Here is a 140158-nt window from a genome sequence, read left to right as displayed (position 1 = left end):
CATGGCCATTCTCCGTATGGGGCGTGGATATCCTGGGGCCGTTCCCCCAGGCCGTCGGCGGGTACCGATTCCTCTACGTCGCCATTGACAAATTCACAAAATGGCCGGAGGTTACCCCTGTGGTGAACATCACCAAAAAATCAGCATTCACATTCATCAAGTCCATTGTGTGCAGATTTGGCGTCCCAAGCTGCATCATCGCGGACAACGGGACCCAATTCAAAAGCAGACTCTTCCAAGAGTACTGCGAGGACATCGGCATCCAGCTATGCTTTGCGTCCGTGGCACATCCCCGCAGCAATGGATAGGTCAAGAGAGCGAATGCAGATGTCCTAAGGGGACTCAAGACCCACACCTATAACTGCTTGAAGAAGCATGGAGCAAAATGGGTTGATGAGCTTCCATACGAACTATGGGGCAACCGGACCACACCCGGCCGAGCCACCGAGGAGACCCCATTCTTCCTGGTCTACGGGGCTGAAGCATGCCTTCCCTCGGAAATTCACCTGGGCTCACCACGGGTTCAGGCTTTTGACGAATCCATGCAGGAACAACTGCGGCGTGACGATGTGGACTTCGTTGACGAACGAAGGTGGCAAGCAGCAATCCGAAATGCACGCTACAACCAGGCGCTCAGGCACTATCATCAACGGTTCGTGCACAGTAGGGAGATCCGGGCTGGGGACCTCGTCTTAAGGCGGATTCTGAACTGAGCAGGGCTCCACAAACTCTCCCCAGCTGGGAGGGTCCCTTCAAAGTTACAGAAGTATGGCGGGCCGGATGCGTTCACCTTGCCACAGAAGAAGGGGTGCCGCTACCCAACCCATGGAACATAGAGCATCTGCGTCAGTTTTACACTTAGACAGAGCAGGACAATGAAATTTTCCTTTGTAATAAGATAGAATTAGCGTGCGGTCCAGAGCGGTGGGGGTCCGTCCTCGTAAACCCGGCCTCTGGCATCCATCACACCATCGGCTAGCATTAACGCCCGGCCCAGTGCGGTAGATGTCCGCCCTCATATACCCGGCCTCTGGCATCCATTGCGCAAGCCATGTATATCAAGTTGCAAAGGAAGGATTTGCCCCCCAGTTCTGTCTTTGTGCCAATATCTTATTTCGCATTTCGATTCTCGAGCTTTTGCCTTTCTAACCCCCGTGCGGACTTTCACTCTTGTCGCTACAGCTAAGATCTATATTGAGTTGCCGGACTGCCGTACAGGTCTGGACCCCCTTGCTGCAGGGAGAGGGGTCTGGACCCCTAGGGACCTGCTCTGGAGAGGGGGTGCTTGTTTCTTGGGGTGGTCCGGAGTCCTATGTAGCTGCTTAGCCGGTTCCGTACCCAAAGCCTACACGCTCCACCACCCTGTAACGAGTGATATAGTACCTGGAGCTGGGTAATTAGGGGCTCAGACCTCGTTCTAGCTCAAGGGTTGGCTTCCTAAGTCCTACACGGCAAGTCCAGCTCCATATCTCAAAGGATCGAGTACGATAGAATGGCCTCACCCACTGCTAGGGAGGGGTTCGGAACATCAGAGCTAGGTCCGGTAAAGTAGTGTTTGTTTCCTGGAGTGGTCCAGAGCCCTGTGTAGCGACTTAGCCTGGTTCCGTACCCTAAGCCTACACACTCCACCACTTTGTAACAAGCATTGAGCTGCCTGGACCTGCGTATCCGGAGCCCCGGACCTCGTACTAGCTTGGGGGTCGGTCCAGAATAAGTCCCGCGGGCCTGCTACTAAGCTTTGACTTTGAGAGGTATGCAGGTTAGGCCTTGACTGGTGGTAACTAGCATCAAACCAATGAGCCTACCTACCAGGTGGTCCCCGCATCTGCTTTAAGGCTTCATGCAAATCGAGGTCCAGTCCCAGTGGTAGACAGACTCAAAACAACTGAGCCTGTCTCCCAGGGGGGCCGGAGCGTTCGCTTTGAGCCAGACACCAAGGATCGATTCTGCATGCGTCAAACAGCTAAGTTGCAGTAACAGTACTACCATCCCAGCGAGTTTGATTTTCCTCTCTGTAGTTTTTTCTGTTATACAGGGAATAAGTCGTTCATTCGACTTGCAATTTATGTTACAACTATGCCCGAGGACACTTGCTCAACCTCATACGGGGATCCGAAATGTCTTCTTCGGCTCCGATGGCAGATAGGTTCTAACAACTGAACCTATCTACCAGGGGGGCAAGGTGTCGGGGTGCTGCATACCGCAAACCAGAGCAACTGACAAACAGCTAAGTTGAAATTTTCTTCTATTAAAATTTCAACAAGTACAAAGTTTTTACATAACACAAAAAACAAAAGTTCGCCTGCTGTGATGGTCCAGCTCAAGAATCTGCAGGCTCCCGCTTGAAATAAGCAGCTACGAAGTCGACGACATCCCGCACGCTTTCCCGAGTGGAGGCCTCCGTCTCCGCCACTGGACCATCGACGACGGGGGCTAGCGAGAGGGCAGGGTCGTGGCTCCGGAGGCAGGTCAAAATGTACTCCGCCACCATCCGGCACAGCTCGCGGCCCTCGGCTTCAAGGTGGTCAGCAAGGATCGGCTCCAGGCGCCGGAGTCTATCTGAAGCAGAGTTCAGCACTGGGAGGGCGTCAGCAATTGAAGCTGGCGGCTCCGCCACTTGGATTGGACAAATTCCAAATGGCACCAGAGCTGAGCTTGCTTCACTCGCCCAGTCGATGATTCGCTGGGCCCCCATGCGCTGGTCCTCCTGCAGCTTCTGGGCTGCCTCCTGGACCGCCTCCTGCACCTGGGCATCCAGTGCCGCCTGAGCCGCCTCCAGCTGGCGGGCCTTCTCCTGGAGAGAGGCCTCTTTCCGCACCGCTGACTCCTTCAGGGTCTTAAGACTCTCGTGCTGGCGCATAAGGGCCTGCTCCATGCTGGTGGTGAGGGACTTCCACTCCCCCTCGAGCTCTATCTCGGCAACAACCTGCTGGCTGGCGGTCTCCTGCAGCTCCTGGCGCCATTGATGCAGGGACTCCGAGCGTTTGTCGAGCTCCAGCTTGCGGACCTCGAGTCCCTAGCTGCGAGACTCGAGCTGGGCCGCGAGGCTAGCCTCCTCCCGCAGCGCCAGGGCTTTCTCCCGTCCCGACGCCGTGAGGTCCTGGTCGAACACCTTCCGGAGCCCTTTCCTGTAGGACTCAAGGTCGGCCTCAAGCTCGGACCGGGAGGCGGCGGCACGGGAGGCTTTGGCCTTCGTGCGCTCCTCCAGGCGGATATGCCAGTCGTCGAGGTGCTGACGCTCGCTCTCTAGAGCTGCCCACTCCCGTCGGAATGCCGCCTCGGCGGTAGAGGTCGCCTCTTCTATCGTCCGTGGGACCTGGACCAGCACCCGGGGGAGGGGAACCGCATCCTCCTCAGGGGGACCCTGCAAGAGCCGCCTACCAGAGACCACCTCCAGCTCTTCCTCTGCTGCAGGTTGGGAGCTGGGGGAGGGGATATCTAGCACAGACGTCGGGACCTCGGGTACCGAGGTGCTCGCCGTTGCCGCGCCCGCTGCCGCTGTGCTCGCCGTCGTCAAGCCCGGTGTCGGCGCGACTGCCGCCGTAGCCGGGGCCTCGGGGGCCACCGCGTCGGGCGTTGCTGCGCCTGGCACTGGCGCATCTGCCGCCGCCGCGTTGGGCGCCATCGGGTTAGCAAAGATCGCCGCACCCGAGCTCCCCACATCCGCCGTCGCTTCCGTCGTTGCCGCCGAGGCACCGGACGCCTGGACCCCTGCTGACGAGCCAGCGACGGTGGAAGAGCTGCCTGGGCGAGAGGCCCTGGTAAACAAAGAGAAGAAGCCCTTAAGTAAAAAGTGAAGCACCGGGAATAAGGGGAGTGAATGGAAGAACACTTAACCCGAAGCTTCGGGTCTCTATCGTCCACGGAGGCTGGGCGACTGCTGCTGCCGTGGCGGCGGTGGAGGCGCACCTCGGGGCTGCTGCTGCCCTGGTGGTGGCGGCGGCGGTGGAGGCGGCTGCTGCCGTGGCGGCTGTTGCTGCTGCTTCTGCCGGGGAGAGGCACCTCCCGGCGGTGGTGGTGGCTGCCATGGCGGCGGTGGAGGCGCACCTCGTGGTTGCTGCTGCTGCTGTTGCTGCCGGGGGGACGCACCTCCCAGCGGTGGTGGTGGCGGCGCAGCTACTCGAGGGGTCCCGCGTGAGCCGGGGGGCCGGGAGCTACCCTGGCCCGCGTCCTCAGCGGTCCTCTGACGCTTTGAGGCGGGCTCCATAACTGGGGTCCCGTCTCTGCGGTGCAACCTGCGCCGGCTCGCTTCCTCCGGCGATGCGCCGGAACTGCTCCGGGCCTGGCTGGGACCGCTCGCGGCGGAGCTACCAGCCACGGCCTGCTTGCCCTTGGCAGAAGAGCCAGACCCCGCGGCGCTCGGCACGGCCTTATCCACAGACGCACCAGGGATCCGGATCACACAGTCCAGTTCGCCCCCAGTTTGGCGCGCTGCTAGCCCACCGTCGTCGAGGGTCGGCAGAGTGGCCAGCACCGCAGTCCTCAGGCGTGAGTCCTCGTAGAGAGGAACGACACCCTGAGGAAGGATCAGGTGCTCCGGGACGAAGATCTCCCCCGTCACCACCCGCACCAAGACCACCAGGCCTTCCTGGGTCAGATCGCTGTCCTCCCGGCGGTGGGTCCTGCTGCAATCTTGGGGCCCGGTGAAGCTCCAGGCAGGACGCGGCCGCTGCTTCAGAGGGGCGATCCGACGCTTCAAGAAGTCCCCGAGCACGTACTTCGAGGTGAGACCGCTCTCCGCCAGCGCCCTGATCTTGCTCAGCACGGAGTCAAACTCCGACGGCAGGGACGGCTTGGCCCTCCAGGACTGACGATCGGAGGCGGGTCCCCCGGTCGGCATGATGAGGCACTCGTTGGCTTCGGTGGTGTAGATCACCCAATCCTTGCGCCAATCCTCCCACTTCCCGCCAGTAAGCCCGGGAATGTAGGGCGTCCGCAAATCGCTTCTCGTCTGGAAGTAGTATGCCCCCACTTCATCCTTGCCCTTCCCGGACTTCACTAGGACGAAGAAGTGGCGGAAGAGAATGACGCAGGGCCGCACCCCCACGAACATCTCACATAGGTGGACAAAGATTGACGTCATGAGGATGGAGTGGGGTGTGAGATGCTGGAGCTGGAGGCCGAAATCCTCCAGCAGCAGCAAGAAGAATGAAGAGATCGGCAGCCCCAAGCCGGTGGAAATGTGCGAAATAAACAGCACAAATTCCCCGGCGCGCAGATCGCTGAGGGGAACCGAGCCTGCTCGAATCCCCCAGGCAGTCTCCTGTGGACTCCACCCAAGCAGGCGGCGCACCGTGTTCAGTTCCTCCTCGGTTTGGAAACAACGGGGACGAACGAGGGACGCCATCTTGCTATGAAGGCGAGGAACAATCTGCGCAGAAGAGCAAGGGGCGAGGAGGCTCGAAGGCAAAGGGGCGCAAAGGTTTGGATGGAAGAAGGCGAATGCGGAAAAGTAACCGCAATATGCGGTGCGACCCTTTATGAGGCCTGACCCATCCGGCGCGCCACGGAACCGTCGCTGGAAGCGAAGTGACGCTCACGCCTGGTGATAGCCGCCCAGTTCATGACAAGGGGGCCCAGGCCCGCCTGTCAGGGAGGGCGGGTAACAAATAATGGTGTGAAAAGGTGGGATCTGAACCGTCGCCTGCGCGCGAAGCGAGGCGGAAGCTAAGCTGACGTGCGCGCACAAAACGCTGGCATGACCAGTCTTTTCGGGAACTGCGCTGGTGGTAAAAATTACATTTACCCCAGCCGAAATAATGCCGAGCGTCGCTCGCGTGACTAGGTATACCACTGTATGTGGGGGCCACGAGTCAGTAAGCCATTGCGATGTGACGAGGCAGCGAAAAACCCGATGGATGGTCAAAGCCGGACAAGACTCCTGCAGTTTGCATAGTCTAACACTAGAGGCTTCAAGTTAAGCAGAGCCAAATCACAATAGTGGCCCCACCTACGGGTTCGTCGCCTCTCCCGAGATGGGCCCGGGGGCCACTATCAGTACCCTGTAGCAGGGATACCCACTCCTACTGCAGCAAGGCAGGACTCGCGTAGTCATCCGTAACTACGCCATAAGGGGCGGAGCAGTCGGGCCCCACGGGTCAGGCTCTTACCTCACCGGGCTAAAGGCCCCGGATCCGCTCCCCGCTTTGGGACGGGTCCGGTGACGCCACGTGCCTCTGAGGAGGGGAAGCTCCGTGCCAACAGACGAGGGCTCGGACCCCCCATAGGGGTCCGAGACCTCCCCGCGTCCGTCCGGACCTCCCACGCGCGTAGAACCAACATACCGCCGGGGCGGGGTCCGGGGGCGCACGTGTCCCGCAGGCGCAGGCGCGGGCGCGAGTCTTCCGCTGGAAGACTCGTCCACCCACCGCATTCAATGCTTGTGGTTGAGGTGTGCTCTGCCGCCGCGGCACGCGGGGTAGCCTTTGTCAGGCCTCACTGTAGACCGCATATTACCGAGGTACACAGTGAGGCCTCATGCGCCGCATCCGCGCAGAGCCCGTCTGCCGCATTAAATGGATACGACGGCACGTCACCTTTTCATCATACCGCCTACGTCGCAAGCTACACGGCCCGTTCAGCTACGCTGCAGGCAACGCCGCAAGCTACACCCTGGTGCCGTTTTGACAAGACAGGGCATGGATATGCCGGACGGAAGATTCCCACGGGCAGAGCAAGGAAATCCAGGAACGAGATCTCCGTCGCCTGCAAGGCCATAATGTCTGTACAGTATGTCATTTTATACTACATCGTTGGGCCCACCTGTCGGGGACTCAACGGTCATGTACGCACATCCCTTGAGATATAAAAGGGAGGCGCTCGCTGCACACTCTGGGGACTCTCTAAGCCAGGACACGCCAAGACTCTCACAACACAAGCTCGGTTTCACTCCGAACAATCCTGCTCTCAACTTTTTGAGGGCGCAAGCAATACAACACACAGTGGACGTAGATTATTATGCACCGGCGGCCCGAACCACTCTAAACCTGTTGTATTCATTGCGTTCTTCCACCGAGATTGTGCTAATCCTAGCTAACCCCCGAGTACTCACCCTCTGGATTTAGACGGGTGCACTACGCCACCCAACTGTGGATTTGCACACCCCGACAAAAGTACTATAATATTTTACATCTTAAAATTTAGGCAACTAAACAAGAGCCCAGTCTGGATTCAGGAGAACGAATGCGAGCTCAGAGTGCCACGCCGTGGCAGTGGCACTGGCACGACTGCACAAGACCATAATAGGAGTAGACGAATCATGCATCGCCGCAAGGGCCCTCACACACAATACACAAGTGAAGTCCCCGGCCCAACCCAGGTGTGGGTCGAGATCAATCAATCTAGGAGTAATCGATGTGACAAAAGCTGTCTGACTCAAATATTAGTGGGTACCCGATGGCCAGGGCGCAGCATGTAGCAGGCTGAGATGACCGATCAGTACCAGATTCTCTACAGAGGACATGTTTAGTTCGTTTTATCTGTAAACGTAAAAAAATTTTGTGTGGAAATCTTGCCAATTTGAAATAGTAAATGAAGTCTATTTACAATTTTTTTTTGCACAGATGGGTTGTAAATCGCGAGACGAATCTAATGATGCTAATTAATCCATGATTAATCAATAAGTAGCGGATGGTTACTGTAGCATCACTGTTGAAAATCATGGATTAAGTAGGCTCATTAGATTCGTCTCGCGATTTACAGACCAACCATGCAAAAAGTTTTGTAAATAGACTTCATTTAGTATTTCAAATTAGCAAGATTCTTTTTTACTTTAATGCGTTTACGGCTTTTTTGTGTTTACGGGGTGGGAAGGCCAAAAGCATCGGCCGTGTTTGGTTTGGACAGAAATTTTTTTATTTGACCACTAATTTAGAGTACTAAATAAAATCTAATTACAAAACCACTTACAGGATCTCGGGTAAATTCGCGAAACCAATCTATTGAGATCTTTGATCATATAATTAATATAATTAGAGAATGATTCCTGTACCAAACGCGGCCATGTGATGCTTGGCAGAACGATGAGCTGCCTGCGTCTGCGTCACCTCGCGATACACACCGTGTTTACTGTTTACTGTTAGGAGATTGTAGCGCTAGTAACGCAGCTTACCTGACGAGAGTACTCAGTAAGTGGCATTAATGGCATCGCCGGCTTGGCTGAGTTCTTGTCTCCTCAACAAACAACAATCGCCAGTTTCATTTCAAAAAAAAAAACAAGAACAATCGCCGGTGGGGGCAAGTTTCACATCACAAATGATTCAAAGTTAGGCACTAAATTAACGGCTAACTTAAACATCAAGCTCAGCACAGGTAGAGAAACCCAATGTACCAGAAGGTAAGACAGTTTTGCATTTTCACAGTTGGAATAAAAACTAACAAAGAATTGAACCAGAGAAAGTTAGAACGACCCAAATGAGACTATGATACTAACATTTCAGATGAGCAAAATATAGCAGTTACTACACAAGTATAAATTACAGAGAGCAGAACTCAAAAGGAAAAATCAAGAGCTCCAACTCACGAGCAACTGCTGCAATACAACAGCCAATATGGCACCAATGGAGATATTCAGTACATTGACAATATCGTTATTCAGCCAAAATGAGAATCTATGATACTAACATTTCAGATGACCAAAATATAGCAGTTACTACACAAGTATAAATTACAGAGAGCAGAAGTCAAAAGGAAAAATCAAGAGCTCTAACTCACAAGCAACTGCTGCAATACAACAGCCAATATGGCACCAATGGAGATATTCAGTACATTGACAATATCGTTATTCAGCTGCACAGAACAATATTCACCATTATTTTCAAGAGAAATTTTTTCATGAACAATACAAAACTAAGCATGATACATTGAGAATAAGAAACAGTAAAGTTTGGGATAATGGTCTGTGGTTGTCGTATAACATAATTCCATCCAGAAGAAAAATTCAAATGATGTCAGGTGTTATAATTGACCATTGTGAACAGATGCTTCCAGGTAATACAGTTGGAAAACAGTACTAGCAACTGGAATTCTTGCGATATCTATATAGGATATATTTATAATTAGTTTGCATGCCTAAAAACAGAGTTCAAGTGTGCCGTAGGAGCTAATGTCCCCTATAACTGTCAATTACATGCAGCCCATGTAGCAATTTTACCAAAGATACACAAATACCAGCAGATGAAATTCTATGACAGCCTTTGCATTATGCCTTATCAACATTGGATTATACCAAAACGATCTAATGTTATATAATATGTTGCATTAAGCCAGATGCTGAGAATGTCCTTAACTCGTCTATAATGAAATTGATCTAGGATTAAACAATTAAGAAGCAAATAAGATGGCTGTTCAGATGGTAGTAGATGCAATTATGGCATGTAAGAATAATTCCCCTCTTTTGATTTTTTAATAGATCATTTAACCTAGGTGCTCCAGCAATACTATGGAAGCTCATTTGGTGATGCAAACAACAAACAGTTAGCACTAAGAAAAAACATGGAGCATGCAAAATGAAGAAATGGATTAACTGGGAAAAGTTCAGACAGGCATTGCAGATGAAGAATCAGTATTTAGTCATGTAAAAGTGCAAACTCACCCATTCAAATCCTTCCTTATCTTGCAATGTCGCCCCAATATAACTCTCGCCATAGTTTGCAATCTGGGATGCAAGAAGGCATATTGCAACTTGTGATACACCCACCTGCAACATAATGCAGGATTCTATCGTCAGTAATCATGTATTTCTCCTTTTTCCTTTTAGAGTGTGTTAAGATTGGAAAAGGGGAAACTCTGGGATCGACAATTAGTCAAATTCAGTGCATGTTTAAGTATCTAAACTTGTATCATAGATACATTTAAAATCCTAATACACCCATATGAAAATAAATTGAGTATCGATATTAAACTCCATTATGTGATTCCATAGTATTTGACACAGATTAACTATCAGACTGCTGAAATATTGACATAATAATGCCAAGAATATGAAAGACAGATTTTAGTTAAAACAAACGAGGAAGCTTCTGATGGTGCCAAAATTCAAACGAAAACATGTACCTGCCCTAGAAGATAACCAACACCTGCAAGAAACACAGATGCTATAATTCCAGCAAGAGTACCCTCAATACTGACTGCACCTTCTGTACCTCTTGGAACAACCTTAAATGTTGTCACCAGATACCTATTCTACAAAAGAACCCAAGATTTGAGCACTCAGTATTGGAAATTTATCATGACTCCATATTGACTTGCATTCTACAAAAGAATGTAAAGTCTACAGGAGGAAATCTTACATGAAGGCTGCACAAATGATGTGTTAAAAAACTTACGTTGTTCTTCCAAAAGCCTTCCCTATTTCACTGGAAACCGTATCACTTAGTTTAGTACAGAAACTGGCAACAAAGCCAAGTCTCCAGAGCTCAGAGAATGCTGTACCACCCACATGATATATTGACAGTAGAGCACAGACACAACCGGCAGCACTCGAACCAATAACACTTTCAGGCCCTCTCCTTCCTCCTCTTTTCTCAGCCACTCCCTGTGCTTCCTTCTGTTTTATCTTCAACTTAGTTACTGCTGTGCCCTGCATATCAAATGCAAAATGAACAACACTGACTAGTAGCCTAAAAGAATTGAAACAATGGATAAAGCATCAGAAAAGGCCAATGTACGCCATGTAATATGACGGTATGATGTCAAAAACTATAGACTGCACACACCATCAAATTACGATGAGATGCTAAATATGAACAACCAGGAACAGCTACATCCATATCCATACAAAACTTGCTCATTTTGATCAACCCTGAAAAGCAAGAGGAAAAGTCTCCCCTCCTCCGGTCTTTAATGTTGGTAAAGCATAGCTATTATGTCTTTAGCATTGCAAAATAGTATGCACAAGTGCAAGAGGTACATGATTTTTAAGCAGTAGATCCTACACTATAAGGGCTTCCGATGCACATGAAACTCGAATTTTTAAACTGTATAAACTAAGTTACAGAGTTTTTTCTTGGGAGCAAAATGCACCCCAGGCCATTTACATTTCAACAGGACATAAAGTCGTAGTGCAGCATGTTCAAGTCCAATGCATTCAGCTGCATCAGTATACGCAAAAAACAGCCGCACTGAGTTCTGTTAAGGATAAAAAGTTTACCAAGATGCAGAGGGCTCTGCACAAAAGAATTTAGAAAACAGGCACAGATTACACAATGACCAGCACACGGGGACTAAGAAACAAAGTTTTCCCATTGCCTTGATTTTTCAAATGGTGGGATTGCCAGACCCAGACTGTCTTTTATTAACATAATCACAGTATAGAAAGGGACAATAATAGTAATCGTTATCCCTATCATCTTCCAAGCATTGTTAAATTATTGTTACTGCCTACTAGCAAGCACTGGCCTCTGATACCCACTCACAGGTGGAGAGGATTCACGATAAGTAGTTTCCATCACTATGAATTCATGTCAGTTCAGTTAGAGTTTATGGGTGTGGAAACTTGAAACTAATTGTACTTGCTGGAATATCCCTGCAGAAAGGTGATTCAATTCACACTTAGTAGTCATTACTAATCGTCCCAGTAGTCCATACAAAGTCCGTCAATCCAAAAACAGTGACTCGTAGCTAGGTTCGATTTAGCACTGCAAACTACAAGCATGAACAGCTCTGACCTGCAGCAACTCTCGGTAGCCACAGAATATCAGCGACTTCAGGGGGACGAGAAATTTCAGAATTTGGGTCTCAATTCACAGAAAGGCTTGCGAATTGAATCCCAAATAATAAAAACTCTCCAGGGGGACGGATCATACCACAGCAACCAACCCAAATTCAAAGTAAACTAGTCCATTCCGGGCACTGCAGAACCGGTCGGATCGACTCACCACGACAAAGTAGGCGACGACGAGGAGGAACCCCGGGAGCCCAAACGCGCGCCACGCCAGGGTACCGAGGAGGTACGCGGCGGCGATACCTGAGGCGGAGAGGCCGGAGAGGAGCAACGGCGAGCCGGCGACGAAGACGGCGAGGTTGCTGGACGCGGCGGACCGCCACGTCGGCGGCGACGCCAGGAAGGCGTCCGCGAGCGCGTCCCGAATTCCCGACGCGGCCCCCGCAGCAATGTCCGGGAGCGCTCGCAGCGGAGGCAGAGGCGGGGGCGGGGGACGGTGGCGCAGAACCCTGGGCCCTCGAGGGAAGAGAGGGAGGGTTCTGGGCCCGGGGCGGGAGGAGAGGGGAGCGTGGAGCGGGAGGAGCGAGCACGCCATTGGAGACGAAGAAGCACTCCGTAGAAGTCGAAATCTGAAGTCTGAAGTCTGAACTCGGGAAGCGGCCATGGGAGTAGCAGCCGAGCAGGAGATCAACAAGTCACACAAGTCGGAAGTCTAACCAAGTAACCATATGTTTGGTACGAGTCAGAAGTCCAACCATGTGTTCGTCAGAAGTCTAACCATGGTTTGGTGGGTCGAAGGCGGCGGAACGGCTTCGATCTGGTTGGACCCGCATCGAGTGTGGAGTTTAGAGTATTTTTCGGGATCTTTCTAAATTTTACTCTATAAATTATTATTTAGAGAGTTATGTGTATAAAAATTGTTTTTTTATATTTTTACTCTCCAACAGTTTTTTTATATTATTTACACTCTAGGGAGTCATCTTCGCTATCTATTTTTAGCTAGCGAGAAATCCAGAATAAATAATAGCTATATTTGGATAATCACTTAGAGAAGCTCTTGGAGACTATTTTTTCATCAAAATATTTATTTCTAACAAATATGATGAATATAGAGAGTCTCTTGGAATTGCTCTTAGATGAGTTCAACTTGGGAATATTCCCTCCATACCAAAATAAATATATTTCTAGGGTTTAGAAAAATTATACTAAAATAAAAGCATATCTATAAATGAGACAACTTAGTTTTTTTAGCAATTGAGATAACATAGTTCTAATTGTTCTTTTCTACTTTCTATCCTTCTAAGATGTAATCATTATATCTTTATAAGGGTATATATGTAATTTCATATTAGCATATCTTCGCATTCAAACTCTATAAGGGTATTTATTTTAGGATGAAGGGAGTATTCCCATCATATGCGGATCGGATTGGTTTCTTGAAATCAAGCGGTCAGCGCCAATCCATTTTATAAACATTCTGTTTCATGCGAGAGAGGTCGAGCAAACACGACGTGGCTGAGGAATGGCGTTGGAGTGAGTGGGTGGAGCGGAGTAGGATGAGGCTAAGGACCGTCGGGCATGGGTGAGCGGGTGCCGGCGGAAGTGCTCAGTGTGAGGACCTACGGGCGAGTGGCAAGGCCAGAGGCGAGCGGCCAAGGTGTCGTAGGCGAGCTTGGAACGTGGCAGTGAGGAGTGGGCGAAGACGAGGTCAATCGGCGTAGAAGGATGGGTCGATGAACGAGAAGGGAAGGTTAGGTAGAGCATGTAGACGGCAGCACGCGTAGGAGGGGTGCAGGACCAAGAGACGGCAATGAAGGCGGGAGAAGAGAGGGGGGTGTCAAAGAAAGAGCTTAGGATGAGGCGGGGGAGGACGGGGCAGCGGCAATTGGGCAGCCGAGCTCAAAAGGGAAGACAAGGCGCGAAGAAAAAAAGAAAAGTTATAGGGGATGACAAGTAGAATCTACTGATGGTATGTAGACTTCACATATATATTTTGCTAACATCATATCCCTCCTAGATCCTCAAAAGGGATTATAGGAGATGAGAAGTAGAATCTACTGATGGTATGTAGACTTCACATATATATTTTACTAACATCACATACTTCCTAGATCCTCAAACCAGCCAAAAAAAATTAGATTCGATCCAACCGGTCAACCTCTCAATCAAATACTAGATTGTCTGGATTCAATCTAATAAAATAGGGATGAACCCAACCGATCGATTGGGAGTATATATATATATATATATATATATATATATATATATATATATATATATATAGTCTCTAAATCAGACATATGAACTCTTGGGCCTTCACTTTTCTGTTTTTGGATGATATCGCTTTTGTGATGCCACACTGAGCCCATAGGCCATATTTGGTAGCTCAATTTAGCCCATCACAACTCACGCACGCGCACGTGTTAAGCCATCCGCTAACCCTAACGATGCAAAGCAGCTGGCGCAGCACTACCGTGAGCCGCCGCCTCCAAGGCTCCAACCATGGCGGCTCCTCTTTCTCCTCCCTAGCTTTCGGAGGTAGCTCAGGTAGGTGCCATTGGATTCGGTTTCTGCCCTTAATCGTTCGTGATTTTTCGTTTCTCAGAAGGGGATATATTTTTTGATGAAGTAAACAGAAGGGGATTTTTATTTTTTTCTTAAAAAAAGAGAGAAGGGATTTATTGTTTCTTGCTGCCAAGTGATGCTGGGAATATTGCGCAAGGGCTTTGAGCAATTCGTGGCTTTGTTTTTGCCTGATGCGATGAGATCACAACGTATGCCCTTCTGATGGCAGCAACTGTTCTTCAGCCCTGGATCTGCACGCCCCTCTCCCTCCGCTTTTGTTTTCAGAATCGGCGGAAGATTTTCTTTCTTTGTGGTTTTCGTAAGGTGAATATGCAAGAAAGCAGATACCTTGCGCCGTTCACTTCTGTTTGGGCATTTTTAGGATTTATGCACATACGTATTACATAAATTCCCTCTTCAATTGCCAAGTGATGCTGGGATATTGCGCAAGGGCTATGAGCAGTTCATGGGCACTTGTGGCCCAACGCAGTGATATGAACTAGCATGACATCCCTTCTGATGGCAACAATTTGGTTCAAAAATCAACTAAGGTGGTTTGCATGGTCCACTTGATTTATTCTGGAGATAGCTTTACGGATTAGTTCAGTCATGACAGTAACATTAAACATACGAGTGCTAAACTCTCTTCACTGCTTGTTCAGACAGCAGATCCACCAGTAGCTTGGATGATTGATTGGAATGTGTAATGCGAGTAAGATGAGCCCATCAGCCCAGAAAGCATTGGGTTATTCAGTTTCTGGCCATTATCCTCTGCTAGGAGAAATTCATAAACTTACAGGCAATTTTGGTACCACAGTTAACATTCCTTTACTGTAACATGATCGGCCATCCATTTCATGGTCCATGAATTCTGAAATCTGGCTTTAGCAACTGAAGCCTTCCTGGCTTCCTGCCTGAGGTTCCCGGAATGTATATCATGTTTACTGAGATGGTCATTGCACTTTGCAGTGCGTACAACCGAGTGAAATACGCGCAGTTTTGCATGTACAAGTATCAGCACTGACATTAAGCTTGGCAACAGCAGTTACAAGGAACGCTAGTTAACAACGAAAGAGCTGTATTTTACTAGATTCAGCGGTTGTTTGAGTGAGTAATGCACGATTGCCTTGGAAATTTACAAGATTGAAGTGCTCTAGCACTTTACAATCGAGGGGAAAAGAATGAGACAAAACTGTAGGAATGACTATTTGGATGGAGCGAAGAAAAAAATACAGGAACGTTTCTATCCTCTACTCCCTCCGTCCCACAAGGAATCCTACATAATATATTGGAGTGCAAATGCTTAAAGTGGAACACACGTACTCTATATATTGTACCTGTTAAGTTTCAAAAATTTAGAAGACTGTTTGCTAATTAAAACAAATAACGAAATTGACTAAATGGATTGTATTTTTGCGCACTTGCACAGCCTCCTTAGCCAGTCACGTCGGCATGCATGGCGTGACCAAGCCTCCAAGTGCAAAAAATATAATCTGTTTAGCCATATTTTTTTATTTGTTTTAATTAGCAAACAATATCCTAAATTCTTAAAACTTAATAGGAATAATATATAAAGTGTTTGCGTTCCATTTTAACCATTAGCACTCTAATACATTATCACTATTAGAGAAAGAGCTATTCGTTAGTGTTACTACTGGCCGCAAATTGAGCCAGTACTGACGCATGCAGTGTCCTAAGAACCATTTAGTACCGGTTGGTGGTTCCAACTAGTACTAAATGTTGGGGACGCTACCTTTGGCCATCGACCGAAGGCCCGCACGCCGAAGGAGCCATGCAGGGTCCACTGTTCGAGCAATCAAGCGAAGCCTTGTGAAGAGCCGGAGAGGGAGCCTTGCGAAGACGCCAAGCGAAGCCATGCGGAGAGACGAAGCCCCTCGGGCGAAGACGCCTGGCGAAGCCATGTGAAGAGACGAAGCCCCTTGGGCGAAGACACCTGGCAAAGCCAAGCGAAGAAACTAAAGAATTCAGGCGAAGACCCAAGAACTACAGCAGAAGCGGCGCCCCTCGAGGGTAGCGAAGGCCGAGCTGACGTATGATGACGTACGAAGCCGGGCCTGGGGAACAGTAGAAGTCTAGCTGTAATCCACTACATGATGTAAAAATACGGCCTTGTCCTTGGAATATTCCAAGAATATAGTTGTTAGGGGGCATCACAGTGTAATTACGGGGATTGGTAGGTGAACCGCCACCTATAAATACCCGATCCGCTGTACGTTGATGAGGGAGATTGAATAGAGAGAGAATTCTGCTCGATTGAGCGAAGCCTTTGCGTCTGGTCCAGAGTTGTTTGCTTCGCGCACTTCCTTACTGTGGTAGTGTTCGTCCGATCCGGAGGCACTCTCCACCAACACTAAATAGGCTACTCCGACAACGGCTAGATTCTTTTGAGGCTGTGCTGAGGATCGGATGTCTGAACCCTGGCCCGCTATACCTGGAGTATCCGGGTTTGCAACTGTCCAGTAGCAACTTCTAAAACCAAGTGCCACATGCTGATGGCATGGATGATGCCAACAGTTGATGTTGTTTTGAATGGGAGCACGAGCCAGAGTAGTAGACGAGATAGTAGACAACAACACATTATTTCCTCATTTAATGATGGTCACATCACCTCATTTTGCTTACGTGGACTTATATAGACGCATGCTGTCTAACTATTGTACATGCCCTTAATTAGAGGTAACATGATCATTTTTCACTAGTAGTAAAATATGTGAAATTTTCTAAACAAACAGTTTTTTCTGGAACGGATGGAGTATGTGTGATATGTGGCTAGTTATTTTTATATTAACAGGGGATATTCTCATCAACGTTATTATGGAGGGCAAAGACTGTTAATCTCATAATATGTCAGTCCAGTCGACGGAGTTCCTGCATATGAGTACTCACATCTAACGATGTCTCGAGGGAAAAAAATTTATATGGCTGTTGTAATTGTATTGCTTACTAGTTAATTAAACTTCGGGTTCATCCGTTATTAGAATAATATAGGGTGTGTTTAGTTTCCGGGGTGTTAAGCATGCTGCCGTGACTGGCCAAGGAGGCTGCTTTTAAGTGCGCAAAAATACAATCCGTTTAGTCATATTTCGTCATTTATTTTAATTACCAAACAGTCTCCTAAATTATTGAAACTTAACAGGTACAATATATAAAGTATGTGTGTTCCATTTTAAGCATTTTCACTCCAATATATTATGTAGAAAATGAAAAATCCAAATTCTAGTTATGCTAAGTGTAATCCTGCACATATGCTAAGCCTAACCATTTAGCATAATTAGAAATTGGATTTCTCATTTCCCACATAATGTATTGGAGTGCAAATAGTTAAAATGGAACGCAGACACTTTATATATTGTGTATGTCAAGTTTTAAGAATTTAGGAGACCATTTACAAATTAAAACAAATAACGAAATATGGCTAAACGGATTGTATTTTTGCGCACCGGTAGCAGCCTCCTTGGGTCATGCCATGCATTCTAGCGTGACTCAATGTTGGTTCGCGCCATGCAACTTGGCGTGACTAGCTTAACTCATTTCGTTTCGTCAGCACCACGTGGAAATCGATCTCGGATCGCGCCGTCATGGCAGTTGAGTCACGCCACATGCAATGGCGCGACTCAGTTATAAGTTCTGTGGCGTGACCAAAAGGACTACTTGGAATTTTAGTTTGAGAGAGATTATTTATAAAATATTAGTTTTAAAAGGGTTAAAATATAAAAAAACCGTCGACGTCGTCCCAACCGAGATGAAGCGCCACGCGCCCTTCCCGTGAGCCGCAGCCGCCGAGGCGGCGGGTTTCGTTGCGACGCGTGCTTGTAAGGTCGATGCGGTAGCGTGCGTGTACGGAGGCGGATCGATGCGCCCGCGTGTGGGAGGACTCTTCTCCCGCTTCTGTTGTGCGAGTATGGCTGGGCAAAATACCCGAAACCCGAAGCTCAAACCCGAAAAACCCGAGCCCGAACCCGAAAAACCCGAACCCCAATTCGGGTTTTAACCCACGGTACCCGAAATTATTACGGGTAGTTCGGGTATTGGGCTACGGTACCCGAATTACCCGAACTACCCGAAATCAGCCCAGCCCATAGATGTGTTTACTCATTGTATGAAATCAGCCCAGCCCAGCCCATGAATCCTCTTAACCCTAACCCCACCCCGGCACCCCCAGTCGGCCAGTCCCCCACCGCCCACCCCAGTCCCGCCGCCACAAGCCACAGCGCCCCTCACGAGTCGCCCGTCCCGTCCGCCCCTCGCGCGCCGACCGCCGTCAGCCCGTCACCGGCTCATGCCGCCCATCTGCAGGGTGCAGGCCCCCTCCCGGCCTCCCCCAAGGCGCCTCAGCGAGGCGCCGAGGCCCCTTCTCCCCGTCCCGTCCGCCCCCAGCCCAATCGATCTGACCCCGGCCGCCACCCGACCCTCCTAGGTCCTCACCCCGCCCCCGCCCCCGCCGGCCGCCGGCGCTCGACGGCCTGGTCCCGCCCCGCCCCCGCCCCCGCCGGCCGCCCGCTGACGCCTCCGCCCCGCCCGTCTCCCACGGCGCCTCCACCCCCGACGGTCCGCCGCCCCTGCCCCGCCGGTGCCGTTGCCCCCGCCACGCCACGGATGCCCCCACGGCCCGTCGACGCCCCCGCAGCTCGCCCCCATTGCGTCGCCGACGCCCGGCCCCCGGCCCCGCCGCCGACGCCCCCGCGGCCCGCCCCCACCGCGCCGCCGACGCTTCACCCCCGGCCACACCGCCGACGCCCCGCCCTTATCGGCCCTCTTGATATCGGGTAGTTCGGGGATTACCCGAACCCGAACCCGAATTTTCGGGTACCCGAAATGTCGGGTTTTTGGTATTTCGGGCAAATTTCGGGTATCGATTTTCAAAATCCGAAATTTCAAATACCCGAAAAGCCCGACCCGAAATTTTCGGGCTACCCGAATGCCCAGCCATATGTGCGAGTACTCCTGTTGTACGTTGACGGGTACACGTGGTGTTAGTGTCAGTGTGTCACGGTGTTACACTGTTACCTCTTTAATCTTTTTTCTTATCAGACCTCTTTAGGGTGTTTAGTTACTAAATTTTTTTGAGCAACAATTTTTGGCACCTTTTCCAACAATAATTACGAGTATTAATTATAGATAATTATAAAACTAATTACACGGATGGACGGAAAATTGCGAGGTGAATCTATTAAGCATAATTAATCAGTTATTAGAGGTTGTTTACTGTAACACGACACCACATTTCTAATCATTGCATAGTTAGATTCGTTATTCGCGATTTCTTCTAGGGTTATGAAATGAGTTTTGTCAGTTATCAACATTTAGTACTCCTAACTAGTGACAAATGTTCGAAGTTACTGTAGTGCAGGAAAAATTTTGAGAACTAAACCCTTTGAAGCGTCCTAAGGGTTGTCCTAAGGGTTGGTTATTTGGTTCCAGAGATTAAATTTTAGACTATGTCACATCAAAGATAATTTTAGTATTTAGAAGCATTAAATGAAGTCTAATTACAAAATTAATTCCAAAATCCTGGGACTAAAATGCGAGACAAATTTAATAAAGTATGTTAATATATAATTAGTGATTGATTACTGTAGCATTATTGTAGCAAATTGACTCATTTAATTCATCTCGCGAATTAGCACCATATGTATAAAAAAACTTTATAAACAGATTTTATTTAATAATTCTAAATATAAGATTATTTTTTATGAGATAGAGGATAAAAAAACTCTGGGAAATAAACAGCCCCCTAGTCCCGTCTTTTCCGCACTCGAAATGTTTAGCCTCAAATTCAAAGAAAAAAGAGAGAAATGTTTAGCCTCGGGAATCGTTCAGCATCTTTGACTATGAGCGCTCGGGTACTTCTTCTTTTCTGCTTGTTTTGAGAACTAACTCTTGGTTATTTGAGCTAGAGTTATTTAGTTCAAACAAATAATCCTTCGATAAAATAACACTTCACATGTTTGGACCTAAAAACTATTTAGCTTTTAAAGTACATTTTTCCGGAGACCCATTACCACTCTGGCTATGGCGGGTGGATAGCTCAAGCAAATAGTCCTTCCATAAAATAGCTCTTCACATGTTTAGATCTAAGAGTTATAGCTTTTAAAGTACCTTTTTTCAGAGCCTACCACTCTAGCTAAGGTGGGCTCCACCCAAAATAGCCAAAATAATCACCTCTTCAGAGATAGTTAGTCAATTAGCCCTTATGTTTGAATATTTTGGACTAAAAAGGGATGCGCTAGAAATAATCCCTAAGATCCAAATATGTCATTTTATCACAGCTCGTGTAAATTGTTGATGGGGGAATTTATGCCCCCCCCCCCACACACACCATGTAAATTCGACCCAAACATGACAACCACATAAATTACATTTTCCTTTTGCAAAAATACAGTGCGGTTGCAGTGTGCACTTACACACATTTATCCCAATATTCTGCTTATATACATGAACGCAAATTAATCCCTATGTGAATATGTACATATAATTTTACTCCTAGATCTATTACTCGTAAATCTACTTCTAGATCTTTGAGATGATGAAGTCATTATATATATCTCGGATATTGATGAGTATATCGCCAACCATTCCAGTTAAATCCTAAGATAGATTCTTAGAGATTGATGAAGTCACTGTATGTCTATATATGCCTCGGATATTGACGAGTATATCGCCAACCATTCCAGTTAAATCCTAAAATAAATTCTGAAAAAAATACAAGTATATATGCCTGAGTCGAGGATTTGAAATTCCCGATCCGGATAGTTTAGTTTCACCTGAAAACAATTGGCGGCTGTGATCACTCGGCGGTGTTCACATCTCCTCCTTCCGATCATAGTTCTCGGTGTGACCAGAGGTCCAGTGTTATCGAGGAGGCATTCTCGATGCAACTTTGGCCATCCTTGAGGACCTCGGAGGGACAAAATTCATGGTCTATAAGGAAAGAATAAAGTATATGAAAGAAAAGCGTAGATGATGGGGTCCTTAAAATTTGGATGCTTGATGTGCATTTGGGACCAGCCCCTCTTCATTTTTTTTAATCGCTTCTGCGTAAGTGTCGGGCTACGTTTTGGTCAACAAGATGCGACGGTGGTCGCTACTCTACTTGGGGTAAAGAATGTTAGCACTGTCTCTCTGATAACATTGGGGATTCTATTGCCAAACTCTAGCGAACTTAATAAAATGGTGACTGCAACTTCGCAGCTGTTCAGGGTGACGCCAACCGAGCTTCTGGCGGTTCACCAACTGCTACTGCTGTCGTCGTCGATGCGACTGCTCCTCCACTTGGCTCCTCCTCACGTACTTTCTTCGACATTGTCGGGGAGGCCCTTGGCGTCTCGGTTGAGTCTCCCCTGCTGACTCCAATCCCGCTCCTCCCCCACCAGCATCTGACGGCCTCGCCGATCAGGTACCCGAGTATGACCCCGAGGATCCGTACCTCCTTCGAGATGCTGAAGATCTTGAAATCCCCAACCGTCCAGACTTTATAGATGTTTTCATGCCTCCCGTAGACATGTCTAGAGTTGGTCATCTCGCTTTTGCCTACCCTTTACCCCCCTGAAGCAGATCCAGCAAAAATAATTAGGGGCTTCTTTCGCCAATATGCTGGTAACCCTAGGGTGACTCTGATCACAGGTCCTCGTGGTGCCAAACTAGTCTGCTTTGATGACAAAATGCGTAGGGATGATGTTGTGGAGAGATCCCTCTTCTATGGTAGCTACAATACCTATCTTGCGCTTGATAAAGTTGAAACTACAGATAATCGTTTCCAATTCGAGCATGAAGCCCTTGCCTCCTTGGCCATAGATGATTACCCCCTTGACACGCGCGAACACATTGCTATTTCTACTGTCCCATTTGCCAATATCCATTTCATTGATCCGATCTGCATCACGGGCTATGATTACCCTAATGTGTTCATTACCGTAAAAGCTGAAGAGCTTGTTGATATTTCGGGGGAAATGCGCATAAAGAACTACGATGGCATGGGCTCCATCAATCTGGTCCACATCATCAGCTCAAATCCTCTCTCTGACCAGCCTCCTTCTAGTGATGGCGGGTCTGGGGGGGATCTGGAGGTGGTGGTGACTCTTCTGAAGGCGATGACGGCTCCCCTCATCTCAGTTTGCTCGGGGGGGGGGGGGGTTTCCGGATCTGATCTCGGCCCAGTTGGCGCGTCGAACTCGGGTGCAGGTGTCAATGCCTCTGCTGCGCGGATGGCCCAACTGCCAGGTATTGGTGCTCTCTGCCCTGTGCTTTTTGGGCCTCTTGTTGGACAAATCATTCCTCCGACTGTAGTGGGAGGCCCAATTACCTCGCGCCCCTCGCGGCCTTTTTTCTTTTTTATATTTAAAAAATACAAAATTTCAAAAATATATGGCGGTTTCAAGAAATTTCAAAAATGGACCCCTATCGCCATGGGGGGCGACAGACCCCCTGTGGCCCCCTGTCGCGGCGATAGGGACCTTTCTGTAATTTGTTTTCTTCGAACAGGTCCCTGGCGGGGGACATGGTGCAGGGGGCCGGTCGCCCCCCCCAACGGGCGACAGGAGGGGCCTGTCGCCCCCCCCCCACCGGGCGACAGGGTAGGGCTGCCCTATTTAAACCCCCCCTCCCCTCTCACCCCTCATTCTATTCTCTAAAATTCCAGAAAAAATAGAAAAAAGAAGAGAGGGGTGAGAAGAAGGAAAGCGGCGAAGCCCTGCCGAAGTGCGCATCTGTGATCTGCAGGTATTAACGTTTGACCTTTCATTGTGATTTTCTTATGAATAGAGTAGAAGTAATTTTTATATATTGAAATATTGGATCGTAATCTTAGAATAATAGTAGCTATTGTTATTTCAGCATTTCGCCATGGCTGCCTCCAATTTTGGAGGTTTTTTCTGGACCGAAGAGAAATCTACTATAATACTTGATATCGTGAAAGATCTTGTGCTTAGAAAGAAGTTGGATCCACTTGCGGATGGTACGATAGAGATGGTTATGGCCAAAGTATTAGGGTTTCAAGTTTGCACACTGTTTCATGGTATTACAATACAAGATCTAAAGGGACACCTGCTAGAACGCCGTAAGGTATACATGCGTATATGTGAACTTGCGAATCATTCTAATGTTATTGGATTCTTAGAAAGTACTGCTAAGATATGGATGCGGCCAGAGGTGTATGAGATACACATTAAGGTAACTTTCATTCAGATCTAATATCTAAATGTATTTTTAATTTATATTTTTGAAACTATAATATTATTATGTATTTATATGCAAGGATTTTCCTGAGGACACGGAGTTGATTAACAAATCAATACCCAATTTCCGTAAATTGGTATTAATCTTCGGTGGCCCTATGTCTCAAACTAGACGAAGGAGGTGCCGAAGATCGTCGGGTAATACAACTTTGCGTCCGCATGAACAGAGATCCGGAAGTTCATCAAGTCATACTGCACCACCTGCATCACGAACTTCTGTTAACCTCGACGACGACCAAGATTACTTCATGCCACCCAAACCATGGCCTCCAAGACCTGATCAGCGAACCGGAGGTTCATCCAGTCATACTCGACCACCTGTAGCACCATCTTGTGTTACCTGGGATGACGATGATGATTTCATGCCCCCCAAACCTTGGCCTCCAAGACCTGATCAGGGAACCAGAGGTTCGTCCAGTCGTAACGCACCATCTTGTGTTAACTGGGATGACGACAACGATGATTTTATGCCCCCCAAACCTTGGCCTCCAAGATAGGATCAGAGAACCGGAGATTCGTCCAAGTCTTCAAACTCTCGTGCAGCACCACCTTATGAGAACTCGGATGACGATCTAGATGATTTAATGACATGATCTATGATATGTGTTGTACTGAACATGGAAGTTTGCATTTGTTGTGTATAAATAAATGTTAGTTTACGGTTTCAATATCTATAATTCGTACGTAATGGAAAATGCGCGAGAGAACAGAGGCGTATGCATGAAAAATAGTTAATAACAACGAGAAGACAACATCGTTGGTACCATAAGACATAAACGTTCGGCCACTATGTCATTACAAAGAAACATACGAGATACAAACATAAGTCATATCTAGCCACCCCGACGGTGTCGGACCCTCTTCGCCCTCTGCTGGGCATGGGCATGGCCCTGTGAGTAGGTGTGATTATCCGGAGACCTCATTTGTCGCTGAGGACGCAAAGAAGGCTGCGGTGTCTACTGCTGAGAGTAACCAAGTGGTGCTCCTCCTAGCTGTGAAGAGCCCAAGACATCGGGGTCACCTTGCTCCGCGGGTGAGAGGGAAGTGAAGTTGTCGAGATCTTCTAAGTTGAAGCCACCGCTATCTGGAACGAACGTGTCTGAGACGAACCCTGCGTAATATGTAAATGTGAACCAACATATGTTGCGTCTTAATTTTGTGAAAAAATTGAGAGTGTTATGTACCAGGTTGTGCTGAGGAAGAAGGTCCGACGCCCGCATCTGGATAGAATCCTACGCATAAAAAACTTGCACATCAGCGTACACTATTGTAGTTCATAGTAACATGTAGAAAATGACATATGAATCATAAGCTAACCCGGGTAGGCTGGTGTCGATGGCGGAGGTCCCATCCCTGGGTACGGTCCCCCAACTGGCGTTGTCCCTCCAAACATTCCCATCCCCTGCTGTGGGACGAAGTGGGATCCTTGTTGGCCCCAATGGCCAGTATGGCCGAAGGAAGAAGAGGGACCGAATCCTGTTTATGTCGATTAGTAAAAGTATAGCAAGAACTGATATTATTTAAATTCAGTATCCACATTACCTGCAGTAGTGTTCCACTGGCGTCCCTGATCTGGCTGAGAGGTCAGCTCGTGCGTCGTCGCCGGACACGGGAACGACGTCGAGGCCTGGGACGATCCTTGGCTCTCTTCATAGTCCACACGGCTACCAAAATCGTGCAGTACTGTACGCAAGTGGTCACTGTGCCTGGCCCATGCCTCTCTCTCTGCTCAACCTGGGTCATAGGGGAACCGTGATCCACCCTCGTGAGGTAAGCGGAGCAGTCCGCCTCCATCATGTTGCAAAGTCGAAACTGCACTCATTTTAGTAATGGAAAATTTACTTGCATACTGAATAATATTATGAATTTGAATCCATTCGCAAACACTATGAAGAGACTCACCGCGCCAGCTAGTGCTTCCACGTGGTGCTTGGCGTAGCCATCCCGAAGACTCGCCTGGTGTGGCTGCGGGTTCGTGTCAGGAAAGACCAAACGAGTCCGAGTCCGAGGCAAGTACCAGGTGAGGTAAGCCCTGAAAGAGCTGTCTGTGTGTGATCCTGTTGGATCGACCACGTTCTCATCTGCATCGTCCCATTGCTCCAACCACGACTGCATCGTGGTGAGCCAAACGGCTGAGCACGGCATGCCACTCCTCGACAACCTACAAACGTGGTAGACAAAAAATCGTTAGATTCGATACGATTGAATAATACAAGTGCATTCATAATTACCTGTGGTTGTGCCGTTCGACTCGGTCCAAAGCCGTGGCCACCGGAAACTCTTATCGCTTTCCAAACAGTCTCATGACCCTGTGCGGGCAATGCGCCTCAACTGCGATGTCGTAAATAAGGATGGCTGTAGTAAGCCACATGTCCGCATTCGCAGAGCAGTGTGGAGACAGGCCTAAAGGTGCACACCTCGCCACCGCCTCTGGGGTGTATGGGTCCCAGATAACATCCTCTGGCGTCAGCATATCCATCTCCGACACGAACTCAGGATATGTGCACCTAACCTGGGCATGCGTCCAAGATCTCTGCACATCGAAACATATGAAATTAATAATGAGCTTCATGTATCTAACTAACCAAGACAGAAGTAGAGTTTCCGCGAATGTACCTGGCGCCAGTTCCAGAGGGTACCCATCGTGGGCCAATCCTCCTCGTCGTCGCCATACAAGATGCCATGGTATGGCTCCTGGCTCACGATAGGGCGACCAACCGCTATCCTCTCGTACGACCAAAGCTGAAGCAGGAGTGGGCACCCCGAGAAAATAGCCTCACCATCAGTCTTGCTGCACCCGTCGCAGAGTCCACGGTAGGTGGCCGCCAATACCGCCGAACCCCAGCTGTAGGGCGGTAAGTCATCCTCTGCAACCGCAATCTCTCGTGCGTACGAAAGTAGGATCCTGTCGACGGAGTTGCCATGGGTGTTGCTGAACATGATGTAACCAAACAACCATAGCAGGTACGCCTCCAGCGATCTGGTCACACTATACTCGTCCGCATCCGCATCCAACTGGGTAGGCTGCATACACAAATATGATGTACGATTTAAACTCACAATGAAATATATGAATTTTAAAAACATAGTGTAAAGATGAATCGAAATACATACTGTAAATTGTAGCAACCAGGTCTTCGAAGGACCTGCGGCTCGCGGGTGCGGGTTGATCGGTCCTGCTGCTGCCACGCGCTGTACCGGAGCAAAGCGCTCCTCCAGATCATCCTTCCACGAAGCCGGCACCACACGCGGACCTACGGCATCACCGACGATAGGGAGACCTAGTAGGTAGGCCACGTCCTGCAGCGTCGGAGTCAGCTCCCCACATGGGAGGTGGAACGTGTGAGTCTTCGGCCTCCATCTATCCACTAGCGCCGTCAGGAGGGATCGGTCGAGCTTCATAATCCCACCCTCCATAAGACGGCCCAGAGTCAGTAGACCGCACTCACGTAACCTAAAACAATGGAACAAACGAAGAAAAGTGAGTACAAATATTACAAATATTATAAAATAAACAATGGAACTAACATAAAATTTAAATACATACCTTTCGACCCAATCTTGGTGTATAGATTTGACCTCTCCTGGTGGACGCAGTCGTAGCACTCCAAGGGCTCGGCGCTGAACTGCTGCGGCGAAAGACCGGTGGCTCGCGTCGATAACAGGGTCTAGCAACGAGCCCATACCTGCATTAAAACATTCAAATAGGGTTGCACGATTAGTACAAAGGTAAACATACGTATAGAAACACATTCAATAATATAACACCTTATATGTTTTGGATTGTGCCACCAAGAAACAGCACCGAGTCGACAGAATGAACTTACAATGACTTAAATCACGACACTGAGTGCCTTCCACAAGCAATTCTCGGCAATGGTGGTCTGAACGTAGGAGGTGCTCCATCTGTTGGATTTCCAGAAGGACCAGCATCTGCATCACCGTGAATTGCATTCTAAGGACACCTTTTGTAGTTGTGACTCAATGCTCCACATTGGTTGCAATGCTTTTGTGCCTTGCTTGCCTCGGACTCATCCATACCATTTCTTATACGACGCGTCTGACGACGGCCTTTGCCTTTCTTAGCGGCTGGATCAGGAACATAAGTCTTAACCTCTCGGTCTGTAATAAAGGGTCCAACTATGCCAATCCCGTATATTTCATGTCCCCAGGTGGATGTAGCTGCCTTCTTGCAGAAATAGGGTGACACAAATACTCCGGGTTGCAACCCAGATTCTGCACAAGCGGCAATGACGTGCGAACAGGGCAAATGCAATAACTTTGGCTTCATGCAGGTGCAGCGGGCAGTGCCATCTGCTCTAATTAAACTCTCTTGCACCACCCTATCTCTACGGATGCCACGACTAGTTCTATCCTTGCATAGCACCTCAAATCTATGCTCCCTTGTACCCGTTGATATGACGCGGTGCTGTCTGGCCTTTGCTATCTTGTCTTGCATATATTGTGTCACTCTTGTGCAAAACTGAATTTGGGGGTTGCTCATGTTTATGGTTGCAGCCATGTATCGCTTTCTGAAATACTTCATGCATCCATACATGATGAACTCAACAATTCTGAAGCATCCCCTCATAAGAGAGAACTTAAATGTGATACAAAGCACCAGTCCCAGGAGGCTGATGCCATATTTATTACATCAGATGGTTCAAAACCGTACAAACCTTGGAGGACACTCGATACAGATAATGATAATGATTAACCAAGCTACGACATAACACCAGACCGCAAACCACATGGGGTCTATCACGGGCTCAGAGTACTGCGACAGCGGAGGCATCTCAACAGGGCCGGTTCCACAGGCAAGGTTGGGTGTAGAACGATAACCCTACTCGACGTCGTCTGGTACGAAGTCTAGGTCTTCTTCTGTAAAAAGTAAGAGTGGGGTGAGTACAAACGTACTCAGCAAGTCCAACCACACCCACGGAGGGGGTTATAACAGAATAATATGCATAGGTAAATCAAGGATAAGGTTACGGTTTAATTTGCAGAAAAACGACATTTTATGCAGGGGTTTATTTTACGGAAAACCTTTTAGAAATCAGTTTTTGCAGTAACACAGAGTTCAGGTTTTAAAACTGCTATCGGACTCCCCGTCCGTCGTAGCACACGGCACAACTGCCGGACACAATTCCAAAACAAATTCACACCAGCCCATCCCAAAGAAACACTAGTTATGTGACCACACCGTAACTCGCCCAATACCGTGGGCACGGACTATTCGAATAGATTCTTAACTCTGCAGAGGTGTGCAACTTTACCCACAAGTAGGATACCACAAATCGAACACCGTCGTGTCGGTGTAGATCCCAACATAGCCATTACCCACCATAGCTAAGCCTGACTAGCCATCACGGGATGCACCAAGGGGTCATTGACCGTTCACTTAGGTATAACCGGGCATAAGTCACTCGGGGCTTTTCCCTTTTCCTTAGTCACCCGTTGCTCTCAGCTCTCCTGATGGCTACCACACCAACGAGTGGGATTTATGCTACGCCGTTGCCCATTCAACAGTCGAGTGGTTTGCATAATAGTGGAGTTAGGTGAGATGACACACCAACTCGGTCCTTAGACACGACAAGATGGATATCTCCCTTCTTTGCCCTGCCACACAGGCATAAGCACACCAATCGGCAATTCACACAGAAATGCCGTCCATCCCGTCCATACTCATCTTTCGAAAATCCACATTTTATCCCTTCCCACACACACACATTTTCTTAATCAAATAAATCATATTATGAGTAAAGTCCTAAGCGTTCTAGTGTCGATTAACGTCCAAGCAAAATCAGACATTAATCTAGGTGGTCAAGGAACGGTTATCACAAATCAAGGGGTGGCTATCCAACCGTGTTTTTATGCAAGCAAAACATATGCAATTTTTATAAAACAGGCCATTGGGTTGTGTTTATAAAAACTAGGACAGAAACATGCATCAAAGGATGGGATTGAACTTGCCGTCTTCAAAGCCTTCGGGGAAGTCTTGTCCTTCGGGCTCGGGGTCGCGGAACGGGTCCTCGTTCACCTACTCATAGCATTGCTCGTCAACGGGTTCTCCTTCGTTCACTCCGTGGTCTACAGCGCACACAACAGGCACACAATCAAAACACAGAAAATAAAGGTTTGTCGTCGAGCTCAAAACGAGAACACATGAAATATAGAGCATAGAGTACTATTTTTGAATGGTTTCTGAATGGTATGGCCAAAACTGAGTTAAGAGAGGCGTGGTAAAATTTTAGGTTAATCCGGGGTCATTTGGCGCATGAAATGATAGGTCTAAAAAGTGTTTAGGGTCTAAGCAGGGGTCCAGGGACATAATTGTAAATAAAATTAAGTAGGCAGGGGCTTGGTTTATATTTTAGAAATTATCTGGGTTATTCAAAAAGGGTCAGGGTTTTATTTGTAATTAAGTTTATAAGGTGGAGGTTTGTTTTGCGAATATAACAAGAGGGGGGTTTAATTTGTAAAAGGGTTTAAGAGGAGGGGGTTTCTTTACTGATTAGAGGAAAGGGGAGGGGGCTCTTGGCAAAAATGCCATCCTCTTCCTCCTCCCGTCGGCGTGGAACAGAGGAGAGGGAGAGGGGCCTCTGCGCCGATCAATCCCGGCGGCCAGGGGCTCGACGGCGGCCCGGGACAGGGGGAAAAGAGAGAGGGTGGGGAGGCGAACCGATCCCCGGCCTCACCTTGTGCCGGGGTGGAGCGTGGCGGTCCGGCCACGGAGGCCAGCAGCGGCGGGTGGAGGTGTTAGCGGCGGCGGCGCTGCAGTTGAGGAGAGGGGGCGTGAGGTGGCGGCGCGGTTCGAGGTGGCGGGTGTGGTGCTCGGGGGGGTGCTCTGCGGTCTCTTATATAGGCGGCCAAGGCGGTGGCGGTGGGGAGCGGGCTCTGGGCGGTGTTAATGGCGTGGGGCGGCGAGGCGACGCGACGGCACGGTACTGGTGGGGCGTCAATGGCGGCAGCGGGTGAGGCGCGTGCGCGGGGCAGGATGGGACGCGACGGGCGACAGTCGACTGGCGCAGGCGAGCTTCGTACAGGCGTCAACGGCGGCGGTGTGCCGGAGTCGCCGCCGCTGTGCAACGTCAACGACGGTCGGCTCGAGTGGCGTGCACGGACAGGGGGGGCACGGCGCGCGGGCGAGCGGGGCCGGACGGCGGGGCGCTGCGCGCACAGGTGCGGCCAGGCGGCCGTGGCGTGGCAGGCGCGGTCGGCGCGCCGTGCGCGCGGGTGCTTGCGGAGGGGAGCCCGGAGTGTGGGGTAGGGAGCGGGGCGGTGGCGAGCGGCGCGGCGCTCGGGCTGGGGCGCCGAGCAGCTGCTGCCGCCGAGCGCGCGCGCGGGCGCGAGGGGGAGCGGGGCAGGGCAGGCCGGGCGGTGCACGGGAGCAGAGAGGGAGGAGGGGCCAAGCGCGCAGGGTAGGAGGAAGGAGAGAGGGAGAGAGAGGGAAGGAGAGAGAAAAAGAAAAAGAAAAGGAAAAGGAAAAGAAAAAGGAGGGGAGAGAAATAAAGAGAGAAAGAGAGGGGCGAGCGCGTCGGCGCCGATCGCGGCCGCGGTCGGCCACGCGTGGCGCCCGGGCGCGCGTGAGCGCGATGCGCGGGTCGGGGGAGAAAAACCGGGATGGGACAGCGGGAGATTTGGATGTCGGCTCGGTTCCTCGGGGGTATCAGGAAATCAGGCGGGAGATGATTCAGGAAGGGGATCGAGCTCAACGACGAAACAAAACATTAGCGCATGATTTATTTTAGTCAATTTTTGAGATGTTACAAACCTACCCCACTTAAAATGAATCTCGTCCTCGAGATTCGATTGGTTCCTAAATAGGTGGGGAAATTCCTTCTTCAGAGCGTCTTCGCGTTCCCATGTAGCTTTTTTTACTCCGTGTCTGCTCCACTGAACTCTGCAAATCTGTACTTCGGAGTTTCTGGTCCTTCTAGTTACAGTGTCTAGAATCTTGACCGGTACTTCCTGGTATCGCAGGTCTAGCTGTAAGTCTATCGTTTCTACTGGCACGTGCTCTGCCTCGGGTACCCTCAAACACCTTCTTAATTGCGAGATATGAAAGACGGGGTGGATATCTGACATTTCCTCCGGTAGCTCTAGGCGATATGCTACTGTCCCAACTTTCTTTAGAACTTGGTATGGTCCAATGTATCGGGGAGCCAACTTTCCCTGTACCTGAAATCTTCAGCTTCCTCGAATGGGTGACACCTTGAGATACACGAAATCTCCTGGGTTGAAATTTATTTCCCGTCTTTTCTTGTCGGCGTAACTCTTCTGTCGAGACTGGGCCGTCTTTATCTTTTCTCTAATCTCGGCCACTCTTTCTTCCGCTTCTTTTATGAGTGCGGGCCCGACTAGGGCACGTTCTCCAACTTCTGACCACATCAGAGGGGTCCTGCATTTTCTTCCGTAGAGAGCTTCAAACGGTGACATGCCCAAGCTTGCTTGGTACCCGTTGTTGTATGAGAACTCGGCATAGGGTAAACTCTGTTCCCAATCCTTGCCATAAGTGAGGACACACGCTCTCAACATATCTTCCAAAATCTGATTTACCCTTTCTGTCTGACCATCAGTCTGCGGGTGATAAGCGGAACTAAAGTCCAGCTTGGTGCCCATGGCTTTATGCAAACTTTTCCAAAATCTAGAGGTGAACTGGGTTCCTCTATCTGAAACAATTCGGCTGGGCACACCATGCAACTTCACTATGTTTTCCACATAAAGCTTGGCTAGCTTCTCTCCGCCGTAATTGGTTCGTACGGGTATGAAATGAGCTGATTTAGTAAGTCGATCCACTATTACCCATATGGAATCGTGTCCTTTCTGGGTCCTAGGCAGACCCACCACGAAATCCATTCCTATCTCGTCCCACTTCCAAACCGGGATAGGTAGGGGTTGCAATAATCCTGCCGGCTTATGGTGTTCAGCTTTGATTCTCTGGCAAGTATCGCAATGGGCGACAAATCGTGCAATATCTGCCTTCATCCCATTCCACCAATATTTCTGTCTTAGGTCCATATACATTTTGGTGGATCCTGGGTGGATGGAGTAGGCCGAGTTATGGGCTTCATCCATGATTATTTGCCTAAATTCTCCTTTCTGAGGTACACAAATTCTATCTTTATACCATAACGTTCCTTTATTATCCACTCTAAAGTCTGGTGCTTTATTTTCTCCGGTCTGCCTCCGGATTTCCATCAGTCCCTTGTCCAATTTTTGGGCTTTCCTGATTCTTTCTTCCAGGGTGGATTGAACGTTCAACACTTGGCTGGAGCCTCGAGGGACAATATGCACATTTAATCGTGTCATTTCCTCTTGTAAATGGTCATTCTTGGGCCCGTAGGATTTCCGACTTAGGGCATCGGCTACTACATTGGCTTTACCTGGGTGATAATGAATTTCCAAATTATAATCTTTGACTAATTCCAGCCATCTTCTTTGTCTCAAGTTCAAGTCTGGCTGGGTGAAGATATACTTCAGGCTTTTATGGTCGGTATAGATTTCGCACTTATTTCCAATCAAATAATGCCTCCAAATTTTAAGAGCGTGCACTACGGCTGCAAGTTCCAAATCGTGGGTCGGATAGTTCCGCTCATGAGACCTGAGCTGGCGGGAAGCGTATGCAACGACTTTCCCGTCTTGCATCAGTACACAACCCAATCCTTGTCGGGATGCATCACAATAGATGACAAAATCCCGATGAATATCTGGTAGGGTCAGTACTGGAGCGGTAGTCAATCTTCGCTTCAGTTCCTGGAAACTCCTTTCACATGACTCTGTCCAGGTGAATTTCTTCTCCTTCTTGAGCAGCTCTGTCATGGGTCGGGCTATCTTAGAAAATCCTTCAATGAATCTCCGATAATACCCAGCTAATCCAAGAAAACTTCAGATCTCACTGACGTTGGTCGGTGGTTGCCAGTTGGAGACTGCTTCAACCTTCTCGGGATCCACTGCTACTCCTTCCGCGGTCAGAATATGACCAAGGAAAGCTACTTTCTCCAGCCAGAACTCACACTTGCTGAATTTGGCGTATAGCCTATGCACTCTCAATTTCTCCAAAACTACCCTCAGGTGTTGTTCGTGCTCCTGAATACTCTTCGAGTAAATAAGTATGTCGTCAATGAAGACTACGACAAACTTATCTAGCTCGTCCATAAACACTTTGTTCATGAGGTTCATGAAATAGGCAGGTGCATTTGTCAGTCCAAAAGACATCACTGTGAACTCAAACTGTCCGTATCGGGTGACAAAGGCTGTCTTCGGAATGTCGCTTTCCCTAATCTTGAGCTGAAAATATCCGGACCTTAGGTCAATCTTGGAAAAGTACCTGGCTCCTTTTAGCTGGTCAAAAAGGTCATCGATCCTGGGAAGAGGGTACTTGTTCTTGATAGTGACTTCGTTCAGTGCTCGATAATCAACGCACAACCTCATACTTCCATCCTTCTTCTTGACAAATAGAACCGGGGCTCCCCAAGGTGACGAACTTGGCCTGATGAAGCCAATCCGTTGTAGTTCTTCCAGCTGTTTCTTTAGTTCCGCCAACTCGGAGGCGGCCATCCTATACGGTCTCTTGGCTATGGGGGCGGTTCCAGGAACAAGGTCAATAACAAATTCTACGTCCTTGTCTGGTGGCATACCGGGAAGTTCTTCGGGAAAGACATCGGGGTACTCATTCACTACTGGGACTTCTTCCAAGCTCTTGGATTCCATACTGAATACCATCGGGTTTGCTCCACTTTCCCGGGTGTGGCAGGTCACTCAGACTCCTTCTGGGTTTGTTAGGTGTACTACCTTGTCCGTACAACCTATGAGGCCATTATGTTTGCTTAGCCAGTCCATTCCGAGGATCATATCTATCCCTTCTGACTTAAGCACTACTAGGTCTGCTAAAAACTCTACCCCACTTAAATTGATCCTTACCCGTAGACAACCCAGTTGACACCTGATGTCTCCTCCGGGCGTCCGGGTTAATAGGGGTGTTTTTAGTAGTACCGTAGGTATTTTATGTTTCTCCACAAAGCTCGAGGATATGAATGAGTGTGATGCTCCAGAAGCAAACAGTACTGTGGCAAGAGTTGAGCTGACTAGGTACTCACCGAGTACTACGCCCTGAGCTCCTTGAGCTTCCTGCGCGTCGATGTGGTTGACGCGGGCTCGTCCAAAAGACTGCTGGGATTGCCTCTGCTGGTTGTTGTTGTTGTTGCTGTTGCCACGGAGGGGCACTCGGTTGGCACCGGTCAGAACTGGCTTGGGTCCGTTCACTGTGTTGGAGAAAGCCGAAGTAGCAGGCTTGTTCTTGGCATAGGGGCAGTCGGCGATGAAGTGACCCGTCTCACGGCAGTTGAAGCAGGCTCTCACGTTGCTGTTGTTGTTGGTGACCTGGCTCGCATTATTCTGTGAGGCCCTCATGGTGTTCTGGCTTCTGGGCTGTGTGTTAGGGGCCCGTGGTCCTGTCACTTGAGACTGAGTTTTGTACTGCATTGGGGTTTGGGACCTTGGTGCGTTGTAGCTGAGACTTCTGGTCTTCTGAAAACGATCCTGCTGGCGAGACTTACTCTCCAGGAACTTGCGCTTGTTCTCTTTCCTTTCATCAATCTTAGCCTTCTCGGTGAGGATTGCCTTGTTCATCAAGGTGTTGAAATCAGGATAGATCTGAGGAGTGAGCAGGGTCCTGAGTTCTGGGTTTAGTCCCTTCTTGAACATGTCCTGCTTCTTCTCGTCGTCGTTCACTTCATCTGGCGCATATCGAGACAGCTCCATAAACTGGTGAGTATATTCTTCCACCGACATACTCCCCTGCTGAAGTGCGCGGAACTCATCTGCCTTGTGCTTCATGGTGGCCGAGGGAATGTGATAACGGCGGAACTCCCTCACAAATTCATTCCAGGTGATGGTGGAGGCATCTCTGGCAGCAGCGCAGTAATTCTCCCACCAGGCTAAGGCAGTCCCGGTGAGTTGATGTGCAGCCAGAAGAACTTTATCTCGATCCTGGCACCCAAATGGCTCGAGCTTCCTCTGGATCACGCGGAGCCAGTCATCTGCATCCAAGGGGTTGCTGGATCCGGCAAAAGTGGGTGGCTTGGCCCTCAGAAAAGCTGTCAGCTTGTCATTAAAGGTCTGCTCTCGTGGCTGCCTGTTCACTAGAGCATTGGCCAGTGTCTCCAGTATGAGAGTCTGGTTATGGATTACTTGTGCCAGGTCCACGAAGGGTGGTGGTGGTGGTGGCAGCTCTGCACCAAGATTTTCTCCTCTGCCCTGACTCACTTCTTGTTCTTCCTGAGGATGGTTTTGCCCGTCGGGGTGTACTCCTGCATCAGCGGTTGCAGGGTCCCTGACGCGGGAGGCCCTCGTGATGTTCCGGGAAACCATCTGTAGATCGAGTGGATTGGGACTAAGATTAGGTGATGTTTAAGTTGTTTAATTCGTATTTTCGAAAAGGCAGCATCTTTCTACTGCCGAAAAGCACACAAGCACACAACAAACCAAGCAACAAGCACAACAACTTTATTACAGCAAAGGGGGGGGGTACAACACGGGGCAAGGCCAAACGCGTACTACACGTCCGGGTACACGACTTCAAAAGAAAAGGGGCACAGATCTTCGGACCACACGGCTTCATCCCTTGACGGTCGCTAGCACTTTAGGCTGACTCATCGGCTTGAGTGGGTTCCTCCCTCGGAAGGGAACTCACGACCTCCGAGGAAATGAGTGGTCCTGGCTCGCCGTCCTCTAGATCTCCGTTTTCCCGGGGTCGCGTTGTGGCTTCTCTGGCGGCGGCGGCCGTAGACCTCCCAGGATTCTCGGGTGGGGCTAGTGGGTTTCCAACGAGCGGTCCCCACCCAAAGACGGGCGTCCTGAGCAGAACATGGTCTTCTCCTATTGCCGGGACTGGGGTTCCACTTCTAGTCCAATCCAACATGCGCTGTCCCGGGCTTGCCTGAGGCTCTCTTGAGCAACTGCTTCACTGCTGACCGCTGCTGCGGCTCTTGCCTCGGCTTGGGCTGCTCGGATCTGCTGCAGTCTTAGCGCGAGCTCTGCTTGCTCGGCTCAATGGGTCTGTTCCCTCAGCAAGTTGGCTTGCTCGTCAAAGAGCTGATCCAAGGAGGCTAGGTAGGTAGCTACTTGGTACAGGAGGACTTCTTCCTGGCGACGCCGTTCCAGGCTTCTCATTCGAGCTTCCCAAACTGGGGTTCTGATGGCCGGCGGAAAGAACCTCATTGGTGTGGGGGCGAGGTGTCTTTCGAAAATCCGGCACAGGTAACGAAGTGCTTTTCTGACGGCTAAGGGGTAGGTGTCCTGGTGCCTAAACCCTGTAGCGGTCACTCGCCATGACTGGATGTCGGGGTAGCGGTCACTTCTGGCGATGACTAGGATCACCCTGCAGCGGAGAGTACCATGATGCTCGTACTCCCTGCTGTAGTACCTTGGGCGTTCCGTGACTCCAAGGCTTTCCAGGGCGTTGATCAAGAGGCTGGGGAAACCAGGTGCAGCTTGGCAGTCGCCCTGGGTCCATCCTTCCTCAGCCATCTGAAAACAAAGATAGGGTGAAAAACTTGCACAAATATTTGAGGTACGCAAAAGGGGGTAGATGACATTTATTATGGGGACATGGTGGGTACAACTTCATGGGTACACCGTTATTAGGGCAAAAGTTCTAGCTTTGGGTGCTACTTCTATCATGGGGACTCTTCCTCGATCCTAAGAGGGCGCTTCTTCAGTGGGAGATACTGATCCATCATATCATCCTCGGTCTGAGTTCCTTTATCCCAGTGGGTTTCTTCAGGTTCTTCTTCTTCAGTTTGGGTTCCAACATCCCAATGGGTTTCCATGGGTTCTTCTTCTTCGGTCTGGATGTCTACATCCCATTGAGCCTCTTCAGGTTCTTCTTCTTCGTCTTCCTCTATCCATCCACCTATTCCCCAGCGAGCCTCGTACCTCCGCATCCGAGCTTGGAGAGCGGCTAGTGAGTCCTCGGCGCGTGTGGCTCTTGCCTTTTGCTCTTCCAGTTCTGCCTCTTTTTCATCCATTTGGACTTGGAGGGCAGCCAGGGAATATTCGGCGTGTACAGTTCTCGTCCGTTGTTCTTCCAGCTCCTGGGTTGCCTTTTCTGCTCTGCGGACTTGTTGCTTCAGTTGTGCTGCTTGCTCGCGGTAGAGCTCATCCAGGCCGGTGAGATAGATAGATAGGTGAGATACTGTGTCTTCTAGATCTTCTTCTTCCCTTCTGAGTCCTCTCATCCGGGCGATCCAGGTGCGTCCTCTTCCTTCAGTCGGCGGGAAAAATCCCATAGGAGTCCTCTGAAGATGGTGCTTGTAGATCACACGTAACCGTCGTAGAGCTTTACGGGCGGCTTTTCGATAGGTGTCTGGGAAGCGAAAGCCAGTGGTGGAGATGAACCAAGGGTCCACATCAGGGTAGCGGGTGCTCCTTGCTATGAAGATCATCATGTCACACCGAAGAGTGCCCTTGGAGTTGTACTCTCGATAAAGCAACTCTGGCGGATCCACAACTCCAATGCGTTCCAGGCTGAGTATCAACAACTTAGGAAGGCCGGGCTCTGCGAAACAGATTCCGCCGATCCATCCATTGTCAGCCATCTGGAACAGGGCAAGAACCAAAGGTAAGTGTTTGTGTGAGGAAAGGATTAAGGATAGAAAAGTCTTAAGGTGAAAGGTCCTGAAAACGGGTTTCGCTCCTAGGGTCATGTCCTACGGCCAACCTACGGCTCTGATACCACCTGAAGCGTCCCCTCATAAGAGAGAACTTAAATGTGATACAAAGCACCAGTCCCAGGAGGCTGATGCCACATTTATTACATCAGATGGTTCAAAACCATACAAACCTTGGAGGACACTCGATATAGATAATGATAATGATTAACCAAGCTACGACATAACACCAGACCGCAAACCACATGGGGTCTATCACGGGCTCAGAGTACCGCGACAGCGGAGGCATCTCAACAGGGCCGGTTCCACAGGCAAGGTTGGGTGTAGAACGATAACCCTACTCGGCGTCGTCTGGTACAAAGTCTGGGTCTTCTTCTGTAAAAAGTAAGAGTGGGGTGAGTACAAACGTACTCAGCAAGTCCAACCACACCCACGGAGGGGGTTATAACAGAATAATATGCATAGGTAAATCAAGGATAAGGTTACGATTTAATTTGCAGAAAAACGACATTTTATGCAGGGGTTTATTTTATGGAAAACCTTTTAGAAATCAGTTTTTGCAGTAACACAGAGTTCAGGTTTTAAAACTGCTACCGGACTCCCCGTCCGTCGTAGCACACGGCACAACTGCCGGACACAATTCCAAAACAAACTCACACCAGCCCATCCCAAAGAAACACTAGTTATGTGACCACACCGTAACTCGCCCAATACCGTGGGCACGGACTATTCGAATAGATTCTTAACTCTGTAGAGGTGTGCAACTTTACCCACAAGTAGGATACCACAAATCGAACACCGTCGTGTCGGTGTAGATCCCAACATAGCCATTACCCACCATAGCTAAGCCTGACTAGCCATCACGGGATGCACCAAGGGGTCATTGACCGTTCACTTAGGTATAACCGGGCATAAGTCACTCGGGGCTTATCCCTTTTCCTTAGTCACCCGTTGCTCTCAGCTCTCCTGATGGCTACCACACCAACCAGTGGGATTTATGCTACGCCGTTGCCCATTCAACGGTCGAGTGGTTTGCACGATAGTGGAGTTAGGTGAGATGACACACCAACTCGGTCCTTAGACACGACAAGATGGATATCTCCCTTCTTTGCCCTGCCACACAGGCATAAGCACACCAATCGGCAATTCACACAGAAATGCCGTCCATCCCGTCCATACTCATCTTTCGAAAATCCACATTTTATCCCTTCCCACACACACACATTTTCTTAATCAAATAAATCATATTATGAGTAAAGTCCTAAGCGTTCTAGTGTCGATTAACGTCCAAGCAAAATCAGACATTAATCTAGGTGGTCAAGGAACGGTTATCACAAATCAAGGGGTGGCTATCCAACCGTGTTTTTATGCAAGCAAAACATATGCAATTTTTATAAAACAGGCCATTGGGTTGTGTTTATAAAAACTAGGACAGAAACATGCATCAAAGGATGGGATTGAACTTGCCGTCTTCAAAGCCTTCGGGGAAGTCTTGTCCTTCGGGCTCGGGGTCGCGGAACGGGTCCTCGTTCACCTGCTCACAGCATTGCTCGTCAACGGGTTCTCCTTCGTTCACTCCGTGGTCTACAGCGCACACAACAGGCACACAATCAAAACACAGAAAATAAAGGTTTGTCGTCGAGCTCAAAACGGGAACACATGAAATATAGAGCATAGAGTACTATTTTTGAATGGTTTCTGAATGGTATGGCCAAAACTGAGTTAAGAGAGGCGTGGTAAAATTTTAGGTTAATCCGGGGTCATTTGGCGCATGAAATGATAGGTCTAAAAAGTGTTTAGGGTCTAAGCAGGGGTCCAGGGACCTAATTGTAAATAAAATTAAGTAGGCAGGGGCTTGGTTTATATTTTAGAAATTATCTGGGTTATTCAAAAAGGGTCAGGGTTTTATTTGTAATTAAGTTTATAAGGTGGAGGTTTGTTTTGCGAATATAACAAGAGGGGGGTTTAATTTGTAAAAGGGTTTAAGAGGAGGGGGTTTCTTTACTGATTAGAGGAAAGGGGAGGGGGCTCTTGGCAAAAATGAAATCCTCTTCCTCCTCCCGTCGGCGTGGAACAGAGGAGAGGGAGAGGGGCCTCTGCGCCGGCCAATCCCGGCGGCCAGGGGCTCGACGGCGGCCCGGGACAGGGGGAAAAGAGAGAGGGTGGGGAGGCGAACCGATCCCCGGCCTCACCTTGTGCCGGGGTGGAGCGTGGCGGTCCGGCCACGGAGGCCAGCAGCGGCGGGTGGAGGTGTTAGCGGCGGCGGCGCTGCAGTTGAGGAGAGGGGGCGTGAGGTGGCGGCGCGGTTCGAGGTGGCGGGTGTGGTGCTCGGGGGGGGGGGGTGCTCTGCGGTCTCTTATATAGGCGGCCAAGGCGGTGGCGGTGGGGAGCGGGCTCTGGGCGGCGTTAATGGCGTGGGGCGGCGAGGCGATACGACGGCACGGTACTGGTGGGGCGTCAATGGCGGCAGCGGGTGAGGCGCGTGCGCGGGGCAGGATGGGACGCGACGGGCGACAGTCGACTGGCGCAGGCGAGCTTCGTACGGGCGTCAACGGCGGCGGTGTGCCGGAGTCGCTGCCGCTGTGCAACATCAACGACGGTCGGCTCGAGTGGCGTGCGCGGACCGGGGGGGCACGGTGCGCGGGCGAGCGGGGCCAGACGGGGGGGGCGCTGCGCGCACAGGTGCGGCCAGGCGGCCGTGGCGTGGCGGGCGCGGTCGGCGCGCCGTGCGCGCGGGTGCTTGCGGAGGGGAGCCCGGAGTGTGGGGTAGGGAGCGGGGCGGTGGCGAGCGGCGCGGCGCTCGGGCTGGGGCGCCGAGCAGCTGCTGCCGCCGAGCGCGCGCGCGGGCGCGAGGGGGAGCGGGGCAGGGCAGGCCGGGCGGTGCACGGGAGCAGAGAGGGAGGAGGGGCCAAGCGCGCAGGGTAGGAGGAAGGAGAGAGGGAGAGAGAGGGAAGGAGAGAGAAAAAGAAAAAGAAAAGGAAAAGGAAAAGAAAAAGGAGGGGAGAGAAATAAAGAGAGAAAGAGAGGGGCGAGCGCGTCGGCGCCGATCGCGGCCGCGGTCGGCCACGCGTGGCGCCCGGGCGCGCGTGAGCGCGATGCGCGGGTCGGGGGAGAAAAACCGGGATGGGACAGCGGGAGATTTGGATGTCGGCTCGGTTCCTTGGGGGTATCAGGAAATCAGGCGGGAGATGATTCAGGAAGGGGATCGAGCTCAACGACGAAACAAAACATTAGCGCATGATTTATTTTAGTCAATTTTCGGGATGTTACAAATTCCCACGAGAGGAAAGCCACGACAACATCGCATCACCATATTGAAACACTCTGCGTGGTTTGTTGTCTGGATACCGTACCGCATTCCGTTTGTATCATAAAGGAATGACCATTTCTCCTTCGGTGCACCTCGAATCCAGTGCGAAAATGGCTTCCCCAAAGAAGCCCTTGCATCTGCTGACTAGCTACTGCTGGTTCCTGGTGCCCTTGCCTTCACTTGCTCCGCAATTAGCTAATCAAGCATCTGCCACAAAGCATTAAATTTTCTCTGCTAATTCTGAGTGCACAACCTCTTGAACAAGTCCTTTAGTTCCTTGTTCTTGAAGTGGTCAAAGAAGTTTGCACCCATATGCCTAATGCACCACCTGTTTTGCACATCTAGCCATAATGGAGGCGTTGTTCCATTTCCGACTTGTAATTTCATAATTGCTTGTAGCAGACCTGCGTGCCTATCACTTATAAGGCACATATCTGGACGGGCGGCAACAACATGAATCTTCACTCGTTCGAGGAACCAATACCAACTTTCTGTGTTCTCATTCTCAACAAATGCAAAGGCGACCGGTACTATTTGGTGGTTGCAGTCTACCCCGATTGCGGTATCTGCCCTTTGTAACTTCCAGTCAGAAATGTCCCATCAATGCATAAAACCGGAAAACAATACTGAAAAGCTCTCACACATGCACCTAGGCAAAAAGAAGGCTCGAAGCAGAAAGCTTTGTCCCCTCCTTACGGTTGGCACGAGGTAAGTGTCATAGAAACTTCCAGGGTTTCTAGCAACAACATAGGATAACATTTGAGGTAGGTTATCATATGATGCCTCGTATGTGCCGAACTGCATCTCGAACACCTTTTGTTTAGCCCGCCATGCCTTCAAATAACTAATGCTGTACTGGTAAGTTTGCTCAATAAGTCGAACAATCATTTTTTGCTCATAATTTAGGTTGTCCATAATCAACCCATATATTTGCTTTGCAACAAAGTCGCATGATATATTGCGATGTGATACCTGAACTTCTGACAGCAAATAAGTGTTCTCTGTCATAATGGAACATTTCCAGTTCGACTTCCATCTACCCTTGAATGCATGTACTCGCCATGGACATCCAGCATTCACACACTTCACCTCATATTCTTTACTGCCAGACTTCACGACTCTAAATCCTCGCTTCAATGATATTACCCACATTCTCACAGCATCTTTTACGGCTTCAATGTTTGGATATGTTGCACCTTGCACCACCTCATTCCCTCTGTACTCCCACTCCTGATGTCGTACGTCTTCTACGACATGATTGCCAAAACCATGCTCCTTCCACTCTTTTGGCAATGAGTACTGCTCGTCATCAAATGAGCCCTCATGTTCTTCCATCTTCATTGCGGCATGGTCTTCTGCCTCCATCTCGTCCATAATGCTATGTATCCTCTCTCCCTCATCAGCAAGGCCCTGTGGTCCGATGTTTGGGTTCTCTATCTCTTCTGACCCATCTTGCTCAATATAGTTTGTCTCCCTTTGAATACTCGGAGTTGCTTGATCTGCACCACCTCTTTGAATACTCGGAGTTGCTTGATCTGCACCATGTTGGATTTTATTTTGTATCTTCTCCCGAGTTTGAAAAAGAATTGCCAGATGCCACCCACGCTCTAGAGTTGCTTGCATGTACTTCTGCTAGTCATCAGTGCTAATTATAATCATCAATTCCCATAAATCACCTTCTACCTCCCAATTCACAAGAGCATGGACGGTCATCACATGTGTCTCCGGATCAACACGGAACCCACGCTGCAGCCACTTATATATAGAACCAAAACTCCTCTCTAGAGGTTTATCTATGTCGCTAGATGTGCACTTAAAGGCAGAAAGGTCTACTTCATTTGGTCCATACAAAATATTACAGTTACAAAAAAACACTTGAAACTGCATCTTGCTCGACATATCTGTACATCACCAAATACTTATCGAGTCATACTCTTTACTTCACTACATTATTCAATCATCCGTACAAACTAAGTATGAATTTTAACTACAACATATAAGTATTCATAACTACGTGATAACACTCAAATTCTATACTGCATATCCGAAATTCTAGTCTAAATCATAACTAATTTATAAACACGTCTCTAATAGTACTGCAATTGTAATAATAAACGCGTAATCTTAATTTCCTAAACTAATTTACTACTACATAACTAAGATATCCTTAAACTCCTACTTAAATGGTTCTACTATAGCACTAATTAAATTTAATTACTCTACAATAGCAATGGAAAAATATATAAGTTAAATATAATTACCTGCAGATCACAAGTGCGCAATCCGGCAGGGCTTCGCCGCTTCCCTTCTCCTCACCCCTCTTTTTTTCTGGATTTTTGGTGAAATTTTTGGGCTCAAATGAGGGAATGGGGGTGGAGGCCTTATATAGAGTGGGGGACCCTGTTGGCCGAGGGGAGGGCGACAGGCCCCCCTGTCGCCCGTTGGGGGGCGACCGCCCCCCTGCCGCCGAGTCCCCGCGCTGCGCTGTCCAGGGACCTGTTTGTAAAAAAAATTTACCAACAGGGCCTGTCGCCCCCTGCCTGGGCGACAGGGGTCCTGTCGCCCACCCCATGGGCGACAGGGACCCATTTTCGCAATTTCCTGAACCGGCCACATATTTTTGAAATTTTGTTTTTTTTAAATATAAAAAAGAAAAAAGCACCCCCTCGCGTGTGGAGTTCAAACTGGCGTCGGGCTTTGTGGAAATTAATGTGCTTGGTGTCAAGGATGAAGCTGCATTCTTCAGGGTTCCTTTGCAGCCATGGAGGCATTCAGGTGCACAAGGCCTTATTGTAGTTGACCTTCTGAAGTGCTCTGTTGGTGTTATTGAAGATCGGTTCACTGTTGGACCACAAAAGCTTCTTGGTCTCTCTATGGCGCTTGCGGCTTCTAGCAACTCCTCCCCTGTCCAGGAAATTTCTTTCTCTGAAGCTGCTGGAATGATTACTTCTCCTCCTCCCAAGCTTGGGGCGACCGTCGAGCAGGTGACTATTAGCTTGGGGCGTCCGTTGCCGGGCAGTCTGCTGCTAGCGTGGGAGTTACGCCCACGTTGCCCTGCCTGGCTTCTATGGACGTCGCCCTGGCTCCTTCGCCGGTTGCCCCACCTAGGGTGCCTCCGGCTCCTCTTGCAGTTGCGCCGGCTCCTGCTGTCCAGGGGCGCAGACAGAGCCCACGAATCGCAAGCAATCAAGACCCAAACTATGTGCCTATGGTGGACAAAGCAACTGAACTGAAGCGACGCAAGTTGGAGGGAGCCGGCAAGAAGGCGGCCGCCGCTGCTGTTCCTGTTCATGCACCACGTGATGCGCAGGGTCGTCCATCTGGTACCCTGCCAACTGAGCTGGTTGAACTTGCTAAAGATGCAACGAAGCCAATGGAGATTGATGACGCTGTGGACCTCGCCGCAGCTTGTGGGGTTGATGACAAGCTGCTGCTCCAAGCTGAAGGACTGGTGGCCGAACCTCAAGCTTAAATGTGGTCGAGAATTGCTGTACGCGCTCCTACTTTCCTCTTTGCCTTGCTTGCGAGCAATCTTATTATCTTATTATTATGTTGTTTTCTGTACTTCATTTCTGGTTTTGTAAACCAGCTGAACCTGCCTAGTCTCTCGTTTATTTGGCGCTTTATTCTGAACTATGTTAGTTAATTGTCGTTCTCTTAAAATCGCCTCTTTGAATGTTAGAGGTTTAGGCCGAAAAGAAAAAATGCCGTGATGTTAAACAAGCTCTTTCTTCTTGTAATGTGGATGTGGCTGCCTTGCAAGAAACTAAACTTCCTGATGTACCTCACTTCAAAGCTTTAACTTTCCTTCCCCAAAATTTAGTTAATCACTCCTTTAAACCGTCTCTTGGGGCCTCGGGTGGAATTATTTCTGCCTGGCTTGATTCCACTCTTGAACTGCAGTCTTCCTTTATAGGTCCTTTCTTTGTGCACTCAACCTTCTCTCATTTGCTTATGGATGTCTCCTTCTGTGTTACTAATGTGTACGGCCCTGCGATCATGGGAGTAAACAGAGCTTCCTTGACTCCTTAAAAAATATCGCTGACTCCATCCACGGACCTTGGGTTATTCTAGGTGATTTTAACTTTATTCGTTTCCCATATGAAAAATCGAATGACAATTTTAATATGCTGGAAGCCGATTGGTTCAATGATTTCATTAATGATCTTTGCCTCCAGGATATACCCCTTCTTGACAGATTGTTTACTTGGTCTAACAACCAAGATTCACCCACTCTTTGCCGTCTTGACCGCGTCCTGGTTAACTTAGATTGGAGCCGTTTTTTCCCTAACACCACACTCTCCTCTAGCACCCGAGTTACTTCAGATCATGTGCCTATTGTTTTACATGCTTCCACCTCTGTTCCAAAACCATCCATCTTTCGGTTCAATAATCACTGGCTCGGCTCCCCTGCCTTCCCTCCTATCGTTGTTCAAAATTGGAAAGTGTTCTGCAACATGACAGTAATGTTGCTGCCTCTATCTGCCTCCGCCTTAAAAGAGTACGCGATGCTGCAAAAAAATGGGATAAGAATCGCAAAAAACCAAGCACTTTGGTCACAAACTGTAATATTGTGATTGATTTTTTAGATAAGATTGAAGAACTCCGGCCTCTTGGAAGCCTGGAGCTTCGTCTTAGGTTGTTAGTTAAACAATCTTTGAGCAAAAATACTACTCTGTTAGCTGACTATTGGAGGCAACGTGGAAAAGTGAGAGATTGTGTCTTGGGTGATGACAACACAAAATACTTCCAAATGTGTGCCACCATACGCCTTAGGAAAAATCAAATTCGAGTCCTTGACTTGGGGGATACTACTGTCCACTCCCACTCTGGAAAGGAGAGAATCCTTTATGATTTCTACCATAACCTGCTTGGAGTTTCCTCCCCAACGCATGCTCTTGACAATTTAGGTCCCTTGCTAGCCCCCACTGCACTCGACTCCTTCCAGAGCTCCTCACTCGCTACTCAATTCACCATCTCTGAAATTAAAAGTGCCTTGGTGTGCCAAACTTGGCAAATAAAAATAAGAGTCTCCTGAAAAAGTTTCTCTTCAAATTCCATTGTGCACCATCCGCTCCTTGGATCGATTGGCTCAGGAATGCATATGGCTGGAATGATCGTTTTGATTTTGGTGATGATATTCGCTCGATGACCCCGATTTGGAAAGACATCTATGACCTGCTCCCTTCCTTCAGGAAAGAAACTAAAGTTTTCCTTGGCAACGGTCTAACGACGGCTTTCTGGGTTGACTTGTGGTTTGGATCGGACACACTTGCGACTATGTTCCCAGCCCTGTTTTCTCATACTTTGCGCCCCAATGCTTCTGTTGCACAGGTTTTTTCCATAGCCGCACTCTAGCTCTCCCTTCGCTCGCGCCTAACTGCTGTTGCAGCTCAAGAATTGACGGAACTTTCTGCGCTAATGGCGTCTGTTCAGCTCAATGAGACCATTGATGATCGACGTGTCTTGCGAAGCAACGAGAAGACCCCCACCTCCAAAGACCATTACCTCATCTCCTTCCAGGAGGTACCAGATGATCCTTTTGCCTCTGCTATCTGGCGAAGCTATGCTCCTCAAAAGTGCAAGTTTTTTATCTGGTTGCTGCACAGGAATAGGTTGAGTACACGATCGCGGCTTCTTCGTTGTAATATTCATAGTGATGGACAATGCCCTTTCTGCCCTCTTGAGGAAGATTGCTTTCACCCCTTCATTGCTTGTCCTCGTAGTAGCAGCTTCTGGGCTTTCATTGGAGTAGATGTCACACCGCTTCCTGCCTCCCTTGGAACAGATCAGCTCTGGACAGGTCTCCTCCTAGAGAGTAATCCCAAGGTTTGCAGTACGGTCCTCACGTGTGTCCTTTGGAATATTTGGAAGTGTAGAAACGCAAAGATTTTTCGGCATGAAGATGAAACCAATCTGATGATCTCTAGGCGTTGCAGTGAGGATCTCTCTCTTTGGTCTAATAGATGCACATCCCCAGTGGATCGCCTGAAACAGAATCTTGGTGTAATTTTTCCCTGTTTAAATGTAATTTTTTTTAGTTCTTAGAAAGGTAGATAGCTCTCTCTCTCCTCGTATCCCCTTCTCCTTGGGACTTTTGTGCCCCTGTAAATCACTTTGTAAATTTGTCTTCTTAATGCAATAAAGTTTAGACAGCCCCAGGGTTGCCGTAGATTTTCTCAAAAAAAAGAAGAACTTCGCAGCTGCGAGAGACCACATGGAACAACTGAGGCTGTGTTTAGTTCGTGAACAAATTTTGATTTTTGTACTGTAGCACATTTCGTTGTTATTTAACAATTAATATTCAATCATGAACTAATTAGACTTGAAAGATTCATCTTGTATGAAATAATTAAACTATATAATTAATTATTTTTTAACTACTTTTAGTGCTCTGTGCATATGTCCGAAGATTCGATGTGACATATACTATAGAAATTTTTTTAGCAACTAAACATGGCCTGAATCTGGAAGCAGCTCTTCGCCACCCGGGAAAGCAGAAAGGTGGGGGCGCTACTCGGGGTCGCCTAAGTGATCCCGAGCTAATCGGTCACAGAAGCTTATGGGTTGTTTACTTTTCTTATATAGGATGATAGTAAAAAGTCAGGTTAGTCTAATACAACAGTTTACGGTAAATATTTAAAAAATGAACATTTTTTCAACGTGGAACAATTGTTCCAGAAAAAATATTTATTTCAACAAAAAATGATTTGATTACCGGTCGTACTGCCGAAGGCGGGGCGCTGCTTGGCAGTGCGCCGCTCTGGCGGGCCGAGGCCGCCTGCGCGGCGGGTCGGGTCCCCTCGGATGACCGGCCCACCAGGCCACCACCGCCGCAGCCCAGCCCCACCAAAGAAGAACACGCGCGATTCACGAGGCGCGGGGGCAGTAATTGGGGGCAGTGACCCGGTGAACCCCCGACGTCTTCCGCCGCGCGCCGGGCCCCACCCCCTCGCCCCTCACTGGCTGCCCACTCTGCCCCACGCGGCCCTTTCCCTCAGGTCCGCCGTCCGCACTCGCTTTTCCGCCTCCTCGCCCGGTCGTCTCCCTCTCCGATCCCCGGTTCAGGGGGTGGTTCAGTCCCCCCGAGCTGCTCCCCGCCCCCAGACCCCAGACCGCATCTCTCGCCGGCGGAGCGCGCCTGCGCGCCGGGGGAGAGGACGCCAGGATGGCCCAGTCCAACGCCGCCGAGCCATTCTCGATACGGTAAGCAGCACGAGAGAGCTTGTGTTTCTGCCTGTTCGGCAGCTTGGCTGGGTCTTGACGCGAGCGGGGGTGCTTTTCCCGAGCGTGCGCAGCTGACCTGTTGGGCTGAATGGCGCAGGGGGTTCGCCACGAGCATGCGGGCCGTGGACGCCGCCGAGTGCTACCCGTTCGGCGGCTGCTGGGTGGAGGAGGAGCCGCCGCCGCCGCCGCCGCCCTTACCGCCGATGGACACGAAGCCACCGTCCCGGTGGTGGAAGCACGAGCTGGCGGCGGCGCGGGCCCGGCTCTCGGCAGGCGCCAAGGGCGGAGAGGCCGTGGCAACCCGCGGCGACGGTGGCGGTCCGCGGAAGGGGAACAAGAGGAAGGGAGCCCGCTCGGGTTCCGCGGCCGAGAGGGCCAAGAAACGGCTGCGCGTCCTTCAAGTTAGGTCCTTTCTGAAGAACAAGGTATGGCTCTGCTTCATGGGCGCGTGTGCTCTTGCTTGGTGCGCTTTCACGTCTTAGGGCGAGTCACAAGCACATTGTAGTTGTAGGTCTTAGGTCGAGACACAGGCCCATTGGCAAGCAAGGGCCACTAACCTGTTCAAATGTGCACGTATTTTGGTGCCTGTAGACATGGAAAGTCTTTGCAATGTACTGAAAAATGTCCAGATGATGCAGTGCAGTGCGACAAAACTGTTGCGAATGTGCTGCACTTAAGTCTGGCCCTGTTTAGTTCCCACCCCATAAACTCCGTAAATGCAAAAAAAACGTCACATCGAATGTTTCGACACATGCATGAAGTCTATTTACAAAACTTTTTGTATAGATGGGCTGTAAATCGCGAGACGAATCTAATGAGCCTACTTCATGATTTGCAAAAGTGATGCTACAGTAACCATCTGCTAATTATTGATTCATCATTGATTAATTAGCATCATTAGATTCGTCTAGCGATTTACAACCCATCTGTGCAAAAAGTTTTGTAAATAGACTTCATTTAGTACTTCAAATTAGTAAGATGCCAACGCAAAAAAACTTTGCGCTGGAACTAAACAGGGCCTCTTTTGGAGTTCTGAACATGGGGCTGTAGGATTTTGATTTTGATCTATTAATGCTTGTGCCAGGGGGGGAGTACCTTTTCAAAACTGAGCCTATTGATAAGACATTTTGCGGAATCATGATTTCGAACTGATCTTCAGCTGAATGAAACTACTCTCCATCAGTCAACATTTGCACTGCTGCCAGCAAACATGTTTTTATTCTTTTCTGATAGAAAGAGTGTAGCAAAATGTAATTTTGAGATGGATTCCTTGCGGAATTGTATTGAATGCTTTCTTAACAACATACAACCAAATTGCATATTTTTCCCACTATGAAGTTTCACTCCTTATTTTCAGATCACAGTTAGTAACACATGTTCATTAACAGGAGAAAACTTGTAAGCCTCAGTCAACAACTCGTTTACATCAACACATGTTGCATATGGCATTGTTGAGAAAACATAGAAGTTCTATTGTTCATACAAGGACAGAACTTGAATCAAGGAAGAAACTGGATGAGGCATGGGATTGCATGCTACCCCATGAAAACAGTGTGAAGAGACGAAGCAGAGAAAGAACGGACCCTTTTAATGAAATGCATAGTAACCTTTTTGGGAGAAAGGAACCGAATTCTTCTGTCAGTAAGCAAGGCATAGAAGTCAGTGGGGCAACCAATTATCCTACAAATACTGGCTGTGAAGTGGTGAGAAATGCTACAGGCCCAAAAGATGATATTTTTGCAGATCTCCCGCTCCTGGAACTGGAAAGTTCCAAGACTATGTTTAGGACAGGTGTTGGTGAACTTCCAGCTGTTATAGAAGAATCGTTTATAACAAGTCAAAGCGAAGCAGATTCTATACCAGAAGCTGTACCCTTGAGACTGATAGATGCATCTGACATCACTGCTCGGATGCCGTCTCCTCTTGAAGACTTGGTGAAAAGTGAAGTTAGTCCTGACAACGAGCCAGCATTCGTCTCTCACAATGATGGGGCAGGAAGTCACCCTGCCATTGTTGAGATTGATTGTGTGACACATCATAAGAATATCTGCATGCTGAAACCAGGTCTTGGTGATACACAGTTGGAATTTAACGGGTCGACAAGTTCTCATTCTGACCTGAGGTCAAAATGTGGTTCTAGTGACCCTCAGCAGGGTTGTTTTGATGCGAACAAAAACTGCCATCAGGAAATAAAGAAACATGGTGCAAGCTCTACTACCATTTCACCAGCCATGAGAACCAGAACTGAAGCGACTAAATGTAAAGATGTGTCAGTTAAGGGTAGGAAGATTACTGATATCTCTGCAGTGGTCGCACTACCTGCACCCATGAACCATCTTTCATCTCAAGTCAGTGTGTTGCCCTCTGCAGCAACACAAGGGGTTTTCAATACAAGAACCAATACAAATGGCATGTCTTCTAATAGAAGTATGCCTGCCAAGGAATGGATCCCATCTACCAGGCCTTCTGGTAACTTCAGAAGTAATGTCGGTCCATGTGCGCCACTGTCCAAGGAATGCGGCCCATCAACCAGACCTTCTGGTAACTTCAGAAACAATGTCGATCCATTTGTGCCGCTGTCAACAGATAACCAGGGGAGCTGGCACTCAAAACTTCACCCAGTTTGCAGTCCTGCTAACATTGGAATGGCTTTTATGAAGCTGCCTGGCCTTGAAAGAATGGAGATCTCAAACTGCAATGTAGAGATAGGTGAAAACAAATTTAAGAGCGCACAATCGATGAAGACAGTAAGATACCAGAAACAACAGTTGGTTAGTGGCATGACCAATGTTATGCAGTGTCAGAAAAAGACCGGTCTATGCAACTCTCAAGTTGGAAAAACAATTCCGGATGCTTGTCCGGGCCAAGGTAATCATAATCTGCAGCATCCCACTGTGCGTTTGATGGGTAAGACTGTCTCGATTTGTAACCATAGCAAGGACCATAATGTACCAACCATGGGAAAAGTGGTTTCAGCTCCAGCAAATGTCCCCATTGAAGCAAATTACCCCTCCACAACGTCATGTCAGTTACCCCAGAAGAGATCGTTCCCTTGTCAGGACTCTGTGGTGTCAAGAGGGCATCTTAATGATTCTTCAGATTTTTCGGCAAGGATTCCTAACAGCGTGTCAGAGCAAAATACTAGTTTCATTAGTCTGCATAACCAAAGGCTGCAACAAAAAAATACTGCTTCTTCAACCATAAAAGATAGCACTTGGAATTTTGGTAGTCAGTTTTCTCGTCAATCTGAACTCAATAATTCATCTATGGTCAGCACCAACTCCAAGATCAGGCATGTAGAGTTACATCAACCACCTCATCGGGTGAGCATTCCTCAGAATCAACAGTCTCATCTGTGGGCTTCTGCATCACACATGATTAGGGAAGATCACATTTTCGTGAGCTCAGCAACAAATCAATGTTCTCCTGTTCCACAATCTTTGATAAACGCAAGCATGAAGGAAAAGTATCAGAAATCCACTTTGTTGTCCTACGATGATCCTAGCTCCATGCCTATTCACCAACCCTACCAGATACCTGGGGAAAATTTATCTTCTGCACCCGCCATATCCTTTCTTGGTTACGGCGTGGATAATTCTTTGTCCAGAAGCTCGTCTCCTGGACTGAGTCTCTCTCTTACAACAGGTTTGGCAAAAAAGTCCGTTTCAACTGGCAGACCTACTTGTATGGGCAATCTTACTAACACAGATGGTAGGACGGTTGCTGGCTTTGCTGATCCAATAAGCAATGGACCAGCTTATACAGATAATGTTTCACAGCAACCTGCAAAGAGACAACTTGTTACAGATAGACAAGATTTTACTTCTATGGGCCTAAACATTGTGAACCATTCACCTGGCTGGTCACTTAGTGATGCAGTTGGTCCTCGTGTACTTGATTTTAGTAAAAGAATGGCGAGGGATGTGCAGACAGCAAGAAATGAAAGCAACAATTCAAGGTCCAGTTCGGGTCCAGCTCCACCTATCGAAACAAGGTCGAGAGTTGGGGTGGTTGCAGGAATCAATACCATGTTGAGGCAGGGTCAAAACCTGAACGATCATTCCAAACTGCTATATTCCACCAAATTTTCAGTCGATAATGGTATCAATTCAGTGGTATTATTATAGTCGAAAGCATGAAAGAAATAATCAATTGTCCTCGTTCAAGTTATAGTCTGTAGTTTTTCAGTATTCAAGCACAGGGAGCTCCACATTTGCAAACATGATAGTTTAGCAATTGATGGGTTGATTAATTCTTGTAACTTTCTGTTCAAATGTGCAAGAATATTTGATTGATTGATCACTTATCATGCCATATCTGACACAAGCGACTGGTTGAGGACATTTGAACTGTACAGATTGTAACTACTTGAGTATTTTGCGAGCATTCTATATCTTAACACTAGGTGCTATGATCCCAGTTGATGCACGACAGTTCAATTGTGTTGACCATGTATTGTATTATTTTAAGGTTGGAAGGAAAGCAGAAATATACTGCATTTACTTTCAATCAGTTCTGTGACCATCATGCGAACTTCCAGATACTAGTACGCTTGAATAAATTTGCAATTGTCTGTTATTGCTGTTACAAAGCTGTCTGTTTCACCTTTTTGCTTCCCTTTTGGTTCAGCACTACAGCATTCACTTTAATCGTACCCATTTCCATCTTTAGAGCATCGCCTGAATCTTGCATCCCCAAGATTGTCAAAGTGAGCACTTGGAATGAAGCAGAAAATGGTCCTTTTGCAGATTCATCGGTCTCAGCTTTATGAGTTATAGCTAATCAGTTGTGCGGCACGGTGATTGATTCTGAGTCCTCAGTTCCCACTAAACTTCTGCATCTTCACGTTGGTAGCCTTCTGATCCTGCAACCTTTGAAAAAGGTTACTGGTGATGCACGCAGTTGCTTCAGACCTTTGCAATTGCAATGTTCTTACTTCCTTGGACCAAGAGTAAAGAAGACTGCATGGTATCAGCACGGATGCCTTTCTTCCTCTCCTCCTTTCATCCCATACTAATATTAAACATCCCCTGCAGAAGTATAAATGCATTTGCCCATCCCTTGTCATCCACAGCACCGTCAAAAAAAACAGGAAGGAGATCAGGGAACATCGGGACAGGCTTCTCGCACGTCGGCATCATGGGTGTTCTTGGTGCCCTTGCTAGAAATCTGGACGCCCTTGTTGGGTAAGCTGTACATGCCTGGAGTTCCTGTTTCAGATAAGAGGTCTTGGGCAAGCTTTTTGCCGCTGTAAACTCTAACCATTTCCACAATTTTTTTGCATTACAGGCCGGGGGTCATGCTCCTTTATCCTCTGTAAGTAACAATCCACTCCTTCAGTCTAGAAATAACCATCGTATAGCTAGCACCATGATATTTTTTTTCTAGTCATGTATGTATTCTGAATTCTAACGGAGTTTTCCCACGAATAAAATTGGCAGCTACGCGTCGATGCGCGCGATAGAGAGCCCTTCTACCCTGGACGATCAGCAGTGGCTCACCTACTGGGTCCTCTACTCCCTGATCACCCTCTTCGAGCTCTCCTGCTGGAAAGTCCTGCAGTGGTAAGCTGCCCTGCACTCTCGTCAGCCTTCATTTTCTTCTCTGGGTGCCTGAATCGATCTCATCGTCTTTGCTCATTTCCCTTTTTTTTTCTCCTCTCAGGTTCCCGCTGTGGCCGTACATGAAGCTGCTCTTCTGCTGCTGGCTGGTGCTGCCCATCTTCAACGGCGCGGCCTACATCTACGAGGCGCACGTCCGGCGCTACTTCAAGATCGGCAGCTACGTGAGCCCCTACTACAACGAGCGCCAGCGCCGGGTGCTGCAGATGATGAGCCTCGACGCGCGCAAGTCCGTCGAGCGCTTCATCGAGACGCACGGGCCCGACGCGCTCGACAAGATCATCCGAGCCGTGAGTTCATTTTGCTTTGTTTTTTTTTCCTGAATCAATACAGAGAGAGTTAGTTCGCCACGATGGTTTTGGGATCAGAGCCGCCGGCCTTCGCCTCGCCCGTTTCTCTTCTGACGGAGAAGCTTCTTCTGAAACTTGTGCAGGCTGAAGAGGAAGCGAAGAGGACCTAGCCTAGCATGCGTGCGGTGAACCGAAGGGGATTCGTAGTCTCAGGTGGGGTGCAGGCGAAGCAGTCTGAACTGCTCCGGATGAAAAACGAACGAATCGCTGAATTTCCATCGGTTGTGTAATTACTTGTGCACAAATGGTGTGCAAAGATGCCAGTAGTTCCAGAGAACATGATTTGATTGAAGAAGCTGCGAGTTTGGTGTACGTGTGAAATCCTTATCAGTTATGACTGTACGTGCATTTCTTTCCGTTCAAAAAGAAAGAGACCACACAAACTTATCTGCCCATTAAGTTGCACAAATTTGCCTGTTTGGATGTTTTGCCCATTAATTCAGGCATGCATCATCAACTGAACGCAAAGCCAAAACATATGGAATAAATAAATTATTGCTTAAGTATATATCCACTGCATGCAGATATACCAAGTATGCCTGGTAAAAAAAAGTTACAGATATACGTACACGCTTGTACGTATACATACAGGGGAAAAAAAAAGAATCGCACGGCTGGACTGAATCCCGTTTCCACTGCCATTGTGTTTGCGTGGAATAGCGGAGTATAATAATCGCCGGATGGGCGATCATCATCAGATGGATGCGAGCGTGCTGATGTCCATGGGGTAGACGTCGTTGGGCGACTGGGCGCGGTAGGATCGGCGGCCGACGATGATGTTGGCCGCCTCCGACGGGTGGAAGGCGTCCCAGAAGATGTGCTGGTCCCTGTTAGCGCACGGCGCCTGATACGGCAGGCACGTCACCTGCCCGTTGTTCCTGCCCACCCCGCAGCACCCGGCGTTGGTGACCGTGAAGCCGTAGGACGCGGCGTTGGCGAGGATGTCGGCGAAGATGTTGTAGGCGTTGATGAAGGTGAAGTGGGCGCCGGGGAGCGCGTTGAACTCGTCGACGAGGCCGGCGAGGCGGCGGTTGAAGATCTGGATGGCGCCGTCGATGCGGCCGACGCAGGTGGCGCCGTCGGCGCTGTAGCGGGCCAGCTCGTTGGGGCTGCACCCGACCTGCCCGACCCCGATCAGCACCACCTTGCGCGCGCCGTAGCTGTAGAGCACCTGCAGGTACCGGCGGTAGTCGGCGATGAGCGCGTCGGCGAACTGCTCCGGCGTGAAGCGGCTGCCCGTGTTGTAGAAGGCCGGCATGAAGTAGTTGTTGAGGTAGTCGTTGCTGCCCATGCCGATGCTGAAGATGCAGCGGCTCAGGTGCTCCGACGCCGTGTCCTGGTCGCCCAGGATGCTCACCAGCGTCGCCACCGCCGTCTGGTAGTTCTGCACCTGCCCCGCGAACGGGATCCGCCCGCCCAGCTGCTGCCCGGTCTCGGCGCGGATCCCCGCCGCGGCGGACGCGAAGTTGGCGCCGCCGAGGAGCTCGTCGCCGCTCGTCGCCGCGAACGGCGGGATGAAGTAGTCGAAACCCAGCAGTTGAGCTGCACATTTAGTTTATTTGCAAGCACATAAATGTTAGAAAACGCACTAGCTTCTCTCTCTCTCTCTCTCTCTCTCGCTCTCTCTCTCTCTCTCTCTACCCAGCACACGTATGTAGGAGTATTAAATTCCAGGTAACAATCAATCACCGAACACTGCCACGCTGGCAACAAGTTGGCTCTTTACATCCTGCATGCCTCCCAAATTTTCTATTCAGAGACATGTATGCATGACGACCATAAACATGGCATCACGTATGGCTGAATAGTTACTACTAGCGGCAGACGACAGGGATCCTGAAGGTACGGGCAGCTGGGCGGTGGCAGCCGCGGCTGCCTAGCGTTACTGGCCCGATCGGTGTCTGACGACGACGTCGCCGCCGCGCCGGCCAGCCATGTCGCGTGCGTGTACATGCGTACGTACGTGACCGACTCGCTGTTGGCACTGCAGGCTGCTTACCGATGACGTCGACGGTGGTGAGCCCGTTGGTGAAGCGGCCCGAGGGCCCGCCGGCGAAGTCGATGCCGTAGGGCGGGTAGTTGGCGCGCGCCAGCGACACGATGTAGTTGTTGTTGCCGTTGTCCACGAGCGAGTCGCCGAAGATGAAGTAGCACGGCACCTGCGGGTCGGCCCGCGCCCCCGCCGCCGCCCAGCACGCCACCGCCGCCAGCCACAGCAGCCGCCTCGCCTCCGCCATGGCAGCAGCAGCAGCAGCAGCCACCGCTGTATTAGCTGCTGGGACTGGGAGCGAGCGAGAAGAGAGGAGGACGAGGAGAGAGACCGTGCGATCCCTGGAAGGCTGGAACGATCAATCGGCGGCCGACGACGGCGGTATATATAGGCAGCAGGCAGCTTGAAGCCAGGGTTCGGTCAGTGTGCAGCTAGCCCACTTCTCCACTTCGAAGGCCTGGGCTGGGAGCCGCGCGCGCATTGAATCCCGGCAACGGCAACGTGGCCGTGTCGTCCGGCGGTTACGGCGAATGTGCCGACCGTCCGAGGGGCCTCCGGTCACCGACGGAACTGAACTTTTCCACTGTTGTGCTGCAGCAGCAGGGTGTGACCCGGACCCCATTTTCTTCATTGAATTCCACTGACCACCAGCGGCCGTGGCCAACGCGCGCGCCCGGTGAAAGTACATCTGGTTATCACTGCGTTCACCGCCCAGCTGGGCTGTAGCAGCTCCCCGCTGTACAGTATTACTCTAGGGAGGGTAGACTTGACTTCGATTCAGATCGAGCTGGGCTGCTGCCTGTGTACAGCGGGGAGCTGCTACAGTCGCTCACTCAGCTCCTACTCCTAGATCTGGCGCGGCGTGGCGTGGTGGATAGATGATGGATCTCTCCCCTGGCATGGAGCGGCCGGCGTAAGGTGCGGCTACTGGGTGGCACGCCGGCAGCCCCCACTTCATTCGCTGTGCCGCCAACAGTGTTTACCGTGCCGGTTCTTCCGGAGGAAGGACAGAAGAGGAAGGGCGGGCGGCCGCACGGGCACTGCCTTCGCTGGGAAAGGAGCCAAAGGGAGGGAGCTTGACACGCACAGAAACCACTGTACATTTCGTTTCATGCAGTGTATGTGTATGGACGAACATCCATCCGGAGCCTGGACTGCATGTGCCCTGACTTGGGTCGTAATTGTGAGGAGGGCCGGGGCTCGCTCTCTGGTGCCGCTTCTATGATTGATCTCTTGCACGCCGTAGGATCCTATATTCAGAAAAAAGAACGCAACAAAAAATACTTTCTCACCCAGGCTGAGAAGAAAACGTAAAAAAACTCTCACACATGCTGAGAAGAAAACATCTGAATCCCCACTCCATCCGTCCACAGTGCCCACTGGGCTATCACCCAGCTTGCGAAAAAGGACACAACAGATATATATATAGCATAAACTTGGAATATTAAGCGCAAAACTGACGCTGTTTTGGGACTGGAGTAAATAATAAAATGTCGGCCATCCTTATCAAAATCAAATTTCCACAGCTGAGTGTGGGCGATGAGACCGAACAACACTGCTCACGGTCTCCACCTGCAGGCAGGGCCAAGCAAGTGGACGCAGACCGACTAGCCCGTGAATCAGCACATGGACGCCATTTCTTCCCACCCTCCGAATTACAAGTTGTGCGTAAACGAAGATAAGGCACGGCAGCGGCGTGCAGCATGCAGCTCCATTAATGGCGGTAGGAAGGAGGTAGCAGCGCGAGCGAGCGCCTTCGAGTTCGAGCCCCCCGGCGCAGACGGGGCTCCCCGCTGACGAGTGACCGTGTCCGTTCCCAGGCAAGGCTCCTCCACGGGCAAAAATCCGGGGCGCGGCCTAGCTACCTGCCTGCTGGTACCAACCGAACTCGGCAATCCAGGCGTCAATCACTCGTCTGGTGGTGTTAATTGTTGCGAGTACGAGCGCCACCGCTGGTATCTGCTGCCTATGCCACAGGGAAGTGACATGATGGACACTGACTGCAGCGGATGGTCTTCTCGGCAGATAGATACCAGGGCTACGCCTCCCGTGGATCACCCGGTGCAACACACAGCGTCGCAAGCATGGCATGTGTGCGCGGAGCCGATTTGGCGTTTATGGTGCGGAAGTGATCCGATGCTACCCCGATGGACGACGGATGTATGCTGCGTCGAGCCTGCATTTTTTTTTTCTTTTTGCACCGACAGGGAAGCATCCAGTGACAACAGATTGAGGGCAACACCGCCGGCCGCCTGCCGGTGACTGAACATTGCAACTGTCGGCGTGGACATTCGATGATCAGCCGGTGCAAACACTGATGAAACCGGCCAGTTATTAGTTGCCCTTTATTTTTACCAAAGACAATAGACATTATCAGTTGACAGAGACGACGACGTCAGACTTCAGAGTAACTGAAAAAAGAGGAACAGGAAAGGCTTGCGATGCTGCCCATGGAGGGGAGTAGTACCTCTTCCATCGGTTTTCTCGGCGGCCAGAATGATTAGGCCCTAATAATTCGTCCTATTATTCAGCATGTACAATCTTGCTTCGTGAATAATTGGCCGCTGCCTACCAAACTATCTTCACTTGCCTCGCCGCAGCTTGAGTCAACACTCAAATTATATACAAACAAACTACTACAAAGAAGAAGAAGAAAACTAACATTTTATTTGCTTCGAGAGGAAGCAGATCTAGCTAGAGAGCATCAAGCCCAGCAATAAATACATCGAGTTGGTGAGCACCTTAGCCTCAAATGTAGGTAAAAGATACATGATGTGCACCAGGCCAGCCTAAGGGAGAATGACATGCGGCCGGAGTACCCTCATCAATCCGGTTTTAACGCCGAACCAAGCTACATTAATGTATAGACGCGCATGAAACATGTAACATGGGCTGGGTGCTGCTCTCCCTTCCTTCTCCGTCCGTATGGCTCTCAAACCCCAGCAACCGGAACAGAGAAGCCAAAAAGGCATTTCTTATTATGAGCAGAGCACGCTTGCATCAGCCACTAATGCATCGGCTCTTTGCCGTACTCCCTTTCCTTCAGCTACCAGTTGAACTGATGCATCTTACCGTCGTCCACCTTACCCCAGTATTTTGAAGTGTTCAGACTCAATCTACAGCATTTTCAAATATACTACATGAGCCTGACTTCAATATTTTTTTTTCATAACTCATACGCAGCAGATAATAATCAAGGGTGTGCAGCAGGGGTAAGATGCATCATGCATTCATGCAAGGAAACAGTCCTTTCTAGTCATTTCAATTTTCACCAAACAAAGAATCTGATCCACCCCAGAAATCAGACATCCTCTTATAATTTGGACAGGATGAGCTTCTAGAATAAGATTATTAGTGAAGCACTAACAAGAGCCAATTGTTGCTTGACCAAAATGTTAGTAAATCTGCAATAATGATGCCTCATTATAGCCTGATGATCAATACTTGTAAAGTTTGGAGCACAACTGTACAAGCAGGTACATTGCCACTTTACCAGCACATATTCTGTACATCTGATGCAGATATTCAACCAACAATTCATAGTTCAAAATATTACTAACCAAAGCTGTGTATCTAGGGGTGGTAATGGGCCATGACCCTAATGGCCTCTTCACAGCCCAATAAAGCCCTTAAAATTTTTAGTTCAAAAATACATATGTTTAGAGCCCGGTCCTTTTAGGGCCCGATCCTTAGATTTTCTAGTTCAAAATGTTAGGCCCTTTACCACCCCTATGTGTATCCTACCTATGCTGTTTGGTCAAAGTATGCTTTACAAAATATCCATAATTCGAATTGTATGATTAAAATTGGCGTATAGGCGACACAGATTGCAGGGCCTAATGTGCTATAGCATTGAAGCTCATCTAAGCTATCACCAGACTTACGAGGCACAGATGGAATAGGGGCAAACTGACCCAGTTACAGGCAGAATTAAAACGTAACCATTCATCACATCACTAACTTGCTAGGGAAGTGACATGAGGACACGATAAACTGCATAGTACTACGCTACAAGTGCAGCAAAAGCAACATTTATGTGGGAGTGGTTGATAAATGCCGTTCCAGTCATATACATTAATCAAGAAGGCACTGGACAAACGCTAGTAATTACCACAAAAACATGTCAGCAAGCAAGATTTTTCTCCTATATACTAGGCGTGCACAAAAAACAAAAACTATGTATATGGGACAGCTTTATGAGGGTGACAAAAAACAACATTTACGTATTCGGGACTGCTTTGATAAATGTAACAGACGGTTTGCCACCCCGGTGGCACTTCCACCAGGGAAATCAATAATCAAGAAGGAACTAGACGACAGCACCAGTTAACACGAAGATATGCCAGCAACCAACAATCCAATGTAGTCCAATTCTGGGAAATATAGAACCTACAAGACCATATCCCTTGTTTGCATAGCGTTTTGTTTCCAGTTTCTGCTGGTCTCATCGGATAAAGAGACAACAAGAACAGCTTTAAGCAAATATGTCCTATTTAGTTTTTCTTCCCTTAAGGTATGCATCTTCCAAGTTTACATGGGAATCAATCGGTGTTTTGGGGTTCCCGGGCAAAAGTCACGTGGATAAGTGGATTCTGTGTAAAACTCATGTTGTGATTGTGTTTTCAGACATTTTGGCAGGTACTTTTACTCTGGCAGCAATTGATCAGATTTTGCAAGTAAAATATCTCTCACAATCTTTGGACTTCCAAGATACTAGTTATTAATTTATTATCACTGAAGTAAATTCTGCAATTCACTAAATACTGGGTTACTTTTTCCTGATTTTCAAAAGAAAATCTTATTATCATAGGATATCGTTACCTACAACCTACAAATGATTGTGCCAGCAGGCAGGATCACTCAGAAGTGTAGCTTTCATGTTGTGGGAGTGGGTCCAGTACGAGTGTTGGATCTGACACATTCATGAACACTGCAGGACCAGGACACAATAGAAATTCTGTATATCCGTTGTTTAAACGTTTTGTTTCCAGTTTCTGCTGGGCTCATTAGTTAAAGAGACAACAAGAACTGCTTTAAGTCTTTAAGAAAATGTGTCCTATTTAGTTTTTTCTTCCCTGAAGGTATGCACCTTTCAAGTTTACATGGGAATCAACCGGTATTTTTGGGTCCCAGGGCAAAATTCATGTGGATTCTGCGTATAAAACTCATGCTGTGATCGTGTTTTCAGACATTTTGGCATGTTTTTTTTTTTTTTGCTCCGGCAGCAGTTGATCAGATTTTGCAAGTACAATATCTCACAATCTTGGACTTCAAAATACCAGTTATTAATTTATTATCATTGAAGTAAATTCTGCAATTCACTAAATACTGGGTAACTTTTTCCTGATTTTCAAAAGAAAATCTCGTTGAGTATCATAGGATATGGTGACCTACAGCCTACAAACGATTGTGCCAGCAGGCAGGATCACCCAGAGAGTAGCTTTCATGTTGTGGGAGTGGGTCCAATAAGAGTGTTGGTTCTGACAGAGTCATGAACACTGCAGGACCAGGACACAGCGGAAATTCTGTACTTTCTTTCCCTATGCTCCATGCTTCGTTAGCTTGCTGTGAATTTTGATTACTCACAAGATGCAGGATCATAAAATGGTACGATATTATTGGCAGGAAATGCATCTAGATATAATCATTGTTCTTTAAGACTCAAATTACAACTTACGGCAGCATAAGAAGTCTCATGTAACTTTAATAGAATCAACTGACAAATTATGTAGCATCAGAAGTAAACCCATGATATATAAAAAGCAAATGTAAGTGCATAATTCTTTAAACATGCTGGGTTTGTTTCAAAAAGTGAAACATAATGGGAAGTTGTAGGGCTTGCAACATGGGCGGTTCATCATTTTGATATATTGAGTTCTTGACTTTTGAACATTCCCTTTCAAGATGGTTTCCTGTTATTGTTTAATAGCCATGTAAAAGTATCACCTCCTTTAACCAAAAAGGGCATATCCTAAGTTCTTTCTTCCAAAATTTGGAACACAGATATCTGCAGCCTTGTCCATCTGGAACTACATAACTGAAGAATAACTACATCTTACATTATCTCTATGCAAAGTTTGCATATGAAGGTTTGTGCGTCCAACATTCTCTGCTGAATCGATAAAATAGTACGTGCATTGGTAACAAAGGATGAGCTATTGGAAGCATCATTGATAACAAATGGATTTAGGCCCTGCTCGTTTTCCCTCTAGATTATATAATCTAGCTAGTATAATCTCACATGAACAACAAATACCCCAGATTATTCTATAGATTATATAATCATATACTCCCAGATTATCATAATACCATGAGATGTCCAAAGTATGCTTATTTCAAACTATATAATCTAGCATATATAAGCTGGATTGTATAATCTGACCAGGAAACAAGCAGCGCCTTAGATTAGCAAGTATGCACTGTTCACAGTTAAATGCACATGGTAGCAGACACAACAATCATACCACAAGGATTTTGTTCATGTACACTAAATCACACGAGCATGCGGGAGTTAACAAAAAGATCAGAAAAAAACAAACAACCAAAGTCACCGAACCTCAGAGTTCGCTATGTCGTGTAGAAAGTTGACAGGCAAATTTGGCACCTGCTGAGGTCGACCGGTCTGTACAGTCCAAGTAGAATTAGGGTTTTTGTAAAGAGTCCTCATGTAATCCTACTCGTGAAGGAGTACGTCTTCCCCGGCCTATAAATATAAAGGCTAAGGCCGATTGAGGTTATTCCCAATCGAATCAATACAAAAAATCGCATTACTTTTATCTCTCAAACCCTAGCCTTTTCCAACCCTAGATTGCTTTCTTCCTTCGTCCCGGCGGCGTTTGAAGATGTTCTGAGTGGCCTGCCGACCTCAGAGCAACCATACGATCACGAGCTCCGACGGGGTCCCTCCCGAGCTCGCTGTTCTAGGTCTTCGCGAGTTTCCTGCCTGCACCGGTCAAACCGGTCGGCGAAACCGGTCAGACCGGTCCGCCCAGGGTTTTCGCGGGTGTTGATCGTTTTGATGATCGTCGCGCGTTCTAGCGCATTCGAGCGCGTTGGCGCGATTCTGTGTCAACACACTTTTTGGCGACTCCGCTGGGGAGAGATTAATCTGGTTTTAAAACCGATCTAATCTACTCCTTGAAGAAGATGGGCTCTTCAGAGATCGACAAGGAAAACATCATCACGGCTACAATGGAGGAGCTCACCGAAGAAGATCGCAAGGCCTACCTTCTTGTGGAGGAGCACGTCAAGGCACAATTCTTGAAGGGCTTCAAGAAGGATCGTGGTGGCCTCGTCAAGAGAGTGGGAGAGTTCGTACTGCCGTCTCTCAAGCTTAGCAAGGATAAGATTGAAGAGATCTCCAATGTAAGCCTCTCTCCCTCTGATATGTTTCATAGAATGTCATCCATGATGGATCAAAAGATTGTTGCTGCACAAGCCGCTGCGGGTGATATTCTAACTAAATTGAGTAGTGATGTTGATGCGCTTAAAGGTAAACAACCCATGTCAGATCCTAACTCATCAGATCCGAGTTCGGCTACCCCTGAGTTCACATCGGAACCACTCTATGGTATGCCGCCGAACTCGTTCTCAGGGCAAACCCCGCTACCGTCGACCGTGCACACAACACAGGTCGGACCGGTCCCACAGACCGATCAGACCGGTACAACCGGTCAGACCGGTCAGACCGGTTACTCAGTGCCATCGCCGACGCCTCTCGAGACAATTCCTGGTTCGGCTGCCCCTAGCCGAACTAATGAGTTGTCGCTGTATACGCCGCCTCGCACTACTACTGTAGCGGGAGGGCCACGAGGATCTGGACCTAACCAAGGACCGATCCCAACTTCTTCACAGACGATGGTGCATGGAAACCCTAATGCACATCGTTTTTCTGAGTTTTATACCAACCAGCACTATCAGGCCGATCTTATTAAGTTCAAAGAAGATCTGGCCAATGCAATTAAGAGTAAGCTTGGGGTGGATATGGGTACTACACGTTTATATCAAAAACCTTATCCCGCTGAGTTTGATTTTACTCATTTTCCTGCTGGTTGGCGTATTTCTGAGTTTACTAAATTTAATGGTGATGATTCTCGTACAACTTGGGAACACGTTAGTCAATATGTCTTGTAATTAGGAGAAGCCGGTTTCAATGATGCTTTGCGTGTGCGTTTATTTTCTTTATCTTTGACTGGAACGGTTTTCTCTTGGTTTTCCTCGCTTGCTCCTAATTCTATTCGCAATTGGGCTCAGTTGGAGTATAAGTTTCATGATCACTTTTTTAGTGGGGAAACCGAAGCGAAATTGTTAGACTTAACATCGATTAAGCAAGGACGTGATGAATCTTCTCCGGATTATTTCAAAAGATTTAAAGAAATTAAAAATCGGTGTTTTAGTTTGACGATTTCCGAAAAAGATTTGGCGGATTTGGCGTTTAATGGTTTACGTTCTTATTTGAAAGATAAACTCGAGGGCTTTGAATATCATACTGTGAATTTCTTGCAAGTCAAAGTCATGGGTTTAGAGTTTAAGCTTAAAAACGCCAAAGATACTTTCAAGCCTCATCGGTCCAACACACACATTATCGATCATGATTCGGATAGTTCGGATGATGAGAATAAAGAAGTATATGCTGATGAATTTGTTTGGCCATCGAAGGCCAAACCTGGTTCAGTTCTGTCTCTCAAACCGATTCAAAAGAATCGGCAAGAGGAGCTAAAATTTACTTTTGATGTTTCTAAATGCGATCGGATTTTTGATGAATTACTTAAAAATGGTAACATCTGATTGTCACATGCTATTCCATCTCCCGACGAGCTCAAGCGACATGCATATTGTAAGTGGCATAACTCTACATCTCATGCTACTACTGATTGTAATGTTTTTCGTCGACAGGTACAATCGGCCATTAATGAAGGACGATTGGTACTTTCTGAGATGCAAATTGATAAAGTTCCTTTCCCTGTTCATATACTGGAATTGAACAATCCGAAGGTGCTCATTCGGCCGGAACAAGGCGAAGGAGCTAAGGGGAAGCAGGTTGTCATCGGTGATCCAAGACCGATGAATACAAGTGACAAAATTCTTGCCCGGGAAGTTATCAAGGAGAAGACTGATGATGGCAAAGATACTCTGAAGATCATTATCAGAAATCCCAGACTTGGGGGGGGGGGCAAGGAAGCTCTCCACCAGAAAATTGGTCTGCTGATCAGGCACGACCGGTCAGACCGGTGTCTCCGATCGGTCAGACCGGTCCGACTGGTTCCTCCAACCGGTCAGACCGCCCTGGTGACCGTCCCCGGACTTTCAAGCCAAAACGTCCGGAAGTGGGTACTTGGAAGACCAATGAGGTGAAGGTGCAGGGAAGAGCTACTAATCAGAAGCCCACCTTCAACTAGTTGTTGAACAAGTACACAAAGGCCGTTCAAAACGATCGGCCGCTAAAAAAGAGACCGCGATCACCACCGCGCCAAGATCGTCCAGCGTCCCTGAGGGGGGAGTTCAGCAGGCGCAGAGGTGATGTTGTCACATTATATCCTCCTCAGAAGATGTATGCTACCATGCCATGGATGCCACCGGCGTCAAATGCAACAAATCCGGTGTGGGAGCATAAAGAGATATGGATGCAGTGTTTTCCGATGCCTTATCCTCCACATTATCAGGGGGAAAGCTCCAGAGTACCAGTACATGACCGATTGGGACCACGCCAATCTGGTCCAGTGCAGCAGGCTGCACCGGTCAGACCGGTCACCTCCGACCGGTCAGACCGGTCGCATCAGAGGCCGGGCCAAGCTCCCGTCCCAAGGTTCGAGTATCGCGTCAAGGAGAAGAAAGGGGAGCAGAAGCCTATGGCCGACCCAGAGAAGTTTAAAGCCGATGTTGTGGTTCAAATCGGTGAAATCAAGGTGCCCATAAAGGATACGGGCAAGAAATCGATGGGTATAGATACATCGGTTGACGTTCCTTCGCAAAAGCCGGTCATGGCCAATGATCATGAGGCTGGTAGCAGCAAGAGCGCGGCGGACAAGTACCATCAGCCTAGGTGGTGCCCTTCGGGTTTAACTCATACACAAAAGAGGAAATTGCAGCGCCTTCGCAACAAAGAAAAGAAGGAGCAGGAGAAAGAGAAGAAGAGGGATGAGGGCTTCAACAGATATAGGCCCATGTTCCCTCAGAGCAAGGTGTGGAAGGCTAAGACAGCTGATCAGCCAGTTAGACCGATCGAGCCGCCGCAGCCGACTGGTCAGACCGGTCAGACAGACCGGTCAGACCGCTCTGACCAATCGGTCAGGCCGGTCGAGCCCAGTACAGAGGCAATAGCCGAATCGGCGACGCCCGTTTCAGTTTCTTCTGTTGAGGAAGCCCCAGCAGTTCCTCCGATATCAGAAGACGAAGAGTTGGTAGACTACGAAGCGTCTCCAGAGCGCACCAATATGGAGATCAATGTGGTGCACTTATCTTCGGATTACTTCGTGGTTCCGGAGGAGGATTTGGCTCATCTTCAGTTCGGGCCCCGTGAAGCTGTGTTCCAGAAGCCAAGCGAGAAAGACAATCATTTGAAGGCTCCTTATATGAGGGGACACATCAACGGGAAGCCGGTGACTCGCATGCTAATAGATGGTGGGGCCATTGTAAATCTTATGCCCTACTCGCTGTACAAGAAGCTCGGTGGCCAGGACGAGGACTTGATCAAGACAAACATGACGGTCAGTGGTGTTGGACGGAGCGAGCCACTTAGCGCCAAAGGAGTTGCTACCATGGAGCTCACCATTGGAAGTAAGACGCTTGCTACAGCTTTCTTCATCGCGGAAGTGCAAGGTAACTACAATTTGATTCTTGGGAGGGATTGGATTCATGCAAATCAGTGTGTTCCTTCTACCTTGCATCAATTTCTTGTTCAGTGGATCGGCGATGAGGTTGAGATTGTCCATGGGGACACTTCATCCTTTGTTGCTTTATCCGATTAGGATTCTATTAGTGCACACGACAACGTCAAGTGTTTATCGGGCGTGGACCTGTCCGATTATGATTTGATCAGTTGCACTAAGGATGGTTTTATCTCTGCTGTACTAAAGCCGATGAATAATCGGCTAAATCATTTAATGTAAATTAGATGAGTACAACAGAAGCTCCAGAAGCGACCGGTCAGACCGCCCGTGCCGACCGGTCAGACCGGTCCTATCCTGTTCGGCGCACAGGGCCGACCAGTCAGACCGGACACCCCGACCGGTGAAAGGATCGATGGACCAAGATGGGGGGTGAATTGGGCCTTTTTCAATTTCTAAAACACAATAAAGCAACCTTAACCTATGCAATGCTAGTAAGGCACCAATTCACCAACCGGATAACTAAAACTACCTACACAAGCTAAGAGAGATATAAAGAGAAGTAAAGCCTAGCAAGGTAGAGCTAAGTTATGATCTCTAAGTCAAGCACATGAATAAATTACATGAAAGAAAATGCTTGAATAAAGAGAGTGGACAAGAGACGACCGGATTTTTTCCCGTGGTATCGATGTGTTGGCACACACCCCTAATCCACGTTGTGACACTCACAAAGAGTCTTGTCACCTCCCAAGTCACCGAGACGTGGGCGCTCACTAAGAGTCTCCGTTCACCATCCCGGCGTGGTGGAGATCAAGCCACATACAATCTTCTTCTCCGGGCTCCCACAATCCTTGGCAAGCTCCGCGAGAAACACCTCGATCACCAAGATCGCCTAGGTGATGCCAATCACCAAGAGTAACAAGCTAGGGCCTTCACTTGAGCAAGAACCGATCACCAAGAACGGATGCACACAAGCTTCTCTCTACTCAAGTCCTTAGCCTTGCTTCTTGAATGATTGAATGATCAATTTGATGGAAGATGAAGCTCAAGGTGGCTCTTGACTATTGTATAAGTGTATGGATGTTGCCTGGTGTCAAGAGTAGCAAAATGACCCATTGGAGGGGTATATATAGGCATCTCACACGGATAGAGCCGTTGGAGAAAAAGCTGCCAGAAAACTGCGTAGCGCCGGTTAATCCGACGTACCTCCAATAGTCATCGTCGGTTTAACCGATGAATGTAAACTGCCATTCTGAAAACTAGCCGTTACAACTTGGGCAGATTAACCGACGTATCATCGGTTTAACCGGTGAGTGTAGTTGTCCACTGATCAACTGAAAAACCAAGTCTCTGGACAACTGCACCGACGTTAACTCAAAACCATCGTCGGTTTAACCGGTGAGTACAACTTCAGAAATCCCTGGAAAAACCATCTCACTGGTCAATTGCACCGATGTCTCAATTCAAACATCGTCGGTTTAACCGATGTATAGAACCTTGAAACACCCTGGAAAAACCAACTCTGGACTAATGCACCGACGTTCAATTTAAACACGTCGGTTTAACCGGTGTATTGACTTGTCCAGACTCTGCTGACTTCGTTTAACCGACGTATAGAAAAATGTAAGCGTCGGTTAAACCGGTGTTAAAAACTTTTTCTGAATTTGCCTTTTCTGAATTGAGTCTTGAATGAAATCCAAATGTTCTTGAGATATGAGTTGAGAACCACTTATTTGAACTTCTAGGAACCTGAGTGACCATAGTGTGCATCCATTTTTGATTGACCATGTCCATGCTCAAGTTACTTGGCCTTAACCCATCTTAATAGTGCGATCACTACAAAACTATAAAACCTATACTAACCTAAGTGTCCTTCTCAACCTTATGACACTTAGGACTAGAAAGATCCTTAGTCTTGACATATATATGAGTTGAATACCGAGATCGCCTTTTTTGAATAATGAAATTGAGGGGCCTCTTTTGACATATGACCAAATGAGCGATAATGATCTATTAAGCTGCACAAACTCATTAGTCACAATAATGGTTGTCATTAATCACCGAAACATACCTTGAGGGCCTAGATGCTTACAACCGGTCAGACCGGTCCAACGCAGAATGGCTGCAGCAGAGGCTAGATCAATATCGGGCGCGTACGAACGATATGTGTGAAGCCATTGAAGATTCTGGTGATCTAGATAAGTTGGGCCAAGGGTTTACATCGGCTGATCCTTTAGAAAAGGTAGATATTGGTGATGGAACTATTCCTAGGCCAACTTTTGTAAACAAAAATTTATCGGCTGAATATAAAGCCGATTTGGTTAATTTATTGAAGAAATATATTGATTGTTTTGCTTGGGAGTATCATGAAATGACTGGTTTGAGTCGTGATCTTATTGAGCATCGTTTACCAATTAAAGCCGGTTTTAGACCTTATAAACAACCGGTTAGGCGTTTCAATTCCATTATTTATGACCGAATTAAAACTGAAATTAATCGTTTACTTGATGCTGGGTTTATTCGGTCTTGTCGTTATGCTGATTGAATCTTTAATATTGTGCCTGTTGAGAAAAATGATTCGGGGAAAATTAGAGTGTGCATTGATTTTAGAGATCTTAATAAAGCTACTCCCAAGGATGAATATCCTATGCCTATAGCCGATATGTTGATTAATGAGGCTTCCGGACATCGTGTCATTAGTTTTCTTGATGGTAACGCCGGTTACAATCAAATATTCATGGCCGAAGAAGATATATCTAAAACGGCCTTTAGATGTCCGGGATTTGTCGGCTTATTTGAGTGGGTGGTTATGACTTTTGGTTTGAAAAATGCGGGTGCTACTTATCAAAGAGCTATGAATTTAATCTTTCATGATTTGATTGGTGTCGTCTTGGAAGTGTACATTGATGATATTGTCATTAAATCGGCCAGTTTAGATCATCATTTAGCCGATTTAAGAATTGCTCTTGAAAGGATGCGCCGGTATGGTTTAAAGATGAATCCACTCAAATGTGCTTTTGGTGTATCGGCTGGAAAGTTTATTGGCTTCATTATTCATGAGAAGGGAATAGAGATTGATCCTAAGAGAGTTGAAGCCATGAAGAAGGTTGAAGCCCCTACATGCAAGAAGGATTTACAGAAGTTCTTGGGCAAGGTAAATTTCTTGAGAAGATTTATATCTAACTTGTCCGGAAAGATCGATGCTTTTACTCCTATTCTTCGGTTAAAAGATGAAACCGAATTTACTTTGGGGGCAAAACAGCAAGAAGCATTTGGGAAGATCAAGATTTATTTGTCTTCACCACCCGTACTCAAACCACCTAGGAGAGGAGTACCTTTCAGACTTTATGTGGCTGCTGAAGACAAGGTTATTGGGGCTATTTTGACTCAAGAGACCGAAGGGAAGGAATATATTATTACATATTTAAGCCGACGACTTATTGATGCGGAGACGAGGTATACATTTATTGAGAAGTTATGTTTGTCTCTTTATTATGCTTGTACCAAATTGAGACATTATCTATTATCTAGTACTTGCATAGTAGTATGTCAAACCGATGTGATCAAACATATGTTACAGAAACCGATTTTGAGTGGTAGAATCGGTAAGTGAGCTTATGCTTTGGTTGAATATGATTTGGCTTGTGAACCTTTAAAATCTATGAGAGGCCAAATTGTAGCGGATTTTATTGTTGAGCATGAGCATCGGATTAATGACAAGCATGATTTAGAAGTTGGCTATATTACTTGCACACCATGGAAGTTGTACTTTGATGGATCGGTTTGTGATGATGGTTAAGGGATTGGTGCTGTTCTTATTTCTCCGAATGGTGCTGTTTTTGAATTTTCAAACCGATTGGAAGAAGAGTGCACAAATAACCAAATTGAATATGAGGCTCTTCTATTTGGCTTGGAATTTTTGCAATCCATGGGCGTGAAGCATGTTGAATCCTTTGGAGATTCTCTTCTGGTGGTGCAGCAAGTATCTAAGGTATGCCAGTGTTACAATGGTTCTCTAAATGCATATCTTGATAAATGCCTCGATATTATTTCCTCTTTCGATGAATTTATTATCAAACATATTCCGAGGGAGGAGAATGGAAAGGCAAATACTCTGGCGCAACAAGCATCTGGCTATAATGTTACGAAAAAATATTTCAACATTCGCAAGCTAATGCAAACGAAAGCCGAGTGTCTGGTTCTGGACGCACCGGTCCGACCGGTCAGCGAAACCGGTCAGACCGCCCAGACCGGTCAAACCGGTCCAGAGACCGGTATGACTGGTGATGCAGCTGTTGGTTCTGATTCAGCCAAAAAAGATGATTCAATCGTCTCGGCCGAAGCCCAGGATTGGAGGGTTCATCTTATGTCGTATTTGAGAGATCCTGGTCGTGGCGCAGAGAGAAATATTCGGCGTTTGGCTTTCAAGTATGTTTTAATTGACGATGAACTTTATCGTCGAACTGCCGAAGATTTGCTCCTCAAATGTTTAGACTCGGATCAGGCTCGGGTTGCTATGGGTGAGGTTCATGAGGGTATTTGTGGTACTCATCAATCGGCTCTCAAGATGAAGTGGTTACTCAGAAGAGCTGGTTTATATTGGCCCACCATGCTGTCCGATTGTTTTAGATAATATAAAGGGTGTGAAGAATGTCAGCGATTTGGTGATTTGCAATTGGTGCCTGCTGCGTTGATGCATCCTATTATTAAACCATGGCCGTTCCGTGGTTGGGGGTTGGATTTTATTGGACAAATTAATCCTCCATCTTCAAAGGGGCATCGCTTCGTGTTAGTTGCTACATATTATTTTACTAAGTGGACCGAAGCAGTTCCTTTGAAGAATATGACACATAGAGAGGTAATTGAGTTTATTACTGAGCATATTATTCATAGATTCGGCATTCCACAAACTTTGACAACGAATCAAAGTCCTTCATTTATATCAAAAGAGGTGCGTGCCTTTGCCGAATCTTATAAGATTAAGTTGCTCAATTCATCTCCATACTATGCTCAGGCCAATGGGTAGGCCGAGTCTAGTAATAAGATTTTGATCAAACTTGTAAAGAAGAAGATAGAAGAAAATCCTAAGAGGTGGCATGAGGTTTTATCTGAAGCATTGTGGGCTCATCATATATCTAGACATGGTTCTACTAAGGTTACTCCTTTTGAGCTTGTGTACGGTCAAAAGGCCGTTTTACCCGTTGAGGTAAATCTGGACGCATATAGGTTGGCAAAGCAAAATGACCTCTCCGCTGTTGATTACCATGATTTGATGATGGATAATATTGATGAGATGACCGACAAGCGTTTGAAGGCTTTGAAGGAGATTGAGAAAGACAAGCTTCGGGTGGCCAGAGCTTACAACAAAAAGGTAAAACTTAAATCTTTTCAGGTTGGGGATCTGGTTTGGAAGACAATTTTGCCTCTTGGGATGAAAAACAACAAGTTTGGCAAATGGTCGCCAAGTTGGGAGGGTCCATACAAGATTGTCAAAGTTATATCCGGAAATTCGTATATGGTGGAGACGATGCAAGGTGAACGTCTAACCAGGGCTATCAATGGGAGATACTTGAAGAAATTCTATCATAGCGTTTGGCAAAGTGCGTGAAGACCAAGACGGGCGATATTGGATATCGCCCTTAGTTTTATTTTTAGAGTTGTATGCTCTGTGTAAAATATGTACATCAAGATAGTTCTTGCTTTTTGGCTTGTGAAACTCACCAAAAATTAGGGGGGCATATGTTGACAGCCAAATTTGGCACCTGCTGAGGTCGACCGGTCAGACCGGTCGGGCCGACCGGTCAGACCGGTCTGGTCTGTACAGTCCGAGTAGAATTAGGGTTTTTGTAAAGAGTCCTCATGTAATCCTACTCGTGAAGGGGTACGTCTTCCCCGGCCTATAAATATAAGGGAAAATTCGATTCATGCCACCACAACTCCGTGAAATTGGGTTTCACGTTGAAAATCATGCTACTCAATGGCATCGATTTCAACATGAAATCCAACTTCGTGAAATTGTAGTGGCATGGATCCAACTGACCCTAAATATAAAGGCTAAGGCCGATTGAGGTTATTCTCAATCGAATCAATACAAAAAATCGCATTACTTTTATCTCTCAAACCCTAGTCTTTTCCAACCCTAGATTGCTTTCTTCCTTCGTCCCGGCGGCGTTTGAAGATGTTCTGAGTGGCCTGCCGACCTCAGAGCAACCCTACGATCACGAGCTCCGACGGGGTCCCTCCCGAGCTCGCTGTTCTAGGTCTTCGCGAGTTCCCTGCCTGCACCGGTCAGACCGGTCCGCCCAGGGTTTTCGCGGGTGTTGATCGTTTTGACGATCGTCGTGCGTTCTAGCGCATTCGAGTGCGTTGGCGCGATTCTGTGTCAACATAGAAGCTTTTGAAGCACCTGCGAAAAGATCTTTGGCAATGACAAGCAAGCCTTGCAAGTCCTTTGCTCCCACTTCCAGGCAATCCTTGAGCAACTCCCCTTCCTCCACCTCCCACTTCACATCCATCACCACCTCTCTCAACGGCCCCTAAACCCCAACAAAAGTTCTTAATCTACAGAGCATTGCGCAAATCTGAGGCACCACGAGTGAAGATGCCAGATACCTATTCGGAGATGCCCGGCGGCGTCGCGGACGTCCCCGTAGTGGCGGCGCATCCACTAGGCGGCGTCAGTGGCGGAACGGAGGCGCGAGGCCTCCGCGGCAGCAGCGAGGAGGCGGGACGCGGCGGCCGCGCAGGAGAGGCCGCACCCGGTGGCCGACGAGAAGGTGTAGTGCCGGAGGTAGTCCCAGCCAAGCCCCCAGGCGCCACGGGATGACAAGAGGAACGCGATCCGACGGGCGCGTGAGGCCGCGGCGGCGTCGCCACGGGCGGCGCGGGCGGCGGCGACCTGGGAGAGGAGCGAGTGGGAGAGGGACACGAGGGTGGCGGCCTTGGGACGCGGAACGCAGAAGCGCGCGGGGGTGGAAGGGCGACAAGTACGAGGACGAGGAGAGGGAGAAGGGGTCGCGGTGCTCGCCGGCGGCGAGAGGCTCCGGCTAGGGTCACCGTGCAGGGCCAGTGGTGCTGCGAATTTGTATTTGACTAACTCGAAATCATCAAAGGCCTCCTGGGCTAAAGCCGCAGAAAAGTGTTAACGGAGTCTGATTGGGCCTGATGGTTAGTACATAGGCCCATCCTATTACTGGGCCGATGTTACAAACTTGGGCCGTATGTGTCATATCATTTTTTAAAGAGTTTTTTTTGTGGAAACATTTTTTTAAAGAGTTGTGTCATATATTTTATTAATGGCCTTTAAACGAGCTCATAAACGAGATGCATTTCAGTACAAGTTATTGCAATCTTGTAGTGAGTGTCCCCCCCCCCAAAAAGTATATGGATAATACATCGTGTAAATCATAGGCAGGAATGGTGTGCCGTGGTTCTTCTGTCATGTCCAAGGTGGTATTTCTGTCATGTCCAAGATGGTACGGAAGATCGCCCTGGATCTGGACTACTTTCTCTGTCCTGAAATATAAACTATTTTATTTTACACTAAGTCAAGATAGTTTAAATTTAATTAAATTTATAGAAAAATGTATTAATATCTATCGCATCAAATAAGTAATTTATGAAAATATATTTTATAATGAATCTAATTATTATCAATTGATAATAAAATATCATTACTTTTTTCTATAAGTTTGGTAAAAGTTAGAATTGTTTAACTTAGGATAAACTAAAAAGCTCTACATTTCACATTCCAGGACGACGGAGAGAGTAGCACCGTAGCACGGGACATCACTCGGCGTGCAGTGCTGATTAGTGATGACGACGAGCAGTTGGCGCTTTCCAGTTGCAAGTGTCCAATGATCGGTCAACATTGAAGGTAACGGGCACCTTCGGCTGACCCAGGCCGTTCTCGGACGGTGCGTGCACGCGCGAGAAGGAGACGGCGGTCCTGTTTCGGCGCACGGGCCCGGTGTCCATGCCCGAAACCACGCGAGCACCTCTAGTCACGGGGCGTTCTGCGAGCGTGCGTGATGCGGGACAAAACGGTGGGTGGTGGCTCCAGCACCCAATAAGATGTGGATGTTCAAAGAAGATAGCGCGACAGTGCGACACCCTATTACAGTCTTACCATGTGGTGGATGTAAACTTGCAGTTGCAAATTTTTTTTAGGAAACATGAGGTGTGTTGCAAGTTGCAACATCACCGCAGTTACCCTTGCAGGAGGGCATCTGGTCGTGCTGGATTGTCCATCAAACTGTGCCCAATGGGCCTCGATCGAGAGCTAGCCTTGTTGTATGCAGGGTCGCTGCAGACCGTGCAAGCTCACCACAGACTGAAGGTGCAGACTGTCGGGAAGTAAAAGTGGAACGAACGAACAGTGGGACCAGCTGTCTTTGTTGATGTCGCAAGCACACAGCTGCCGCTTCTTTTTGTTTGAGAGCCGGAATACCGGATGAGGTCACCCGCTCTCTTTCTTTATTTGTAACACAAACAACGATTCCCTTTAACTGAAGAGCCAAGATTCCCATAGTTTCTCAAGATTCATAGATTTGGCCAGGGTTGGATTGGAAAATCTAGTGAAGTTTGGAAAAGAGGAGATGAAGCTGACGATGTAAAATGATCATCTGTCTCACAGGGTTAGAGTGTCAGACAGTCGGACTCGGCTGTCCATGTCCCCGCCTCTGCCTCCCCTATCCTATCCATCTCCTCGGCGTGGCTCCGCCGCACTACTGCGATTGACTGATAGGCGATGGTGCAGTGGTATATAAACAGCTTCCTGGGCCGTCCTATCGGCTATCGCACAGAAGTATACAACCTCCAGGGGAAGACGATGAGGAGGGGAGCGCAAGCCCTGCTGAGCCTTCTTCCCCTCTTCCTCGCCCTCTCTTCTCTTTCCGTAGTCTCCGCCGCCTCCGGCAAGCAAGGCCAGGTCCTCGCGTCTCTGTCAACTCAGTTTCATTTAGTATTTCCTTTTCTTGCTTATTAAATCAACATTGGCGATGTTCCTCTCGCGGACCTTTAAATACTTTCACTCTTCATTTCGAGCAATTTCAATGAACGCTCTGATTAGGGTTCAGCAATACTGCTTGGAAAGATTAGAGCGCCTGTGTGCATCAAAAGAAGGGGCACATGCCGGGCCGGGTAACTCAACCATCGCCGTCATGAACTGAAACAGGTCTACATCGTGTACCTGGGCGGGCACGCCGCCGGGGCGAAGGCGGAGGAAGCAATCCTGGAGGATCACCACGCGCTGCTGCTCTCCGTCAAGGGCAGCGAGGAGGCGGCGCGGGCGGCGCTGCTGTACAGCTACAAGCACACCCTCAATGGCTTCTCGGCTATCCTCTCCCACGAGGAGGCCATGGCGCTATCGGGTAGACAGTGACGCAGCGATAGATATGTTTTTTGTCCAGTATAGTTCACAGTTGTTGATTTGTAATTTTGTGTCTGGCGGACGCGTGACTTCTGGGCACACTCATCCGGCCTGCCGGCCGCCTGCAGAGAGGAGCGAGGTGGTGTCCGCCTTCCGGAGCGAGGGCAGGTGGGCGCCGCACACCACGAGGTCCTGGCAGTTTCTGGGATTCGAGGAAGGGGTCAAGGGGCCCGACGGCGGCAGCGACTGGCTGCCGTCCCTCGACAAGTCCAGCTCGGATGTCATCGTCGGCGTCCTCGACTCCGGTGAGCTATAGCCTGCTCTCGATCTCCTCCATGGCTCCATACCTCATGTTGTTTTTATTCGAACATGGTGTCATCCCATGTCTTGGTTTGTATTGGCAGGCATCTGGCCGGAGTCGAGGAGCTTCAGCGACGAAGGGCTCGGGCCGGTGCCGGCGCGGTGGAAGGGGGCGTGCCAGGGCGGCGAATCCTTCACCTCCTCGTCCTGCAACAGGTCAGCAAACACGCGTGCGCACACACTGCATTGGGCGTGTTTGGATCCAAGGGCTAGAACTATTTTTAGCCTCAAATAGCTTAAAATAGCCCAAAATCTCCAAACATGAGGACTAGTCTTGGCTATTTGCAAATAGCCTACCTTAAAAAACTATCCCACCCAAAAGGTAATTATTTGGGCTATTTCAAGTGGAGCCCACCATAGCACGAGAGGTAATAGGGCTCCAATGATTGGGAAAATATGCTTTAAAGACTAAATAGCTCTTGGATCCAAACATGTCAAGAGCTATTTTATTGGAGGGCTATTTGCTTGAGATAATTAGCTTTAGCCCAAATAGCTCTAGCCCTTGGATCCAAACACAACCATTGTCTTTCTTCTCCCTGGACAGTAGTAACGCTACGGCGTGCCCTAGCTTGGTATTACCCTCGCGCGGAGCCCTCCCAAAAACGCTCTCAAAACATGCCGGTTTACGGGGCGGTTTTGTCAGTTTCATACGGCGCGCCTGCGTTCTGCTGCAGCCGTTACTGACCCGGAGCCGTGACCATGCATGGTCCATGGAGCTGGCGTCCAAACAAACCCGTCGCTGGAGCTCGCGAGGGCCAATCATGGAGCAAGGCTCCGGCTTTGGCGCCTTCCCGAGGCGGCGGCACCGCGCTTTCTATAATAATCTCACCTCCTCCTCCTCCTCTCTGCGTATCCAATTAGCCATGCATGCACGGAGATAGGACAAGCGAGAGGGCCATTATCGAGACCTGATCGTCGCATAAGTACAAAAACTCTGAACCAGATCAATTTTCTTTTTCTCGTCTGAAGATTCCCGCGACACCACCCTTTGCCGCTTTGCGATGCGTACCAACACACACAACTGAGATCCTTGTCAGAGGTTCCTTCCTCGGTATCTGCTGCTTTGTCACCAGTGCTCTCACACCGTAGATGCTACTCGAGTCAAAGCTAACTGCCTACAATAGTGGTTTCACCTGCTGATTACTCCTACGTGATATTTCATTCACGGAGCCATAAAATATGCTCAACACTATGCAACGAAGAGTAATTATATTTACTAGTCTATCAACTCGTGCTTCTGCACGGGCTAATTAGAACTAATATAAGAATGAGATCAATAATTATAGTTATCTATCTCATGCTCTTTTTCATCTATTAAATATTCTGGCACATACTCTAAAAATATACATTTATCATTATCTAATTACAATAGATTATTTTGTATCACACCTCCGTATGTATTCGATATATATTTAGTTGAACTATTTATTTATGAATTAGTATTCTTATTTCTTCCATTATACATGAATATATTGTGACATATATCGTGGGTAGTATTTTTATATAAATAATATATTAATAATGATAGAAATAATAATTTAAAATTTTATATTAGTGCACTTTAATACTTTATTATAATTATATAATTTAGATTTAGATTTAGGAGTAATTTAACTTGTAATAATGATGACATAATTGGATAATTTATATGCAAATTTAGGGGTATATTTGTATTATTTTTATAATGACATAGATGGGTAATTTACACAAAAATTAGGGGGTTACTTAAGATTTTTTATAATGACAGAGATGGGTAATTTTGATACATGTTTAGGGGTTGTTTTAGTCTATTTTATAATTACAGAGATGAGTAATTTATTAGAAAAGATAATAGATCTGATGGTTATTATAATTAGAGTTGTTGGATTGATAGCTGACTTTGTTGAGAATTTATAGGATTTTTCTATTTTTTTATAGTGTCCACCTAAGATCCTATGTGGCTTCATATGGAGGCTCCAAAGAAGCTTTCAATTAGTAATAGTAAGAATATTTCTATTTTTTATAAGAATTTATATGATTTCTCTATTTTATTAAAGTGTCCACATTGGATCCTATATGTGACTTCATATGGAGCTTCTTTTTGAGTCTCCAATTAATAACAGTAAGATAAGATACTGGATAACCCAAATGGAAATGAATTGGGTGATGTGGCGAGTAATCGTTGACCGGAGTCAATTGGGTCGAGCAGGAAGATCATAGGGGCGCGATACTACCTCAAGGCCTACGAGGCGCACTACAACGGCCTCAACACCACGTACGCCTTCCGCTCACCGCGCGACAACGACGGGCACGGCACACACACGGCGTCCACCGTCGCGGGCCGCACCGTGCCGGACGTGTCCGCGCTGGGCGGGTTCGCGGCGGGGGCGGCCTCGGGCGGCGCGCCGCTGGCGCGCCTGGCCGTCTACAAGGTGTGCTGGCCCATCCCGGGGCGGCCCAATCCCAACATCGAGAACACCTGCTTCGAGGCCGACATGCTGGCCGCCATGGACGACGCGGTCGGCGACGGCGTCGACGTCCTCAGCGTCTCCATCGGCTCCACGGGGGCCCCGATGCGGTTCGCGGACGACGGCATCGCCGTCGGCGCGCTGCACGCAGCCAGGCGCGGCGTGGTCGTCTCCTGCAGCGGCGGCAACTCGGGGCCCACGCCGGCCACCGTGTCCAACCTCGCGCCGTGGATGCTCACGGTCGGCGCCAGCAGCATCGACCGCGCCTTCGACTCCCCGATCAAGCTTGGCAATGGCGTGGCGATCATGGTAAGCAGACGATCGAGCGGCGTGCCGTTCTCCGTGCATGCAGAACATCGAGTCGACTGTGACATCTGACTTGCGTTTGTGTTTGTGTCCAAAACCAGGGCCAAACAGTAACACCATACCAGCTTCCAGGCAACAAGCCGTATCCTTTGGTCTATGCAGCAGACGCCGTTGTTCCTGGGACTCCCGCTAACGTTTCCAAGTGAGTAATCAACTGCACCAACCCCGTCTTACTGACGATGAACAAGTAAGTGTAAGTGCTGACATGGTTCAATGGCCGGTGGCGCAGCCAGTGCCTGCCGAACTCCCTGTCGGCCGACAAGGTGCGAGGCAAGATCGTCGTGTGCCTGAGAGGCACTGGCCTGAGGGTCGAAAAGGGTCTGGAGGTGAAGCGCGCGGGCGGCGCGGCCATCCTGCTCGGCAACCGACCGGCCTCCGGCAGCGAGGTCCCCGTCGACTCGCACGTCCTCCCGGGCACCGCGGTCTCCGCGGCCGACGCCACGACCATCCTCGCCTACATCAATTCCAGCTCGAGCCCGACCGCGGTGCTGGGCCCCTCGACGACCGTCGTGGACGTCCGGCCGTCGCCGGTGATGGCGCAGTTCTCGTCGCGCGGCCCGAATGTCCTCGAGCCCAACATTCTCAAGGTACGTACGGACGTGCACAGATCTCACGATCACCAACGCAACACATACCACGCCATTTTCTTTTGTCCTCGATCGAACGCGTAGCAATTTCACCTCTTCCCTCCGTCCGTCAATGCAGCCAGACATTACGGCGCCGGGGCTGAACATCCTGGCGGCGTGGAGCGAGGCGTCGTCGCCGACGAAGCTCGACGGCGACCACCGCGTGGTGCAGTACAACATCGTGTCGGGGACGTCCATGTCGTGCCCGCACGTCTCCGCCGCCGCCGTCCTCCTCAAGGCCGCCCACCCCGACTGGAGCTCCGCCGCCATCCGGTCGGCCATCATGACCACCGGTAAACGTCTCGGCCCGCACCTGAAGTTTTCTGATCCCAACCGAAAACTGGTGTGCTCTGTTTTGGGCAGCAACGACCACCAACGCCAAAGGCGGCCCACTAAGGAACGGGGACGGCACGGTAGCGGGGCCCATGGACTACGGGTCGGGCCACATCCGGCCCAGGCACGCGCTGGACCCGGGCCTCGTGTACGACGCGTCGTACGAGGACTACCTGCTGTTCGCGTGCGCGAGCGCCGGGTCCCAGCTGGACCCCTCCGTCCCGTGCCCGGCGCGCCCGCCGCCGCCGTACCAGCTGAACCACCCCTCGGTGGCCGTGCACGGCCTCAACGGCTCGGTGACCGTGCGCCGGACGGTGACGCACGTCGGCTCCGGCGAGGCACGGTACACCGTCGCCGTGGCCGCGCCCGCGGGCGTCTCCGTGGAGGTCGCGCCGAGGCGGCTCCGCTTCGCGCGGGCCGGCGAGAGGAAGGCGTTCAGGATAAGGGTGGAGGCGGCGGAGGCGAGCGGGCGCGCGGCGAGAGGGCGGTTCGTGGCGGGATCGTACGCGTGGAGCGACGGCGTCCACGTCGTGAGGAGCCCCCTCGTTGTCCTCGTCGCGTGATCGCCGTGCCGAGAGCTGCAAGGACACAGCACAGGTGGATCTTCTCTATTATTCTGCGCGCATTGCTTCAGTTGTGCTGTGGAATGACAATAATTCTCAAGGTTTCCGAAAAAAGATAGAAAGATTACTCCTCTGATTTAAATCATAAGTCATTTTGATAAATCTAGCTACACGGATTTTGCTACATATTAAGTCATAGCTAGCATATATCTAAATGTGTAGCAAAAATTATGTATCTAAATTTATCGCGACTACAATTTGAAACGGAGAGAGTAGATGATTATCTTGCTCGGTAATTAGCTTGTCAGTTAAGCTGAAGTGATAGCAAGCCTGGCCCACTACTTGCCAAGAGAATTGCGAATTTGTGGCGTATCTTTTGAAGTTACCAGTAGAGTGCATGTGCTGCACGCACATATTTTTAAAATATAACAATAAATAATAAGTTTATAGAATACAAAACATGTCATAACATATGTCGCAACCTGGCCTGGCGCGAGCGGCGGCCGGGGTCCTCGCGACGTCTCCAGCGGTCCAGCCTCCTCCCGCTCTCCGGCCCCTCCATCGCCTTCGCCGTCAAGGCCACCGAAGGCAAGTTCTCTCCCGGCGAAGGCGGCGCGGGCTTGGCGGCCTTCACGCCCCCTGCGACACGTGCGTGGCAGCCAAGGTGCTCCACCATGTTGCCGGCGTCCTCCTGCTCTGCCACCGTCCGAGAGGCGGCACACATATGTTTTAAAAATTTATTAAACAAAATTTACATTGATAAAAAGTTAATAGATAATAGTTTTATTTTGTAGCAAAGGTGTACACATTGTAGCAAAGATGTATCTATTGTCCCAGAGCTTAGTGAACATCCCTTTGTGCTTGTTCGTGCTCTTCTCTCGTCCCAATGTACTTCAAAACTCCATAAATTCTTTGCTTTCATAGACCAGTGTTTCCTTCCATTGTAATTTGCAGAAAGTATATATATCCAATCCTACTAATATATAACATTTTCGAGTGAGTCTGAAAAGAAGCTGAAAACACAATAAAGTGGCATCTCCAATTCAAATTACAGGCACAACCTATTAGTGGCATAAAAAAAGTACCATACATAAGCTGGCAGGCTGCCAAACATAATAAAGGGGTCATACTGGAATACTGGGATCCAACATTTCTCCCACCATTAATTGTAATTAAATAGTAACATAGTAAGCATTCTATGATCTAATATCTTGTCTTGGCAGTAGCTCCAAACCTTGTCTCAATTGTACACGTTCTTGACCCTCTGGTAGTCCCCAAGGAAACACATAACTGGGTACAGCAATAAAAAAACATAGACTACAGACACTGATTGCTTTAGGAAAGGTAACTAATCTAGTCAACTCGGTATTTTTAAAGTGGCATATCCTTTGTAACCTGACATCCTTTAAGAGTCCCATGGCGTCCTAATTCGAGGGAGATCAATCGGGAAGACAAATTGGCCATTCTCTTTTGCTAGAATCCTATACATTGCTTATATAACGTTTTCATCTATGCAGCACCGATACAGGATACGAATATTTGTATCGGCACAGATCAAGTAAAACTTGCCATTATCTAAGTGTTTACATTGCAGAAAATAAATATTGTTTACTCAATAATTATGGCAATCTAATAAGTCTAAATAACCCATCACACAATCTATTGAACCAACTTGTTCAACTATAGAGGCATGAGCTCTCCATAGAGGATTCAATACTTGAAATACTTAAATCAGACAAGTTTTAGATGTTGTATGACTGACAAAAATATATCAAAAAGACTTTCTCAATAGGCTACTAAAAGAATCCAATATACAGAAATTTCCAATAATCTAAGGCCTCAAGTCCGATAGTCTCCGGTTTCCACCAGACCATATTTCAGTAAAAAGTACCAAACAATGCTTTTTGAAGGAAACAAAATTAAACTGGTTAAATTTATTGATTGGCCTAGGAATGTGAATTGGACAGTAATAACAAATTAATTATAACCATCATTTGAATTGTTTAGGTGCTACAATAGAATACACCACACTATTTTTTATTCGAGCACCATTGTTTCAGAAAAAATATAGAAATCACATTATATCCTGTGCTGTTACATTCCACGAAGGCATTAAAGCCGGTAAAGTTTACAACAAACTATATTCTGCAACCCTACATCACTGGAAATGCTTAACAAATAAGTTTATAAAAGAATACTTCAGCAATCTTTCATTTACTGCTTGAGCAATCTTTCAATACAGTTCATATAATTTATAAAAAGAATGCTACTCAAATCTTGATAAGCAGGATGAAAACAGAGAAAAAATAGTGATGAACTCAGAAAAGTGAAGCCTCTTTCCTCCAGAAAAGCTAGTGAAATGCTTTAAGTACAATGTAAGTGTTATAGCTTATACTTACTAAATAGCAGCAGCTTTTCAGATGAGCTAGAGATTCAGTTGCTCAGATTTCAGACATGCTTGTATTATCCCAATTAAATATATCCTTAATAAAATATTTTGAAATTCAGTTTCTAGAGGAAAAATACCAAATTGATGGTTCAAATTGTACACCCTGCAAGGAACAAGAAAGGATGTAAGTAAATAAGAACGGGGATTTATTGCTGCAAAAAAATGGTCCAAGACTAATCCTAGATAGAATAGAACTTAAAGCAAGCTCAGACTAAATGATTAGAAATTAGGAAGCGATGAACAGCTCTTAATATTACTCGAAATATTCTTAAGAAAACGATAATGCATCTACATGAAAAACAATTAGAAACTCACCAATATAGAATGCAAATAGATTTGTCCGATTCTTTTCTATTGTACTGTTACTTTATAGCTGAACCTTTCATCTAGTACTTTTTATAAGCGCTACTCGATTATAGCTGAACCAATATAGAATGCAAATAATTTTGTGTAATATTTTCTTTTCTCTTGTACTGTTCTTTTTTAGCTGACTTCAGCCATTTTTCTATAGTAAAGGCTACTCACTCATGCTTCTACTCACCTGAGACCACCGTTAGTGAAGGTGCACGTAATGAAATGTTCCATTAGTATAATTTTTACTACCAAAAAACATCCACTGCAGTCTGCATGGTCCTGCAAAAATACTTCAGAGTTAATGAGAGTGAGGCTATCAGCAAGCACGGAGATAACTGCAGGTCAATAAATCAATCTGACCACCACCATATTAGGCCGGCCTTTAGCAAGTATCACCAGATACACTGCTGACACTAACAATTCATCAACCAGGAAGTGGAGGAGCACGCTGCAGGATAGATTTGGCGTAAAAAACACTGATGGGGAAGCCGTCGCGGACGCCGAAGCCTCGCCGGAGGAGGCCGCGCAGCGATAGATAGATATAGATGAATGACAAACCAGAGATTAACCTATGTCCCTAATCGATAACGCATATATTTCAGCAAGTGACAACATAGTGCAAAGCTAGAGCAAAACAGATTAAAGTCTGAATATAAAGGCAATAACAATAATACAATTGCAGATGATGGTTCTTACCGGTTAAAAACTTCAGTTTTAATCAGTTGGGTTCACTTCTTGACATCGGAGCCAGTGTCCCATTAGGTTGACACGCAATCTAGCTTAACATATTATCTTGCCCCCACCATCATGGGCTGCTCTTCAAGGAAACTGTAAGGATCACCGGGGTGTCCGACCCTAGAGGGGGAGGGGGTGAATAGGGTCGCTAATCGCTTTTCTATCCTAGGGCTCAATCTAATTGCATAAGATAAACCTAACACGTCCTACACATGCTAGTTATGACTAAGGTTTATCTATGCTACCCTCTACTTACCCCAAAAGACTTGCCACCTATAGCCAATCCTAATCAAACTAACTAGGAAAGTAAAGGTAAGCAAGAAAGAGTAAATGCGGAAACGTAATGCGGTAAGTAAAGCGGTAAGGGAGAGGATATGCAAACTCCCGTGAAGACACCAAGACACACGATTTAACGTGGTTCGGTTAGGACACCAAAGTCCCTCCCTACGTCCACGGCCACTTGCTCACAAAGAACAAGTGTGATACCGAGTCTCTTCGCTTGATCACCGTCTTGCCACGCCTCCAAGGCTCCCGACAAGCAAAGGCTAAGTGACACCAAGTCACAAAGACGAGGTCACCGCCACCGTCTATCTCGAAGCGTCACCACGGCACCGTCTTCACTATCTTGGAGCTTTAACACCAAGTAGGGGCCTCCTTCCCCGCACAAAGTGTCGTTGCCACTCCACACCAAGTCGGAGGGTCACACGACGAGTACAAGTGTTTGCTTGCCGCAGCAAGACTTCTCTCAAGGGAGCTCTCGCAAGAACTAATCCCTAATCAAGCACTAAGCACTCTAACAAGTGTGCTTAAGCCTATATGATGTACAATGAAGCTCTATGGTGGTTGGAGATGATCTTTAGCTCTAGTATACTTCTTTTAACTCCAGCACTCTCAAATGACCCGGCCTTGGGGGTATATATAGGCAGCACAAGCAAATATAGCCGTTGGAGAAAAGCTGCCAGAAAAACGCTTAACGCCGGTTAATCCGATGCTCCCCAAATCGCCATCGTCGGTTTAACCGGTGATACTAAACTGCCCACTGAAAACTAGCCGTTACGTGTACGGGCAATCAACCGACGCAATCGACCGGTGTATGTAATGTTAGCGTCGGTTTAACCGGTGAGTGCAACTGTCCTCTGATCCTTGAAAAACAAACTCTCTGGACAACTGCACCGACGCCATTAACCGGTGCATCATCGGTTCATCCGATGTATGCATTTTCCTTGGTCTGCTTCTGCCATTGCACCGACGTATTCAAACTTCCTATCGTCGGTTCATCCGGTGCCAAACCCTAGCCCGCAGGCCATCTCTGTCATTGCACCGATGAGTACATTTTGCCTTACGTCGGTTTAACCGGTGATACTAAAACTCCCAGACGTGCTCAAGTCAATGCACCGACGTGTGTAATTTGCTTGGCGTCGGTTCAACCGGTGACTTGATTTCTTTTAGGTTTCAGGGCGCTGCCCTGAGACCCGCGAGGGGCGGCTCCCCCTCGACCCCCGTCCGCTAACCGGGTAGCGGAACCCCCGTAAGGGCGGCCCTTCGGGCCTAGCTTCGCCTCTCTTCTCTTTGTCATCACTTGAACCTAAAAGCCTGAGTATATCATCTAAGCAAACACATTAGTTCAAGTGTTGCGTGTGTCATCAATCACCAAAACATTATATTGAAATATGGCATGAGAGGCCATTTTCGCTACAGAAACCATCGACATTCCTGGAATCCTAACGTGATCTCTAAATAAAATAGATTTAAGTATGAATATAAAGGCAGTAACAATAATACAATTGCAGATGATGGTTCTTACCGGTTAAAAACTTCAGTTTTGATCAGTTGGGTTCACTTTTTGACATCGGAGCCAGTGTCCCATTAGGTTGACACGCAATCTAGCTTAACATATTATCTTGTCCCACCATCATGGGCTGCTCTTCATAGAAACCATCGACATTCCTGGAATGCTAAATCAGTAGCTTTATAGGTGTACTAATAGAAACAAACACGAAGTTAATCAGGTTCTCGATATATTTTTTTGTGCAATAACCAACCCAGAGACACACAAAAAATTAGCATATGATACTTCTCCCACCAAGTTCTCTTTATTTTAGTGTGTTACATGGTAAAATTGAATTTGATCATTTTATCTCAACACCAATCAGTTGAAGGAAACTCACCATTTTTTTTACCACTCGCATCAATGTTGGAGGAGAAATCTCTTCTCTAATAAAGGTTTGTAACAGCACAGGTCTATGTTCCTATTCACTGCAGCAAGGAAGAGAAATAGATAGTGTATTTGTCCATCTTCAGGGGCATTCCATTGAACAGCTTACCTGCACATGACATTGTGAACCCGCTTCTTCTGCTCCACCGATGGAAGACACCTCCAGACTGCACATGACATTGTGAACCCGCTTCTTCTGCTCCACCAATGGAAGACACGCGTGGTGATGTCCTCATGCTCGCGCTCGTGGATACGACGGCCGGACACTGCGGTGTCATTGACGAGGACCCCGGAGAGGGCCTTACACACGCAGTGGAGCTGGTGTAACGTCCCGCCTCCCCGAGGCCGGGCCCGCTTATATCTGGCTGCTTTCTAGGACACAGACTGTCCTCACAGACCGACACCAGTCTTTTCTGCACACTTTGTCCTCACTCGTGCGCACCCGAGGAGAACTTCCCAGTCGGTCACACATCCCCAAATTTCTCCGGGCCAAGCACACTTAACCTCGGAGTTCTTTGGAGACCGGCTTTCAGAAAAAGAAGTTGCAACTTGTTGGTATGAGTATCCTATTAATCCTATTAAGCCTTGGGCCGGGGGTGTCACATGCTCACCCCCTTAAGAGACCGACGTCCTCGTTGGTCAATCCCAAGCCAGAAACGTCCTCTCTTGGCCACGTCCCGTACGTCCAGTGCCAGCAGCCCATGTGCCACGTCCGTGCGTCCAGTGCCAACGGTCCCTGTGCCACATCCGTGCGTCCAGTGCCAACGGTCCATGTGCCACGTCCGTGCGTCCAGTGCCAACGGCACATCCCAGATGCCCGCGCACTGACCCGCCACGCGCCCGTGCACATGCCGGTGCATCTGCGCCCCTACGCGCCCGTGTTCATGCCTCCGTACTTACGCCCGTACGTGCCCGTGAAACCGCGAGAGTCGGCTCTGATACCATTCTGTAACGTCCCGCCTCCCCGAGGCCGGGCCCGCTTATATCTGGCTGCTTTCTAGGACATAGACTGTCCTCACAGACCGGCACCAGTCTTTTCTGCACACTTTGTCCTCATTCGTGCGCACCCGGGGAGAACTTCCCGGTCGGTAACCCATCCCCAAATTTCTCCGGGCCAAGCACACTTAACCTCGGAGTTCTTTGGAGACCGGCTTCCGGAAAAGAAGTTGCAACTTGTTGGTATGAGTATCCTATTAATCCTATTAAGCCATGGGCCGGGGTGTCACAGCTGGCCCTCGTGGGTCTACACGGGCCCCGCAGCAAGGAAGCCGCAAAGTTGGCGAGGGGCTCCCAGCGGAGCACCTGGACGACGCCGTCGCGCGCCGCGTTGCAGACGTCGAGCGTCTTGAAGGCACGCTCGTGGGGCGAAGGAGAAAAGGGCGACGTGGATGGGGAGGGGAGGCTGGAGGCAGATGGAAGCGCCAGCGCATCGCTGCAGTCCCTCTGTTCCCGCCCGCGACATAGCCGCCTCCTCCTGGTTCCAAGGACCGCCGCCGCCACCGAAAGCGAAGCAGATGGATGGGCTGATGTGGATGGAGGAGGGAGGCAGCAAGGCGGTGCGCTGCCGCCGCAACTATGTCTTCCTGGATTGCCACCAATGTGGAGGCGGTGAGATGGATGGGGTCTGCGGAGGGGATCCGGGATTGGGAGCAGGCGTGCGGCGGGGAAGGAGAAGGGGGTGTGATTGACGCGAGCGGGTACGCGGGCGGGTATGCGGTGTCTTCGGTGAAAGAAAAACAACGCCAAGGGGAGCACGGCCAGCAACTTGAACGGGCGGGGGTGACAAAATCAGTCTGCCAGGCTCTCATGTCAAACTTTTTAGTCTTACACATGGGCCTGATAGTGGTGGGTTGTGAGGTGGATATGAGGCTAATTTTGGTGAAAAATGTTTTAATTTTCATGAATTCTTATAGTATAGAAACAACTACCATCACCAGTCTCGACAAGTGCCCGTGGCGTGCACAGCACCGCCGGCCGTGCATCATGCAATGCTCCAAGCCTCCATGCGCTCGCTATTTGCCTTGTCCGCTTGTCGCGGCGTTTACAGGTGTCGGATCCGCGCCCGTCGCGTGTCGGATCCGCGCCCGTCGCGCGTGCCAACACGCCACTTCGCTGTGATCATTTGGAACGCTGCCACCGCAGCACGGTAGAAAACTACTTCTTCCGTCCCTAAATAACTGTCGTTCTCGCTTCCCGAAAAATAATTTTGATTAATTTTATATAAAAAAATATTAATATTTATAATATATAATTGATATCATTAGATAGATCTTTCAATCTAGTTTTTTAATAAGTTTATTTGAAGATATAAATGTTGCACGTATTTTTGATAAATTAAGTCAAACTTGGGACACATAAAAAAACGACGAATAAAAAGGGACAGAGAGAGTACGTCCACGGGACTGCTCGTGGCTAGGGTCCAGACCCGAGGGATAATCCGTCGAGTTCGTCCGTACGGACCACCGGTGGATTGTCCATTTCCCAGAAGTGTAAGCTCTGAAAACTCAGCGGCGGCAAAGGAGCAGAAGTGATTTGGTTAATTGGTTTTCATCCACATATAAAAGCTATACACGACAATGACGGCACTGCACGCGCCAGCGTCAAGGTCCTGCAAGCTTATCTGAAGCTACAGTAGGGTCTCGTTTAGTTACTCATATAAAATTGTAAAAATAAAATCTTTGCACATTTCAAGTATTAAATATAAACTAATCACAAAATTAATTACAGAACTCGTCTGTAAATTATGAGACGAATCTAATGAGCCTAATTAATCTATCATTAGAACATGTATATTGTAACAATTAATATAGCAATTTAGTGTTTAATCATAATCTAATTAGACTTATTAGATTTGTCTTGCAATTTACAAACAAACTATGCAATCTATTTTTTATTTCATCTAGATTTAATACTCTATACATTTAAAATTCACTTTTGATATGATAGAGTTGGAAATTTGAATTTTGCAACTAAACAAGAGCTAGGTCAGTAATTTGCGTCTTCTTCAAACCTGACTGCACCATGACCCTAGCTAGCCAGCTGCACGACAAACTGGCTGCTCAAATGGTTCGTCCACATAAAACGTACACTACTCGACAATGACGGCACTGCACGCGCCACCGTTAAGGTCCTGGAAATTTATCTAAAGCTACAGTAGATCGATCAGTAACTTGCGTCTTCTTCAAAACTGACTGCACCATGACCCTAGCTAGCTGCACGACAAATGTCTGTTCAAATGGTTCTTCAAAAGTTGCTCCAAAGAACTAACAACACTGAAAGTGATCGGATTGCACTCTAACTTAAGAGGGGGAGAGGATAAATTAGACAACTTAAAACCTTAACTTATGGCTCCAACTAAATTGCACAATATAAAACTAAAACATACTATCTAGATGTACAACTAAGTTTCTTCTAGTGTAAAACCCCTATCATAAAAGAGTTAAGCAAGCTATAGCCTTTCCTATCAAGAAACTACTCTATGAAAGTAAAGAAACAAGCATTGCGAGTATGAAATACGGAAACATAAAGAGCGGGATAGGAGGAAGCAAACTCTTGACGCGGATGTTTATCCTGTGGTTCGGTTAGCCACAAAGGCACACCTACATCCACGTTGTTGAAGCACTCACTAAGAGTATTGCTTCTCGGTAATCAAGTCTCTTCCGCGGATTCAATCACGGTCACCTTGATCCCGATTTCCACTAAGGAGATTATCCACGAAGGAAGGGTGTCTCCACGTCTCCCGTACAAGAGTGTCATCGCCGCTCCACACCAAGCCGGAGGGTCGATGACGTGCCGGCGAGCCACCAATGCTCCAAGGGGCCGGCAAACCGAGATCTTCTTGTTGGTTCACTCAAGAACCAGCCACAATACACAACACCTTGCTTGCTCACTCACTCAAGAGTTAATCTAGCACATACACTCTTAAAGCTAGTGCTAAACCTAAGGAATTGATCAATATGCACTTGGGTAGGCTTGGAGGATTTTCTGGGTGTGTATGAGTCTTGTAGCAACTCCAGCAATCTTCAAACGACCAGGGGATGACATATATATAGGCCTCCAAGACCATAGAGCCGTTAAGAGCCATTGGGCCTTTTCTGCGCAGGGCACCGGATAGACCGGTGAGGGGGCACCGGTGCAACCGGTCACTCACGGCTCTGCACTATCCGTTGGCCTTCTGACAGCTGACGTGGCTGTCACCGGTTAGACCGGTCCATTGCTCCGGTGGTCACCGGTTCAACCGGTCCTGAAGAAATCTCCAGCTTCTGTTGTGGAATTACACCGGTGCCTTGCACTGGTGCACCACCGGTCCTTCCGGTGCTGAAGAAATTCCTTCTCGCCAACTTGACATGCTCTCTGGTGCATAGTATGGTGCTTGCACCGGTGTTTCAACTTAACACCACCGGTGCATCCGGTGCCACTGTCTTTCTCCACGTGGCCTAGCACCAGTACTGCATATTGCTCCGGTGGTAGGTCACCGGTGCAACCGAAGCCAACCGGTTAGACCGGTGCTTGGTCACCGGTACAACCGGTGCTACTAAATTATATAGAACTCGTCTAATTCAACATTTTTTGAGTTCTTTCTTCGTGTTTTGTTTTGCTTGGCCTTTTTGCTTCATCCCTGGGATCTATAATTGTTCACTTGTCAAACTCATTAGTCCCATTTATTGCGTTGTTACTCAATCACCAAAATCACAAAAGAATGGTCTAATGGGGCCATTTTTCTTACAATCTTCTCATTTTTGGTGATTGATGACAACACAATCAAAACAAGCATAAATTACGTAAAAATTGAAAATTTTAACCACTTACACTTGCTTGGATGCATACCATCATCCAATGTTGGCTTGGCCTCCCCCTAAATCCATCATCTCCCTTTATTTGTCCCCGTATTTGCTGCTTGCAAACTTGTCCCCCTTTGATCAACCTTGCTTCTTTGATCAACCTTGTTTTGATCCAAATTTCTCCCCTTTTGGAATCAAATCACCTAAAAAGATCTTGCAAAATAATATAGCTCAAGGGGAAAAGTTAGTAGCTTAGGGAGTTAGTTCCATGAATTATGATCCAAATATATGATATTAATGAAGATACTAATTTAGCAATTACTTAGATGGATCACAAAATAACGAAACTAGCATGACATGAGCTAAACTTTCCACAAGGTGTGTGCACAAAATGATAATGTGAAAATCATATGCACAACTAGATATTTGAATGAGAAAGCTTAGACCATATCATGCACGGAGGTAGCTCTATAAAATAAAGAATTGACAAAGATACCAATTGAAGGAGTTATAGATCATGCATACCTCCGAGGGTACTTAATTACCTTGCATGTACTAATTTGAAAGAGACTTGTTCCAAATGATACTTAATTAAAATTAGATACCAATTGAAAGTATTTGAGTTTAAATATTTGGTACATCAAGGTGAGCAAAAACATGAGCACATAGCCTATGAACTTAGATCTAGAAATTTAGTTCAATAGATCATGGCTCAATACGAGACTTCAAAAGATAAGCTTGAAAATATGTTAGTCTCAAAATCACAAACCATATAATGAACTCCCCCTAAATGTGTGCATTTAATATTTGAATCACTAATTAAATGTATGCACATTGTTTTTGACAACAATGGAAAGTTTACCCTATAGCTTGTGTTCATGGTACATAAATGAAATACAATACCTCATGAAATCCATGTACCATGAAGTGTAACTTTGTGTAGCTTTCTACACATTTATCAAACCAAGTAGGATGCTCATGAGTTAGATCATGACACAAACAACCCACCATATATAGCACTAGGCGATGCAATACAAACAATCTAGCAAGAGTAATGGAGCTACATGATGCTTGAATTGAAATCTAGCTACCATTACCTTATAGGGGACTTGGGCAACAAATGTCCAAGATACGAGTTTGGCTTCTTTAGCTTGAATCCTTTATCTTCTAGTTAGCCAAGCCTCCAAATCCCCTTAGTCGTTCTTGGGCTTCAAGTCTCCTTTGGAACCCACACCATTTGAGACCCCTTCATATTGCTGCTGACATCCTTGGACACCCAAATGGAGTGATTCTAACTCCTTTCTTGCTTCCCAACCTTGTGAGCAACTATCTTGCCATTTGTCTTCTCTTGATCACATAGGAGGTGCTATTGCTTTTGTTCCTCCGGTTGGGTTTGGTGTAGATGAGAAAACTCTTGATAGTAAGCTTCTTCTTGTTCTTCTCATCCGAAAGCTTCTTCTTTGGTTGAGAACACTTGTTGGACTTGTGGCCTTTATGATTATATTTTGAGTAAGTCACGGTGGACCCCTTCTCAAGCTTCTTCACCATGTCTTCACGGTTATCTTGATAAGATTGAACATTGCTCTCTATGCTTTTGTCCTTTAATCTAGCCAAGAACTTTATGAGCCTTTCTATCTTTTGCTTGAGCTCATCATTTTCTTTGACAATGAGGTCATCACATATTTCTAAAAAACATCCTCATGGCATTTCTCATTGCAAAAATTAGAGGTTTCCAAAGAGTCATTAATTTTTGTAATGCTCTCAATTTTTAATTTGAGCTCTTCATGCTCCTTACCAAGTAATTGGAATTTGCACAACAAATCATCATAATTTGTGGCAAGAGTAGCATTAAGATCATTGAGTGCACTAAATTTTTGAGATTGTTTTTTAATTACTTTTTGGTGTTCATGAACTAGGTCAAGAAGCTAGTCGGAGTCATCATCACTTACATCGCTTTCCATACCTTTGGCCATAAGGCAAGTGTTTGATGATGATCCCATGTTGGTGCGGGTGGTGAATTTCTTGTTTGATTTATCACTTGAGCTTGCATTTTATTCTTCACCCCCACTAACCCATTCACCAAAAATGATAAAGGATTCATGCTTGGGCTTTTTCTCCTTATTTTGTTACTTCTTCTTGAACCTCTTCTCAACCTTCATGAGTTGATGGTGATGCCCACCCTTGAGGAAGACCATATACCCCATTGAGTTGATTTCCTTCAAATATTTGTTCATCTTTTTGACTTGCTTGTAGAGGTTGGGGGTTCATTGGCTCTTTTTCATCATTTGAGGAGTTTTGGCATGCCTTCTCTTCTTCCTCTTCACTTGAGCTATCTTTGATGACCATCTTCTTCAACTTCTTGACTTGCTTGCATACAAATGTGCTATGTGTTGGTAAAGAAGGTGGCGCTCTTGGCTTGATGTCATAGCGTAGCTCGTGGGCGATCACCTTGTTGATGACTTGATTTGGTGTCAATGTGTCAATTTCCTTCTCATAAAGAATTGTGATCACCAAATCGTAGTCCGGCCTTCGTAGAGAGTGAAGGATCTTGCGAATGAGCTCCACATCATCAATTTTCTTCACACCTAGAGAATTGATCTCATTCACAAGAATCTCCAGTTTCTATTGTGGAATTACATCGGTGTCTTGCACTGGTGCACCACCGGTCCATCCGGTGCTGAAGAAACTCCTTCTTGCCAACTTGACGTGCTCTCTGGTGCATAGTACGATGCTTTCACCGGTGCTTCAACTTAGCACCACCGGTGCATCCGGTGCCACTGTCTTTCTCCACGTGGCCTGGCACCAGTACTGCACATTGCTCCGGTGGTAAGTCACCGGTGCAACCGAAGCCAACCGGTTAGACCGGTGCTTGGTCACCGGTACAACCGGTGCTACTAAATTCTGTAGAACTCGTCTAATTCAACATTTCTTTGAGTTCTTTCTTCGTGTTTTGCTTTGTTTAGCCTTTTTGCTTCATTTCTGAGATCTATAATTATTCACTTGACAAATTCATTAGTCCTATTAATTGCGTTGTTACTCAATCACCAAAATCATAAAATAAAAATCTAATGGAGTCATTTTCCTTACAAGCGCAACCTACGATCTGATTAGTTGGCTGTTGCCACGGTCGTCGTCAGAACCCTGAAAGCATCAGCAGGCTTCTAAAAGAATGCAGTTAACGACGCGGTATGCTCACAGCAGCCACGATCTGATCATCTGGTGCACGCATGCAGTTCTCTTGTCGGACCACGCAGGTTGAGGTTTCCGGCCAAGCCGAGGCCTAACTTGCAGCAGTACAGTAGTAGCTTGCAATTTTGATAGCCTTTTAAAGTCAAGCAAAAGCAATGCGGCGATGCTGGGGCCCGTTTGCTTTTGCTTTTCAGTCTGGGACATTGACGTGCCCGTTCCCCAATTCAGTTACCAGCTGGTGCACGTTAAGTTCGTTACAGTACACACGCCCACGCGGATGTCAACGAGCGCGCCGGAACAGCGGCTCCATGTCCCAATCGACGCGTTCATTACAAATGAAAAGTTGCGTGTTCGGCATTGCTAGGGGGGTTAAGCATCCTAGATTCCTAGCCGCGCGTGCAACCCAGCTAAAGCTAAGCTGACCCTCTTGGCAACTGGCATGCCGGTCTGGCTAGTTGCCCGGTGGGTTAGAGTTAGCTGCACGATTGACACTTCGAAGCTCGGCTTATCCTCATCCAGGATTTTGTTTTTCCCCCCTCTCTGTGTCCACGCGTGGTCACAAGAAAGAACCCTCACAAAACGCCACTGCCAACCCAACTTGATCAGAGATGATGCATATGCGATGAGGCTAGCAAGTCGATGACTGGAGGTCGGACCCCGTCCCGTTTGTTCCCACATTCATCGAACCTGGCCGGGCCCTACGACTTGCCACCGGTAACATCAATGTGACATTTTTTATGCGGCGAGCATGGTCGTTGATCGGCAGCGCGACGAGCAAATAGCCAAATACTCCCTCCATCTTAAAATATAAGACATTTTGCTTTATTTTAAATTAAAGTAGTTTAAATTTGATTAAATTTATCGAGAAAAATATTAACATCTAACACATCAAATAAGTAAATTATGAAAATATATTTTATAATGGATCTAATTATTCTCATTTAATTAATGTTCAAAATATTATTAGTCTTTTCTATAAACCTAGTTAAATTTGGAATTTATAAACTTGGTCAAATTAGAACCGGCTAATTTAGGTCTAACAAAAATATCTTAAGCTGTGGCGATTGCCAACTGAAGCATACGTACCTAAGTACCTTATGCGACGCTGTTAGAAAAAGAGATACTAACTTCCAATTTGGCAGAGAAACATGGCGCTTTTACTAGTCTGCGACACGCGTGCAAACCCTTTGCCGGACGTCAGTGTCATTCGCAAACGTGCACACGCACGGAGATGCGCACACGTGCGGACGAGCACGAGCATATTATCCGGTATCCGCGTCCTGCCTGCCCAATCAAAACCGAATAGCTAGCGAACGACCCGATCAACTTTTCTTGGCGCCAGGAGAAAAAAACAGCAACTGGTGTCAGGGATGACAGGATACGACTATACGAGGATGCCCCCAAAAGCGCATCGGAAAAGCATCACGGGGGGGCGAGAAGATCGCCAAACTTGCGCCGCCGCACAAGCGAACGGAGGGCACGCTTGGCGACCGGCCGAATGGTCTGGATTGGAAGGGAAGGGAAGGAATTGAACACGTTGGAATGTAGGAGTATATGGTTTTGCCCTCGAATGCCCCCCGGCACGGCACCGGCCGGCCGGACCGCCGTGCCGGCCGAATTGTTCCTTCCCGTTTCGTACGCCAAAGCCCAACACCCGTCGCACAGCGCGGCGCAGCGCCACACGGAACCTGCCTAGCTATAGGCTATAGGTGGACGGGTAGCTAGTAAGCTAGAGAGCGAGCTGAGCGGGCCAGCTACGTGGCCGCCGGGCCAGGTCGTCGTCGTCCTCCCCAGGCTCCACGCTCGCGCGCCGCGCCCGCTCTATATATCTCGCGCCGCGCCGTGCGGCAGACGGGAAGTTTTGGGTAAGCAAGCAGGACCACCACATTTCATTCCACTAGCACTACGTAGCTAGCTCATCGCATTGAGCCATCAATCCTTCGCGGCTTCGCGGGTGATCATCAGCGGCAGGAGAGGAAAGATGTCGCAGGGCGCGTCGAGGTGCGCGGCGGCGTGGGCGCCGGCCGAGCGCCGGCCGTTCACGGAGCCGATGGCGATCCCGGGGCCGGGGGTCGCCCCGGGCGCGCGGGAGGAGGAGGAGGAGGACGGCGAGGTGGTCCCGCCGCACGTGCTATTGGCGCGGCGCAGGGCCGCCGCGGCCGGGGCCGGGGCCTCCTCGGTGTGCTCCGGGCAGGGCCGGACGCTCAAGGGCCGGGACCTCCGCCGCGTCCGCGACTCCGTCCTGCGGATGACCGGCTTCATCGAGAGCTAGCCCCCAGCCGGCGGCGCAACGCGTCGATCTGGCTGCCTCTACCTCCTCGGTTAGCTTAGCGTCAATGCAGCAGCTAGCGTTTTTGAGTCAATCCTTCATCATTGGTTAGTTCCCTTTGTGGATTGAGGTCAGAAAAAATTTGATGCGGCGAGGCATTTTGCACTCCTTTGTAAATTCAAAGAAACTGAGGTGAATTCAGTCGTAGACTGTGGTGTGTTGATGTAAAATACTTAAATACACATGTGCACCAGTGCATTCACCAATTTGATTCAGACAAATATTGGGTTTCTTTTTGAAAAAGGAAGTAACGGAAATGCCGGTTTCTTCGGACGCGCTTGATGACACGTTGCTGCTGATTCAGCGGCGGCCCTGGCCTGGATGTACTTGGGGTTCTCGACTCGCTCAAACAACAGTACATGTAGACCACAGGGAGTAGTGCAGTAACTTGCAGGCAATTCCCAACCGATAATTAATTATATATATAATCGACACAGGCCAAGAAAATGACTATATGGATTAAATAGTCCGAGATGCTTACCGATGAATACATCCACTAGCTAGTACTAATACGTGCATATCCTCTCCTGAATACACCCCTGAGCAGCAGGTCAAGCAAGACGATGCTGCGCGCCGAGCTGCAAGAGGAAGAGTTCCAAGAAGCAGACATCCTATGGCCCGATGAGTTACCCCAGGCGTATTTCTCTCGCATCGGTATCGGTGGCGGCAGCGGCGGCGACGACGACAGTGGCGAGTACTCAGGCGAGCACCGGCCGCCGTTGGAGCTGCAAGTCCCGCACCAGAAAGCTTCATCCCCCATCGACATCCCCGGCCGGAAGGTCGTCGCCGGCGCCGTCGGTGCAAGAGGTCCGCAAGTACCGGGTCGGTACAGCTGCAAGTTCGGCGCGAGCCACGCCGGCGTTGGTGCCGGTAGCGTCGTCGTCGGCAGCCATGTCTTCGTGCCGCCGCACGTCATCGTCGACCGGAGGGCCAAGAGGGACAAGGCGAATCAGGCGATGATGATGCTCGTCGTGCCCAGCGGGAGGGCCAGCAGGAGGAAGATGCGCGAGTAGTGCCGCAAATTTTGTCGGAAATAATACAGTAATGCTCTCTCGTTTCACTTGTTGGAGGAGCAGTTTTGAGTCCGTAGGTACGGGTTTTGCATGTGTGAAGAATTGAAAATTGACGTGACGCGAGCGAGAGTACTATGAGGGCTAGCAAGCTCATGTAATTAATTTGTTCTTGAGGATGGTCACGTTTGTTTTGTTCTAACTAGCAAGATGGTCCGCGCTAATAACGCGGGTAGCTAGTATTTTATTTATTTTTTAATACTTTTAACTTAATAGAATAGATGTATTTGGTATTTTATTTACCGTACCTCTCGTTCGCGAGCGAACACTTTTTTATGTATTTGGTATACATAAAAAAATGGTTCGTACCTATGTATTCAGTCGAGAATTCAATCCCATAAACCTATGACAACGTGATGATATTTAGATTAGATGGACATTTTTTTCCTTATCATATTGGGTACGGACCAATTTTTTCTCACAGTATTTGATATGTACAAAATGTTTAGCTATTTAACCATATTTAACATACTATTTGAATTATTTTTACGACCTAAGCATTAATAGCTTATGCGTCATTCAATTTTGTATCTAGGAGCAAAATAACACGCACTAGCACTCTCCCTGACCATGTGTAGTCTTTTATAAAACTGAGTTTCTAGACCTTGGATGTAAGTACCATCCCTTGAAAAAAATGCTCTTACACAGATTCAGCCTGCTGACTATAGTTTGCCCTCTTAGCTTGGCTTAATGCATCGGAGAGGTTTAAAATAGAAATCATCTGAGACATTGAGCTAATATAATTGTTGTTGGTAGGCCCTGTGAGTGTTTTATTGTAAGTGACATGTATTGTTATCCGACATAGTTTTTTTTCCTACTAAATTTTCACTGGTGATCTAATCCTGTGTGGGCCGGCGTGTGGCTATCAGTCGTCAGACGTGAGTTGCACTCTACTTCATGTATCAGTATCATCACCGACATCATCAATGAGAATTCTTGAAACCAATGTACGTAGAATCTGCTCTTAGCGTCTTTTTTGTTTGTGGCAGTACGTATGTTTACAATCTCGATCAATTATTATTTATCTCCTTTAATTGATATTTAGATTAGATTGACACTTTTTTCCTTGTCATATTGGATACACGTACCGATTTTTTCTTACAAGTACAAAATGTTTAGCTATTTATTAACCATATTTAATATACTATTTGAATTGTTTTTATGGATCTAAGCATTAATAGCTTCTACATCATTCAGTTTTGTATCTAGGAGCAAAATAACACACACCAGCACTCTCCGTGATCATGCATAGTCTTTTCTGAAACTAAGTTTCTAGACAATGGATGTAAGTACCGACCCTTGAAAAAAATGATGTTACGCAGAATCAGCCTGACTGACTATGGTTTGGCCTCTTAGTTTGGCTTAATGCACCGGAGAGGTGCAAAATAGAAATCATCCGAGACATTGAGCTAATACAATTGCTGTTGATAGGCCCTGTGAGTGTTTTATTGTAAGTGACATGTATTGTTATCCGACGTAGCTTTTTTTTCTACTCAATTTCCACCGCTAATCTGATCCCTTGTGGCTGTCAGTCGTCAGATGCAAGTTACACTCTACTTCATGTATCGGTATCATCACCGACATTATCGATGAGAATTCTTGAAACCAATGTCCGTAGAATCTGCTCTTAGCATTTTCTTTTGTTTGTGGCAATACGTATGTTTACAATACTTATTAATTATTATTTGTCTCCTTTATTTAGATTAGATTGACACTTTTTCCTTGTCATATTGGATACGAACCAATTCTTTCTTACAATATTTGATATGTACAAAATGTTTAGCTATTTATTAATCATATTTAATATACTATTTGAATTATTTTTATCGACCTAAGCATTAATACCTTCTGCGTCATTCAGTTTCGTATCTAGGAGCAAAATAACATGCATCAGCAGTCTCTCTGACCATGCGTAGTCTTTTCTGAAACTGAGTTTCTAGACTTTGGATGTAAGTACCATCCCTTGAAAAAAACTCTTACGCAGATTCAGCCTGACTGACTATGGTTTGGCCTCTTAGTTTGGCTTAATGCATCAGAGAGGTTCAAAATATAAATCATCTGAGACATTGAGCTAATATAATTATTGTTGATAGACCCGTGAGTGTTTTATTGTAAATGAGATGTATTGTTATACGACGTAGATTTTTTTCCTACTCAATTTCCACTGCTGATCTGATCCTGTGCAGCTTTCAGTCGTGAAACGTGAGTTACACTCCACTTCATGTATCAGTATCATCACCGACATCATCGATGAGAATTCTTGAAACCAATATCCGTAGAATCCGCTCTTAGCATTTTTTTTGTTTGTGGCAGTACCTATGTTTACAATCTTGATCAATTATTATTTGTCTTTTTTAATTGATATTTTAGATTAGATTGACACTATTTTGCTTTATCATATTGGATACGAACCAATTTTTTCTTACAATATTTGATATGTACAAAATGTTTAGCTATTTATTAACCATATTGAATATACTATTTGAATTGTTTCTATCGACCTAAGCATTAATAGCTTCTGCTTCATTCAATTTTGTATCTAGGAGAAATAACACGCACCAGCAGTCTCCCTGACCATGCGTAGTCTTTTCTGAAACTGAGTTTCTAGACCTTGGATGTAAGTATCGTCTCTTGAAAAAAATATTTAGCTATTTATTAACCATATTTAATATACTATTTGAATTGTTTCTATCGACCTAAACATTAATAGCTTCCGCTTCATTCAATTTTGTATCTAGGAGCAAAATAACACACACCAGCACTCTCCTGACCATGCGTAGTCTTTTTCTGAAACTGAGTTTCTAGACCTTGGATGTAAGTACCGTCTCTTGAAAAAAATATTTTACACGGGCACCAGCCCTGTTTCCTTCTTTTGCCTTTAAACCGAGGACTGCATTATTTATAGAAGAAATCTATTTCCTCTACATATTTCTTTTGTCCATCGATACAATTTAAATCCATAGATATTAATGGTGTACAATTTTTCTCTTTCTTATCTGATTTTTGTTAGTGGTTTATAGGTCAGTTATTTGCTATGGGCTCTCTATTATTTAATTATTTGCTTTGCCACGTAGAAATCAGCTATCAATTTCCTTATTTTAAATTTTTAATATATAGTAGCAGTTGGTATGAACTCTTGGTGTTATTCTAGACCGTTAGATCTTCATAAAATCCGACGATGCACATTCTTTTTTTAGATTAACATGGGAATTTCTAGACCCTCTCGGCGAACGTGGTGGCTTCTTTTAACTTTTTCTAACACTCCTTTATTAATATAATAGATGGTTTGTCGTCATGTGATCGTAAAATGCAGCTTTTTTTTTTGAAAAGTAAAATGCAGCGGAATCCCACAGATTACTATTGGACACCTTTAGCTGCGAGAGATGAACATCAGAACATGAAAAACCAACGAAATTATATATGTGTTGCTCATCTCGTGGGAACGAAGAGAGAAGAAAATGGCGAATACCTTCCCCTCCAAGTTCAACTTTGAGGATGTTTAGGAAATATCGCCATTCTTTCCTTGGAACGGAAAGAAATCTTCAAAACGGCCCAGGAAAATTTAATTACCCTTCAAGAAGGAATGAGAACCTGTCTGCAGGAAGGGGTTGAAAGTTTTGTATCAAACCTTTCGATAAGATTTACAGCTACGAGATGAGTAGCACACACGTCAGCACAACAAGTAACCCAAGCAGATAAATATAATATGTACTTCTTCCCAACATTTACAACCTTATCTTATCCTCCCATGTTGGTATGCAGAAATTTACTCTTACCCCCGGAAGTAACCCTTGTCCTCTACCCTATCCATCCAGGTGTACACCACCCCAGATGTGTCTAGACGAAACCCATGTACGACGTGTAAGGTGTCACCCTCTGCAAGGATGTTTCTGGATCACCATTCTAATTTCTACGTCTGACTTTGGAGAAAACCGGGAGCATCAGCATCCCCATTGGTGTGTCTCTTGTTTCTTTTTTGCTAAAGGACATCATCCCCCATTGGTTGGTTTGGTCGCGCCCAATGGAGACGGTGACGTGGGCACGCTGGTTTGGGTTCCTTCCCACAATAGCAAGGGTGGGAAGCTAAACCCACACGCACACATTAAAAAATTTCTTGATTTGCTCCACCTGTGCATTGTCCCGGCCTCATGTTGCTAATACAAAACTAGTGAAATAATCATTGGCTTACCGGAAGCGTCCATTATTGTTTCTTCTATATCCAAAACGCAGCAACCTACCTACGGGCTGACGTTGCGATAGGACAGATCGGATTGCTTGCAATATACTACAATCGTGACTTCAGGACTGATGGCCTTAGTTTTCTATTGGGTTCAGCCATTTCTTTAGTCTGGGCAGTGGAGGAAACTTTCTAGTGTGTGTGTGTGTGTGTGTGTGTGTGTGTGTGTGTGTGTGTGTGTAACAGTAGCTTAGCTTATTAGATTTCTCATGACAGAATCTGCCTAATTGGATCTCTCATGACAGTCCTTGACTCAGCTTATATGTTACAGCTAATTTGTTCTCTCAGTGATATGGACGTGTATGTCGACAACGAGAGGAGGTGATGGCTTTGCTAATCTCAAAATCCTTTGAAGACGTTCACAATAATATGTTGAGGCATGTGTCATGCGCGCATGCACATATAAAGATGGAGGCATGGAGCCATATCTACGAGCGTGAGTTAGTATAATTAAGCATGCACATTTGTTTTGTGTTTCGAGAAATAGAAACAATATATAATTAAGTATGTCCAGAGCCAACGTTTGAAGTTCATTTTTCACCCCGTAGCCAAGAATGAGAGAGTAAAAACGATTCATCAGGGCAGTCCCAACGCAAGAAACTAGCGGCAGTTTCTACAGCATAGGATAGTGTAGCAAGAAACCATCCTTCCCAATGCCAAATTTTATCCTAGTGTCTATGTAAAAGATTGACCAATCATACACCGTCTTCTTCTCTCTCGTTTTCGGATTGTATCTGCACAAACAACAGAGCGAGCGCGCGAGGAGGGGATCTGGGGCGGAGCAATCGATCCGGGGTGAGAAAGGAAGACATTACCCAAGTTTCTCCAACACGATTTTCCTCATTTCCTAGCATGTCGTTCCGCGTGTGGACTCCGTTTCTCCTTCAGAAAACGGTTTCTTTGTTTTTCTCTCTCTTCAATTAATCTCTTGACACATCAGCAAAACATTAATGTAACAGCCTAATTAATACATATAGAAATGATGCATTGGGAGTGCCCTCAGTAAAGAAAGTGCGACGGGGCCACGTGTTCACTCTCCAGAGCCCCCACCCACGGTCCCACGCTTCTTCCAATCATCGCGCGCGGTGTCCGTAGTGTGCCGCACCATCATTGGCTCAGACTCGAGCGAAGGTGGGCCCGTGTACCGTCGTTCTCCCGAGTCCGCAACGGCGATGAGGAAACGCGTCGCGCTCCCATACGCGAGCGCGGATCATGCCCCCTGCCAAGTGTCGCGTGGAGCGAGGTTTTTCCGAAGTTGAAAACATATTCTTTTTTTCCATGAAAAAAAATAAAAAAACATATTCTTTTGCAGGCTACTCGCTCCGTCCTAAAATAAATGCAATTCTATGACTCAACACGCAAACCAATACTATGCGTAAAATTACCAAAATATCCCTTGTCTTTTGTGAGGAGTGAATGAGATGTTAGTTGTCTTTTGTAAAAATCTTCCGAAAATTATTTTATTTTTTGTGGTAAGTGGGTCAAAATTTATATTTTTTGTGGGACAAAATTTAAACTCTGGAATTACATGCAGGTGAGGTCTCGGCTCTCGCCGTTTTGCTGGTTCAAACACGCGTGCAGCGCAGGTACGTGGACCCTTCTCAGCCTGTAGAAAAGCTGGGGCACCACGCCAGGGCGCCGCGCGCGCACTTTGCCGGCGCCCGCAAGGAAGCGTCGCCACATTCGTTCTCCATCTCCACACATCAATGAGGATCGTAGCCATCTTAAACTAGCAGTACACCGTACAGTAGAATGTCGTATGGCACGAGAATAATAAAGTTGAAGCCGAGACCAGCAGCATGCCCCCCCAGATTCCGTGTGCCTCCCAGGCGAAGACCATAGAACGCCTGTGCCTGAGGCGACAGAGGGGAGCCTGGTTATTGCGATCGAACTGCCTCGAAGTATGCCGACGTGTTTGTTGATGAAGCAAAAATAGTTTGGCTCTGTTTAGTTCCCCAACCCCCCCCACAAAAACATCGCATCTCCATCACATTTCCATCACATCGAAATATTAAATGTAGCAAATGACCCATGCATGGAGTACTAAATGTAGGTAAATAAAAAAACTAATTGCATAGTTTTGATGTACGTTGCGAGACGAATCTTTTGAGACTAGTTAGGTCATGGTAGGACAATATCTACCACAAACAAACGAAAAAGCACACTGTAGCATTTTTCGTTTGTTTGTGGTAAATATTGTCCTACCATAACCTAACTAGGCTCAAAAGATTCGTCTCGCAACGTACATCAAAACTATGCAATTAGTTTTTTTATTTACCTACATTTAGTACTCTATGAATGGGTTATTTGTTATATTTAATGTTTCGATGTGATTTTGATGTGATGGAAAATTTGGATGTTGGGAGGTTTTGTGGGATCTAAACACACGCATAGAGTTCACGCCAAGCTGATGACGAGAGGGTCCCAATCTCTGGAAGTGACTGCTGTTGTTTGCATTGGGCAGTCAGAAGAACTCCAGTACCATCTTGTCCTGCCAAAAAATAAATGCTAGATTCCCCGCACCAAAAGTGACTGCTGTTTCTCTAACAAAAAAGAAAATTACTGCTGTTTAAACACGCGGGCACCCTCCGTCCGACGCGTCGCCTCTGTTGTGCAACCGTTTCGATCAAAATTCGAGAGCCATTGTTGACCCACGCGAGCCCTGCTGCGTGCCATATCTGATTATCTGGTTCAGACCCGGCAGAATTTACTGCGATTTTCTTTTTCATTTTTTTCTTCTTTTTTTAATCTCTTCACTACTACAGAATAAGCCTTTGTTCCAAATCATTTATCCCGATTATCTTTGGGCCCGGGACAAAAGGTGGCTTTTGTCCCGGGTCCAAAGACTAGCCGGGCCAGCGGGGGACAGAGGTCTTTTGTCCCGGGTGGAGCCACCAACCCGGACAAAAGGCCCCCCTTTTGTCCGGGTTGGTGGCTCCACCCGGGACAAAAGGTCCAACCCTTTTCACTACAGTAAACGGTGGATTCACCGTCAGCCGTAAAGGCGTCGGTTCTGAACAGTAGCCGACGTTTTTAACTTAAAAGCGTCGGTGGACCGACTGTTTTATCCGTCGGAACTATTTCGACGCCTTTAACCCAGTAAAGCTGTCGGTACCGACGGTTTTATGAATTAAAGCCGTCGGGGGCACGAGCCGACGCCTTTAACGCGGGGACCGCCCCGTATAGCTGTCGGCTGACAACCGACGCCTTTAACACGTTACAACCGTCGGCCTGGCCCACCACCGACGCCTTTAACCTTTAAACCCGTCGGCCCAGCCAAAGTCACCGACGCCTTTAAATTTTTAAAGGCGTCGGCCTGGCCGACCACCGATGCCTTTAGACTTTAAAGCCGTCGGCCCCATATTCGTGAACCGACAGTTTTAAATTTTTTTTTTTACCGCCCCTGTTTTCTTTCTCTCCCTCCCCGGCTGGGAAGCCTCCGATCCATACAGAACACACACCCTCCGATCCATACAGAACAATAGACACAGCCTCCGATCCATACAGAACAATAGACACAAGCATAACCTCCGATCAACAGCAATAAACACAAGCATAACCTCCGATCCATACAGTCAACAGCAATAAACACAAGCATAACCTCCTCAACAGTAATACATGTCCAAAATCCACATAAACACAAGCATAATATCTCACATAAACATGTTCAAAGTCTTCTAAGGTGACAAATTCAAGTTTCCCCGCAAGGTGATCAATCCATCGCCATGTCGTGGTTCGAACCTCCGCCACTCGCACCTCCGCCACTCGCACCTCCACCGCTCAAATTGAGAAATATGTCGCCATCAGGCGTTCCTTGACGGGAACCCTACGAGAAGCAAATACAACCGTTTAAGCCTTGGGGTAAGCAAATTTCCTATAGTAGATAGGAAAATGTACATATCCTGTTGCATTTGGCAGGCAAAGATTTTATCAAGGCAAAACGGGAATGGATTTATCGATAGCAAAACAGTGGCTACTGAGTCAATCATCTTGGTAATGTAAATATGTTGGGGGCTAGTTTATCAGGCCCTCTGCAACTTTGCATTAGTTCCAGGGTAAATCACTAATTAAAGCTCCAAGGGTAGTGTTATTTCTGTTCTGGGTGACTAGTATGGGTAACAATTGCTGAGCTAGTTGAGACGGAACCATATATCTTGGATCACAGCTCAGTACTAGTAGTTGAGGTAAAATTAATGAGAAGATCGAAACGTTGAGCTGAGGTACTAATCACAGAAGTGAAGAAAGCGGCTAGCTATTGTCATACCGCTAGCGGTCGCCGAGCCGGGGATGGGCGGCGCCCCTCCTGCCTCTGGGCGCGACGACCGGCAGGGAGAGGCGGAGAAGAGGGCCGGGGACGCGCGCGCGCGGTGGACGAGGCCGAGAGTCAACAATGCCGGTGGACGGCGTGCTCGCCGAGGCCGAGCAGCCTCGCGCCGCCGCCAAGCTCACCCTCGCGCGCCGTCAACCCTAGCGACGCGGGCCAGCACGGACGCTGGCCATGGAGGCGGCGGAGAAGAGGGCCGGGCACGCGCGCGCGGTGGAGAAGAGGGACGGGGAGGCGGCGGCGCGGGCGCGGGCGGTCGGCGGTGGCGGCGGCGCGGGCGCGGGCGAAGACTGGGCGCGGTCGGCGGGCCTGGCGCGGTGTGGAGAAGATTGGAATGAAAGCGACCCTCGGCGCGGTGTGGAGAGATTGGGGAAAGCGACTCCGGCCTGGTGGGTCCCGCGATAAAACCGTCGGTTCTACCCGACAGTTTTAATTATTACCGTCGGCCGACCCTCGTAGCCGACGGTTTTAATTAAAAACGTCGGCCTGCCGACGCCTTTAACAGAAACCGACGGTTATAAAATTATAACCGTCGGGGAAGGACCACCGACGCCTATAATTTAATTATTACCGTCGGCCCCGACGATCTTAAATCGGCCGACGGTGAACCTTGCGATTCCTGTAGTGTTTTATCCCGGTTGGTAACACCAATCCGGACAAAAGGGTGACCCTTTTATCCGGTTGGTGGTACCAACCGGGACAAAAGGACCCTTTTGTCCCAGTTGGTGTTACCAACTCGGACAAAAGGCCCCTCAACGTGATAGTTCAAAAGAGAGTTATTCTTTACTGAGTCATGTACTACTTAGTTGAGTTGGCAAGAAAGCCATGCGCTAGGCAATAGGTCTTGGGTTCCAATCCCGCAGGGCGCAAATATTTTTTAGCGCGAGGGATATTTTGTCCCGGTTCTACCACCCGGGACAAAAGACTACAGCGCTTTTGTCCCGGCGATCGAATCCCAGTTCTAAAACCGGAACAAATGGCCATATGGAACCGGGACAAAATGCTCTTTTCGTAGTAGTGCTGGTTTCCCACAGCGCGGCTGCCGTACGTGGGAAGCCACCGCGCAGCCGGAAGCGAACACGCCGCGCCTATATATACGCGCCCTCGCCGCTCCCAACCAGGGTTTAACTTTTCGGCGAAATTTCGCCGAAATTTCGGTTTTTTTTCCGTTTCCGCTAGTTACCGGGATCCGAAATTTCGGTATTTTTCGATATATTTCGTTTCAAAATTCAAAATTCAACAAATTTCGTCCGAAATCCACCGAAATTCGCCGAAATTCACCGAAATTCCGGAACGGAATTCCGTTTCCGCCGATCACCGGGATTCTACCGGAAAACGAAATGGTGAACCCTGCTCCCAACAAAGTCCCACCCAGCCTTTCGTCCACCACAAGCCAGGCGAATCGAGCCGACCCGGAGTCCGAAGCTTCCATTCCCATTTCCAGAGCGGCCCCGACGCGCGCAGCGAGAGCCGATCAGGCGAGCGGCGAACCGATCGGGCGCAATGGCGAGCGCCGAGGAGCTGTGCGAGTCCGAGGTGCTGTGGCCCGAGGCGGCCCACGACGACGGCGGCGACGCGCCGCCCGGCTGCAGTTCGTCGTCCGCGGCGCTGGCGCCGCGGTCCAGGACGCCGGCGGCTCGGCGAGGCGTCCCCGACCCCGAGGCGCCGCGACGCGCGGGCTCGCGGCCGGTGGACATCCCTAGGCCCGCCGCGCGCCCGGCGGCCCTCTGGAGCGACGACGACGGCGGCGGCGGCGTCGGCCGGAGCGGCACCATGGTGCCGCCGCACGTGCTGGTGTCGCGGCGGCGGCCGGAGGGGGCGGCGGCGGCGTTCGCGCTGCGGTCGGGCCCGGGCCGGGCGCGCGAGCTCAGCCACCTGCGCAACTCCGTGCTGCGCATGACCGGCTTCATCGAAGGATGACAAGGCTGACCCGTGCTCTGTGGTGCGTGGGCAATTGTCTTCGCAGTCGGCAACTGGGCATCGTTGCCTGTTTTGTTCGTATCCGTTTCCCAGTGGTCCCTCATCACATTGCGTCTCGATTTCTTAAGAGGAAGCTCTGACCATGTTACTTGTGTGTTCAATGCATGTGTGGAGAAGTTTCCATTGCTAATTGTCACGGGATTTAAACCATTTTCGGTGGGTAACATGTGTGTGTCCTTCGACCAAACAGGTTTACTAGTCTAGTCTGAATGTCTGATGAGTTGAACTCCAGTAAAACGTGCAATTTAGCAGGCTGGATCTGAAACATAATTCGGCTCCTTTTCTCCATCAAGGTGTGGAGACTGGAGACTTCCCATTGCTTAGGCCGTGTTTAGTTCGTCGGTGTGTAAACACAAAATTTTTTTGCGACGGAATCTTACCAATTTGAAGTACTAAATGAAGTCTATTTACAAAACTTTTTACACAGATGGGTTGTAAATCGCGAGACGAATCTAATGATGCTAATTAATTCATGATTAATCAATAATTAGCGGATGGTTACTGTAGCATCAATGTTGCAAATCATGAATTAAGTAGGTTCATTAGATTCGTCTCGTGATTTACAGCCCATCCATGCAAAAAGTTTTGTAAATAGACTTCATTTAGTACTTCAAATTAGCAATATTCCTTTTCAAAATTTTGCGTTTACGGAGTGGGAACTAATCAGGGCCTTACTATCCATTTTGGGGAGAAATGTGTGTGCATGACCGAAGAGGTCTGACATTATCGCTTCAACTCAGGCAAAGCGTGCATTTTAAGCAGCCTGGGATTTCTGAATACCGCAACCATGCCGCCTCCTAACAGGCGATTCTCAGTTCCATCAGGAGGGTAAAAAAAGGTGCGCACAAAATCTAAATCAAATAATATCAAATACAAACAGTGGTACACAAAACAGTTCAATAGAAGGCAATTCCTAATCTGGAACTACAGGCAGGACACATGGAACATCGATGTATTAGCTGATCAGATATTAGCGAGAAAAGCAACATTTATCCAATTGGGGACAAGTGCTGCATTTTTAATTTAATCATTTATTTATAAACCTCAAATGGAAAACAATATTTATTATTCATTGGTGCCGAACTGCAGCAGCCTTCCATGTTTACCAACAAACATGGAAATTTCATACACGTAAAAGTACATACAGGAGCGGGCAATCTGAACTACTGTTACTCATGTAGTCATGAGGTTTTGGTCGCTGACAAAATTCCAGCAATGGCAGCGCCTGGTGAAACAGAAGAGAAAGAAAATGCCATTGCCATCCTTGAGCGCTCAAATAAGACTATGACTCGTGGACCTCAGAGTGTTCTCAATGCCTTGATCCAATCAACTTCTAGCCTAAAATCACCAGTCCCAGTCTTGGCACCAGGAACACCGCCTTCTGCATTTACAGAGAGAGACATCCCCACAATACGAGCAGGATTCATTTCCAACTTTGCCTCAATCACATTTCCTCTCCATGTAGGTAAATAGTGATCAAGAGGGATCTGAATGAAACAGAAACTGGTGCTTATCATAAATTTTCACATATTTTGGATTTTGAATGGTTGTAAACTATATTTTACCTTCAGTATTTGCCATCTGCCCTGAGGTGTGTACACAAAAGCCTGCCATGAATTATCTTCTTGTTGTCCTGGTGAATTCACCCAATTCTCTGTGTATATCTGCATTTAAAAGATTCAGACTATGCAGAACAATACTGACTGGAGATCAAACGTTCAAGGATGACTCTTGGCTGGGAATACATACGGTAGATATGTAGCATCTTCCATCCCCTTTGATCTTCATTGCTATTGTATCATATGCATCAAGGTCAATGAAACCATCAAACTGAAACACGCAGCAAAGAGGACTTTTCTTGTATCAACACCTAGCAGAATAACTTCTGCAGAAATTCAGCATGTATCTACTTAAGAAAGTACATATGTTTCTTATTTTGTAGATTTAGAATATAGTCTTATGTAAGCATTATTTACTGAAGCCTAAGACACCATATATGAATTCACCAACCTCCGGAAAACAATAAAATTTGATCAAAAGGAAGTCCTAGCATGTTCGACCCTCTTAAGCCTAGTAAGGGTATACTTAGTATTGCAGTTGCATTTAGAAGCACTTCTATTTTGTTGTATTTGGATAGCAGATGATAACTGCTTCTCAAGACCTTCAAAAGAAATCTTTTACTAGCATCGGTGACAACATTTGTGTGTCTAAGGATAGCACAACATTGCCGAAATGGGCTGAACATTTATGGAAGTAACAATCCCAACATCAACCAGAACTGTACCTTCTTTGATCGCATTCCGCAGAATCCATAGCGCCTGATCCTCCATGTTGAGTCCTCAGACATATCCGAAGAAAGATTACCAGAAAACACACCTTCCAGAATGCACATGTAAAATAAAAAAGATGACAAAGTTGTCAAGTTTACAAACAACAGCTGGTGATGACAAAGTTGAAAAGCTTGCAAACAACAGCGGGTATTCACTGATAATTGGAATTACTCAGAGCCTCAGACAGTTCCTAAGAACAACACTAGAAGGCATTTCATGGTTCATGATGTTTATGATGCAAAATGAAAGACATTACATTTCATCATTTTTTTTTCTTGTAACAGAAAATTAATAAATTCAAACCTAACTTCAAATGTTTGGCACAAGCAGGGAAAGTTAAGAACGGTCAAACAGTTATACCAGTTAATGAAGTATCTGCACCAGCAGTGCTATCAGTTATCTCCAATGATGCAGAAGATAAACCTGGATAATAACCCAATCAGATTACATGAAAAAGTATACAGATTTAATAGAGATGTAACTGTAATGTATTATCTTTTTAAGAGAAATATGGTCTATCGAATTCACAAAGAGAAATAGGAAGACAACTCAGATATTTAATCTAAGACACAGCTATATCACTACAAGTGTGAATGTTTTTCCTGTTCATACAGAAGAGGAAGGTTCTACATGTTTGACATCGGCAGCTATCTGATCCATTGCTTAATAAGTAGCAACAAGTGATACAGTAGAACACAAGTTTAAGCATTATCGGATATGCACTAGTTGAAAAACATAAGGGTGGTCAAATCCAATTTGGATCTTATTGCTGAGATCCAAATTGGATTTGACCACCCTTATGTTTTTCAACTAGTGCATATCCGATAATGCTTAAACTTGTGTTCTACTGTATCACTTGTTGCTACTTATTAAGCAATGGATCAGATAGCTGCCGATGTCAAACATGTAGAACCTTCCTCTTCTGTATGAACAGGAAAAACATTCACACTTGAAGAAGCATTATATATGACCACTGCTCAATAATAATCGAGACAGCAAAAAAAAGGATGACAATGTAGGCAAAGGAAGAATTCGACGAATGGATTGCCTGCTATATTTCCATGTAGTATAATAGTTTGTAATCTGTTTCCGTTGAAAGGATTTCCATGTAGATAAATAGTGTGGCCTACCGGGACAGCATTGAAGTGAAACACGTCATTTCTAAAATGAAAAATCAGAAACTCAACAAACCATCTTCTTAACTTATTCTGAGAAAGAACAAAACTAAACCACTTTCAACACCAGCCAATCATTAATAATATGAATCATGCATAGGTATCTTCCAGTCGCAAAACACAACAAACAAATTATGCTACCGTTTCAGACTTTCAGTATTTAGAGAAACCACAGCAATTCACATTTATAAAAGTAAAATTAAGTGAGGCAATACCTCCGTACTCTGAATCTGAGTACAAATGCCACCTTTTCAGCTCATCTTTTGAGTTAAAATTGAAGATATATCTTTCGCTTGGTGGAATTAGATCATCTGAACTCCATACAAGAGCTGCCAATTAAGATATAGGCAAAAAAAAACATAAATATAGGCCAAAATATTTAAGAAGGCTATGTATTCTCGAGAAGAATGTATTCTTCTCACTTATAAAAGAACAATTTCTATAAGTTCCTTGGTTTCAGATGAGTAGAATCTTCTCTTCCAACAGAAACATCATAAATCCCGTATACCATACATTTATTCCAAAATTTCAAATTGCAATGCATGAGTAACAGCAACTAAGATGTCATATATACCAGCTAAAGGCTACTAATTGTAGATTTGGAATCAAACTGACATTATAGTCTATTCATAATGAAACTTCAACAATCAATATGATTAATATGTAGCTGTCAATCTGATATGCAAGCAAATTCCATATCGTATATAATTCTCAATAACAATTCATCACTAGGAAAATTCTTATCCTGCATCCTAGCAATGCAATAAACTTTGTGTGACATTCCGACACAAGAAACTCAAGTCCTAATGCTCGGTAGAGAGAGCCATGGCCTCAACCACACCTTTTTCAAGTTATTGCTGAACGGCAGCTCCAAGGTTATGTACGGCAAGGCTACGAGCAGCATTAAGCGTGTTTCATCGCGGAAATGAACCAAACAGCAGACAGCAATCTCAGCAAAAAGGTTCTGGTTTCTGGGAAGGAGCTACCTCTCTTGGTGGCGTTAAAGGAAGCTTGCCACAAAGCTCGCAGCCTCGACATCAGGGGCGGAGGATAATGAAGACCAACTCTGTGTACATGACACGCATCAAATGAATCACAGTAAATTCGACAGGATTCAGAGAAAGAAGGATCGGTCTGATGCCGTAGAAAAGGGGGGAAAAAAGGAAAGAATCTAATTCCAGGGGCGGACCCAGTATAGGATCGAAGTTAGTAGGTAAAAATACATGGTCAGATCCCAACACAAATAGCACAGTTAGGCTTAGTTTGGGAAGCAGGGGGTAGCTAGCCCAGGGAAGGCACCCCACGTAGGGATTATTACGTCAATTGATTTCCCTGGGTGCCATTCCCACTTGGGTTAGTAAATCCCCGCCTCTATTTGGAGAACCAGGGGAGGAAACCCTAGAGCAAAAAAAATAGTCTTAAAAAATCAGAAAAAATCAAGGAAAAATAAGAAAATGGGAAACTGTGTTAGAGGAGTCGAGGGCCTAATGGGCTAAGGCCCAATAGGCCCTTGACGATACCCGATGTTATGAACGCTGATGGGATCGAGAGGAGAGAGCGCTGAGGGAAGCGGCGGCGGCGCTACAGTACCCGCGGTGATACAGTACCGCGGGTACTGTTCACGAGGCGGCGGCTGCGAGGGCGAGAGAGCGGCGGCTAGGGTTGGGGGCGCTGGGAACGCCGGCCGCGCTTCGCCCACGGCCGGCAAGAGAGAAGGGATTTCCTTCTAATCTCTTGCTTGATTAGATTGATACATCTCCTCTCTTATATAGAGAGGTTTACTTGACCCCTAAGCAAGCGACTAATTAACCCTAATAGGCTAAGGCCCAATAGGCCCTTGACTCCTCTAACACTACACCCCACCTGGACATGCAGCTCGTCCTCGCGCTGCAACCTAACAATGACGCTAATGATGACTCCACTAGATGCAAACCGAAAACCTAAGAACAAGCCTTTTACATCTCGGCTTATTTTAAATAAACTGCAATTCTTTATTTTTGACTCTTGAAGATACGGCGGACACCCTCCTTGTGCTGGACCTGCACGTAAGTAGCCGCCTGGATCCCATGGAGACCATCGGAACGAGAGGGGAGGATAGGTATGGCCACCGGAAATTAGTCGCGACAGCGACCAGCGGAGACGTCCTCGTGGTGGCCGGTGACGGAACGTGATGGCGCCAGGCAATGTGCCTCCGCCGATGTCAAGGAGGAAAGCGCCTCCCCTATCGCTGCTGTAGAATTGGAGTTCGCTACCATGCATGCGCGTGAAGACAGCGGCGAGTTGGCACGAGCGCTGGTGGCCGTCTGACGGGGCGAGGTCGCGCCCCCATTTGTCGAGGTTGCGCCCCCAATTGCCGAGGTCGATCGCTGTCAAAGCCGCCTCTTGCATCTCCAAGCGCATCTTCTGTAGCCGTCGCCGCGCTAGGAGGCCGCGTGCTGCAGCCTGTAGCCGCACCGCCGCCGATGCCTGGATGCCATCCACGCCCCCGAAGAAAGCGCGTGCGCAGTGCTGTTGCGGTGGCGCGGGGCTGGTGGTGGTGAACGGCGGGATTGACGCAGGAGGGAAGGACAACAGTGCCGGGCTGCTGCTCTCCGCGGCAGCCAGGAGCCCGCAGGCTGGTTGCGGGACCTGCGGCGCGACGAAATCCTCCGGGATAACCGGATCTAACGGCAGAGGCGGCTGCGCTGAGGGTGATGGCGTGCCTTTGACCGCCGCCAGCCGCGTCAACTGGTGCGAGGTCGCCGCGATGGAGGAAGGCGGCAGGCACTCAACCGGCGTAAGGGCTGCCGTCGGCGGCCACCCGGGTGCGGATGGCGGGCACACGGACGGCGAGGGCGGGAGCACACGGGCGTCGAGGGCGGCAACCAGACGGGCGGCGACGGCGGCGACCATACAGGCTTCGAGGGCGGCCACGCGACCGGTGCCAGGGCTGCCATCTGTGCGGAGAAGTCGTCCACCTGGCGCTGCAGGAGAAGGTCGCGGATCCCGGCCAACTGTTGGCCCAAGTTGAGGACGGCGGCGGTTAACTGCGCCGGCGTCATGACGAAGTTGGGGGGCGTCGCGCCCTGGGGGAACGACGAGGATGGCGCGGTCGAGGACGAAGAGAGCGCGAGTGCCATGGTGGACGACGGTGGCGGCGGCGGCGGCGGTTGGGGGGCGGAGGTCGCAGGGGGGCCTGACATCTCTGATACCAGATGTTATGAATGCTGATGGGATCGAGAGGAGAGAGTGCTGAGGGAGGAGGCGGCGGCGCTACAGTACCGCGGGTACTGTTCACGAGGCGGCGGCTGCGAGGGCGAGAGAGCGGCGGCTAGGGTTGGGGGCGCTGGGAACGCCGGCCGCGGGGCTTCGCCCACGGCCGGCAAGAGAGAAGGGATTTCCTTCTAATCTCTTGCTTGATTAGATTGATACATCTCCTCTCCTTATATAGAGAGGTTTACTTGACCCTTAAGCAAGCGACTAATTAACCCTAATGGGCTAAGGCCCAATAGGCCCTTGACTCCTCTAACAAACTGATTGTTTGATAATTGTAGCAAGTACTCAATACGCAAGACAATGCATTGCATGATCATCCATACATTCAAATTTATAAATACAAATGCCAACCCCATGTCTTCAGTACAAATGCCAACCTCAAGTCATGAGATTCACAATGCATGTTTGCTGCTAAATAAACTCATCTTAGTTACTTGGCACTTGCATCCAACCGAGCGGCATCATATCTTGAGGTTTACCACCACATAGAGCAGAGCAATGCATAACGGTGGTGCACCACTTCCAACTTATAAGCATCAAGTTAAACAACATCACAAAATTTGACTCCAGCTCAAAACTTCTACACCCTGAAGATGCTAGAGCAGCAATGCAGATCGGACATCTGAGAAAGCAATGACAGAACCAAGCCAGATCAGTCAGTCCATCAGGAATCCTCTCCCTGGATCATATGAAAAAAAATCTGAATCCCCTCGCTAGGATGAAGTTATTGAGTTGTTATTCGAAGCAAGTTCAGTTGGAGGAATTATCTGTCACAAAAGATGCTCAGCAAGAAAGACACACCCACCTATACCAATTATCCATTCAACCTACGCCTGACTAATGAGTAATGTTCTAAGATCAAGAATCATTTTGTTCTTTAATTTGACGGGACTGTTCAAGAGAATTTATCTCAAACTAGAGTTTTCCGATCGATCCACATCAATCAGAGCAATAATCAGCGAGTGCACTCCTGCCAACCTGGCGAACCTCTCGTTGCTCCTGCTCGTTACTAGCACTTGGTTCAGATGGCCATATATATTTGAAGTGGTTGATTTTATTAACTGATAAACTGAGTACACAACAACTAAAACCATATCATAACATAATTAATGTAAAGGGCAAGAAGAAGAGCTGATGGAGTGGTAGATGCATGCACAATCCAACCTACTGCTGCAGGCAGGTCGCCATCGTCAGCTGCAAACAAGTGCTTTGCATCGTGTGCTTTCAGGGAAGGAGGAGGTGGAGGAGGACGTACTTGGCCGCGGCGCAGAAACCGGATCTGCGCTGACGAGGGGCGGTGATGACGCGGCGGCTGGACGGGGAGACGGACGAGCAGCGCTGGATGGGGAGGCAGACGGCGGCACTGGGTGGGGAGGCAGACGGCGGCGCTGGACAGGGAGGACACGGGGGAGATGCCGGGGAGGAGATGGAGGGCGGCGCAGACTGGGCGTGACGGTAGAGGGGCGGCGCCGTTCAGAAGGTGGAGGCGGCGGCGCCTCGACTCGGGAGGCGCAGGAGTCGGCGGTGCTTGCTCGGGAGGCGGAGGAGACGGCGGCGCTTGACTCGGGAGGCGGAGGCCTCCTCGTCCAGGGAAGCGGCGCCCGGACTCGGGAGGTGGGGCGCACCGGCCCCAGGGGAAACGCGAGGGGCTCCCCCCGCGGATGGGCTTCCAAAGGCCGGGGAATTGTAGACCGGGCTCGATTTCCACGTGAGGCGCCATCTCAGGGAAAAGGCCGGGAAAATGAGCTTCCAAACTAGCCTTAGGGGTTTGGGTGTTCGATTTCGTACAGCATGAAAAGAAGCGAATGGAATGGACGGACATACCCTTGGTGGGGCGGTGGGGAGGGAGGTAGGGATTGACCAATCATCTCAACAAACAATAATGACGAGGGGATGGAATGAAACATATCGAACATCAACTAAATATTTAAACAACCATGTACATCTTATAGTTGAAGATGAATCCTACATTACGGTTTCTCTGGAAGTTTTGTGAAGTACTCTGTGGTCCGGAATAAATGCCCCCCTGGCCCCCTTGGTCAGTAATTCAGTATATATAACATCAAGCAGTTCTAGTGTCACACTGAACTGACTAGAATATACCCATCGTGTGCAGACTGCAGAGCCTGAAGGTGAGGAGAGACTGCAGGCAACACCTACTTCCCTCTCCCAGAACCCCCAGCTCTGCACCGGTAATCCTGAACCAAATTACTGTACTTGTTTTCCTCCAGGCTCGATTTTTCTGCTGCTCCATTTACTGCCATTCGACGACACCGCATCCCCGTAAGAAACTATCCGACGCGTTCAGATGGCCGAGCCACAGCTGCCGCAGCTCCGGGAACGCGACCTCCAGCCACGGCTTCCGCGGCCCGCTGAAGTGCAGGACGGCGGAGAAGCGCGCCACCTCGGGGTCCGGCACGCGCCAGCCGAGGCCCGGCAGATGCCACAGCGGCTCGATCGCCTGCACGCGCCCGTCGAACGCGATCAGAGCCGGCGGCAGCGAGGCCATCTGCCACAGCCTGAATCCCGACTCCCGGTTCTGCACATGGAGCAGCGGAATGTCAGAACGAATAAGGTGACTGTACTGTTTCCATTGCTCCTGGCATGGTAATGTTCAGAGTTCTCGACAGGGAACTAGCCTTTTGTAGCCAGAGCTGGTACGTCTCGGTAACGTTCGTTCGTCGCCACGCGTCGAGGTCGACGATGTTGACGCCCCACGACCAGGCGCATTGCGAGCCGAGGAGGCCTGACACGGCAGGCTCCGAGAAATTCAGGTGATCGCCGAAGGTCTTGTCGGCGCAGATGCCGCCGCCATCGTGAGAGCCGACCGCGCCGATGATGTTCCCGTCGAGGTCCTGCTCCCACAGCCCGGTCAAGTCCTTGCGCACCACGACGTCGTCGTCGAGGAGCATCACCCGCCCAAGCTCAGGGAAGAACTGCTCGAGCAAGCTCGTCAGACCATGCCAATAGTTAGCACAAATAAAGCTCATCAAATCCAGACGCGTGACCGTGCAGGCTTTGTTTTTACCTCTGGGAGATGGATCTTGAGGTAGTTCAGCAGCGAGAACGTGCTCGGATTGGACGCTTCGAGGCGTCTGTGCTCCCTCTCCGCTGATCCGCCACACCGGTGATAGTCCAGCGAGCTCCTCTGCACCTCCTCGACCGTCCTCATGACCGAGGCGATGACGCCGCCGTCGCGCCAGTCGAACTGGTGCAGGCCCTTGACCTCGACGACGGCGGGCGACGCAGGGTGCAGCGCGAACCACGAGTGCATCGGCACGTAGCTCTTCTTGTCCGTGACTACGTGGAACACCAGCCTGCCCGGGTCGGCGGCGCTCCGCGCGGCGGAGGCCACCGCCACGGCGGCCGCGAGCACGTTGTCGGTGACGAGCGCGACGTGGAGGTACGAGGCGTCGGTGAGGCGGGGCGCGTGCTCCGGCGGCGGCACCGGGGAGCGCGCCGCCGAGTTCACCGCGAACTCCTCGGCCAGGCGCAGCGTGAGGCAGTGCACGCTCTTGGGGACGCCCAGCGAGGCCAGGTGCCGGTTGAACAGCGCCCGGACCCTTGATTTCTTCACCTTCCGGTCCATCTTCAACAGCTGGGGGGACACAATTTTGTTTTACCAAGAGTCAAATCAAGATCAAAGCTCATGTAAATACTTGATCTTTGGAATGCAATAGTTCGTATGTAGAACATTTTTACGAGAAACAGTGTATTTTGCACAAGAACCAAAAAGATTTCCCGATGTCCCCTTGACAAGGGTCGTTTCCTGCCATTTTGCTAAAGCTTTACTTGGGCCGTGTTTAGACCAGGGAGGTGCAAACGCAAATTTTTTTTTGCGTGGGAATCTTCCCAATTTGAAATACTAAATGAAGTCTATTTACAAAATTTTTTGCACAGATGGGTTATAAATCGCGAGACGAATCTAATGATGCTAATTAATCCATGATTAATCAATAATTAGCGGACGGTTACTGTAGCATCACTGTTGCAAATCATAGATAAAGTAGGCTCATTACATGCGTCTCGTGATTTACAGCCCAACCATGTAAAAAGTTTTGTAAATAGACTTCATTTAGTACTTTAAATTAGTAAGATTTCTTTTCACTTTAATGCGTTTACGGCTTTTTTGCGTTTAGGGGTGGGATCTAAACACACCCTAAATGGCGTCCCGCTCCAGCCATTTCCTGGCACGTCGCAAAAAAAAATTGTGGCCGTCGATCCGCCGACCAACGGCCATCGGCTGGCCGAGCTCCTCCTCCTCCTCCTCGCGGCCCGCTCGCCGACCGCCACCGCACGCCCCGCCGTCGGCCCGAGCTCCAGCTGCCTGGTCCCGGCTCCCCGAAGCCGGATCCGGCGCAGGAGAGAGATAGAGGGAGAGGGAGAGAGAGTGTCGAAGGACGGAGGGAGGGGAGGGGCGCAAGGCAGCCGGCCGCCGCCGCTCTCCACGCGGGCCCGCCGCCGGGCCGCGCCTTGCCTCGAGCTTGAGCATGAACGCGCTCCGCTGGGCCGGATTGGAGACGACGACGCGGAGGATGTGCTGGACGGCGCGGAGGAGATCGGATGTGTAGAGGCCATGGCCGAGGGCGCGAAGCGCCACGACCACCTCCGCCTCCAGCCTCGCGCCTCCGCATCCCAGCGTGGGCAGCCCCGCCACGACGCCGACCCTCCACCTCCGCCACGACGCCAAAAAGAGAGAGAAAGAGATGGGGTGAGACAGAGGAGAGAGACACACAGACGTCTTGTTCGGCTGGCTGGTTCAGCCAGCAGCAACAGTGTTTTTCTCTCACGCCAAATCAGCTCAGCCACCAGCCAATCAGCCAGCCAGCAGTATTTTTCTCTCACGCCAAATCAGCCCAGCCACCAGCCAGCCAGCCAGCCGAACGAGGCCAGAGAGACCAGAGACAGACCGAGAGGGAAAGGGAAAGGATAAGGATCGAGATTTTTTTTGACCTTTCCTTTTCTCATAATTGTATTTTAGTCCACTAGTACATCGCTGGGCTCGATGCAAACACCATACGGACCCCTGACATCGCTGGGAACATTTGTCCGTGTTTCGTTGTTTGAAAACTACGCCACACAAAAGTTTTTACTGAAACCTACCCAAAGCTCTCTGGTGTCAGGTTAGGTATGCAAAACATTTGCATGCTGGGCTGTGTTCATTTCACCCAAACTCTTTTAAATTTTTCAAATTTTTCATCACATCGAAATCACATCGAAATATTAAATATAGCAAATGATTCATACATGAAGTACTAAATGTAGGTAAATAGAAAAATTAATTGCATAGTTTTGATGTACGTTGCGAGACGAATCTTTTGAGCTTAGTTAGCTTATAATAGGATAATATTTACCACAAACAAACGAAAAGTGCTACAGTATTCTACAGTGCCCGATGTGATCTTTTCTACCAGATTTTCGCAGATCTAAACACACCCCTCCTGAAGATCATGTCCATGTATGCCTACATATAGGGCACGAGAAGCAAGGGCATGCCAATACGACGAGATGAAGGAACAAAAGGACATGGCCGAATTGAATCTGATGATCAATAATAGATTTATTTATAATGTTTAAAAAAATAAAGAGTGTATCAAGCTAAGCACGGTCTTCTTCCATGTATCAAATAAATTTTCACAAAATATAATTAAATGGTAAAAAACATGTATCATTTGCACAACACTTACATACGACCTATTGTAGTATTCAATACAAAGTTGCTTAGAAATTTAAAATCTACAGCTTTAATATATAGTACAATTCCGAATTCAAAACACTTGTACAATCCATACGCATAAATATTTACGGACGATCAATTCTACCTACGACTCCGACACTGAAACATGTTCACATCAATAGCTTTGTAGTAAAACAAACCGCTCAAAATTTTAGAACCTAAAGCTTTGCTACACAAGATACTTTAAAAATAAATGAAAACAAAAAAAACTATAACCAAAACCACTAAATATAACAAAAAAGAGTTCCATTTCCATATCAAAAATAATATCCTACTTAAATAGTACTACCACAACAATGGAGAGTCCAAAATATATACCATGCATTATCACAACTTATACGTAGGGGTGGTAATAAGGCATGGGCCTAATGCTCTCTTCACAATACATTTTTAGTTTAAAATTAAATAAGACTTAATCTCGGCTCTTTTAGAGCCCGGCCCTTAGATTATCCACAATATATATGCATACATCAACAAGATATTCACTAACTAACCCAACCTAGCGCGACAACGCCGCGCCCCAGGTTTTCTAGTGTGGAAGATTAATACTCGAGCCGTGGAGGACGCGTGGGACGGGAACACATGCACATATCTTGTACACACATTATCACTCATTTATATCATGAAATTGATATTAATATTTGGAATTAAAATATACCGAAAATTGCCTAGATATCTAACAATCCAAAAACCTAATTGTGTTAATAGGCTTTCGGTATCTAGCTTTGCTGCATCAATCAAACCACCACCTTTTGATGGTTCAAATTACAAACGTTGGCAAGAGCGGCTTATACTGTGGTTAACACTATCGAGAATGATCCATGTGAAAGAGGGTAAGCCTGAACAATTCTCTCCAGAGGAAGGGAGTGCGTTCGATGAGGCTGATATTCTCTTTCGAGGCTTGATCATTAGTGTTCTCGGTGATAACCTGGTGGATTCTTATATCCGGCTGCCAACTGGCAAAGCATTGTGGGATGCTCTTGAGGCTCAATATGGAGTATCTGACGCCGGGAGTGAGTTGTATATCATGGAGCAGTTCCTTGAGTACAGGATGGTCGAAGACCGTTCTGTAGTGGAACAGGCTCATGAAATACATACTCTGGCAAAAGATCTCAAAAATTGCAACAAAGAGTCCCCATGTGTGTTACCCAATAAGTTTGTGGCCGGAGGTATAATCTCTAAGCTGTCACATTTTTGGAGGGACTTTGCTACTTCTCTAAAACACAAGAGACAGGAGTTCACAATAGATGGACTCATAGGGACTCTTGATGTTGAGGAGAAGGCGAGAGCAAAGGACATACGTGGGAAAGGAGTTGTTGGTGCTTCAAGTGCCAATCTTGTTCAGAAGAACAACTCCCACAAGAACAAGAAAAAGCCACCGCAGAACCAACCAAAGACTAAGAAGACAACCACTTTTAAGAAGAAGAAGAAGACGGGAGCTTGCTATGTGTGCGCTAGTACGGATCACTTTGCTGCAAAGTGTCCGAACCGCAAAGGCAACGACTCCGCCAACATGGTTATTAGCGAGCCTGGAGGAACTTCGGGGTACGGTAATTTATTACCTACTGTTCTTTCAGTCTTTGGTTCACCCGAGTGGTGGGTTGACACTGGTGCTAATATTCATGTTTGTGCTGATGCTTCTTTGTTCTCTTCTTACCAGACCGGCGGGACTTCCTCCTTGCTGATGGGGAACGGATCACATGCGCGTGTTCTTGGTGTTGGTACAGTAAATTTGAAGTTTACTTCGGGGAAGACCGTGCAGCTGAAGAACGTGCAGCATGTCCCCACCGTCAAGAAGAATTTAGTCAGCGGCTCTCTACTGTGTAGAGATGGTTTCAAATTAGTCTTTGAGTCCAATAAATGTATCTTGTCTAAGTTTGGTACTTTTGTTGGAAAAGGTTATGAAAGCGGAGGCTTGTTCCGTCTTTCTTTGTCAGATGTTTGTAATAAAATTGCATACAATGTTATTAACGTTGATGAAACAAATGTTTGGCATTCGAGGCTTTGTCACGTTAATTTTGGTTGTATGATGCGCTTAGCTAATTTGAGCTTAATTCCAAAGTTCACTTTTGTCAAAAAATCTAAGTGTCATGTATGTGTTGAATCAAAACAAACTCGTAAGCCTCATAAGACCGCGGAGGCAAGGAGCTTGGCACCCTTAGAATTAATTCATTCCGATTTGTGCGAAATGAATGGAGTGTTGACAAAAGGTGTTAAAAAATATTTCATGACTTTGATTGATGATAGTACTAGATTTTGTTACATCTATTTGTTGAAGTCAAAAGATGAAGCTTTACACTATTTTAAAATCTATAAAGCTGAAGTAGGAAACCAACTTGAGAGAAAGATCAAAAGAGTTAGGTCAGATCGTGGTGGCGAGTATTTCTCAAATTTATTTACTTTATTCTGCGAGGAACATGGTATTATTCATGAAAGGACGCCTCCCTATTCACCTCAGTCAAATGGGGTTGCCGAAAGAAAGAACCGCACTCTAACGGATTTGGTTAACGCCATGTTAGATACAGCAGGACTTTCCAAGGAATGGTGGGGTGAGGCTATATTGACTGCATGTCATGTCCTAAACCGTGTTCCTACAAAGAATAAAGAGATAACTCCATTCGAGGAATGGGAGAAGAAAAGGCCAACACTGTCATACTTACGTACATGGGGTTGTTTGGCAAAAGTGAGTGTGCCAATAACCAAGAAACGTAAGCTTGGACCTAAAATTGTGGATTGTATCTTTCTAGGTTATGCTATTCACAGCGTTGGATATAGATTTTTAATAGTGAAATCTGGAGTACCTGACATGCATGTTGGTACTATAATGGAGTCCAGAGATGCTACATTTTTTAAAAACATTTTTCCCATGAGAGATGAAACAAGTTCATCTAGGCAAGAGTTCATCGAGGATGATAGCTCTGCTGAGCCGATAGAACACAATGAACATACACTTGTAGAAAATCATGAGGAGGATAACAATGATGCTCCGAGAAAGAGCAAGAGACAAAGGACTGTAAAGTCTTTTGGTGATGATTTCATTGTATACCTCATAGATGATACACCCAGAACCATTGAAGAGGCATATTCATCTCCTGATGCTGACTATTGGAAGGAAGCAGTAAGGAGTGAGATGGATTCTATTATGTCTAATGGAACCTGGGAGGTCGTTGAACGTCCTTATGGATGTAAACCGGTTGGATGCAAGTGGGTGTTCAAGAAAAAGCTTAGGCCAGATGGTACTATTGAAAAGTACAAGGCTAGGCTTGTGGCCAAGGGTTATACCCAAAAAGAAGGAAAAGATTTCTTTGACACTTATTCACCAGTTGCCCGATTGGCCACAATTCGAGTGTTACTTTCCCTGGCAGCCTCTTATGGTCTTCTCGTTCATCAGATGGACGTTAAGACGGCTTTCCTCAATGGGGAGTTAGAAGAGGAGATCTATATGGATCAGCCGGATGAGTTTGTATCAAAGGGTCAAGAAGGAATGTTTTGTAAGTTGTTAAAATCTTTATATGGTCTCAAGCAAGCGCCTAAGCAGTGGCATGAAAAGTTTGATAGAACTTTGACCTCTGCCGGCTTTGTTGTGAACGAAGCTGACAGATGTGTGTACTATCGCTATGGTGGGGCTGAAGGAGTGATTTTGTGCTTGTATGTGGATGACATACTGATCTTTGGCACTAGCCTTAATGTGATTAAAGAAGTCAAAGAGTTTTTATCAAAAAATTTTGAGATGAAGGATCTCGGAGAAGCTGATGTTATCCTTAATATAAAACTGGTAAAAGAGATCAATGGTGGGGTGATTCTTACACAGTCTCACTATGTGGAGAAGGTGTTAAGTCGCTTTGGTTATAGCGACTATAAACCTGTCTCAACACCATATGATGCCAGTTTAATTCTTAGAAAGAACAAAAGGATAATGCGAGATCAGCTGAGATATTCTCAGATCATTGGTTCATTAATGTATTTAGCGAGCGCTACAAGACCTGACATCTCGTTTGCTGTAAGCAAACTGAGCCGGTTTGTTTCAAACCCGGGAGATGATCATTGGAAGGCTCTTGAAAGAGTAATGCGCTATCTGAAGGGGACAATGAACTATGGAATTCACTACACCGGGTACCCAAGGGTACTAGAAGGGTATAGTGATTCAAATTGGATTTCTGATGCTGATGAGATAAAGGCCACAAGTGGATATGTGTTTACACTTGGTGGTGGAGCTGTTTTCTGGAAGTCTTGCAAGCAGACCATCTTAACGAGGTCAACTATGGAAGCAGAACTCACAGCATTAGATACCGCCACTGTTGAGGCTGAGTGGCTTCGTGAGCTCCTTATGGACTTGCCGATAGTTGAAAAAACGTTACCGGCAATCCTAATGAACTGTGACAATCAAACGGTAATTGTCAAGGTGAATAGTTCAAAGGATAACATGAAGTCATCTAGACATGTGAAAAGGCGGTTGAAATCTGTCAGAAAATTGAGAAACTCCGGAGTTATAGCCCTGGACTATGTTCAGACGGCTAAAAATCTGGCAGATCAGTTTACAAAGGGTCTTTCACGAAATGTGATAGACAATTCATCTATGGAATTGGGCTTGAGACCCACGTGAGTCATTCTATAGTGGAAACCTGTCCTATGTGATCAGAGATCCCGTGAATTAGGATGGTGAAACAAACTAAAGTCTGACTGTAAGAAGAGAACCTTTGTGAAAAGGGCTCATTCCGTGTATAAGGTGCATTTCTCTTCTAATCTGTATGACAGGTTGGTCTATACCTTAATGTGTGCCAAGTGGTTTCTTTTAAACAAATGAGTTGTTTTCTTGAAACAAAGATGTTGTCCTACAGAACATCTAAAAGGAACACACCTATATGAGTTTGACCACTGGTCATGGTCTATGAGAATTGGGTATTCTCTAGAAACTCATGAAGGGCCTGGAGTATGACTTATAAGCTCCAAACCGCGGGGATGCTTTTGCAGCCTAGTACCAGTGTAGGGCTCTGGTCAAACTTGTTTGCACAAAACTGGCAATTCAAGGCATAGTCCATTGCACAGTTGTGAATAAGTGTAGCCTTTGTCCTAGATGGAAGTTCAACTTAACAGTCTCTGTCGAATACTGGTATATCAATGAGGGAATGAGGGTATTTCTAGTGTGGCTGGTTAAAACAGAGGGTTAATATCGTCACTAATGACCGGACATTGAAGGCTCTTTACGACGTCCAGGTTCGTTGAACCTGAGGCACATTAACTGCCGCTCATCAAAGCCATTCATGATGTCCAGGTTCGTTTAACCTGAGGCATATCGTGCCTATATAAACCAGCACCCTCTCCTCTCATCCTTACTCATCTCAAGCACTCATCCAGGTACTCCTCTTCAGGAGACCTCTCCCTTCTCCCTCAGCTGCTTTCTGCCTTCCCCACCGCTAGCACTGCGCGCACAGGTCTAGCGAGAGCAGGGCCTCCGGAACCTCTGCTCGCTGAAGGTCCTGCACGGGATGCGGGCAATTAGGTTTTTGGGGAGCGTCTTGACGCGACTGCTCGCTCCCTGAACGACTCCTTCGTCTACTTCCCGGCGTAACCGCTCGTGCGAACGACTACTTCGTCTACTTCCCGGCGTAACCGTTCGTGGGACTGCACTGCGAACATCTTCCTGCATCGACATAGTTCAGCTACTTCGAGCAAGACCAGTCGAATAGCATGTCTATTCCAGCTGGTAACGGCGCAACTGGTGCCTCCGGCACTGGTCCCGCCTTGGGGTAATTACTAAACCTACTCTGGTTTAATTCTTTGTTCATGCTTATTAGTGAGAATAACATAAACACATGCACATATCTTGTACACACATTATCACTCATTTATATCATGAAATTGATATTAATATTTGGAATTAAAATATACCGAAAATTGGCTAGATATCTAACAGGAACAAGATTAGATAAGTTTACACCACATACCATGGCCATCATCTTGACCGCCACGGCCTCCATGTCGAGCCGGCCGCCGTCGTAGGACGCCAGCATCGCGCCCATCTCCGCCTTGAGCGCGTCCAGGGAGTCCGGCGCCGCTTCCACCACCACGGGATCCAACAGGGTCGCCGCCCTGTGAGTCCTCCTCCATTCCTTCATGAATTCCTGACGGTTCCAAGGACCCATGTGAGAAATGTTCAACTCCTCTTGGGCCTTGGCAGGGAAGAAGGTTTGCCAGACCCACAAAAAAAGATCCTAAATTGTTACATTGCGTGTACATGCAAAGACTGAAGCCAGCATTTGCTCGAGCAGGACGTTCTGTTGTACATGTCAACTACATAAATAACCGCCCCAGGCAATGATCATGTAGACAGTAGGTTTCTCATAAGGAGCTGCATGAAGCAATCAATCTCGTGCATGATCCTAATTCTGTTTGGATCCATCGGCTAATTGGTAGTAGGCAGCTAATTTAGCTATAGTGGATCCAAATAGAACCAGCTTGTGCATAACTAAATTTCTTATAATAAGCTAAATATCAGCTATCTAATTAGCCGGTTCAACTCAGCTAATCAACTAATAAATTAGCTGGATGGATAGAAATGGAGTCTTAGATCGGGACGAAGTCACGAGGGCGCGCATGGAGCCATGGACGTTGGCTGGCTCCGGTAGTCAGGCTCACGAGCCACGGATCCCGCGCCCGGTGCGAGATCATCCACGTAGCTCCAAGCGCAAGGCCCCATCGGCCGAGCTGGATCGTATGCCGCCGTGACGCGTCCTAGGCTCGTAGCCAGAGAACGAGGGAATCCTAGCGAGCGAGTCACAGCCTCACAGGTGAGGCGACTTGCTGCCTTCCGGCTCCCGACCTCCCGCCCGTAGCGGCTGGCAACAAAGCATGTCCCATCCAAGCCAAGCCACCAGCTCGTAGGGCCCGCGTAGGAATAATGGAGCGCGGCAGTGCAGGTCACGCCAATCCACTCCTGCTATAGTCCTGATCCGATCCGCTGGACTGTTGGAGTGGCGCCCGGACCTCGTCAAATTAGCCCGTGTTCAGTTCCAAAAACCAAAATTCCAAAAAAAATTTCCGGCACCCGCATGGAGACTTAAATCTAGACGAAATAAAAAACGCATTGCGACTGCTGTCTGTAAATGGCGAGACGAATCTAATGAACCTAACTAGGCTGTAATCAGACGCTAAATTGCTACAGTGATGCTACAGTAAACAACCTCTAATGATGGATTAATTATGCTCGTTAGATTCGTCTCGCGATTTACAGACGATTTCTGTAATTATTTTTGTGATTAGTCTATGTTTAGTACTTCAAATGTAGAACGATGTCTTTTCAAAAATTTTACACTGCGCAACCAAACAGGGCCTAGGCGGCCTGCGCAACCAAACGAGTTCTGTAATTAGTAATTAGCTTGGTCTGGCGGCGTAACCCGGCCTACCTGTCAACAGGACGGCGCCGGCGGCCACGTGGTCGCCGACGCCGCGACGTGTTGGCCACCGGGCCCTGGCATTCCCGGCCGTCCCCGTGAACGCCGCTCGCCGCCAAGGAGCCGAACCGGATAGAAACCGCGTGAGGATCGGAGCAGGCCGCCTGCGCCGTGGCCTCGCCCCCATTTCGGCGCGACCGCGACGGCGAGCCTATCACTCTACCAGCCTGACGCAACGAGCTGGGCAGGTCGGACTCACTTACCTCCATCGCGTCGCCGCCGTGGAGCCAGCGCCCGAGCCCCGCCCGCCAGTCCGGGCACCCTGCTCGAGCCCCATAGCAGGTAGGATTACGCATCGGAATGGAGTAGCAGCATCCTTCCGGGACCGACCGGCACCGTACGCGGTACGGGAACGGCTACTGCGAAGTGAGAGGTGACGGCCTTACCGGTCGCGGAAGGGCAGAGGGAGGCGCCGGCCTCGACGGCGAGGAGCGCGGCGCGGAGGAAGAGCACCCCGGCGAGGAGCCCCGTGACGACGGCGGAGCGGCACCCGCGCCGCGCCGCCGCCTGCTGCTGCTGCTGAGGCTGCGGCGGCTCCGCCTTGGGCTTCATCGCCACTTCGTCAGCGGCCGCCGTGATGTACACCCTCATTGCCGGCCACGGAACGACTCGCTCTAGACGAGGCTGTCGCCGGCCGCCGACGCACTCATCAACCTGCTCGCTCTAGCTCACCGTTCAAGTAACGAAGCCCCCCGAGCGGCGCACGGCGCGAGCGGGCAGCAGAGCGGTGGCGGCGCGGGCAGGGGAGTGGGAACGCGCGGGCAGGGGAGGAGGGAAGCAGAGGGGAATGCGGGGCATCGTCTGCGAGTGGGTTATAGCGAACGCAAGTTGGGAGTGGCGCGGCGTGAGGGGAAGGCCGGCCGGCTCGCTGTCGGCGAATCTTTTTTTTTTGATGCCTCAACTCTTCAATACAAGCTGTAGTATCCGCTGTTGGCGAATCTGGAATTCCGCTGAGGAGCAGAGCAGAGCAGAGCAGGGGGCAGGGCCGGCGAATGGGCGACGGGGTTGCCGGATTTGACCCCCGGAAAGCGACCTCGGCCCCGCGAGCCGCTGATCCCGAGCCAGACCACCGACGCGAGCCCGCCCTCCCGCAAGTTGACGCCGACGCTGCTGCCTCGTGGGACAGTCACACATGCTGGCACATCGCCGGCGCCGCCCGCCCTGTGTGGCTTATCCGGAGGTGCAGTGCCGCGTCGCGCTGACGGAGTCCCAGTCCAAGTCCAACGGAATCGATCGATAGGTTAGCTTTCGCGTTACGTGCCCTGTCTGGCTCAGCGTACGAAACCGCCATGTGACCGCGCGTGGACTGTGAGGCGCCCTCGCTTGTTCGAACGCTAGCTAGGTGCGGTCGCCAGCCCGGAGTTAATGATGCTGGTTGAGAGAGTGGCCGCGGCCTCTCGCCGTTCGGGGCATGGCCTGGCGGCCGGGCGAGCCGCCGCCGCCCGCCGGTACAGTACAGGCAGGGCTTGAGTTGACTGCGTTCCGTTCCTTCCCTGCTTCACAAATCGCAAGCGGTAAGCGACGCTGCCGATCGGTGAAAAGCTGGAAATGTTGCGGCACAGGACGCAGCACGCAGTCGTGCAGCGGGACGAGTCATTCCGACGAGTCATCGTCAGGGTTCACCATTTCATTTTCCGGTGAAATCCCGGTGATCGGCGGAAACGGAATTCCGTTCCGGAATTTCGGTGGATTTCGGACGAAATTTGTTGAATTTTGAAACGAAATATATCGAAAAATACCGAAATTTCGGATCCCGGTAAGTAGCGGTAACGGAAAAAAAACCGAAATTTCGGCGAAATTTCGCCGAAAAGTTAAACCCTGGTCGTCGCCCCCTCGCCGCAGTAATCGCCGGCAACAGTGCGGCCGTGGTACGTGCGCGATCTACCCGGGTGCAGTGCCGGCTGGTGACTGGTCCTTGGGCGACCTGCTGACTTTTTCTCGCCTCTCCCGTGCCTGCTGCTCAGTGGTCGCGGCTGGTGTCCCTGCCCCTGCGGCGCGTCAGATGCCGCCGGGATGCCTGATCTCCTCGTCTCGAGTTACTGCTGCCCTTGGTTGAGCCTTGAGTTCAATCCGGATGTTATTTGGTTCTCGGTCACTTGAACCTTGCCGGATGCCGGGGACCATGCGCGTGCCGCGGCAACCTGCAGCGCGTGCTTTTTCACCGAGCCGAGCCCCACCGAGGCACTGACTGGTGTCGCCACGCTCGCCGGACAGCGGTGGCGACCTGAGGACGCCACCGCCACCGGAGATGGACAAGACGACTGACGGGAGGGCTGCCGATCGTGCTCAAGCTGGGTTGATTGCTTGCAGACGGTTTTCTGATCAGAGCGTGGTACTCCGATCCTGCCTATTCGACGAAGCGTACGCTCGATACTGTAGAACTGTGCATAGGTTGCATCTATCGGCAAGACGCAACGTAGCCTGTAGCCAAGCCAACACACAGTTCACGGAGTCGTCACGACCAAGCAAGCGAACTCCGGCCCGTTCAGGGCGTCCTCTGTACCGGGAGCTTGTCTGCCTGCCTGGAGTGTGGAGAAAGCATGGCTACCTCGGCGCTGTCCCGTGAAATTATGAGGTCAGCTCGAGACCATGCAGATCAATCGCCCTGTTTTCTGGCAGGCCGGTCACGATTTCTTTAAAAAGTCAAACTTTACAAGTTTTAACAGCAACCAGTAAAGATTTATATGCACAGCAGTTTGAATAGTTTCGTATTTCAAATATTGCTTAATATGGCATTGGTTTTTGTAGCAGTTGATACTGGGATAAGAGGGTTGATGGTCAAAATATACCTGATCTGGCGTCTTTTTTTAATCCCAACATGTCCACTAACGAACCAAGGGAGTAGTTGGTTAAGACTTAAGAGCACAATTGTTGCATTGTTCCTTTCAACACTGCCTGCTTAGTTGCCTCATAGCACTCGCATTATCTTCCACCTCCACAAACCTGGTTTAATTCTCCATTCCATGGCACGTAAATGAGGAGGCCACAGACTGACAGTGGACGTAATACAGCCAGCACGGTGTATCCATTCCATGGATACTTTTTTTTGTTTGAAAGAAACGGTTACGGATACTTCGTTCCTCCTTGTGGAGGATGAAGAGAGCCACAGCCACAGCCCCCGTTTGTTACCGTCCTGAGGTGTGAAAAGAGAAACTTTTGCAAAAGCTGATGGGAACGCATACAGCCAGCACGGTCTGCCATCGTGCTTCCGTATGACCGTATTGGCATTCGACAGCAAAAAAAAAAAAAAAATCTACTGAATGTCAAACGCACGCGACGTGGCACATGCCTGGAGCAGCAGCTTTCACGCATTAGTTGCAGCAGGCGATACGGTAGCTGCAAAATAGCTTTCCCGCACAAGGATGGACCAGATTTAATTGCCGCGTAGCCCCTGATCTGATGGCGTTTGATCTGCTCGATCGTCTGCCATAAAAGAAGATGTTTCCTTGGCCAGAAGGCTCGTGGCCGAAAGTGGTTTTCAGGTTACGTGAATGGCCGACGAGAACGCCCTTTTTCTTTCTGTCAATGTGCGAGCTGCGAGGTGTAGAGTATCAGAGTATGTACTAGTATAGAGTCTAGACAAAGGCGCTGCTGGCCTCTCCTGGGATGAAAAAAAAGGATGGCGGTGGTCTGGAAATAGTAGCAGTTACATATATCACTCGCAGTTAAACTATTGCGTAAGGTGGAATAATTTTTAGAGTAAATTGCATCCGGAATACAACAATTAGGTATGCGCGTGCAAATTGGTCCATGAGCCTATAATCTTCTTAATCCAATACGTGAAATTGACACTTTGGTATGTCTACGGTCCAAATCCCACTATATCGCGTATTTTTCTACTGTGAGCATGATATAGCAATGCGAACAGCTCAGCTCGCCGTACTAGAGTAACTCACCGTAGATGTTGTATGTGGCTTACAAATGAATCCTCATCAATCTAGCTGAAAAAAATATTCGCACACACGCTGAGCTCGCAGCTTGAACTACAAAGGATATGGATAGTTTGTTGGCTATTTATAAATCTGGAATGATATGAATGTGCTTTCTCAAAATTGATTTCCGTGATATGATCCAATTTACTCTAAAAGGTTTGTACAAGCAATATGCATTAGAATCAGGTTTGTACAAGCAATGTGCATTAGAATTGAAACGGATCTGAGGAACAAGCTTAACATGCAAAATGTTCAAGGCATGAAGACAAAATGTTCAAGCTAACTAGGCAAAGCTTTTATGCCAGCATACAAACAATACTATGCTTCCACCATTGAGCAAATTAAGGGCAAGAACAGAGTATTGGGGCCACCATAGGTAATTGACTGTATTAAGGAGGATTAGTTTTGGCCTGCCGATGTTGAAGATCCATTACCACCGGCAGCGGCGGCGATTCCTGATGTCGAGTGGCCCGTAAATCTTCATGCATTCTGTTTATTTTACTAGCAAGCCGTCCATCAAGCAGAGCGAGTGCTTTCGATGAGCCAGGTTGCAATGTTCGAGCCAACCACCTCAGAGCCACAAATACGCAATGTGGTGGGATCTGGACCGTAGACGCACCAAAGTACTAAGTTTATGTATGTTATCGCCAGGGTTAATTTATGGGCCGCGAGTGAGTTGGGCTTAATGAAGAGTTTGAAGAAGGCTTACGAATCGGCTCCTGCATGAGCATTTGGGCCTTATAGGCCGTGTATCATTAGATTTAGTTCAGATTGAGTTAGAGATAGAGTCCGATATGGACACATTAGTTTAGATTGTTTCCCAAGTCTCCGGACTATAAATATGTACCCTATGATATTCGTAAAGAGAGAATGTCATCACGTTTTGCAACAACAATTCTCGGCGCATCGCCACCCCTAATTCTAGGGTTTCATCCAAGTAAGCGTCATGTTGCCCTGATCGCTTCTTGCGATCAGGGCAACATTGTTCTTGCCTTTACCTTGGTATTACTCGTACCGAAGCATTTTTATGGCGAGTAGTGCTAGTTATCTGTTCATAGCATGATTTTTAGTAGATATATCATGTTCTTATTGTTTACCATCTACGAATATCATGTTTTCTCTATGCATTCATGCTTGATCTTAAGCTAATTCTCGTTGCAGAGGGTTAGTTGCGTAGAGTTAACATCTTGCTTCTTTTCCATCTAGTAGATCCAATCTGTTACGGTTTGTTCTTATTCTATAAGGATTAGCTCAATATCTGCTAGGTTAGGCCCTGCAAACGGATTAGATGTTCCGGTGACGTAATAGATGCTTTATTTTAGCCTTAATAGGGATTGTTCCGGAAATCGGCTCTTGCTAGTTCTTAGGCCTCTGTTTTTTTGTTATGGTTTAGTTATCTGTTATGTTCGCTAGGCCTAGTTACGTGTAGGATGTTCCGATCTAGTGGTGAAGCTTTTACTGTTGTGGATCGGATCAGTTAGATTTAATTGAAGCAAGTTTCTCATAATTATTTACTTTATTAATCAAAATCTGGATAGATGCAGATCCAATCTGACACCGGGACTCGATCGGTTCCTTCAAGCCGATGCAAGAGTCGTCCCGGGGAGCCGACCACGGCTCGGACTTACGTTTCCACGTGTTTGTGTATGCAGACAAATCGTTGCAAGCACGTTCGCACCTTCCTGATCGGGTATAGGTCAGGTGGCACGCCTTACATTCTCCGGAATCTTCGGCGTGTGCCGGATTGCGGGCCGTTGTCCGAGGAAGCAGTGCCTGCCAGCGCCCCGACGACCTCCCGGCTCTTCGTGTTGCCTGTCGCTACTCGCTGGTGGGTTTTGACCGACAACAATATATCAGATTAAACAGATTACAAGTTTATGGACCAATTTGCACTCATGTGCCAAATTGTTGTATTCTGGTTGCAATGTACTCTATTTTTTATATTATTGGAGCAATTGTCCACACAAAAAATTGTCCAAGTGTGATTTAATTTTAAGATTTCGTTGCAAGGAAGTCGGATTTTGATTTGAATATATAATTTTTTAAAAAAATAACAGACTGGTAGTCACACGTTTTACCCCTAATAGACCCCCCGGCGGCCAGCCGCCCCAGCCCCAGAGTTAATGAATGATGCTGGCTGAGAGACTGACCGGAGGACGAGCAGGCAGGAGCGAAGCGCTCGTCGGCTCGTGATGGTACGTATCGACCGACGCGGCACGGGTCCCGTGCTGTGTCTATTCATCGCGCGCGTGGGTGCGAGCGCTCCTGTCGCAGAAGGAAGAGAGGAAGAAGAAGCCACCGCTACTGTTCATCTTCCTCGCGGAGACGAGCGCGCCGGTGAGGGGTGGGAGGTGGGGGGAACGGCCAGGGTGGTGGAGGGCGGCGGCGGACCTTTAGGGTTTCGGGTTGCCGGGACTGCCAATGGCCGGCGGCCGTAGAAGAGGGGGCCGGGGGCGGCGGAGGACCGGCGGCGGCGGCGGTTCGGCCGGCGGAGGGCGCGGCGGTGCGGGAGCGCCGCCGGCCGGGCAGGTCCGGACAACCGGTGGGCGGTGAGCGGCGGTGGGGGCGAGGAGAAAGCCGCGCGGCGCGGCAACGAGCTCGGTTAGCGTGGCGGCGGCGGCGGAGGAGCTACGGCGGAGGCGCTTCTGCGATGGATCTTCCCCAAGTCGCAAAGTGCAACAAATAGACGTCCCCCGGGTCCCGTACCTCTCGCCGTTTGCGGCATGGCCGGGCCGAGCGAGACGCCGCTGCCAAGCCGGTACAGGCGCTCCAGTTGGTGGCGTTCCCTGCCTGCTTCACAACTGGTGTACCCAGCTGCGTGGGCAGCGAGCGCCAGGAGCAGCCGCACAATTTGTTCTCTCTTGTTGCCAGCAAGCTGCGCGGCGCCCTCTGAATCGATAGCTAGCTCCTTCGCTGCACCAGCAGCAACAGGTGCCGCGGTAGGTGCAGCGTCTGGTGAGCTGCGACACAGATGCCATGCCCCTGGTGTAGCACTAGCTGGTTCCCGGATCTTGCACCTGTGTAGTTGGTATTCATTCCCAGCACGTACACAACGAAATGGAGGGAGCGACCAAGCTATATCACAAAATAAAGTTTCTAGCCAAATGATGCGAATTTTAACACCATCCTATATATGCAAATCATACATGCATATATCCGAGCTGCTCTCTCTCACGATTTCACATTGCAACCACCAACCCCTTGCCCCTCGCGTCGCCCCCGCTATGCGACGGAGGGGCCCCTCACGCCGCCGCTCCAGCTCCCCCCCGCCAGCTCCCCCTTCCCCTCGCCGTCGCTCGAGCGGGCACCCGGAAGTCCGGTGGCTGGCGAGGAAGGCGACGGCGGGGCAAATCGGCTTGTGAGGGTCTCTTGCGCCGGGGCGGGCCGGCGTCATGGGGCCATGGCGTCTCGACAGTCGGTGCTGGCGGCTCGCGGCGGCGCCGGCATGGCTGGCCGGATCCGCCACCGGCAAGCCCGGATCCGGTGTTCCTGCGGCCGGATCCGTCGACGGGAGGTGCGGGCGCGGCCGGCGTTCTTGGTGCCCTGCGACGTGTGGGCGGGCCGGCGGCACGGCGTCCTCGCACCGACTGATCTGCAGCGGGCTGGAGGCGTGGCGCGGCGGTCCTCGCCGCCGCCGGAGCCGAAACCGGCAGGCCGCGTGATGGTTACGAGGGCAGCGGCGGGGCTGCATCTGCCGGCTCCAGGGGCGGCGCGGCCGGTACCGCGTCACGCAGCGCGACGGCGTGCAGCCGCGGGCGTCTGGCCCCATACGATGTGGGGGCATGGAGACCGTGTGCGGTTGCGGTCGGCGAGGAGGATGGCCCGGCGAGGGGAGTCGGCGTCGTGAGCTCGACGTGGATGAGCCTGAGCGGCTGGGCGGTGGTGGAGGAGCTGGCCGACATGGGCGCAGCGTCGGCTGCCTTTGGGCTGCGGAAGCCGAGGCGAGCAGGCCAGTGAGCGGGAGCCGGCCTCTTCGGCTCGCAGGCTGCGGTGATGCTGCGTTTGGTGCTGCTAGCGGCGAGCAAAGCGTAGGTCGGATTAGGGCGGCTTGGCGTGTGGAGGCGCGGTGGTGGTGTCGTCGCGGAAGGTCATGGCTTTGGTGCCGGATCGCCGCATCGTGCGCTTGCAGCTTGAGGTTGGATGCTTCGGGAGAAAGCCCTTGCCGGCATCGCTGGCAGGATGACGGCGGCATCCTTGACATCGTTTCCCTGTTGGGGGCGTCATTTCTGGAGCTACAACTCTGCTGCACGAGGTTCTCTGGGTGAAAACCCTGTCCTCTGGACGAGCGACGGCGGCGCTATTATCGTCGTGCCATTCTTGGAGGTGTCGTCTCTTGAGATCTAGCTCGGTTTGAGGCATTGCCGGTCCTTTGTCCATACTTCTGCCGGGTCGATTTTTCCTCCGCGTGGCAAGATGGAAGGGTGTGGCTGAGCCCACGCGGAGGCGATTGTTGTCTTGGTGGCGGCCTGGGGTTATCGCTTCGTTGCCGGTTGTCTGCTTGCAGCAGACCGTGGCGGTTGGCGTTGCTTCGCAACAGTCAGTGCGGTGTGGGACTGTGTTGGAGGACGACGCTTGCGGCACCGGCTTCGTGGGACAATTAAGCTTGCAGCGGATTGCTCAGCATGGCTAGGGCCACCCGGTGCGGTACAACGTCGGGAGACGACGCAAGCGAATTCCTTGTCTTGCTGTTGTGGCTAGATGCGTGGGTGGATGAAGTCGAACTGCGGCGTTGGTTTGGCAGTTGATAGAGATCCAGGGGGAACGGGGCATCTTTGATCACCACTTCGACGGCGACTTCCTAAACGGATCATGGGCGTGGAGTTCTGTGGCGGGCGTGGCTAGGCCCCGTGTGCGGTGCTCTTTCGAGGCGACACAAGAGGTGGAGTCCAACGGCGGATGCAGCGAGGCCCCCCCGCGCGTTGTGGTGTCGAGGTGGAGTCCAACGGCGGATGCAGCGAGGCCCCCGCGCGTTGTGGTGTCGCGGCGGCGACTGCGAGGCAGTCTGCGAGTGGCTCGGATCCGGTATTGTTCACTCCATCGGGTTGAGTGTTTTTGTTGCAGCGGCATCGCGGCGAAGGGTTCTGCACGGCGGTGACCCTCTTGGTGCGGTGGTGTCCGCTTCCTTTCATTCTCTACCGACGTTAGGTCACGCCGAGGTTTTTGACGACTACATACGTGTGGAGTGTGGGTGGGTGCAGTCGTACTGCAGGCTTTGCTGCCGTCGTTGAGTAGCGTGGCCGTGTTGATGTCCCAATCCAACCGGCTTGAGTTGTGCTCGGCGAGTGTTGATGCCCCAATCCAATCCATCGGTGTTGTTTGTTTTTCTTTTTCTTGATTATGACCTCCCAGGGACATAATCTTGTATTTTTTTTTCTACTATATCAATAAAACACACTCATCGTTCGTTCAAAAAAAATGCATATATCCTTACGGGTGGGTTAGTTCTCGTGGATTAAGTGCAGTATTACATAAATACACCACGCCCAAAACCCATGCCAAACAAAGATGAAAATTACCTTAACTGTAAGCCTGTAATCTGTACTAACCCCTTTAACCCATCTCACGCACTTGGAACAGTATTACATAATGACATCTCAGCACATCAAAATATAAATAAATTAAAGTTGTGAAAAGATATCTCATTGGAGAATAGTACATAGCAACACGCTGCAGTTATGGAACCAGCATCCAGATAAGGACAGACCGGATTCACAACCAGCATAGTTTGCTGAACATCCTTACTAATCTAGTACTATGGAATCACTCCAATATCCCGAGCAATGCTTACCTTCTTTCTGATGTAGTGCTCATAGAACTTGGGTTTTTCTCTCTGACAAGAAAAGGAGAGATGAATTTGACTTCAGTAAACATAACTATCTTTAAAACAATCGTGCAAATGCAGTAATGCACTAACACAATCTCGAAGCACCATACCAGGTTTTTAACCGCCTCCGCAATCAACTCACGAGCCTTTTCATCATCTGTAACCTAAACACAGGCAAACGAGGTATCAAATGAAACATATCACCATGGATCTCACATGAATGCCAGCGACACAAGAAATTACTTACTTCCCTAGTAATGCCTTCAGAGCAAGTACAAAACTGAAAGAGAAAAGATGAAAAGAGGTAAGCTAGAATCGAAAACATTAAGGTTGCAATGTACATTAATTTGTGAACTATTTGTGAAGAGAAACGGCTGACCCCCTTTTCCATTTTGGAGCAGTCAGTATCCAGTGCGTACTTCATTCTAGGTTGGCGCAGTGAATAGTTGTTTGATTTATAAACTTCTTCCAAAGAATCTCTAGAACCCATCTGAGTATTCAAGGAAAACAACATGTATTACAATAATGTATAAACACAAGCAATTATCATGGCAAAGATGCTTAGCTGCACAGAAGATTGAGGTAGAACTGAGTACTAACCTTTTGCTTAGTCATCAACTGCCAAATCTTAAAATAAATATCATCCAACTCTTTAAACCAGAAAACATCCAAAGTCAAGTCATCCAGAAACTCCTGAATTGAAAAAATGCGACTATTAGATGTAAACCACCAAATCTGAATTGGCAGGGAGCAGAATCCTACATGGTAGCCAGTAGAAGCTAGACTCCAGTTTATCTTCGAGAAACCAGTGGCAATTTTAGTTGCTTGGTAAGCACCCCTAGTAAATATTCGCTGCCACTAAACAACAGAACTTTTCATGCTGCTACAACATAGTCAGTATTTTCAAAAATATTTAGATGTACACACTTACCACAAGAGGTGGTAGCTTAATGACTACATAATCTTCCATCCACTGTCCCAACATAAAAAAAAATTGTTAGTCTCCAAAAATTTGTCATATCTTTTGAGCTTTTCTTATATGATGCATACCTTAAGCTTGTCCAAGAGTTCTTCACAGTAACTGACATATTCCTTCTCAATCTCATAGCTATGAAAGTAGTTGCGGTACTCTTTCCAGTCAACATACTCAGAACCACCCTAATTCAAAAAAAGGAGAAAGTTTAGAAATCTTATTGAATAACAAACTATAGATCATTTGCAATAGTATTCAGCAAAAGTAGATGCAGAT

At 48.1% G+C, this 140158-nt stretch overlaps 12 protein-coding genes and 1 long non-coding RNA gene across 20 annotated transcripts; 7 read left to right on the top strand and 6 right to left on the bottom strand.

Annotated features, from left to right (window-relative positions):
- Nucleotides 1-8413: 8413 nt before the first annotated feature.
- LOC120675628 (protein VTE6, chloroplastic-like) lies at nt 8414-12347 on the bottom strand. Its single transcript, XM_039956831.1, has 5 exons — nt 11877-12347; nt 10326-10579; nt 10054-10177; nt 9593-9697; nt 8414-8787 (listed from the first exon to the last, which is right to left on the bottom strand). The coding sequence occupies exons 1-5, from the start codon at nt 12324-12326 to the stop codon at nt 8704-8706; spliced, it is 1017 nt and encodes a 338-aa protein (XP_039812765.1). The 5' UTR covers nt 12327-12347; the 3' UTR covers nt 8414-8703.
- Nucleotides 12348-14052: 1705 nt separating this feature from the next.
- On the top strand, nt 14053-15200 carry LOC120676938. Its single transcript, XR_005676043.1, has 2 exons — nt 14053-14209; nt 14890-15200. It is a non-coding gene; the product is annotated as an uncharacterized LOC120676938 (long non-coding RNA).
- Nucleotides 15201-48434: 33234 nt separating this feature from the next.
- Nucleotides 48435-53268, top strand: LOC120672834. The gene is made up of 3 exons (XM_039953439.1): nt 48435-48669; nt 48788-49115; nt 50079-53268. The coding sequence occupies exons 1-3, from the start codon at nt 48632-48634 to the stop codon at nt 52815-52817; spliced, it is 3105 nt and encodes a 1034-aa protein (XP_039809373.1). The 5' UTR covers nt 48435-48631; the 3' UTR covers nt 52818-53268.
- A 466-nt stretch (nt 53269-53734) lies between these two features.
- Nucleotides 53735-55056, top strand: LOC120672836 (HVA22-like protein f). The gene is made up of 5 exons (XM_039953441.1): nt 53735-53876; nt 53980-54006; nt 54132-54254; nt 54355-54601; nt 54745-55056. Exons 1-5 carry the CDS (start codon nt 53830-53832, stop codon nt 54769-54771), a joined length of 471 nt encoding a protein of 156 aa, XP_039809375.1. The 5' UTR covers nt 53735-53829; the 3' UTR covers nt 54772-55056.
- Nucleotides 55057-55076: 20 nt separating this feature from the next.
- Nucleotides 55077-57019, bottom strand: LOC120672835 (GDSL esterase/lipase At5g45670-like). The gene is made up of 2 exons (XM_039953440.1): nt 56661-57019; nt 55077-56203 (listed from the first exon to the last, which is right to left on the bottom strand). The coding sequence occupies exons 1-2, from the start codon at nt 56896-56898 to the stop codon at nt 55356-55358; spliced, it is 1086 nt and encodes a 361-aa protein (XP_039809374.1). The 5' UTR covers nt 56899-57019; the 3' UTR covers nt 55077-55355.
- A 2678-nt stretch (nt 57020-59697) lies between these two features.
- LOC120674955 lies at nt 59698-75454 on the bottom strand. Its single transcript, XM_039956050.1, has 4 exons — nt 75365-75454; nt 74148-74594; nt 73865-74013; nt 59698-59767 (listed from the first exon to the last, which is right to left on the bottom strand). The coding sequence occupies exons 1-4, from the start codon at nt 75452-75454 to the stop codon at nt 59698-59700; spliced, it is 756 nt and encodes a 251-aa protein (XP_039811984.1).
- Nucleotides 75455-76159: 705 nt separating this feature from the next.
- LOC120674286 (subtilisin-like protease SBT5.6) lies at nt 76160-81841 on the top strand. 2 transcript variants are annotated; one of them, XM_039955444.1, is made up of 9 exons: nt 76160-76406; nt 76653-76848; nt 76976-77152; nt 77252-77363; nt 79396-79963; nt 80062-80162; nt 80250-80607; nt 80726-80939; nt 81010-81841. In XM_039955444.1, the coding sequence occupies exons 1-9, from the start codon at nt 76227-76229 to the stop codon at nt 81540-81542; spliced, it is 2439 nt and encodes an 812-aa protein (XP_039811378.1). In that variant the 5' UTR covers nt 76160-76226; the 3' UTR covers nt 81543-81841. The 2 variants fall into 2 exon arrangements, with proteins under 2 accessions (XP_039811378.1, XP_039811377.1); XM_039955443.1 differs by having other exon boundaries at nt 76212-76406; nt 80726-81841.
- A 15305-nt stretch (nt 81842-97146) lies between these two features.
- Nucleotides 97147-98025, top strand: LOC120676630. The gene has a single exon (XM_039957943.1). It carries the CDS (start codon nt 97247-97249, stop codon nt 97535-97537), a length of 291 nt encoding a protein of 96 aa, XP_039813877.1. The 5' UTR covers nt 97147-97246; the 3' UTR covers nt 97538-98025.
- An 84-nt stretch (nt 98026-98109) lies between these two features.
- On the top strand, nt 98110-98785 carry LOC120671988. Its single transcript, XM_039952270.1, has one exon. It carries the CDS (start codon nt 98158-98160, stop codon nt 98605-98607), a length of 450 nt encoding a protein of 149 aa, XP_039808204.1. The 5' UTR covers nt 98110-98157; the 3' UTR covers nt 98608-98785.
- A 9776-nt stretch (nt 98786-108561) lies between these two features.
- Nucleotides 108562-109459, top strand: LOC120675866. The gene has a single exon (XM_039957078.1). The coding sequence runs from the start codon at nt 108729-108731 to the stop codon at nt 109143-109145; it is 417 nt and encodes a 138-aa protein (XP_039813012.1). The 5' UTR covers nt 108562-108728; the 3' UTR covers nt 109146-109459.
- Nucleotides 109460-110202: 743 nt separating this feature from the next.
- Nucleotides 110203-117622, bottom strand: LOC120672403 (probable complex I intermediate-associated protein 30). Of its 4 annotated transcripts, none has more exons than XM_039952782.1 (8): nt 117221-117622; nt 113697-113776; nt 112926-113039; nt 111896-111958; nt 111490-111581; nt 110955-111035; nt 110771-110869; nt 110203-110692 (listed from the first exon to the last, which is right to left on the bottom strand). In XM_039952782.1, exons 2-8 carry the CDS (start codon nt 113746-113748, stop codon nt 110504-110506), a joined length of 690 nt encoding a protein of 229 aa, XP_039808716.1. In that variant the 5' UTR covers nt 113749-113776; nt 117221-117622; the 3' UTR covers nt 110203-110503. The 4 variants fall into 4 exon arrangements, with proteins under 4 accessions (XP_039808716.1, XP_039808715.1, XP_039808719.1 ...); XM_039952781.1 differs by having other exon boundaries at nt 113697-116587; nt 117221-117574; XM_039952783.1 differs by having other exon boundaries at nt 110217-110708; nt 113697-116587; nt 117221-117574.
- On the bottom strand, nt 113921-115624 carry LOC120672402. The gene is made up of 2 exons (XM_039952780.1): nt 114824-115624; nt 113921-114792 (listed from the first exon to the last, which is right to left on the bottom strand). The coding sequence occupies exons 1-2, from the start codon at nt 115600-115602 to the stop codon at nt 114702-114704; spliced, it is 870 nt and encodes a 289-aa protein (XP_039808714.1). The 5' UTR covers nt 115603-115624; the 3' UTR covers nt 113921-114701.
- A 237-nt stretch (nt 117623-117859) lies between the features above and the next one.
- On the bottom strand, nt 117860-130029 carry LOC120672401 (probable galacturonosyltransferase 15). 4 transcript variants are annotated; one of them, XM_039952776.1, is made up of 6 exons: nt 129540-130029; nt 129357-129415; nt 127648-127824; nt 118994-119563; nt 118605-118901; nt 117860-118504 (listed from the first exon to the last, which is right to left on the bottom strand). In XM_039952776.1, exons 1-6 carry the CDS (start codon nt 129742-129744, stop codon nt 118220-118222), a joined length of 1593 nt encoding a protein of 530 aa, XP_039808710.1. In that variant the 5' UTR covers nt 129745-130029; the 3' UTR covers nt 117860-118219. The 4 variants fall into 4 exon arrangements, with proteins under 4 accessions (XP_039808710.1, XP_039808711.1, XP_039808712.1 ...); XM_039952777.1 differs by having other exon boundaries at nt 127648-127812; XM_039952778.1 differs by having other exon boundaries at nt 129106-129415; nt 129540-129670.
- Nucleotides 130030-140158: the final 10129 nt, after the last annotated feature.

The sequence above is a fragment of the Panicum virgatum genome, chromosome 5N (assembly GCF_016808335.1).
Source record: "Panicum virgatum strain AP13 chromosome 5N, P.virgatum_v5, whole genome shotgun sequence".
Classification (NCBI taxonomy): domain Eukaryota; kingdom Viridiplantae; phylum Streptophyta; class Magnoliopsida; order Poales; family Poaceae; genus Panicum; species Panicum virgatum.
This window is presented reverse-complemented; position numbering and strand designations above follow the sequence as displayed.

Coding starts and splice junctions, on each gene's coding strand:
- LOC120675628 (XM_039956831.1), bottom strand. CDS start 12,326: ATGGCCGCTTCCCGAGTTCAGACTTCAGACTTCAGATTTCGACTTCTA. Junction 10,580..11,876: donor TCGTCGCCTACTTTGTCGTG/GTGAGTCGATCC, acceptor TTTGATATGCAG/GGCACAGCAGTAACTAAGTT. Junction 9,698..10,053: donor TTGGTTATCTTCTAGGGCAG/GTACATGTTTTC, acceptor ATTATGTTGCAG/GTGGGTGTATCACAAGTTGC.
- LOC120672834 (XM_039953439.1), top strand. CDS start 48,632: ATGGCCCAGTCCAACGCCGCCGAGCCATTCTCGATACG. Junction 48,670..48,787: donor GCCGAGCCATTCTCGATACG/GTAAGCAGCACG, acceptor TGAATGGCGCAG/GGGGTTCGCCACGAGCATGC. Junction 49,116..50,078: donor GGTCCTTTCTGAAGAACAAG/GTATGGCTCTGC, acceptor GTTCATTAACAG/GAGAAAACTTGTAAGCCTCA.
- LOC120672836 (XM_039953441.1), top strand. CDS start 53,830: ATGGGTGTTCTTGGTGCCCTTGCTAGAAATCTGGACGCCCTTGTTGG. Junction 54,007..54,131: donor GTCATGCTCCTTTATCCTCT/GTAAGTAACAAT, acceptor TAAAATTGGCAG/CTACGCGTCGATGCGCGCGA. Junction 54,255..54,354: donor TGCTGGAAAGTCCTGCAGTG/GTAAGCTGCCCT, acceptor TTCTCCTCTCAG/GTTCCCGCTGTGGCCGTACA.
- LOC120672835 (XM_039953440.1), bottom strand. CDS start 56,898: ATGGCGGAGGCGAGGCGGCTGCTGTGGCTGGCGGCGGTGGCGTGCTGG. Junction 56,204..56,660: donor CACCACCGTCGACGTCATCG/GTAAGCAGCCTG, acceptor CTAAATGTGCAG/CTCAACTGCTGGGTTTCGAC.
- LOC120674955 (XM_039956050.1), bottom strand. CDS start 75,454: ATGGACACCGGGCCCGTGCGCCGAAACAGGACCGCCGTCTCCTTCTCG. Junction 74,595..75,364: donor ACGGCCTGGGTCAGCCGAAG/GTGCCCGTTACC, acceptor GCTTTAGCCCAG/GAGGCCTTTGATGATTTCGA. Junction 59,768..73,864: donor GGTGCTTCAAAAGCTTCTAT/GTTGACACAGAA, acceptor AAAATGCTGTAG/ATTGAGTCTGAACACTTCAA.
- LOC120674286 (XM_039955443.1), top strand. CDS start 76,227: ATGGTGCAGTGGTATATAAACAGCTTCCTGGGCCGTCCTATCGGCTAT. Junction 76,849..76,975: donor GGAGGCCATGGCGCTATCGG/GTAGACAGTGAC, acceptor GGCCGCCTGCAG/AGAGGAGCGAGGTGGTGTCC. Junction 79,964..80,061: donor GCAATGGCGTGGCGATCATG/GTAAGCAGACGA, acceptor GTCCAAAACCAG/GGCCAAACAGTAACACCATA.
- LOC120676630 (XM_039957943.1), top strand. CDS start 97,247: ATGTCGCAGGGCGCGTCGAGGTGCGCGGCGGCGTGGGCGCCGGCCGAG.
- LOC120671988 (XM_039952270.1), top strand. CDS start 98,158: ATGCTGCGCGCCGAGCTGCAAGAGGAAGAGTTCCAAGAAGCAGACATC.
- LOC120675866 (XM_039957078.1), top strand. CDS start 108,729: ATGGCGAGCGCCGAGGAGCTGTGCGAGTCCGAGGTGCTGTGGCCCGAG.
- LOC120672403 (XM_039952782.1), bottom strand. CDS start 113,748: ATGTCGAGGCTGCGAGCTTTGTGGCAAGCTTCCTTTAACGCCACCAAG. Junction 111,959..112,925: donor CTCAGATTCAGAGTACGGAG/GTATTGCCTCAC, acceptor GTTATTATCCAG/GTTTATCTTCTGCATCATTG. Junction 110,693..110,770: donor GCAGATGGCAAATACTGAAG/GTAAAATATAGT, acceptor TGTTTCATTCAG/ATCCCTCTTGATCACTATTT.
- LOC120672402 (XM_039952780.1), bottom strand. CDS start 115,602: ATGGTCGCCGCCGTCGCCGCCCGTCTGGTTGCCGCCCTCGACGCCCGT. Junction 114,793..114,823: donor TGGTCGCTGTCGCGACTAAT/TTCCGGTGGCCA, acceptor CCTCCCCTCTCG/TTCCGATGGTCTCCATGGGA.
- LOC120672401 (XM_039952776.1), bottom strand. CDS start 129,744: ATGAGGGTGTACATCACGGCGGCCGCTGACGAAGTGGCGATGAAGCCC. Junction 118,902..118,993: donor TCAAGATCCATCTCCCAGAG/GTAAAAACAAAG, acceptor TTGCTCGAGCAG/TTCTTCCCTGAGCTTGGGCG. Junction 118,505..118,604: donor ACCAGCTCTGGCTACAAAAG/GCTAGTTCCCTG, acceptor CTCCATGTGCAG/AACCGGGAGTCGGGATTCAG.